The sequence below is a fragment of the Oncorhynchus mykiss genome, chromosome 6 (assembly GCF_013265735.2).
Source record: "Oncorhynchus mykiss isolate Arlee chromosome 6, USDA_OmykA_1.1, whole genome shotgun sequence".
Classification (NCBI taxonomy): Eukaryota; Metazoa; Chordata; class Actinopteri; order Salmoniformes; family Salmonidae; genus Oncorhynchus; species Oncorhynchus mykiss.
In genome coordinates this window covers 1,412,002-1,556,180 of record NC_048570.1, presented here as the reverse complement: position 1 = coordinate 1,556,180, position 144,179 = coordinate 1,412,002, and the positions used below count along the sequence as shown (strand labels likewise).

General features: G+C 44.3%; 1 protein-coding gene across 1 annotated transcript; it reads left to right on the top strand.

The window, feature by feature from the left end:
* The first annotated feature begins 58,676 nt into the window (after positions 1 to 58,676).
* On the top strand, positions 58,677 to 136,794 carry dmrt1 (doublesex and mab-3 related transcription factor 1). Its single transcript, NM_001124269.1, is given in 5 exon segments — positions 58,677 to 58,913; positions 60,892 to 61,072; positions 89,153 to 89,316; positions 91,500 to 91,755; positions 136,555 to 136,794. Coding segments are annotated over 5 exon segments (978 nt in total). The 5' UTR covers positions 58,677 to 58,697; the 3' UTR covers positions 136,716 to 136,794.
* The last annotated feature ends 7,385 nt before the right edge of the window (positions 136,795 to 144,179 follow it).

Genomic DNA, 144,179 nt, shown 5'->3' with positions numbered 1-144,179 from the left:
AGGACTCACTAAACAGAGAACATCCCTGGTCATCCCTACTGCCTCTGATCTGGTGGACTCACTAAACAGAGAACATCCCTGGTCATCCCTACTGCCTCTGATCTTGAGGATTCACTAAACAGAGGACATCACTGGTCGTTCCTACTGCCTCTGATCTGGTGGACTCACTAAACAGAGAACATCGCTGGTCATCCCTACTGTCTCTGATCTGGAGGACTCACTAAACAGAGAACATCCCTGGTCATCCATACTGCCTCTGATCTGGAGGACTCACTAAACAGAGAACATCGCTGGTCATCCCTACTGTCTCTGATCTGGAGGACTCACTAAACAGAGAACATCCCTGGTCATCCCTACTGCCTCTGATCTGGAGGACTCACTAAACAGAGAACATCGCTGATCATCCCTACTGTCTCTGATCTGGAGGACTCACTAAACAGAGAACATCCCTGGTCATCCCTACTGTCTCTGATCTGGAGGACTCACTAAACAGAGAACATCCCTGGTCATCTCTACTGCCTCTGATCAGGAGGACTCACTAAACAGAGAACATCCCTGGTCATCACTACTGCCTCTGATCTGGAGGACTCACTAAACAGAGAACATCCCTGGTCATCACTACTGCCTCTGATCTGGAGGACTCACTAAACAGAGAACATCCCTGGTCATCCCTACTGCCGCTGATCTTGAGGACTCACTAAACAGAGAACATCCCTGGTCATCCCTACTGCCTCTGATCTGGTGGACTCACTAAACAGAGAACATCACTGGTCATCCCTACTGCCTCTGATCTGGAGGACTCACTAAACAGAGAACATCCCTGGTCATCCCTACTGCCTCTGATCTGGTGGACTCACTAAACAGAGAACATCCCTGGTCATCCCTACTGCCTCTGATCTTGAGGATTCACTAAACAGAGGACATCACTGGTCGTTCCTACTGCCTCTGATCTGGAGGACTCACTAAACAGAGAACATCCCTGGTCATCCCTACTGCCTCTGATCTGGAGGACTCACTAAACAGAGAACATCCCTCGTCATCATACTGCCTCTGATCTAGAGTACTCACTAAACAGTGAACATCACTGGTAATCTGTACTGATTCTGATCTGGTGGACTCACTAAACATCCCTACTGCCTCTGATCTGGATGACTCACTAAACAGAGAACATCCTTGGTTATCCCTACTAACTCTGATCTGGAGGACTCACAAAACAGAGAACATCCCTGGTCATCCCTATTGCCTCTGATCTGGATGACTAACTAAACAGAGAACATCCCTGGTCATCACTACTGCCTCTGATCTGGAGGACTAACTAAACAGAGAACATCCCTGGTCATCCACACTGCCTCTGATCTGGAGGACTCACTAAACAGAGAACATCCCTGGTCATCCTATTGCCTCTGATCTGGAGGACTCACTAAACAGAGAACATCCCTGGTCATCCCTATTGCCTCTGATCTGGAGGACTCACAAAACAGAGAACAACTTTGGTTATCCCTACTGCCTCTGATCTGGAGGACTAACTAAACAGAGAACATCACTGGTCCTCCCTACTGCCTCTGATCTGGAGGACTCACTAAACAGAGAACATCGCTGGTCATCCCTACTGTCTCTGATCTGGAGGACTCACTAAACAGAGAACATCCCTGGTCATCCCTACTGCCTCTGATCTGGAGGACTCACTAAACAGAGAACATCGCTGATCATCCCTACTGTCTCTGATCTGGAGGACTCACTAAACAGAGAACATCCCTGGTCATCCCTACTGTCTCTGATCTGGAGGACTCACTAAACAGAGAACATCCCTGGTCATCTCTACTGCCTCTGATCAGGAGGACTCACTAAACAGAGAACATCCCTGGTCATCACTACTGCCTCTGATCTGGAGGACTCACTAAACAGAGAACATCCCTGGTCATCACTACTGCCTCTGATCTGGAGGACTCACTAAACAGAGAACATCCCTGGTCATCCCTACTGCCTCTGATCTGGTGGACTCACTAAACAGAGAACATCCCTGGTCATCACTACTGCCTCTGATCTGGAGGACTCACTAAACAGAGAACATCCCTGGTCATCACTACTGCCTCTGATCTGGAGGACTCACAAAACAGAGAACATCCCTGGTCATCCCTACTGCCGCTGATCTTGAGGACTCACTAAACAGAGAACATCCCTGGTCATCCCTACTGCCTCTGATCTGGTGGACTCACTAAACAGAGAACATCCCTGGTCATCCCTCCTGCCTCTGATCTGGAGGACTCACTAAACTGAGAACATCCCTGGTCATCCCTACTGCCTCTGATCTGGTGGACTCACTAAACAGAGAACATTCCTGGTCATCCCTACTGCCTCTGATCTGGAGGACTCACTAAACAGAGAACATCCTTGGTCATCCCTACTGCCTCTGATCTGGATGACTCACTAAACAGAGAACGTCCCTGGTCATCCCTACTGCCTCTGATCTGGAGGACTCACTAAACAGAGAACATCCCTGGTCATCCCTACTGCCTCTGATATGGAGGACTCACTAAACAGAGAACATCACTGGTCATTCCTACTGCCTCTGATCTGGATGACTCACTAAACAGAGAACATCCTTGGTTATCCCTACTAACTCTGATCTGGAGGACTCACTAAACAGAGAACATCACTGGTCATCCCTACTGCCTCTGATCTGGAGGACTCACTAAACAGAGAACATCCCTGGTCATCCCTACTGCCTCTGATCTGGTGGACTCACTAAACAGAGAACATCCCTGGTCATCCCTACTGCCTCTGATCTTGAGGATTCACTAAACAGAGGACATCACTGGTCGTTCCTACTGCCTCTGATCTGGAGGACTCACTAAACAGAGAACATCGCTGGTCATCCCTACTGTCTCTGATCTGGAGGACTCACTAAACAGAGAACATCCCTGGTCATCCATACTGCCTCTGATCTGGAGGACTCACTAAACAGAGAACATCGCTGGTCATCCCTACTGTCTCTGATCTGGAGGACTCACTAAACAGAGAACATCCCTGGTCATCCCTACTGCCTCTGATCTGGAGGACTCACTAAACAGAGAACATCGCTGATCATCCCTACTGTCTCTGATCTGGAGGACTCACTAAACAGAGAACATCCCTGGTCATCCCTACTGTCTCTGATCTGGAGGACTCACTAAACAGAGAACATCCCTGGTCATCTCTACTGCCTCTGATCAGGAGGACTCACTAAACAGAGAACATCCCTGGTCATCACTACTGCCTCTGATCTGGAGGACTCACTAAACAGAGAACATCCCTGGTCATCACTACTGCCTCTGATCTGGAGGACTCACTAAACAGAGAACATCCCTGGTCATCCCTACTGCCGCTGATCTTGAGGACTCACTAAACAGAGAACATCCCTGGTCATCCCTACTGCCTCTGATCTGGTGGACTCACTAAACAGAGAACATCACTGGTCATCCCTACTGCCTCTGATCTGGAGGACTCACTAAACAGAGAACATCCCTGGTCATCCCTACTGCCTCTGATCTGGTGGACTCACTAAACAGAGAACATCCCTGGTCATCCCTACTGCCTCTGATCTTGAGGATTCACTAAACAGAGGACATCACTGGTCGTTCCTACTGCCTCTGATCTGGAGGACTCACTAAACAGAGAACATCCCTGGTCATCCCTACTGCCTCTGATCTGGAGGACTCACTAAACAGAGAACATCCCTCGTCATCATACTGCCTCTGATCTAGAGTACTCACTAAACAGTGAACATCACTGGTAATGTGTACTGATTCTGATCTGGTGGACTCACTAAACATCCCTACTGCCTCTGATCTGGATGACTCACTAAACAGAGAACATCCTTGGTTATCCCTACTAACTCTGATCTGGAGGACTCACAAAACAGAGAACATCCCTGGTCATCCCTATTGCCTCTGATCTGGATGACTAACTAAACAGAGAACATCCCTGGTCATCACTACTGCCTCTGATCTGGAGGACTAACTAAACAGAGAACATCCCTGGTCATCCACACTGCCTCTGATCTGGAGGACTCACTAAACAGAGAACATCCCTGGTCATCCCTATTGCCTCTGATCTGGAGGACTCACTAAACAGAGAACATCCCTGGTCATCCCTATTGCCTCTGATCTGGAGGACTCACAAAACAGAGAACAACTTTGGTTATCCCTACTGCCTCTGATCTGGAGGACTAACTAAACAGAGAACATCACTGGTCCTCCCTACTGCCTCTGATCTGGAGGACTCACTAAACAGAGAACATCGCTGGTCATCCCTACTGTCTCTGATCTGGAGGACTCACTAAACAGAGAACATCCCTGGTCATCCCTACTGCCTCTGATCTGGAGGACTCACTAAACAGAGAACATCGCTGATCATCCCTACTGTCTCTGATCTGGAGGACTCACTAAACAGAGAACATCCCTGGTCATCCCTACTGTCTCTGATCTGGAGGACTCACTAAACAGAGAACATCCCTGGTCATCTCTACTGCCTCTGATCAGGAGGACTCACTAAACAGAGAACATCCCTGGTCATCACTACTGCCTCTGATCTGGAGGACTCACTAAACAGAGAACATCCCTGGTCATCACTACTGCCTCTGATCTGGAGGACTCACTAAACAGAGAACATCCCTGGTCATCCCTACTGCCGCTGATCTTGAGGACTCACTAAACAGAGAACATCCCTGGTCATCCCTACTGCCTCTGATGTGGTGGACTCACTAAACAGAGAACATCCCTGGTCATCCCTCCTGCCTCTGATCTGGAGGACTCACTAAATTGAGAACATCCCTGGTCATCCGTACTGCCTCTGATCTGGTGGACTCACTAAACAGAGAACATCCCTGGTCATCCCTACTGCCTCTGATCTGGAGGACTCACTAAACAGAGAACACCCTTGGTCATCCCTACTGCCTCTGATCTGGATGACTCACTAAACAGAGAACGTCCCTGGTCATCCCTACTGCCTCTGATCTGGAGGACTCACTAAACAGAGAACATCCCTGGTCATCCCTACTGCCTCTGATATGGAGGACTCACTAAACAGAGAACATCCTTGGTTATCCCTACTAACTCTGATCTGGAGGACTCACAAAACAGAGAACATCTTTGGTTATCCCTACTAACTCTGATCTGGAGGACTCACTAAACAGAGAACATCCCTGGTCATCCCTACTGCCTCTGATCTGGAGGACTCACTAAACAGAGAACATCCTGGTCATCACTACTGCCTGTGATCTGGAGGACTCACTAAACAGAGAACATCCCTGGTCATCCCTACTGTCGCTGATCTGGAGGACTCACTAAACAGAGAACATCCCTGGTCATCCCCACTGCCTCTGATCTGGAGGACACACTAAACAGAGAACATCCCTGGTCATCCCTACTGCCTCTGATCTGGTGGACTCACTAAACAGAGAACATCACTGGTCATTCCTACTGCCTCTGATCCGGAGGACTCACTAAACAGAGAACGTCCCTGGTCATCCCTACTGCCTCTGATCTGGAGGACTCACTAAACAGAGAACATCCTGGTCATCCCTACTGCCTCTGATATGGAGGACTCACTAAACAGAGAACATCACTGGTCGTTCCTACTGCCTCTGATCTGGAGGACTCACTAAACAGAGAACATCCCTCGTCATCATACTGCCTCTGATCTAGAGTACTCACTAAACAGTGAACATCACTGGTAATCTGTACTGATTCTGATCTGGTGGACTCACTAAACATCCCTACTGCCTCTGATCTGGATGACTCACTAAACAGAGAACATCCTTGGTTATCCCTACTAACTCTGATCTGGAGGACTCACAAAACAGAGAACATCCCTGGTCATCCCTATTGCCTCTGATCTGGATTACTAACTAAACAGAGAACATCCCTGGTCATCACTACTGCCTCTGATCTGGAGGACTAACTAAACAGAGAACATCCCTGGTCATCCACACTGCCTCTGATCTGGAGGACTCACTAAACAGAGAACATCCCTGGTCATCCCTATTGCCTCTGATCTGGAGGACTCACTAAACAGAGAACATCCCTGGTCATCCCTATTGCCTCTGATCTGGAGGACTCACAAAACAGAGAACAACTTTGGTTATCCCTACTGCCTCTGATCTGGAGGACTAACTAAACAGAGAACATCACTGGTCCTCCCTACTGCCTCTGATCTGGAGGACTCACTAAACAGAGAACATCGCTGGTCATCCCTACTGTCTCTGATCTGGAGGACTCACTAAACAGAGAACATCCCTGGTCATCACTACTGCCTCTGATCTGGAGAACTCACTAAACAGAGAACATCCCTGGTCATCACTACTGCCTCTGATCTGGAGGACTCACTAAACAGAGAACATCCCTGGTCATCCCTACTGCCTCTGATCTGGTGGACTCACTAAACAGAGAACATCCCTGGTCATCACTACTGCCTCTGATCTGGAGGACTCACTAAACAGAGAACATCCCTGGTCATCACTACTGCCTCTGATCTGGAGGACTCACAAAACAGAGAACATCCCTGGTCATCCCTACTGCCGCTGATCTTGAGGACTCACTAAACAGAGAACATCCCTGGTCATCCCTCCTGCCTCTGATCTGGAGGACTCACTAAACTGAGAACATCCCTGGTCATCCCTACTGCCTCTGATCTGGTGGACTCACTAAACAGAGAACATCCCTGGTCATCCCTACTGCCTCTGATCTGGAGGACTCACTAAACAGAGAACATCCTTGGTCATCCCTACTGCCTCTGATCTGGATGACTCACTAAACAGAGAACGTCCCTGGTCATCCCTACTGCCTCTGATCTGGAGGACTCACTAAACAGAGAACATCCCTGGTCATCCCTACTGCCTCTGATATGGAGGACTCACTAAACAGAGAACATCACTGGTCATTCCTACTGCCTCTGATCTGGATGACTCACTAAACAGAGAACATCCTTGGTTATCCCTACTAACTCTGATCTGGAGGACTCACTAAACAGAGAACATCACTGGTCATCCCTACTGCCTCTGATCTGGAGGACTCACTAAACAGAGAACATCCCTGGTCATCCCTACTGCCTCTGATCTGGTGGACTCACTAAACAGAGAACATCCCTGGTCATCCCTACTGCCTCTGATCTTGAGGATTCACTAAACAGAGGACATCACTGGTCGTTCCTACTGCCTCTGATCTGGAGGACTCACTAAACAGAGAACATCGCTGGTCATCCCTACTGTCTCTGATCTGGAGGACTCACTAAACAGAGAACATCCCTGGTCATCCATACTGCCTCTGATCTGGAGGACTCACTAAACAGAGAACATCGCTGGTCATCCCTACTGTCTCTGATCTGGAGGACTCACTAAACAGAGAACATCCCTGGTCATCCCTACTGCCTCTGATCTGGAGGACTCACTAAACAGAGAACATCGCTGATCATCCCTACTGTCTCTGATCTGGAGGACTCACTAAACAGAGAACATCCCTGGTCATCCCTACTGTCTCTGATCTGGAGGACTCACTAAACAGAGAACATCCCTGGTCATCTCTACTGCCTCTGATCAGGAGGACTCACTAAACAGAGAACATCCCTGGTCATCACTACTGCCTCTGATCTGGAGGACTCACTAAACAGAGAACATCCCTGGTCATCACTACTGCCTCTGATCTGGAGGACTCACTAAACAGAGAACATCCCTGGTCATCCCTACTGCCGCTGATCTTGAGGACTCACTAAACAGAGAACATCCCTGGTCATCCCTACTGCCTCTGATCTGGTGGACTCACTAAACAGAGAACATCACTGGTCATCCCTACTGCCTCTGATCTGGAGGACTCACTAAACAGAGAACATCCCTGGTCATCCCTACTGCCTCTGATCTGGTGGACTCACTAAACAGAGAACATCCCTGGTCATCCCTACTGCCTCTGATCTTGAGGATTCACTAAACAGAGGACATCACTGGTCGTTCCTACTGCCTCTGATCTGGAGGACTCACTAAACAGAGAACATCCCTGGTCATCCCTACTGCCTCTGATCTGGAGGACTCACTAAACAGAGAACATCCCTCGTCATCATACTGCCTCTGATCTAGAGTACTCACTAAACAGTGAACATCACTGGTAATCTGTACTGATTCTGATCTGGTGGACTCACTAAACATCCCTACTGCCTCTGATCTGGATGACTCACTAAACAGAGAACATCCTTGGTTATCCCTACTAACTCTGATCTGGAGGACTCACAAAACAGAGAACATCCCTGGTCATCCCTATTGCCTCTGATCTGGATGACTAACTAAACAGAGAACATCCCTGGTCATCACTACTGCCTCTGATCTGGAGGACTAACTAAACAGAGAACATCCCTGGTCATCCACACTGCCTCTGATCTGGAGGACTCACTAAACAGAGAACATCCCTGGTCATCCCTATTGCCTCTGATCTGGAGGACTCACTAAACAGAGAACATCCCTGGTCATCCCTATTGCCTCTGATCTGGAGGACTCACAAAACAGAGAACAACTTTGGTTATCCCTACTGCCTCTGATCTGGAGGACTAACTAAACAGAGAACGTCACTGGTCCTCCCTACTGCCTCTGATCTGGAGGACTCACTAAACAGAGAACATCGCTGGTCATCCCTACTGTCTCTGATCTGGAGGACTCACTAAACAGAGAACATCCCTGGTCATCCCTACTGCCTCTGATCTGGAGGACTCACTAAACAGAGAACATCGCTGATCATCCCTACTGTCTCTGATCTGGAGGACTCACTAAACAGAGAACATCCCTGGTCATCCCTACTGTCTCTGATCTGGAGGACTCACTAAACAGAGAACATCCCTGGTCATCTCTACTGCCTCTGATCAGGAGGACTCACTAAACAAGGAACATCCCTGGTCATCACTACTGCCTCTGATCTGGAGGACTCACTAAACAGAGAACATCCCTGGTCATCACTACTGCCTCTGATCTGGAGGACTCACTAAACAGAGAACATCCCTGGTCATCCCTACTGCCGCTGATCTTGAGGACTCACTAAACAGAGAACATCCCTGGTCATCCCTACTGCCTCTGATGTGGTGGACTCACTAAACAGAGAACATCCCTGGTCATCCCTCCTGCCTCTGATCTGGAGGACTCACTAAATTGAGAACATCCCTGGTCATCCCTACTGCCTCTGATCTGGTGGACTCACTAAACAGAGAACATCCCTGGTCATCCCTACTGCCTCTGATCTGGAGGACTCACTAAACAGAGAACACCCTTGGTCATCCCTACTGCCTCTGATCTGGATGACTCACTAAACAGAGAACGTCCCTGGTCATCCCTACTGCCTCTGATCTGGAGGACTCACTAAACAGAGAACATCCCTGGTCATCCCTACTGCCTCTGATATGGATGACTCACTAAACAGAGAACATCCTTGGTTATCCCTACTAACTCTGATCTGGAGGACTCACAAAACAGAGAACATCTTTGGTTATCCCTACTAACTCTGATCTGGAGGACTCACTAAACAGAGAACATCCCTGGTCATCCCTACTGCCTCTGATCTGGAGGACTCACTAAACAGAGAACATCCTGGTCATCACTACTGCCTGTGATCTGGAGGACTCACTAAACAGAGAACATCCCTGGTCATCCCTACTGTCGCTGATCTGGAGGACTCACTAAACAGAGAACATCCCTGGTCATCCCCACTGCCTCTGATCTGGAGGACACACTAAACAGAGAACATCCCTGGTCATCCCTACTGCCTCTGATCTGGTGGACTCACTAAACAGAGAACATCACTGGTCATTCCTACTGCCTCTGATCCGGAGGACTCACTAAACAGAGAACGTCCCTGGTCATCCCTACTGCCTCTGATCTGGAGGACTCACTAAACAGAGAACATCCTGGTCATCCCTACTGCCTCTGATATGGAGGACTCACTAAACAGAGAACATCACTGGTCGTTCCTACTGCCTCTGATCTGGAGGACTCACTAAACAGAGAACATCCCTCGTCATCATACTGCCTCTGATCTAGAGTACTCACTAAACAGTGAACATCACTGGTAATCTGTACTGATTCTGATCTGGTGGACTCACTAAACATCCCTACTGCCTCTGATCTGGATGACTCACTAAACAGAGAACATCCTTGGTTATCCCTACTAACTCTGATCTGGAGGACTCACAAAACAGAGAACATCCCTGGTCATCCCTATTGCCTCTGATCTGGATTACTAACTAAACAGAGAACATCCCTGGTCATCACTACTGCCTCTGATCTGGAGGACTAACTAAACAGAGAACATCCCTGGTCATCCACACTGCCTCTGATCTGGAGGACTCACTAAACAGAGAACATCCCTGGTCATCCCTATTGCCTCTGATCTGGAGGACTCACTAAACAGAGAACATCCCTGGTCATCCCTATTGCCTCTGATCTGGAGGACTCACAAAACAGAGAACAACTTTGGTTATCCCTACTGCCTCTGATCTGGAGGACTAACTAAACAGAGAACATCACTGGTCCTCCCTACTGCCTCTGATCTGGAGGACTCACTAAACAGAGAACATCGCTGGTCATCCCTACTGTCTCTGATCTGGAGGACTCACTAAACAGAGAACATCCCTGGTCATCCATACTGCCTCTGATCTGGAGGACTCACTAAACAGAGAACATCGCTCGTCATCCCTACTGTCTCTGATCTGGAGGACTCACTAAACAGAGAACATCGCTGGTCATCCCTACTGCCTCTGATCTGGAGGACTCACTAAACAGAGAACATCACTGGTCATCCCTACTGTCTCTGATCTGGAGGACTCACTAAACAGAGAACATCCCTGGTCATCCCTACTGCCTCTGATCTGGAGGACTCACTAAACAGAGAACATCGCTGGTCATCCCTACTGTCTCTGATCTGGAGGACTCACTAAACAGAGAACATCCCTGGTCATCCCTACTGTCTCTGATCTGGAGGACTCACTAAACAGAGAACATCCCTGGTCATCTCTACTGCCTCTGATCAGGAAGACTCACTAAACAGAGAACATCCCTGGTCATCACTACTGCCTCTGATCTGGAGGACTCACTAAACAGAGAACATCCCTGGTCATCACTACTGCCTCTGATCTGGAGGACTCACTAAACAGAGAACATCCCTGGTCATCCCTACTGCCGCTGATCTTGAGGACTCACTAAACAGAGAACATCCCTGGTCATCCCTACTGCCTCTGATCTGGTGGACTCACTAAACAGAGAACATCCCTGGTCATCCCTCCTGCCTCTGATCTGGAGGACTCACTAAACTGAGAACATCCCTGGTCATCCCTACTGCCTCTGATCTGGTGGACTCACTAAACAGAGAACATCCCTGGTCATCCCTACTGCCTCTGATCTGGAGGACTCACTAAACAGAGAACATCCTTGGTCATCCCTACTGCCTCTGATCTGGATGACTCACTAAACAGAGAACGTCCCTGGTCATCCCTACTGCCTCTGATCTGGAGGACTCACTAAACAGAGAACATCCCTGGTCATCCCTACTGCCTCTGATATGGAGGACTCACTAAACAGAGAACATCACTGGTCATTCCTACTGCCTCTGATCTGGAGGACTCACTAAACAGAGAACATCCCTCGTCATCATAATGCCTCTGATCTAGAGTACTCACTAAACAGTGAACATCACTGGTAATCTGTACTGATTCTGATCTGGTGGACTCACTAAACACCCCTACTGCCTCTGATCTGGATGACTCACTAAACAGAGAACATCCTTGGTTATCCCTACTATCTCTGATCTGGAGGACTCACAAAACAGAGAACATCCCTGGTCATCCCTATTGCCTCTGATCTGGAGGACTCACTAAACAGAGAACATCCCTGGTCATCACTACTGCCTCTGATCTGGAGGACTAACTAAACAGAGAACATCCCTGGTCATCCACACTGCCTCTTATCTGGAGGACTCACTAAACAGAGAACATCCCTGGTCATCCCTATTGCCTCTGATCTGGAGGACTCACTAAACAGAGAACATCCCTGGTCATCCCTATTGCCTCTGATCTGGAGGACTCACAAAACAGAGAACAACTTTGGTTATCACCTACTGCCTCTGATCTGGAGGACTAACTAAACAGAGAACATCACTGGTCCTCCCTACTGCCTCTGATCTGGAGGACTCACTAAACAGAGAACATTGCTGGTCATCCCTACTGTCTCTGATCTGGAGGACTCACTAAACAGAGAACATCCCTGGTCATCCATACTGCCTCTGATCTGGAGGACTCACTAAACAGAGAACATCCCTGGTCATCCCTACTGTCTCTGATCTGGAGGACTCACTAAACAGAGAACATCCCTGGTCATCTCTACTGCCTCTGATCAGGAGGACTCACTAAACAGAGAACATCCCTGGTCATCACTACTGCCTCTGATCTGGAGGACTCACTAAACAGAGAACATCCCTGGTCATCACTACTGCCTCTGATCTGGAGGACTCACTAAACACAGAACATCCCTGGTCATCCCTACTGCCTCTGATCTGGTGGACTCACTAAACAGAGAACATCCCTGGTCATCCCTCCTGCATCTCATCTGGAGGACTCACTAAACTGAGAACATCCCTGGTCATCCCTACTGCCTCTGATCTGGTGGACTCACTAAACAGAGAACATCCCTGGTCATCCCTACTGCCTCTGATCTGGAGGACTCACTAAACAGAGAACATCCTTGGTCATCCCTACTGCCTCTGATCTGGATGACTCACTAAACAGAGAACGTCCCTGGTCATCCCTACTGCCTCTGATCTGGAGGACTCACTAAACAGAGAACATCCCTGGTCATCCCTACTGCCTCTGATATGGAGGACTCACTAAACAGAGAACATCACTGGTCATTCCTACTGCCTCTGATCTGGAGGACTCACTAAACAGAGAACATCCCTCGTCATCATACTGCCTCTGATCTAGAGTACTCACTAAACAGTGAACATCACTGGTAATCTGTACTGATTCTGATCTGGTGGACTCACTAAACATCCCTACTGCCTCTGATCTGGATGACTCACTAAACAGAGAACATCCTTGGTTATCCCTACTAACTCTGATCTGGAGGACTCACAAAACAGAGAACATCTTTGGTTATCCCTACTAACTCTGATCTGGAGGACTCACTAAACAGAGAACATCCCTGGTCATCCCTACTGCCTCTGATCTGGAGGACTCACTAAACAGAGAACATCCTGGTCATCACTACTGCCTGTGATCTGGAGGACTCACTAAACAGAGAACATCCCTGGTCATCCCTACTGTCGCTGATCTGGAGGACTCACTAAACAGAGAACATCCCTGGTCATCCCCACTGCCTCTGATCTGGAGGACACACTAAACAGAGAACATCCCTGGTCATCCCTACTGCCTCTGATCTGGTGGACTCACTAAACAGAGAACATCACTGGTCATTCCTACTGCCTCTGATCCGGAGGACTCACTAAACAGAGAACGTCCCTGGTCATCCCTACTGCCTCTGATCTGGAGGACTCACTAAACAGAGAACATCCTGGTCATCCCTACTGCCTCTGATATGGAGGACTCACTAAACAGAGAACATCACTGGTCGTTCCTACTGCCTCTGATCTGGAGGACTCACTAAACAGAGAACATCCCTCGTCATCATACTGCCTCTGATCTAGAGTACTCACTAAATAGTGAACATCACTGGTAATCTGTACTGATTCTGATCTGGTGGACTCACTAAACATCCCTACTGCCTCTGATCTGGATGACTCACTAAACAGAGAACATCCTTGGTTATCCCTACTAACTCTGATCTGGAGGACTCACAAAACAGAGAACATCCCTGGTCATCCCTATTGCCTCCGATCTGGATTACTAACTAAACAGAGAACATCCCTGGTCATCACTACTGCCTCTGATCTGGAGGACTAACTAAACAGAGAACATCCCTGGTCATCCACACTGCCTCTGATCTGGAGGACTCACTAAACAGAGAACATCCCTGGTCATCCCTATTGCCTCTGATCTGGAGGACTCACAAAACAGAGAACAACTTTGGTTATCCCTACTGCCTCTGATCTGGAGGACTAACTAAACAGAGAACATCACTGGTCCTCCCTACTGCCTCTGATCTGGAGGACTCACTAAACAGAGAACATCGCTGGTCATCCCTACTGTCTCTGATCTGGAGGACTCACTAAACAGAGAACAACTTTGGTTATCACCTACTGCCTCTGATCTGGAGGACTAACTAAACAGAGAACATCACTGGTCCTCCCTACTGCCTCTGATCTGGAGGACTCACTAAACAGAGAACATTGCTGGTCATCCCTACTGTCTCTGATCTGGAGGACTCACTAAACAGAGAACATCCCTGGTCATCCATACTGCCTCTGATCTGGAGGACTCACTAAACAGAGAACATCCCTGGTCATCCCTACTGTCTCTGATCTGGAGGACTCACTAAACAGAGAACATCCCTGGTCATCTCTACTGCCTCTGATCAGGAGGACTCACTAAACAGAGAACATCCCTGGTCATCACTACTGCCTCTGATCTGGAGGACTCACTAAACAGAGAACATCCCTGGTCATCACTACTGCCTCTGATCTGGAGGACTCACTAAACACAGAACATCCCTGGTCATCCCTACTGCCTCTGATCTGGTGGACTCACTAAACAGAGAACATCCCTGGTCATCCCTCCTGCATCTCATCTGGAGGACTCACTAAACTGAGAACATCCCTGGTCATCCCTACTGCCTCTGATCTGGTGGACTCACTAAACAGAGAACATCCCTGGTCATCCCTACTGCCTCTGATCTGGAGGACTCACTAAACAGAGAACATCCTTGGTCATCCCTACTGCCTCTGATCTGGATGACTCACTAAACAGAGAACGTCCCTGGTCATCCCTACTGCCTCTGATCTGGAGGACTCACTAAACAGAGAACATCCCTGGTCATCCCTACTGCCTCTGATATGGAGGACTCACTAAACAGAGAACATCACTGGTCATTCCTACTGCCTCTGATCTGGAGGACTCACTAAACAGAGAACATCCCTCGTCATCATACTGCCTCTGATCTAGAGTACTCACTAAACAGTGAACATCACTGGTAATCTGTACTGATTCTGATCTGGTGGACTCACTAAACATCCCTACTGCCTCTGATCTGGATGACTCACTAAACAGAGAACATCCTTGGTTATCCCTACTAACTCTGATCTGGAGGACTCACAAAACAGAGAACATCTTTGGTTATCCCTACTAACTCTGATCTGGAGGACTCACTAAACAGAGAACATCCCTGGTCATCCCTACTGCCTCTGATCTGGAGGACTCACTAAACAGAGAACATCCTGGTCATCACTACTGCCTGTGATCTGGAGGACTCACTAAACAGAGAACATCCCTGGTCATCCCTACTGTCGCTGATCTGGAGGACTCACTAAACAGAGAACATCCCTGGTCATCCCCACTGCCTCTGATCTGGAGGACACACTAAACAGAGAACATCCCTGGTCATCCCTACTGCCTCTGATCTGGAGGACTCACTAAACAGAGAACATCCTGGTCATCACTACTGCCTGTGATCTGGAGGACTCACTAAACAGAGAACATCCCTGGTCATCCCTACTGTCGCTGATCTGGAGGACTCACTAAACAGAGAACATCCCTGGTCATCCCTACTGCCTCTGATCTGGAGGACTCACTAAACAGAGAACATCCTGGTCATCACTACTGCCTGTGATCTGGAGGACTCACTAAACAGAGAACATCCCTGGTCATCCCTACTGTCGCTGATCTGGAGGACTCACTAAACAGAGAACATCCCTGGTCATCCCCACTGCCTCTGATCTGGAGGACACACTAAACAGAGAACATCCCTGGTCATCCCTACTGCCTCTGATCTGGTGGACTCACTAAACAGAGAACATCACTGGTCATTCCTACTGCCTCTGATCCGGAGGACTCACTAAACAGAGAACGTCCCTGGTCATCCCTACTGCCTCTGATCTGGAGGACTCACTAAACAGAGAACATCCTGGTCATCCCTACTGCCTCTGATATGGAGGACTCACTAAACAGAGAACATCACTGGTCGTTCCTACTGCCTCTGATCTGGAGGACTCACTAAACAGAGAACATCCCTCGTCATCATACTGCCTCTGATCTAGAGTACTCACTAAACAGTGAACATCACTGGTAATCTGTACTGATTCTGATCTGGTGGACTCACTAAACATCCCTACTGCCTCTGATCTGGATGACTCACTAAACAGAGAACATCCTTGGTTATCCCTACTAACTCTGATCTGGAGGACTCACAAAACAGAGAACATCCCTGGTCATCCCTATTGCCTCCGATCTGGATTACTAACTAAACAGAGAACATCCCTCGTCATCATACTGCCTCTGATCTAGAGTACTCACTAAACAGTGAACATCACTGGTAATCTGTACTGATTCTGATCTGGTGGACTCACTAAACATTCCTACTGCCTCTGATCTGGATGACTCACTAAACAGAGAACATCCTTGGTTATCCCTACTAACTCTGATCTGGAGGACTCACAAAACAGAGAACATCTTTGGTTATCCCTACTAACTCTGATCTGGAGGACTCACTAAACAGAGAACATCCCTGGTCATCCCTACTGCCTCTGATCTGGAGGACTCACTAAACAGAGAACATCCTGGTCATCACTACTGCCTGTGATCTGGAGGACTCACTAAACAGAGAACATCCCTGGTCATCCCTACTGTCGCTGATCTGGAGGACTCACTAAACAGAGAACATCCCTGGTCATCCCCACTGCCTCTGATCTGGAGGACACACTAAACAGAGAACATCCCTGGTCATCCCTACTGCCTCTGATCTGGTGGACTCACTAAACAGAGAACATCACTGGTCATTCCTACTGCCTCTGATCCGGAGGACTCACTAAACAGAGAACGTCCCTGGTCATCCCTACTGCCTCTGATCTGGAGGACTCACTAAACAGAGAACATCCTGGTCATCCCTACTGCCTCTGATATGGAGGACTCACTAAACAGAGAACATCACTGGTCGTTCCTACTGCCTCTGATCTGGAGGACTCACTAAACAGAGAACATCCCTCGTCATCATACTGCCTCTGATCTAGAGTACTCACTAAACAGTGAACATCACTGGTAATCTGTACTGATTCTGATCTGGTGGACTCACTAAACATCCCTACTGCCTCTGATCTGGATGACTCACTAAACAGAGAACATCCTTGGTTATCCCTACTAACTCTGATCTGGAGGACTCACAAAACAGAGAACATCCCTGGTCATCCCTATTGCATCCGATCTGGATTACTAACTAAACAGAGAACATCCCTGGTCATCACTACTGCCTCTGATCTGGAGGACTAACTAAACAGAGAACATCCCTGGTCATCCACACTGCCTCTGATCTGGAGGACTCACTAAACAGAGAACATCCCTGGTCATCCCTATTGCCTCTGATCTGGAGGACTCACAAAACAGAGAACAACTTTGGTTATCCCTACTGCCTCTGATCTGGAGGACTAACTAAACAGAGAACATCACTGGTCCTCCCTACTGCCTCTGATCTGGAGGACTCACTAAACAGAGAACATCGCTGGTCATCCCTACTGTCTCTGATCTGGAGGACTCACTAAACAGAGAACATCCCTGGTCATCCATACTGTCTCTGATCTGGAGGACTCACTAAACAGAGAACATCCCTGGTCATCCATACTGCCTCTGATCTGGAGGACTCACTATACAGAGAACATCCCTGGTCATCCCTACTGTCTCTGATCTGGAGGACTCACTAAACAGAGAACATCCCTGGTCATCTCTACTGCCTCTGATCAGGAGGACTCACTAAACAGAGAACATCCCTGGTCATCACTACTGCCTCTGATCTGGAGGACTCACTAAACAGAGAACATCCCTGGTCATCACTACTGCCTCTGATCTGGAGGACTCACTAAACACAGAACATCCCTGGTCATCCCTACTGCCTCTGATCTGGTGGACTCACTAAACAGAGAACATCCCTGGTCATCCCTCCTGCATCTCATCTGGAGGACTCACTAAACTGAGAACATCCCTGGTCATCCCTACTGCCTCTGATCTGGTGGACTCACTAAACAGAGAACATCCCTGGTCATCCCTACTGCCTCTGATCTGGAGGACTCACTAAACAGAGAACATCCTTGGTCATCCCTACTGCCTCTGATCTGGATGACTCACTAAACAGAGAACGTCCCTGGTCATCCCTACTGCCTCTGATCTGGAGGACTCACTAAACAGAGAACATCCCTGGTCATCCCTACTGCCTCTGATATGGAGGACTCACTAAACAGAGAACATCACTGGTCATTCCTACTGCCTCTGATCTGGAGGACTCACTAAACAGAGAACATCCCTCGTCATCATACTGCCTCTGATCTAGAGTACTCACTAAACAGTGAACATCACTGGTAATCTGTACTGATTCTGATCTGGTGGACTCACTAAACATCCCTACTGCCTCTGATCTGGATGACTCACTAAACAGAGAACATCCTTGGTTATCCCTACTAACTCTGATCTGGAGGACTCACAAAACAGAGAACATCTTTGGTTATCCCTACTAACTCTGATCTGGAGGACTCACTAAACAGAGAACATCCCTGGTCATCCCTACTGCCTCTGATCTGGAGGACTCACTAAACAGAGAACATCCTGGTCATCACTACTGCCTGTGATCTGGAGGACTCACTAAACAGAGAACATCCCTGGTCATCCCTACTGTCGCTGATCTGGAGGACTCACTAAACAGAGAACATCCCTGGTCATCCCCACTGCCTCTGATCTGGAGGACACACTAAACAGAGAACATCCCTGGTCATCCCTACTGCCTCTGATCTGGTGGACTCACTAAACAGAGAACATCACTGGTCATTCCTACTGCCTCTGATCCGGAGGACTCACTAAACAGAGAACGTCCCTGGTCATCCCTACTGCCTCTGATCTGGAGGACTCACTAAACAGAGAACATCCTGGTCATCCCTACTGCCTCTGATATGGAGGACTCACTAAACAGAGAACATCACTGGTCGTTCCTACTGCCTCTGATCTGGAGGACTCACTAAACAGAGAACATCCCTCGTCATCATACTGCCTCTGATCTAGAGTACTCACTAAATAGTGAACATCACTGGTAATCTGTACTGATTCTGATCTGGTGGACTCACTAAACATCCCTACTGCCTCTGATCTGGATGACTCACTAAACAGAGAACATCCTTGGTTATCCCTACTAACTCTGATCTGGAGGACTCACAAAACAGAGAACATCCCTGGTCATCCCTATTGCCTCCGATCTGGATTACTAACTAAACAGAGAACATCCCTGGTCATCACTACTGCCTCTGATCTGGAGGACTAACTAAACAGAGAACATCCCTGGTCATCCACACTGCCTCTGATCTGGAGGACTCACTAAACAGAGAACATCCCTGGTCATCCCTATTGCCTCTGATCTGGAGGACTCACAAAACAGAGAACAACTTTGGTTATCCCTACTGCCTCTGATCTGGAGGACTAACTAAACAGAGAACATCACTGGTCCTCCCTACTGCCTCTGATCTGGAGGACTCACTAAACAGAGAACATCGCTGGTCATCCCTACTGTCTCTGATCTGGAGGACTCACTAAACAGAGAACAACTTTGGTTATCACCTACTGCCTCTGATCTGGAGGACTAACTAAACAGAGAACATCACTGGTCCTCCCTACTGCCTCTGATCTGGAGGACTCACTAAACAGAGAACATTGCTGGTCATCCCTACTGTCTCTGATCTGGAGGACTCACTAAACAGAGAACATCCCTGGTCATCCATACTGCCTCTGATCTGGAGGACTCACTAAACAGAGAACATCCCTGGTCATCCCTACTGTCTCTGATCTGGAGGACTCACTAAACAGAGAACATCCCTGGTCATCTCTACTGCCTCTGATCAGGAGGACTCACTAAACAGAGAACATCCCTGGTCATCACTACTGCCTCTGATCTGGAGGACTCACTAAACAGAGAACATCCCTGGTCATCACTACTGCCTCTGATCTGGAGGACTCACTAAACACAGAACATCCCTGGTCATCCCTACTGCCTCTGATCTGGTGGACTCACTAAACAGAGAACATCCCTGGTCATCCCTCCTGCATCTCATCTGGAGGACTCACTAAACTGAGAACATCCCTGGTCATCCCTACTGCCTCTGATCTGGTGGACTCACTAAACAGAGAACATCCCTGGTCATCCCTACTGCCTCTGATCTGGAGGACTCACTAAACAGAGAACATCCTTGGTCATCCCTACTGCCTCTGATCTGGATGACTCACTAAACAGAGAACGTCCCTGGTCATCCCTACTGCCTCTGATCTGGAGGACTCACTAAACAGAGAACATCCCTGGTCATCCCTACTGCCTCTGATATGGAGGACTCACTAAACAGAGAACATCACTGGTCATTCCTACTGCCTCTGATCTGGAGGACTCACTAAACAGAGAACATCCCTCGTCATCATACTGCCTCTGATCTAGAGTACTCACTAAACAGTGAACATCACTGGTAATCTGTACTGATTCTGATCTGGTGGACTCACTAAACATCCCTACTGCCTCTGATCTGGATGACTCACTAAACAGAGAACATCCTTGGTTATCCCTACTAACTCTGATCTGGAGGACTCACAAAACAGAGAACATCTTTGGTTATCCCTACTAACTCTGATCTGGAGGACTCACTAAACAGAGAACATCCCTGGTCATCCCTACTGCCTCTGATCTGGAGGACTCACTAAACAGAGAACATCCTGGTCATCACTACTGCCTGTGATCTGGAGGACTCACTAAACAGAGAACATCCCTGGTCATCCCTACTGTCGCTGATCTGGAGGACTCACTAAACAGAGAACATCCCTGGTCATCCCCACTGCCTCTGATCTGGAGGACACACTAAACAGAGAACATCCCTGGTCATCCCTACTGCCTCTGATCTGGAGGACTCACTAAACAGAGAACATCCTGGTCATCACTACTGCCTGTGATCTGGAGGACTCACTAAACAGAGAACATCCCTGGTCATCCCTACTGTCGCTGATCTGGAGGACTCACTAAACAGAGAACATCCCTGGTCATCCCTACTGCCTCTGATCTGGAGGACTCACTAAACAGAGAACATCCTGGTCATCACTACTGCCTGTGATCTGGAGGACTCACTAAACAGAGAACATCCCTGGTCATCCCTACTGTCGCTGATCTGGAGGACTCACTAAACAGAGAACATCCCTGGTCATCCCCACTGCCTCTGATCTGGAGGACACACTAAACAGAGAACATCCCTGGTCATCCCTACTGCCTCTGATCTGGTGGACTCACTAAACAGAGAACATCACTGGTCATTCCTACTGCCTCTGATCCGGAGGACTCACTAAACAGAGAACGTCCCTGGTCATCCCTACTGCCTCTGATCTGGAGGACTCACTAAACAGAGAACATCCTGGTCATCCCTACTGCCTCTGATATGGAGGACTCACTAAACAGAGAACATCACTGGTCGTTCCTACTGCCTCTGATCTGGAGGACTCACTAAACAGAGAACATCCCTCGTCATCATACTGCCTCTGATCTAGAGTACTCACTAAACAGTGAACATCACTGGTAATCTGTACTGATTCTGATCTGGTGGACTCACTAAACATCCCTACTGCCTCTGATCTGGATGACTCACTAAACAGAGAACATCCTTGGTTATCCCTACTAACTCTGATCTGGAGGACTCACAAAACAGAGAACATCCCTGGTCATCCCTATTGCCTCCGATCTGGATTACTAACTAAACAGAGAACATCCCTCGTCATCATACTGCCTCTGATCTAGAGTACTCACTAAACAGTGAACATCACTGGTAATCTGTACTGATTCTGATCTGGTGGACTCACTAAACATCCCTACTGCCTCTGATCTGGATGACTCACTAAACAGAGAACATCCTTGGTTATCCCTACTAACTCTGATCTGGAGGACTCACAAAACAGAGAACATCTTTGGTTATCCCTACTAACTCTGATCTGGAGGACTCACTAAACAGAGAACATCCCTGGTCATCCCTACTGCCTCTGATCTGGAGGACTCACTAAACAGAGAACATCCTGGTCATCACTACTGCCTGTGATCTGGAGGACTCACTAAACAGAGAACATCCCTGGTCATCCCTACTGTCGCTGATCTGGAGGACTCACTAAACAGAGAACATCCCTGGTCATCCCCACTGCCTCTGATCTGGAGGACACACTAAACAGAGAACATCCCTGGTCATCCCTACTGCCTCTGATCTGGTGGACTCACTAAACAGAGAACATCACTGGTCATTCCTACTGCCTCTGATCCGGAGGACTCACTAAACAGAGAACGTCCCTGGTCATCCCTACTGCCTCTGATCTGGAGGACTCACTAAACAGAGAACATCCTGGTCATCCCTACTGCCTCTGATATGGAGGACTCACTAAACAGAGAACATCACTGGTCGTTCCTACTGCCTCTGATCTGGAGGACTCACTAAACAGAGAACATCCCTCGTCATCATACTGCCTCTGATCTAGAGTACTCACTAAACAGTGAACATCACTGGTAATCTGTACTGATTCTGATCTGGTGGACTCACTAAACATCCCTACTGCCTCTGATCTGGATGACTCACTAAACAGAGAACATCCTTGGTTATCCCTACTAACTCTGATCTGGAGGACTCACAAAACAGAGAACATCCCTGGTCATCCCTATTGCATCCGATCTGGATTACTAACTAAACAGAGAACATCCCTGGTCATCACTACTGCCTCTGATCTGGAGGACTAACTAAACAGAGAACATCCCTGGTCATCCACACTGCCTCTGATCTGGAGGACTCACTAAACAGAGAACATCCCTGGTCATCCCTATTGCCTCTGATCTGGAGGACTCACAAAACAGAGAACAACTTTGGTTATCCCTACTGCCTCTGATCTGGAGGACTAACTAAACAGAGAACATCACTGGTCCTCCCTACTGCCTCTGATCTGGAGGACTCACTAAACAGAGAACATCGCTGGTCATCCCTACTGTCTCTGATCTGGAGGACTCACTAAACAGAGAACATCCCTGGTCATCCATACTGTCTCTGATCTGGAGGACTCACTAAACAGAGAACATCCCTGGTCATCCATACTGCCTCTGATCTGGAGGACTCACTATACAGAGAACATCCCTGGTCATCCCTACTGTCTCTGATCTGGAGGACTCACTAAACAGAGAACATCCCTGGTCATCTCTACTGCCTCTGATCAGGAGGACTCACTAAACAGAGAACATCCCTGGTCATCACTACTGCCTCTGATCTGGAGGACTCACTAAACAGAGAACATCCCTGGTCATCACTACTGCCTCTGATCTGGAGGACTCACTAAACACAGAACATCCCTGGTCATCCCTACTGCCTCTGATCTGGTGGACTCACTAAACAGAGAACATCCCTGGTCATCCCTCCTGCATCTCATCTGGAGGACTCACTAAACTGAGAACATCCCTGGTCATCCCTACTGCCTCTGATCTGGTGGACTCACTAAACAGAGAACATCCCTGGTCATCCCTACTGCCTCTGATCTGGAGGACTCACTAAACAGAGAACATCCTTGGTCATCCCTACTGCCTCTGATCTGGATGACTCACTAAACAGAGAACGTCCCTGGTCATCCCTACTGCCTCTGATCTGGAGGACTCACTAAACAGAGAACATCCCTGGTCATCCCTACTGCCTCTGATATGGAGGACTCACTAAACAGAGAACATCACTGGTCATTCCTACTGCCTCTGATCTGGAGGACTCACTAAACAGAGAACATCCCTCGTCATCATACTGCCTCTGATCTAGAGTACTCACTAAACAGTGAACATCACTGGTAATCTGTACTGATTCTGATCTGGTGGACTCACTAAACATCCCTACTGCCTCTGATCTGGATGACTCACTAAACAGAGAACATCCTTGGTTATCCCTACTAACTCTGATCTGGAGGACTCACAAAACAGAGAACATCTTTGGTTATCCCTACTAACTCTGATCTGGAGGACTCACTAAACAGAGAACATCCCTGGTCATCCCTACTGCCTCTGATCTGGAGGACTCACTAAACAGAGAACATCCTGGTCATCACTACTGCCTGTGATCTGGAGGACTCACTAAACAGAGAACATCCCTGGTCATCCCTACTGTCGCTGATCTGGAGGACTCACTAAACAGAGAACATCCCTGGTCATCCCCACTGCCTCTGATCTGGAGGACACACTAAACAGAGAACATCCCTGGTCATCCCTACTGCCTCTGATCTGGTGGACTCACTAAACAGAGAACATCACTGGTCATTCCTACTGCCTCTGATCCGGAGGACTCACTAAACAGAGAACGTCCCTGGTCATCCCTACTGCCTCTGATCTGGAGGACTCACTAAACAGAGAACATCCTGGTCATCCCTACTGCCTCTGATATGGAGGACTCACTAAACAGAGAACATCACTGGTCGTTCCTACTGCCTCTGATCTGGAGGACTCACTAAACAGAGAACATCCCTGGTCATCCACACTGCCTCTGATCTGGAGGACTCACTAAACAGAGAACATCCCTGGTCATCCCTATTGCCTCTGATCTGGAGGACTCACTAAACAGAGAACATCCCTGGTCATCCCTATTGCCTCTGATCTGGAGGACTCACAAAACAGAGAACAACTTTGGTTATCACCTACTGCCTCTGATCTGGAGGACTAACTAAACAGAGAACATCACTGGTCCTCCCTACTGCCTCTGATCTGGAGGACTCACTAAACAGAGAACATTGCTGGTCATCCCTACTGTCTCTGATCTGGAGGACTCACTAAACAGAGAACATCCCTGGTCATCCATACTGCCTCTGATCTGGAGGACTCACTAAACAGAGAACATCCCTGGTCATCCCTACTGTCTCTGATCTGGAGGACTCACTAAACAGAGAACATCCCTGGTCATCACTACTGCCTCTGATCTGGAGGACTCACTAAACAGAGAACATCCCTGGTCATCACTACTGCCTCTGATCTGGAGGACTCACTAAACACAGAACATCCCTGGTCATCCCTACTGCCTCTGATCTGGTGGACTCACTAAACAGAGAACATCCCTGGTCATCCCTCCTGCATCTCATCTGGAGGACTCACTAAACTGAGAACATCCCTGGTCATCCCTACTGCCTCTGATCTGGTGGACTCACTAAACAGAGAACATCCCTGGTCATCCCTACTGCCTCTGATCTGGAGGACTCACTAAACAGAGAACATCCTTGGTCATCCCTACTGCCTCTGATCTGGATGACTCACTAAACAGAGAACGTCCCTGGTCATCCCTACTGCCTCTGATCTGGAGGACTCACTAAACAGAGAACATCCCTGGTCATCCACACTGCCTCTGATCTGGAGGACTCACTAAACAGAGAACATCCCTGGTCATCCCTATTGCCTCTGATCTGGAGGACTCACTAAACAGAGAACATCCCTGGTCATCCCTATTGCCTCTGATCTGGAGGACTCACAAAACAGAGAACAACTTTGGTTATCACCTACTGCCTCTGATCTGGAGGACTAACTAAACAGAGAACATCACTGGTCCTCCCTACTGCCTCTGATCTGGAGGACTCACTAAACAGAGAACATTGCTGGTCATCCCTACTGTCTCTGATCTGGAGGACTCACTAAACAGAGAACATCCCTGGTCATCCATACTGCCTCTGATCTGGAGGACTCACTAAACAGAGAACATCCCTGGTCATCCCTACTGTCTCTGATCTGGAGGACTCACTAAACAGAGAACATCCCTGGTCATCTCTACTGCCTCTGATCAGGAGGACTCACTAAACAGAGAACATCCCTGGTCATCACTACTGCCTCTGATCTGGAGGACTCACTAAACAGAGAACATCCCTGGTCATCACTACTGCCTCTGATCTGGAGGACTCACTAAACACAGAACATCCCTGGTCATCCCTACTGCCTCTGATCTGGTGGACTCACTAAACAGAGAACATCCCTGGTCATCCCTCCTGCATCTCATCTGGAGGACTCACTAAACTGAGAACATCCCTGGTCATCCCTACTGCCTCTGATCTGGTGGACTCACTAAACAGAGAACATCCCTGGTCATCCCTACTGCCTCTGATCTGGAGGACTCACTAAACAGAGAACATCCTTGGTCATCCCTACTGCCTCTGATCTGGATGACTCACTAAACAGAGAACGTCCCTGGTCATCCCTACTGCCTCTGATCTGGAGGACTCACTAAACAGAGAACATCCCTGGTCATCCCTACTGCCTCTGATATGGAGGACTCACTAAACAGAGAACATCACTGGTCATTCCTACTGCCTCTGATCTGGAGGACTCACTAAACAGAGAACATCCCTCGTCATCATACTGCCTCTGATCTAGAGTACTCACTAAACAGTGAACATCACTGGTAATCTGTACTGATTCTGATCTGGTGGACTCACTAAACATCCCTACTGCCTCTGATCTGGATGACTCACTAAACAGAGAACATCCTTGGTTATCCCTACTAACTCTGATCTGGAGGACTCACAGGTTATCCCTACTAACTCTGATCTGGAGGACTCACTAAACAGAGAACATCCCTGGTCATCCCTACTGCCTCTGATCTGGAGGACTCACTAAACAGAGAACATCCTGGTCATCACTACTGCCTGTGATCTGGAGGACTCACTAAACAGAGAACATCCCTGGTCATCCCTACTGTCGCTGATCTGGAGGACTCACTAAACAGAGAACATCCCTGGTCATCCCCACTGCCTCTGATCTGGAGGACACACTAAACAGAGAACATCCCTGGTCATCCCTACTGCCTCTGATCTGGTGGACTCACTAAACAGAGAACATCACTGGTCATTCCTACTGCCTCTGATCCGGAGGACTCACTAAACAGAGAACGTCCCTGGTCATCCCTACTGCCTCTGATCTGGAGGACTCACTAAACAGAGAACATCCTGGTCATCCCTACTGCCTCTGATATGGAGGACTCACTAAACAGAGAACATCACTGGTCGTTCCTACTGCCTCTGATCTGGAGGACTCACTAAACAGAGAACATCCCTGGTCATCCACACTGCCTCTGATCTGGAGGACTCACTAAACAGAGAACATCCCTGGTCATCCCTATTGCCTCTGATCTGGAGGACTCACTAAACAGAGAACATCCCTGGTCATCCCTATTGCCTCTGATCTGGAGGACTCACAAAACAGAGAACAACTTTGGTTATCACCTACTGCCTCTGATCTGGAGGACTAACTAAACAGAGAACATCACTGGTCCTCCCTACTGCCTCTGATCTGGAGGACTCACTAAACAGAGAACATTGCTGGTCATCCCTACTGTCTCTGATCTGGAGGACTCACTAAACAGAGAACATCCCTGGTCATCCATACTGCCTCTGATCTGGAGGACTCACTAAACAGAGAACATCCCTGGTCATCCCTACTGCCTCTGATCTGGAGGACTCACTAAACAGAGAACATCCTGGTCATCACTACTGCCTGTGATCTGGAGGACTCACTAAACAGAGAACATCCCTGGTCATCCCTACTGTCGCTGATCTGGAGGACTCACTAAACAGAGAACATCCCTGGTCATCCCCACTGCCTCTGATCTGGAGGACACACTAAACAGAGAACATCCCTGGTCATCCCTACTGCCTCTGATCTGGTGGACTCACTAAACAGAGAACATCACTGGTCATTCCTACTGCCTCTGATCCGGAGGACTCACTAAACAGAGAACGTCCCTGGTCATCCCTACTGCCTCTGATCTGGAGGACTCACTAAACAGAGAACATCCTGGTCATCCCTACTGCCTCTGATATGGAGGACTCACTAAACAGAGAACATCACTGGTCGTTCCTACTGCCTCTGATCTGGAGGACTCACTAAACAGAGAACATCCCTGGTCATCCACACTGCCTCTGATCTGGAGGACTCACTAAACAGAGAACATCCCTGGTCATCCCTATTGCCTCTGATCTGGAGGACTCACTAAACAGAGAACATCCCTGGTCATCCCTATTGCCTCTGATCTGGAGGACTCACAAAACAGAGAACAACTTTGGTTATCACCTACTGCCTCTGATCTGGAGGACTAACTAAACAGAGAACATCACTGGTCCTCCCTACTGCCTCTGATCTGGAGGACTCACTAAACAGAGAACATTGCTGGTCATCCCTACTGTCTCTGATCTGGAGGACTCACTAAACAGAGAACATCCCTGGTCATCCATACTGCCTCTGATCTGGAGGACTCACTAAACAGAGAACATCCCTGGTCATCCCTACTGTCTCTGATCTGGAGGACTCACTAAACAGAGAACATCCCTGGTCATCACTACTGCCTCTGATCTGGAGGACTCACTAAACAGAGAACATCCCTGGTCATCACTACTGCCTCTGATCTGGAGGACTCACTAAACACAGAACATCCCTGGTCATCCCTACTGCCTCTGATCTGGTGGACTCACTAAACAGAGAACATCCCTGGTCATCCCTCCTGCATCTCATCTGGAGGACTCACTAAACTGAGAACATCCCTGGTCATCCCTACTGCCTCTGATCTGGTGGACTCACTAAACAGAGAACATCCCTGGTCATCCCTACTGCCTCTGATCTGGAGGACTCACTAAACAGAGAACATCCTTGGTCATCCCTACTGCCTCTGATCTGGATGACTCACTAAACAGAGAACGTCCCTGGTCATCCCTACTGCCTCTGATCTGGAGGACTCACTAAACAGAGAACATCCCTGGTCATCCACACTGCCTCTGATCTGGAGGACTCACTAAACAGAGAACATCCCTGGTCATCCCTATTGCCTCTGATCTGGAGGACTCACTAAACAGAGAACATCCCTGGTCATCCCTATTGCCTCTGATCTGGAGGACTCACAAAACAGAGAACAACTTTGGTTATCACCTACTGCCTCTGATCTGGAGGACTAACTAAACAGAGAACATCACTGGTCCTCCCTACTGCCTCTGATCTGGAGGACTCACTAAACAGAGAACATTGCTGGTCATCCCTACTGTCTCTGATCTGGAGGACTCACTAAACAGAGAACATCCCTGGTCATCCATACTGCCTCTGATCTGGAGGACTCACTAAACAGAGAACATCCCTGGTCATCCCTACTGTCTCTGATCTGGAGGACTCACTAAACAGAGAACATCCCTGGTCATCTCTACTGCCTCTGATCAGGAGGACTCACTAAACAGAGAACATCCCTGGTCATCACTACTGCCTCTGATCTGGAGGACTCACTAAACACAGAACATCCCTGGTCATCCCTACTGCCTCTGATCTGGTGGACTCACTAAACAGAGAACATCCCTGGTCATCCCTCCTGCATCTCATCTGGAGGACTCACTAAACTGAGAACATCCCTGGTCATCCCTACTGCCTCTGATCTGGTGGACTCACTAAACAGAGAACATCCCTGGTCATCCCTACTGCCTCTGATCTGGAGGACTCACTAAACAGAGAACATCCTTGGTCATCCCTACTGCCTCTGATCTGGATGACTCACTAAACAGAGAACGTCCCTGGTCATCCCTACTGCCTCTGATCTGGAGGACTCACTAAACAGAGAACATCCCTGGTCATCCCTACTGCCTCTGATATGGAGGACTCACTAAACAGAGAACATCACTGGTCATTCCTACTGCCTCTGATCTGGAGGACTCACTAAACAGAGAACATCCCTCGTCATCATACTGCCTCTGATCTAGAGTACTCACTAAACAGTGAACATCACTGGTAATCTGTACTGATTCTGATCTGGTGGACTCACTAAACATCCCTACTGCCTCTGATCTGGATGACTCACTAAACAGAGAACATCCTTGGTTATCCCTACTAACTCTGATCTGGAGGACTCACAAAACAGAGAACATCTTTGGTTATCCCTACTAACTCTGATCTGGAGGACTCACTAAACAGAGAACATCCCTGGTCATCCCTACTGCCTCTGATCTGGAGGACTCACTAAACAGAGAACATCCTGGTCATCACTACTGCCTGTGATCTGGAGGACTCACTAAACAGAGAACATCCCTGGTCATCCCTACTGTCGCTGATCTGGAGGACTCACTAAACAGAGAACATCCCTGGTCATCCCCACTGCCTCTGATCTGGAGGACACACTAAACAGAGAACATCCCTGGTCATCCCTACTGCCTCTGATCTGGTGGACTCACTAAACAGAGAACATCACTGGTCATTCCTACTGCCTCTGATCCGGAGGACTCACTAAACAGAGAACGTCCCTGGTCATCCCTACTGCATCTGATCTGGAGGACTCACTAAACAGAGAACATCCTGGTCATCCCTACTGCCTCTGATATGGAGGACTCACTAAACAGAGAACATCACTGGTCGTTCCTACTGCCTCTGATCTGGAGGACTCACTAAACAGAGAACATCCCTCGTCATCATACTGCCTCTGATCTAGAGTACTCACTAAACAGTGAACATCACTGGTAATCTGTACTGATTCTGATCTGGTGGACTCACTAAACATCCCTACTGCCTCTGATCTGGATGACTCACTAAACAGAGAACATCCTTGGTTATCCCTACTAACTCTGATCTGGAGGACTCACAAAACAGAGAACATCCCTGGTCATCCCTATTGCCTCCGATCTGGATTACTAACTAAACAGAGAACATCCCTGGTCATCACTACTGCCTCTGATCTGGAGGACTAACTAAACAGAGAACATCCCTGGTCATCCACACTGCCTCTGATCTGGAGGACTCACTAAACAGAGAACATCCCTGGTCATCCCTATTGCCTCTGATCTGGAGGACTCACAAAACAGAGAACAACTTTGGTTATCCCTACTGCCTCTGATCTGGAGGACTAACTAAACAGAGAACATCACTGGTCCTCCCTACTGCCTCTGATCTGGAGGACTCACTAAACAGAGAACATCGCTGGTCATCCCTACTGTCTCTGATCTGGAGGACTCACTAAACAGAGAACATCCCTGGTCATCCATACTGTCTCTGATCTGGAGGACTCACTAAACAGAGAACATCCCTGGTCATCCATACTGCCTCTGATCTGGAGGACTCACTATACAGAGAACATCCCTGGTCATCCCTACTGTCTCTGATCTGGAGGACTCACTAAACAGAGAACATCCCTGGTCATCTCTACTGCCTCTGATCAGGAGGACTCACTAAACAGAGAACATCCCTGGTCATCACTACTGCCTCTGATCTGGAGGACTCACTAAACAGAGAACATCCCTGGTCATCACTACTGCCTCTGATCTGGAGGACTCACTAAACAGAGAACATCCCTGGTCATCCCTACTGTCGCTGATCTGGAGGACTCACTAAACAGAGAACATCCCTGGTCATCCCCACTGCCTCTGATCTGGAGGACACACTAAACAGAGAACATCCCTGGTCATCCCTACTGCCTCTGATCTGGTGGACTCACTAAACAGAGAACATCACTGGTCATTCCTACTGCCTCTGATCCGGAGGACTCACTAAACAGAGAACGTCCCTGGTCATCCCTACTGCCTCTGATCTGGAGGACTCACTAAACAGAGAACATCCTGGTCATCCCTACTGCCTCTGATATGGAGGACTCACTAAACAGAGAACATCACTGGTCGTTCCTACTGCCTCTGATCTGGAGGACTCACTAAACAGAGAACATCCCTCGTCATCATACTGCCTCTGATCTAGAGTACTCACTAAACAGTGAACATCACTGGTAATCTGTACTGATTCTGATCTGGTGGACTCACTAAACATCCCTACTGCCTCTGATCTGGATGACTCACTAAACAGAGAACATCCTTGGTTATCCCTACTAACTCTGATCTGGAGGACTCACAAAACAGAGAACATCCCTGGTCATCCCTATTGCCTCCGATCTGGATTACTAACTAAACAGAGAACATCCCTGGTCATCACTACTGCCTCTGATCTGGAGGACTAACTAAACAGAGAACATCCCTGGTCATCCACACTGCCTCTGATCTGGAGGACTCACTAAACAGAGAACATCCCTGGTCATCCCTATTGCCTCTGATCTGGAGGACTCACAAAACAGAGAACAACTTTGGTTATCCCTACTGCCTCTGATCTGGAGGACTAACTAAACAGAGAACATCACTGGTCCTCCCTACTGCCTCTGATCTGGAGGACTCACTAAACAGAGAACATCGCTGGTCATCCCTACTGTCTCTGATCTGGAGGACTCACTAAACAGAGAACATCCCTGGTCATCCATACTGTCTCTGATCTGGAGGACTCACTAAACAGAGAACATCCCTGGTCATCCATACTGCCTCTGATCTGGAGGACTCACTATACAGAGAACATCCCTGGTCATCCCTACTGTCTCTGATCTGGAGGACTCACTAAACAGAGAACATCCCTGGTCATCTCTACTGCCTCTGATCAGGAGGACTCACTAAACAGAGAACATCCCTGGTCATCACTACTGCCTCTGATCTGGAGGACTCACTAAACAGAGAACATCCCTGGTCATCACTACTGCCTCTGATCTGGAGGACTCACTAAACACAGAACATCCCTGGTCATCCCTACTGCCTCTGATCTGGTGGACTCACTAAACAGAGAACATCCCTGGTCATCCCTCCTGCATCTCATCTGGAGGACTCACTAAACTGAGAACATCCCTGGTCATCCCTACTGCCTCTGATCTGGTGGACTCACTAAACAGAGAACATCCCTGGTCATCCCTACTGCCTCTGATCTGGAGGACTCACTAAACAGAGAACATCCTTGGTCATCCCTACTGCCTCTGATCTGGATGACTCACTAAACAGAGAACGTCCCTGGTCATCCCTACTGCCTCTGATCTGGAGGACTCACTAAACAGAGAACATCCCTGGTCATCCCTACTGCCTCTGATATGGAGGACTCACTAAACAGAGAACATCACTGGTCATTCCTACTGCCTCTGATCTGGAGGACTCACTAAACAGAGAACATCCCTCGTCATCATACTGCCTCTGATCTAGAGTACTCACTAAACAGTGAACATCACTGGTAATCTGTACTGATTCTGATCTGGTGGACTCACTAAACATCCCTACTGCCTCTGATCTGGATGACTCACTAAACAGAGAACATCCTTGGTTATCCCTACTAACTCTGATCTGGAGGACTCACAAAACAGAGAACATCTTTGGTTATCCCTACTAACTCTGATCTGGAGGACTCACTAAACAGAGAACATCCCTGGTCATCCCTACTGCCTCTGATCTGGAGGACTCACTAAACAGAGAACATCCTGGTCATCACTACTGCCTGTGATCTGGAGGACTCACTAAACAGAGAACATCCCTGGTCATCCCTACTGTCGCTGATCTGGAGGACTCACTAAACAGAGAACATCCCTGGTCATCCCCACTGCCTCTGATCTGGAGGACACACTAAACAGAGAACATCCCTGGTCATCCCTACTGCCTCTGATCTGGTGGACTCACTAAACAGAGAACATCACTGGTCATTCCTACTGCCTCTGATCCGGAGGACTCACTAAACAGAGAACGTCCCTGGTCATCCCTACTGCCTCTGATCTGGAGGACTCACTAAACAGAGAACATCCTGGTCATCCCTACTGCCTCTGATATGGAAGACTCACTAAACAGAGAACATCACTGGTCGTTCCTACTGCCTCTGATCTGGAGGACTCACTAAACAGAGAACATCCCTGGTCATCCACACTGCCTCTGATCTGGAGGACTCACTAAACAGAGAACATCCCTGGTCATCCCTATTGCCTCTGATCTGGAGGACTCACTAAACAGAGAACATCCCTGGTCATCCCTATTGCCTCTGATCTGGAGGACTCACAAAACAGAGAACAACTTTGGTTATCACCTACTGCCTCTGATCTGGAGGACTAACTAAACAGAGAACATCACTGGTCCTCCCTACTGCCTCTGATCTGGAGGACTCACTAAACAGAGAACATTGCTGGTCATCCCTACTGTCTCTGATCTGGAGGACTCACTAAACAGAGAACATCCCTGGTCATCCATACTGCCTCTGATCTGGAGGACTCACTAAACAGAGAACATCCCTGGTCATCCCTACTGTCTCTGATCTGGAGGACTCACTAAACAGAGAACATCCCTGGTCATCACTACTGCCTCTGATCTGGAGGACTCACTAAACAGAGAACATCCCTGGTCATCACTACTGCCTCTGATCTGGAGGACTCACTAAACACAGAACATCCCTGGTCATCCCTACTGCCTCTGATCTGGTGGACTCACTAAACAGAGAACATCCCTGGTCATCCCTCCTGCATCTCATCTGGAGGACTCACTAAACTGAGAACATCCCTGGTCATCCCTACTGCCTCTGATCTGGTGGACTCACTAAACAGAGAACATCCCTGGTCATCCCTACTGCCTCTGATCTGGAGGACTCACTAAACAGAGAACATCCTTGGTCATCCCTACTGCCTCTGATCTGGATGACTCACTAAACAGAGAACGTCCCTGGTCATCCCTACTGCCTCTGATCTGGAGGACTCACTAAACAGAGAACATCCCTGGTCATCCACACTGCCTCTGATCTGGAGGACTCACTAAACAGAGAACATCCCTGGTCATCCCTATTGCCTCTGATCTGGAGGACTCACTAAACAGAGAACATCCCTGGTCATCCCTATTGCCTCTGATCTGGAGGACTCACAAAACAGAGAACAACTTTGGTTATCACCTACTGCCTCTGATCTGGAGGACTAACTAAACAGAGAACATCACTGGTCCTCCCTACTGCCTCTGATCTGGAGGACTCACTAAACAGAGAACATTGCTGGTCATCCCTACTGTCTCTGATCTGGAGGACTCACTAAACAGAGAACATCCCTGGTCATCCATACTGCCTCTGATCTGGAGGACTCACTAAACAGAGAACATCCCTGGTCATCCCTACTGTCTCTGATCTGGAGGACTCACTAAACAGAGAACATCCCTGGTCATCTCTACTGCCTCTGATCAGGAGGACTCACTAAACAGAGAACATCCCTGGTCATCACTACTGCCTCTGATCTGGAGGACTCACTAAACAGAGAACATCCCTGGTCATCACTACTGCCTCTGATCTGGAGGACTCACTAAACACAGAACATCCCTGGTCATCCCTACTGCCTCTGATCTGGTGGACTCACTAAACAGAGAACATCCCTGGTCATCCCTCCTGCATCTCATCTGGAGGACTCACTAAACTGAGAACATCCCTGGTCATCCCTACTGCCTCTGATCTGGTGGACTCACTAAACAGAGAACATCCCTGGTCATCCCTACTGCCTCTGATCTGGAGGACTCACTAAACAGAGAACATCCTTGGTCATCCCTACTGCCTCTGATCTGGATGACTCACTAAACAGAGAACGTCCCTGGTCATCCCTACTGCCTCTGATCTGGAGGACTCACTAAACAGAGAACATCCCTGGTCATCCCTACTGCCTCTGATATGGAGGACTCACTAAACAGAGAACATCACTGGTCATTCCTACTGCCTCTGATCTGGAGGACTCACTAAACAGAGAACATCCCTCGTCATCATACTGCCTCTGATCTAGAGTACTCACTAAACAGTGAACATCACTGGTAATCTGTACTGATTCTGATCTGGTGGACTCACTAAACATCCCTACTGCCTCTGATCTGGATGACTCACTAAACAGAGAACATCCTTGGTTATCCCTACTAACTCTGATCTGGAGGACTCACAAAACAGAGAACATCTTTGGTTATCCCTACTAACTCTGATCTGGAGGACTCACTAAACAGAGAACATCCCTGGTCATCCCTACTGCCTCTGATCTGGAGGACTCACTAAACAGAGAACATCCTGGTCATCACTACTGCCTGTGATCTGGAGGACTCACTAAACAGAGAACATCCCTGGTCATCCCTACTGTCGCTGATCTGGAGGACTCACTAAACAGAGAACATCCCTGGTCATCCCCACTGCCTCTGATCTGGAGGACACACTAAACAGAGAACATCCCTGGTCATCCCTACTGCCTCTGATCTGGTGGACTCACTAAACAGAGAACATCACTGGTCATTCCTACTGCCTCTGATCCGGAGGACTCACTAAACAGAGAACGTCCCTGGTCATCCCTACTGCCTCTGATCTGGAGGACTCACTAAACAGAGAACATCCTGGTCATCCCTACTGCCTCTGATATGGAGGACTCACTAAACAGAGAACATCACTGGTCGTTCCTACTGCCTCTGATCTGGAGGACTCACTAAACAGAGAACATCCCTCGTCATCATACTGCCTCTGATCTAGAGTACTCACTAAACAGTGAACATCACTGGTAATCTGTACTGATTCTGATCTGGTGGACTCACTAAACATCCCTACTGCCTCTGATCTGGATGACTCACTAAACAGAGAACATCCTTGGTTATCCCTACTAACTCTGATCTGGAGGACTCACAAAACAGAGAACATCCCTGGTCATCCCTATTGCCTCTGATCTGGATTACTAACTAAACAGAGAACATCCCTGGTCATCACTACTGCCTCTGATCTGGAGGACTAACTAAACAGAGAACATCCCTGGTCATCCACACTGCCCCTGATCTGGAGGACTCACTAAACAGAGAACATCCCTGGTCATCCCTATTGCCTCTGATCTGGAGGACTCACAAAACAGAGAACAACTTTGGTTATCCTTACTGCCTCTGATCTGGAGGACTAACTAAACAGAGAACATCACTGGTCCTCCCTACTGCCTCTGATCTGGAGGACTCACTAAACAGAGAACATCGCTGGTCATCCCTACTGTCTCTGATCTGGAGGACTCACTAAACAGAGAACATCCCTGGTCATCCATACTGCCTCTGATCTGGAGGACTCACTAAACAGAGAACATCGCTGGTCATCCCTACTGCCTCTGATCTGGAGGACTCACTAAACAGAGAACATCCCTGGTCATCACTACTGCCTCTGATCTGGAGGACTCACTAAACAGAGAACATCCCTGGTCATCCCTACTGCCGCTGATCTTGAGGACCCACTAAACAGAGAACATCCCTGGTCATCCCTACTGCCTCTGATCTGGTGGACTCACTAAACAGAGAACATCCCTGGTCATCCCTCCTGCCTCTGATCTGGAGGACTCACTAAACTGAGAACATCCCTGGTCATCCCTACTGCCTCTGATCTGGTGGACTCACTAAACAGAGAACATCCCTGGTCATCCCTACTGCCTCTGATCTGGAGGACTCACTAAACAGAGAACATCCTTGGTCATCCCTACTGCCTCTGATCTGGATGACTCACTAAACAGAGAACGTCCCTGGTCATCCCTACTGCCTCTGATCTGGAGGACTCACTAAACAGAGAACATCCCTGGTCATCCCTACTGCCTCTGATATGGAGGACTCACTAAACAGAGAACATCACTGGTCATTCCTACTGCCTCTGATCTGGAGGACTCACTAAACAGAGAACATCCCTCGTCATCATACTGCCTCTGATCTAGAGTACTCACTAAACAGTGAACATCACTGGTAATCTGTACTGATTCTGATCTGGTGGACTCACTAAACATCCCTACTGCCTCTGATCTTGAGGATTCACTAAACAGAGGACATCACTGGTCGTTCCTACTGCCTCTGATCTGGAGGACTCACTAAACAGAGAACATCCCTCGTCATCATACTGCCTCTGATCTAGAGTACTCACTAAACAGTGAACATCACTGGTAATCTGTCCTGATTCTGATCTGGTGGACTCACTAAACATCCCTACTGCCTCTGATCTGGATGACTCACTAAACAGAGAACATCCTTGGTTATCCCTACTAACTCTGATCTGGAGGACTCACAAAACAGAGAACATCCCTGGTCATCCCTATTGCCTCTGATCTGGATGACTAACTAAACAGAGAACATCCCTGGTCATCACTACTGCCTCTGATCTGGAGGACTAACTAAACAGAGAACATCCCTGGTCATCCACACTGCCTCTGATCTGGAGGACTCACTAAACAGAGAACATCCCTGGTCATCCCTATTGCCTCTGATCTGGAGGACTCACTAAACAGAGAACATCGCTGGTCATCCCTATTGCCTCTGATCTGGAGGACTCACAAAACAGAGAACAACTTTGGTTATCCCTACTGCCTCTGATCTGGAGGACTAACTAAACAGAGAACATCACTGGTCCTCCCTACTGCCTCTGATCTGGAGGACTCACTAAACAGAGAACATCGCTGGTCATCCCTACTGTCTCTGATCTGGAGGACTCACTAAACAGAGAACATCCCTGGTCATCCATATTGCCTCTGATCTGGAGGACTCACTAAACAGAGAACATCCCTGGTCATCCCTACTGTCTCTGATCTGGAGGACTCACTAAACAGAGAACATCCCTGGTCATCTCTACTGCCTCTGATCAGGAGGACTCACTAAACAGAGAACATCCCTGGTCATCACTACTGCCTCTGATCTGGAGGACTCACTAAACACAGAACATCCCTGGTCATCCCTACTGCCGCTGATCTTGAGGACTCACTAAACAGAGAACATCCCTGGTCATCCCTACTGCCTCTGATCTGGTGGACTCACTAAACAGAGAACATCCCTGGTCATCCCTCCTGCCTCTGATCTGGAGGATTCACTAAACTGAGAACATCCCTGGTCATCCCTACTGCCTCTGATCTGGTGGACTCACTAAACAGAGAACATCCCTGGTCATCCCTACTGCCTCTGATCTGGAGGACTCACTAAACAGAGAACATCACTGGTCATTCCTACTGCCTCTGATCTGGAGGACTCACTAAACAGAGAACATCCCTCGTCATCATACTGCCTCTGATCTAGAGTACTCACTAAACAGTGAACATCACTGGTAATCTGTACTGATTCTGATCTGGTGGACTCACTAAACATCCCTACTGCCTCTGATCTGGATGACTCACTAAACAGAGAACATCCTTGGTTATCCCTACTAACTCTGATCTGGAGGACTCACAAAACAGAGAACATCTTTGGTTATCCCTACTAACTCTGACCTGGAGGACTCACTAATCAGAGAACATCACTGGTCCTCCCTACTGCCTCTGATCTGGAGGACTCACTAAACAGAGAACATCTCTGGTCATCCCTACTGCATCTGATCTGGAGGACTCACTAAACAGAGAACATCCCTGGTCATCCCTACTGCCTCTGATCTGGAGGACTCACAAAACAGAGAACATATTTGGTTATCCCTACTGCCTCTGATCTGGAGGACTCACTAAACAGAGAACATCACTGGTCCTCACTACTGCCTCTGATCTGGAGGACTCACTAAACAGAGAACATCGCTGGTCATCCCTACTGCCTCTGATCTGGAGGACTCACTAAACATCCCTACTGCCTCTGATCTGGATTACTCACTAAACAGAGAACATCCCTGGTCATCCCTACTGCCTCTGATCTGGAGGACTCACTAAACAGAGAACATCCCTGGTCATCCCTACTGCCTCTGATCTGGAGGACTCACTAAACAGAGAACATCTCTGGTCATCCCTACTGCATCTGATCTGGAGGACTCACTAAACAGAGAACATCCCTGGTCATCCCTACTGCCTCTGATCTGGAGGACTCACAAAACAGAGAACATATTTGGTTATCCCTACTGCCTCTGATCTGGAGGACTCACTAAACAGAGAACATCACTGGTCCTCACTACTGCCTCTGATCTGGAGGACTCACTAAACAGAGAACATCGCTGGTCATCCCTACTGCCTCTGATCTGGAGGACTCACTAAACATCCCTACTGCCTCTGATCTGGATTACTCACTAAACAGAGAACATCCCTGGTCATCCCTACTGCCTCTGATCTGGAGGACTCACTAAACAGAGAACATCCCTGGTCATCCCTACTGCCTCTGATCTGGAGGACTCACAAAACAGAGAACATATTTGGTTATCCCTACTGCCTCTGATCTGGAGGACTCACTAAACAGAGAACATCACTGGTCCTCACTACTGCCTCTGATCTGGAGGACTCACTAAACAGAGAACATCCCTGGTCATCCCTACTGCCTCTGATCTGGAGGACTCACTAAACATCCCTACTGCCTCTGATCTGGATTACTCACTAAACAGAGAACATCCCTGGTCATCCCTACTGCCTCTGACCTGGAGGACTCACTTATCAGAGAACATTCCTGGTCATCACTACTGCCTGTGATCTGGAGGACTCACTAAACAGAGAACATCCCTGGTCATCCCTACTGTCGCTGATCTGGAGGACTCACTAAACAGAGAACATCCCTGGTCATCCCTACTGCCTCTGATATGGAGGACTCACTAAACAGAGAACATCACTGGTCATCCCTACTGCCTCTGATCTGGAGGACTCACTAAACAGAGAACATCCCTGGTCATCCCTACTGCCTCTGATCTGGTGGACTCACTAAACAGAGAACATCCCTGGTCATCCCTACTGCCTCTGATCTTGAGGATTCACTAAACAGAGGACATCACTGGTCGTTCCTACTGCCTCTGATCTGGAGGACTCACTAAACAGAGAACATCCCTGGTCATCCCTACTGCCTCTGATCTGGAGGACTCACTAAACAGAGAACATCCCTCGTCATCATACTGCCTCTGATCTAGAGTACTCACTAAACAGTGAACATCACTGGTAATCTGTACTGATTCTGATCTGGTGGACTCACTAAACATCCCTACTGCCTCTGATCTGGATGACTCACTAAACAGAGAACATCCTTGGTTATCCCTACTAACTCTGATCTGGAGGACTCACAAAACAGAGAACATCCCTGGTCATCCCTATTGCCTCTGATCTGGATGACTAACTAAACAGAGAACATCCCTGGTCATCACTACTGCCTCTGATCTGGAGGACTAACTAAACAGAGAACATCCCTGGTCATCCACACTGCCTCTGATCTGGAGGACTCACTAAACAGAGAACTTCCCTGGTCATCCCTATTGCCTCTGATCTGGAGGACTCACAAAACAGAGAACAACTTTGGTTATCCCTACTGCCTCTGATCTGGAGGACTAACTAAACAGAGAACATCACTGGTCCTCCCTACTGCCTCTGATCTGGAGGACTCACTAAACAGAGAACATCGCTGGTCATCCCTACTGTCTCTGATCTGGAGGACTCACTAAACAGAGAACATCCCTGGTCATCCATACTGCCTCTCATCTGGAGGACTCACTAAACAGAGAACATCGCTGGTCATCCCTACTGTCTCTGATCTGGAGGACTCACTAAACAAAGAACATCCCTGGTCATCCCTACTGCCTCTGATCTGGAGGACTCACTAAACAGAGAACATCGCTGGTCATCCCTACTGTCTCTGATCTGGAGGACTCACTAAACAGAGAACATCCCTGGTCATCCCTACTGTCTCTGATCTGGAGGACTCACTAAACAGAGAACATCCCTGGTCATCTCTACTGCCTCTGATCAGGAGGAATCACTAAACAGAGAACATCCCTGGTCATCACTACTGCCTCTGATCTGGAGGACTCACTAAACAGAGAACATCCCTGGTCATCACTACTGCCTCTGATCTGGAGGACTCACTAAACAGAGAACATCCCTGGTCATCCCTACTGCCGCTGATCTTGAGGACTCACTAAACAGAGAACATCCCTGGTCATCCCTACTGCCTCTGATCTGGTGGACTCACTAAACAGAGAACATCCCTGGTCATCCCTCCTGCCTCTGATCTGGTGGACTCACTAAACAGAGAACATCCCTGGTCATCCCTACTGCCTCTGATCTGGAGGACTCACTAAACAGAGAACATCCTTGGTCATCCCTACTGCCTCTGATCTGGATGACTCACTAAACAGAGAACGTCCCTGGTCATCCCTACTGCCTCTGATCTGGAGGACTCACTAAACAGAGAACATCCCTGGTCATCCCTACTGCCTCTGATATGGAGGACTCACTAAACAGAGAACATCACTGGTCATTCCTACTGCCTCTGATCTGGAGGACTCACTAAACAGAGAACATCGCTGGTCATCCCTACTGTCTCTGATCTGGAGGACTCACTAAACAGAGAACATCCCTGGTCATCCATACTGCCTCTCATCTGGAGGACTCACTAAACAGAGAACATCACTGGTCATCCCTACTGTCTCTGATCTGGAGGACTCACTAAACAAAGAACATCCCTGGTCATCCCTACTGCCTCTGATCTGGAGGACTCACTAAACAGAGAACATCGCTGGTCATCCCTACTGTCTCTGATCTGGAGGACTCACTAAACAGAGAACATCCCTGGTCATCCCTACTGTCTCTGATCTGGAGGACTCACTAAACAGAGAACATCCCTGGTCATCTCTACTGCCTCTGATCAGGAGGAATCACTAAACAGAGAACATCCCTGGTCATCACTACTGCCTCTGATCTGGAGGACTCACTAAACAGAGAACATCCCTGGTCATCACTACTGCCTCTGATCTGGAGGACTCACTAAACAGAGAACATCCCTGGTCATCCCTACTGCCGCTGATCTTGAGGACTCACTAAACAGAGAACATCCCTGGTCATCCCTACTGCCTCTGATCTGGTGGACTCACTAAACAGAGAACATCCCTGGTCATCCCTCCTGCATCTGATCTGGTGGACTCACTAAACAGAGAACATCCCTGGTCATCCCTACTGCCTCTGATCTGGAGGACTCACTAAACAGAGAACATCCTTGGTCATCCCTACTGCCTCTGATCTGGATGACTCACTAAACAGAGAACGTCCCTGGTCATCCCTACTGCCTCTGATCTGGAGGACTCACTAAACAGAGAACATCCCTGGTCATCCCTACTGCCTCTGATATGGAGGACTCACTAAACAGAGAACATCACTGGTCATTCCTACTGCCTCTGATCTGGAGGACTCACTAAACAGAGAACATCACTGGTAATCTGTACTGATTCTGATCTGGTGGACTCACTAAACATCCCTACTGCCTCTGATCTGGATGACTCACTAAACAGAGAACATCCTTGGTTATCCCTACTAACTCTGATCTGGAGGACTCACAAAACAGAGAACATCTTTGGTTATCCCTACTAACTCTGATCTGGAGGACTCACTAAACAGAGAACATCCCTGGTCATCCCTACTGCCTCTGATCTGGAGGACTCACTAAACAGAGAACATCTCTGGTCATCCCTACTGCCTCTAATCTGGAGGACTCACTAAACAGAGAACATCCCTCGTCATCCCTACTGCCTCTGATCTGGAGGACTCACAAAACAGAGAACATATTTGGTTATCCCTACTGCCTCTGATCTGGAGGACTCACTAAACAGAGAACATCACTGGTCCTCACTACTGCCTCTGATCTGGAGGACTCACTAAACAGAGAACATCCCTGGTCATCCCTACTGTCTCTGATCTGGAGGACTCACTAAACAGAGAACATCCCTGGTCATCCCTACTGCCTCTGATCTGGAGGACTCACTAAACATCCCTACTGCCTCTGATCTGGATTACTCACTAAACAGAGAACATCCCTGGTCATCCCTACTGCCTCTGATCTGGAGGACTCACTAAACAGAGAACATCCCTGGTCATCACTACTGCCTCTGACCTGGAGGACTCACTTATCAGAGAACATCCCTGGTCATCACTACTGCCTGTGATCTGGAGGACTCACTAAACAGAGAACATCCCTGGTCATCCCTATTGTCGCTGATCTGGAGGACTCACTAAACAGAGAACATCCCTGGTCATTCCCACTGCCTCTGATCTGGAGGACACACTAAACAGAGAACATCCCTGGTCATCCCTACTGCCTCTGATATGGAGGACTCACTAAACAGAGAACATCACTGGTCATTCCTACTTCCTCTGATCCGGAGGACTCACTAAACAGAGAACATCCCTCGTCATCATACTGCCTCTGATCTAGAGGACTCACTAAACAGTGAACATCCCTGGTAATCTCTACTGATTCTGATCTGGTGGACTCACTAAACATCCCTACTGCCTCTGATCTGGATGACTCACTAAACAGAGAACATCCTTGGTCATCCCTACTGCCTCTGATCTGGAGGACTCACTAAACAGAGAACATCCCTGGTCATCCCTACTGTCGCTGATCTGGAGGACTCACTAAACAGAGAACATCCCTGGTCATCCCTACTGCCTCTGATCTGGAGGACTCACTAAACAGAGAACATCCCTGGTCATCCCTACTGCCTCTGATATTGAGGACTAACTAAACAGAGAACATCACTGGTCATTCCTACTGCCTCTGATCCAGAGGACTCACTAAACAGAGAATATCCCTGGTCATCCCTACTGCCTCTGATCTGGAGGACTCACTAAACAGAGGACATCCCTGGTCATCCCTACTGCCTCTGATCTGGAGGACTCACTAAACAGAGAACATCCCTGGTCATCTCTACTGCCTCTGATATGGCGGACTCACTAAACAGAGAACATCCCTGGTCATCCCTACTGCCTCTGATCTGGAGGACTCACTAAACAGAGAACATCCCTGGTCATCCCTACTGCCTCTGATCTGGAGGACTCACTAAACAGAGAACATCCCTGGTCATCCCTACTGCCTCTGATCTGGTGGACTCACTAAACAGAGAACATCCCTGGTCATCCCTACTGCCTCTGATCTTGAGGATTCACTAAACAGAGAACATCCCTCATCATCATACTGCCTCTGATCTAGAGGACTCACTAAACACAAATGCTTAGTTTGTAAATTATGTTGGAGCAAGCCCCTGGCTATCTGTTCTTTAAAAAAACACTGGTGATGTCTGGTTTGCTTAGTGGTCTGGGGCCACTGGTGGTCCAAGAGGGTACTGCAGGTCATCTGCAAATTCCTTTAAAATAAATTACAATGATGTAATGAGGGAAAATGTTCTCTTCCCCTCCAGTTCCTGGTCCTGGAGGGGAATTCATAGGAGGTGGCCATCTTGGTTTTTCTTGGTCTCTGGTCTGGGTGTTGTGGCTTGGTCTGGGTGGTGAGGCTTGGTCTGGGTGGTAATGCTTGGTCTGGGTGGTGAGGCTTGGTCTGGGTGGTGAGGCTTGGTCTGGGTGGCAATGCTTGGTCTGGGTGGTGAGGCTAGTTCTGGGTGGTGAGGCAAGGTCTGGGTGGTGAGGCAAGGTCTGGGTGGTGAGGCCAGGCCTGGGTGGTGAGGCATTGGTCTGGGTTGTGAGGCTTGGTCTGGGTGGTGAGGCATTGGTCTGGGTGGTGAGGCTTGGTCTGGGTGGTGAGGCTAGTTCTGGGTGGTAGGGCTAGTTCTGGGTGGTAATACTTGGTCTGGGGTGGTGAGGTTTGGCCTGGGTGTTAATGCTTGAGTGTGTGTCTTTGGTCTTCAGTCTAGTGGTTGATGGTCTTCAAATCAAATTAAATACAATTGTACTTGTCACATGCCCCGAAAACAACAACCTTACAGTGAAATGCTGACTTACAAGCCCTTAACCAACAGCTGTAGACCTTACAGTGAAATGCTGACTTACAAGCCCTTAACCAACAATGCTTTAAGAAGTTAAGAACAAAGTGTTAAGTAAAAAATAGATAAGTAAAAAAAATATATATATATAGAAACTCAGCAAAAATAAACGTCCCTTTTTCAGGACCGTGTCTTTCAAAGATAATTCGTAAAAATCATCATTGTAAAGGGTTTAAACACTGTTTCCCATGCTTGTTCAATGAACCATAAACAATTAATGAACATGCACCTGTGGAACGGTCGTTAAGACACTAACAGCTTACAGATGGTAGGCATCCTCGCAGTGGCAGACCACGTGTAACAACACCTGCACAGGATCGGTACATCCGAACATCACACCTGCGGGACAGGTACAGGATGGCAACAACAACTGCCCGAGTTACACCAGGAAAGCACAATCCCTCCATCAGTGCTCAGTCTGTCTGCAATAGGCTGAGAGAGACTGAGGGCTTGTAGGCCTGTTGTAAGACAGGTCCTCACCAGACATCACCGGCAACAATGCCACCTATGGGCACAAACCCACTGTTGCTGGACCAGAAAGGACTGGCAAAAAGTGCTCTTCACTGACAAGTCGCGGTTTTGTCTCACCAGGGGTGATGGTCAGATTCACGTTTATCGTCGAAGGAATAAGCGTTACACCGAGGTCTGTACTCTGGAGCGGGATTGATTTGGAGGTGGAGAGTGCAACATGGTCTAGGGCGGTGTGTCACAGCATCATCGGACTGAGCTTGATGTCATTGCAGGCAATCTCAACGCTGTGCGTTACAGGAAGGACATCCTCCTCCCTCATGTGGTACACTTCCTGCAGGCTCATCCTGACATGACCCTGTCGCCAGCCATACTGACAATGCCACCAGCCATACTGCTCGTTCTGTGTGTGATTTCCTGCAAGACAGGAATGTCAGTGTTCTGCCATGGCCAACGAAGAGCCCAACAATCCCATTGAGCACGTCTGGGACCTGTTGGATCGGAGGGTGAGGGCTAGGGCCATTCCCCCCAGAAATGTCCAGGAACTTGCAGGTGTCTTGGTGGAGGAGTGGGGGTAACATCTCACAGCAAGAACTGGCAGATCTGGTGCAGTCCATGAGGAGGAGATGCACTGCAGTACTTAATGCAGCTGGTGGCCACACCAGATACTGACTGTTACTTTTGATTTTGAGCCCCCCTTTGTTTAGGGACACATTATTCAATTTCTGTTAGTCATATGTCTGTGGAACTTGTTCAGTTTATGTGTCAGTTGTTGAATCTTGTTATGTTCATACAAATATTTCCACATGTTAAGTTTGCTGAAAATAAACGCAGTTGACAGTGAGAGGATATTTATTTTTTTGCTGAGTTTATATACAGTGGGGTAAAAAAGTATTCAGTCCGCAACCAATTGTGCAAGTTCTCCCACTTAAAAAGACGAGAGAGGCCTGTAATTTTCATCATAGGTACACTTCAAATATGACAGACAAAATGAGGAAAACAAATCCAGAAAATCACATTGTAGGATTGTTAATGAATTTATTTGCAAATTATGGTGGAAAATAAGTATTTGGTCACCTACAAACAACGAAGATTTCTGGCTCTCACAGACCTGTAACTTCTTCTTTAAGAGGCTCCTCTGTCCTGCACTCGTTACCTGTATTAATAGCACCTGTTTGAACTTGTTATCAGTATAAAAGACACCTGTCCACAACCTCAAACAGTCACAGTCCAAACTCCACTATGGCCAAGACCAAAGAGCTGTCAAAGGACACCAGAAACAAAATTGTAGACCTGCACCAGGCTGGGAAGACTGAATCTGCAATATGTAAGCAGCTTGGTTTGAAGAAATCAACTGTGGGAGCAATTATTAGGAAATGGAAGATATACAAGACCACTGATAATCTCCCTCGATCTGGGGCTCCACGCAAGATCTCACCCGTGGGGTCAAAATGATCACAAGAACGGTGAGCAAAAATCCCAGAACCACACGGGGGGACCTAGTGAATGACCTGCAGAGAGCTGGGACCAAAGTAACAAAGCCTACCATCAGCAAGGGCATTGAAGATGAAACGTGGCTGGGTCTTTCAGCATCACAATGATCCCAAACACACCGCCCGGGCAATGAAGGAGTGGCTTCGTAAGAAACATTTCAAGGTCCTGGAGTGGCCTAGCAAGTCTCCAGATCTCAACCCCATAGAAAATCTTTGGAGGGAGTTGAATGTCCGTGTTGCCCAGCAATAGCCCCAAAACATCAAAACAAACAACGTCCTGGATGGCAGGAAGCTTGGCCCCAGTGATGTACTGAGCCTTACGCACTACCCTCTGTAGTGCTTGCGGTCGGAGGCCGAACAGTTGCCAGACAGTGGTGCAACCAGTAAGGATGCTCAGATGGTGCAGCTGTCGAAACTTTTGAGGATCTGAGGACCCATGCCAAATCTTTTTAGTCTCCGACTGCATTAGCATGCTTGGACCATGTTAGTTTGTTGGTGATGTGGACACCAAAGACCTTGAAGCTCTTAATCTGCTCCACTACAGCCCGTCGATGAGAATGGGGGCGTGCTCGGTTCTCCTTTTCCTGTAGTCCACAACCATCTCCTTTGCCTTTATCACATTGACGGAGAGGTTGTTGTCCTGGCACCACACAGCAAGGTCTCTGATCTCCTCCCTATAGGCTGTCTTGTTGTTGTCGGTGATCAGGCCTACCGCTGTTGTGTCAAGGCAAACTTAATGATGGTGTTGGAGTCGTGCTTGGCCCTGCAGTCATGAGTGAGCAGGGAGGGGACTAAGCATGCAACCTGTGTTGAGGAACAGCGTGGCAGATGTGTTGTTACCTAACTTCACCACCTGGGGGCGGCCCGTCAGGAAATCCAGGATCCAGTTGCAGAGGAAGGTGTTTAGTACCAGGGTCCTTAGCTTATTGATGAGCTTGAGGGCACTATGGTGTTGAACGCTGAGCTGTAGTCAATGAATAGCATTCTTTTTATTTTTTTTATTTTTTATTCTACCCCTTTTTCTCCCCAAATTTTGTGGTATCCAATTGTTTTAGTAGCTACTATCTTGTCTTATCGCTACAACTCCCGTACGGGTTCGGGAGAGACGAAGGTTGAAAAGCATGCGTCCTCCGATACACAACCCAACCAAGCCGCACTGCTTCTTAACACAGCGCGCATCCAACCCGGAAGCCAGCCGCACCAATGTGTCGGAGGAAACACTGTGCACCTGGCAACCTTGGTTAGCGCGCACTGCGCCCGGCCCGCCACAGGAGTCGCTGGAGCGCGATGAGACAAGGATATCCCTACCGGCCAAGCCCTCCCTAACCTGGACGACGCTAGGCCAATTGTGCGGACTTCCCGTGGGGCGAGACCCTGGGCGCGAACCCAGATTCTCTGGTGGCACAGCTGGCCACCCGGGAGGTCCCTGAATAGCCTGGGTAGGAAAGGGAAGTGTAGGGAAGTGTGGAGTGTAATAGAGATTGCATCATCTGTGGATCTGTTTGTGCGGTATGCAAATTGGAGTGGGTCTAAGGTTTCTGGGATTATGGTGTTTATGTGAGCCATGACCAGCCTTTCAAAGCGCTTCATGGCTACAGATGTGAGTGCTACAAGTCGGTAGTCATTTAGGCAGGTTACCTTAGTGTTCTTGGGCACAGGGACTATGGTGGTCTGCTTAAAACATGTTGGTATTACAGACTTGGACATGGAGAGGTTGAAAATGTCAGTGAAGACACTTGCCAGTTGGTCAGCGCATGCTCGCAGTACACGTCCTGGTAATCGGTCTGGCACTGCGGCCTTGTGAATGTTGACCTGTTTAAAGGTCTTACTCATATTGGCTGCAGAGAGAGTGATCACTACACGGCAGGACCTGGTCAATGACCTGAAGAGAGCTGGAACCAGTCTCAAAGAAAACCATTAGTAACACACTACGCCGTCATGGATTAAAATCCTGCAGCGCAGGCAAGGTCCCCCTTGACAAGCCAGCGCATGTCAAGGCCCATCTGTAGTTTGCCAATGACCATCTGGATGATCCAGAGGAGGAATGGGAGAAGGTAATGTGGTCTGATGAGACAAAAATATAGCTTTTTGGTCTAAACTCCACTCGCCGTGTTTGGAGGAAGAAGAAGGATGAGTACAACCCCAAGAACACCATCCCAACCGTGAAGCATGGAGGTGGAAACGTCATTCTTTGGGGATGCTTTTCTGCAAAGGGGACAGGATGACTGCACCGTATTGAGGGGAGGATGGATGGGGCCATGTATCGGGAGATCTTGGCCAACAACCTCCTTCTCTCAGTAAGAGCATTGAAGATGGGTCGTGGCTGGGTCTTCCAAACGACCCGAAACACACAGCCAGGGCAACTAAGAAGTGGCTCCGTAAGAAGCATCCAGTCTCCAGACCTGAACCCAATAGAACATCTTTGGAGGGAGCTGAATGTCCGTATTGCCCAGCCACAGCCCCGAAACCTGAAGGATCTGGAGAAGGTCTGTATGGAGGAGTGGGCCAAAATCCCTGCTGCAGTGTGTGCAAACCTGGTCAAGAACTACAGGAAACTTATGATCTCTGTAATTGCAAACAAAGGTTTCTGTAAAAAATATTAAGGTCTGCTTTTCTGATGTATCAAATACTTATGTCATGCAATAAAATGTAAATTAATTACTTAAAAATCATACAATGTGATTTTCTGCATTTTTGTTTTAGATTCCGTCTCTCACAGTTGAAGTGTACCTATGATAAAAATTACAGACCTCTACATGCTTTGTAAGTAGGAAATCCTGCAAAATCGGCAGTGTATCAAATACTTGTTCTCCCCACTGTATATGCATAGTCTGTCACCCTTTGTCTTACTAGACGCCACTGTTCTATCCTGCCGGTACAGCGTATAACCAGCCAGTTTTATTGTCCCGTTGGTAGTTTAATCTTCCTCGTAGGTCGTCGTTTTTATTTTGCAATGATTGCACGTTAGCTAGAAGAACGGAAGGCAGGAGGGGTTTATTCAATCACCTATCAATTCTCAGAAGGCTCTTCACCCAAATAACCGGGATTTGGGCCTGTTCCCGGAAAAGCAGTATGACGGAGCAACTCACTGCCTTCCTGAAGACAAACAATGTATACGACATGCTTCAGTCTGGTTTTAGACACCATCATAGCACTGAGACTGCACTTGTGAAGGTGGGAAATTACCTTTTAATGGCATCAGACCAAGGCTCTGCATCTGTCCTCGTGCTCCTAGACCTTAGTGCTGCTTTTGATACCATCGATCACCACATTCCTTTGGAGAGATTGGAAACCCAAATTGGTCTACACGGACAAGTTCTGGCCTGGTTTAGATCTTATCTGTTGGAAAGATATCAGTTTGTCTCTGTGAATGGTTTGTCCTCTGACAAATCAACTGTACATTTCTGTGTTCCTCAAGGTTCCGTTTTAGGACCACTATTGTTTTTACTATATTTTTTACCTCTTGGGGATGTCATTCGAAAACATAATGCTAACTTTCACTGCTATGTGGATGACACACAGCTGTACATTTCAATGAAACACGGTGAAGCCCCAAAATTGCCCTCGCTAGAAGCCTGTGTTTCAGACATTAGGAAGTGGATGGCTGCAAACTTTCTACTTTTAAACTCGGACAAAACAGAGATGCTTGTTCTAGATCCCAAGAAACAAAGAGATCTTCTGTTGAATCTGACGGTTGCACAGTTGTCTCAAATAAAACTGTGAAGGACCTCGGCGTTAGTCTGAACCCTGATCTCTCTTTTGATGAACACATCAAGACCATTTCAAGGACAGCTTTTGTTCCATCTACGTAACATTGCAAAAATCAGAAACTTTCTGTCCAAAAATAATGCAGAAAAATTTATCCATCCAGTCACTTCTAGATTAGACTACTGCAATGCTCTACTTTCCGGCTACCCTAATAAAGCACTAAATAAACTTCAGTTAGTGCTAAATACGGCTGCTAGAATCCTGACTAGAACCAAAAAAATATATAATATTACTCCAGTGCTAGCCTCCCTACACTGCCTTCCTGTTAAGGCAAGGGCTGATTTCAAGGTTTTACTGCTAACCTACAAAGCATTACATGAGCTTTCCCCTACCTATCTTTCTGATTTGGTCCTGCCGTACATACCTACACGTACGCTATGGTCACAAGACGCAGGCCTCCTAACTGTCCCTAGAATTTCTATGCAAACAGCTGGAGGCAGGGCTTTCACCTATAGAGCTCCATTTTTATGGAATGGTCTGCCTACCCATGTGAGAGACGCAGACTCGGTCTCAACCTTTACGTCTTTACTGAAGACTCATCTCTTCAGTGCGTCATATGATTGAGTGTAGTCTGGCCCAGGAGTGTGAAGGTGAAGGAAAGGCTCTGGAGCAACGAACCGCCCTTGCTGTCTCTACCTGGCCGGTTACCCTCTCTCCACTGGGATTCTCTGCCTCTAACCCTATTACAGGGGCTGAGTCACTGGCTTACTGGTGCTCTTTAATGCTGTCCCTAGGAGGGGTGCGTCACTTGAGTGGGTTGAGTCACTGATGTGATCTTCCTGTCTGGGTTGGCGCCCCTCCTTGGGTTGTGCCGTGGTGGAGATCTTTGTGGGCTATACTCTGCCTTGTCTCAGGATGGTAAGTTGGTGGTTGAAGATATCCCTCTAGTGGTGTGGGGGCTGTGCTTTGGCAAAGTGGGTGGGGTTATCCCCTGTCCGGGGGTATCATCGGATTGGGCCACAGTGTCTCCTGACCCCTCCTGTCTCAGCCTCCAGTATTTATGCTGCAGTAGTTTATGTGTCGGGGGGCTAGGGTCAGTTTGTTATATCTGGAGTACTTCTCCTGTCTTACCCGGTGTCCTGTGTGAATTTAAGTATGCTCTCTCTAATTCTCTCTTTCTCTCGGAGGAACTGAGCCCTAGGACCATGCCTCATGACTACCTGGCATGATGACTCCTTGCTGTCCCCAGTCCACCTGGCCGTGCTGCTGCTCCAGTTTCAACTATTCTTTCTTGCGGCTATGGAATCCTGACCTGTTCACCGGACCTGCTGTTTTCAACTCTCTAGAGACAGCAGGAGTGGTAGAGATACTCTTAATTATCGGCTATGAAAAGCCAACTGACATTTACTCCTGAGGTGCTGACTTGCTGCACCCTCGACAACTACTGTGATTATTATTATTTGACCATGCTAGTCATTTATGAACATTTGAACATCTTGGCCATGTTCTGTTATAATCTCCACCCGGCACAGCCAGAAGAGGACTGGCCACCCCTCATAGCCTGGTTCTTCTCTATGTTTCTTCCTAGGTTCCTGCCTTTCTAGGGAGTTTTTCCTAGCCACCGTGCTTCTACACCTGCATTGCTTGCTGTTTGGGGTTTTAGGCTGGGTTTCTGTACAGCACTTTGAGATATCAGCTGATGTACGAAGGGCTATATAAATACATTTGATTTGATTTGATTTGACGGGCTCGTCGGACTCGTTAAAGGAAAAAAAGGCTTCTGACAGTTTGCCCTTGAGATAGAAGCTGTTTTTCAGAATCTCAGTCCCAGCTTTGATGCACCTGTACTGACCTCGCCTTCTGGATGATAGCGTGGTGAACAGGCAGTGGCTCGGGTGGTTGTTGTCCTTGATGATCTTTTTGGCCTTCTTATGACATCCGGTGCTGTAGGTGTCCTGGAGGGCAGGTAGTTTGCCCCTGGTGATGCATTGTACAGACCACACCACCCTCTGGAGAGCCTAGAGGTTGAGGGCAGTACAGTTGCCTTACCATGTGGATGGGGGGGGGGGGGGGGGGGGGGGGGGTGCGCCCTCTGCTGTTTCCTAAAGTCCACGATCATCTCCTTTGTTTTGTTGACTTTGATTAGAACAGTAAAAAAAAAAATTGGGGTCAAACCTGTGGTATATGGTCTGATATACCACAGCTTTCAGCCAATCTGCATTCATGGATCAAACCAGGTTTATAATTGTAAATAAATCCCCTTTACGCATGTGCATAACTATAGATAAATCCGACAGAAGAGTTTGTTGAGTTTGTTGCTCATAGATCTCGGAATCTCTGAGCAAGAAACACTTGGATGAACATGAAAAAACAAATGTTGAGCTATTTTCTGGCTCCCGAGTGGCACAGCGGTCTACGGCACTGTATCTCAGTGCTTGAGGCGTCACTACAGATCCTGGTTCAATTCCAGGCTGTATCACAACCCGGCCGTGATTGGGAGTCCCATAGGGCAGCGCACAATTGGCCCAGCATCGTCCGGGTTAGGGTTTGGCCGGGGTAGGCCAGAATTGTAAATAAGAATGTGTTCTTAACTGACTTGCCTAGTTAAATAAAGGGTAAATGAAAATAATCTGGCAATTATGCTGTTATTCTGTGCCAGATATTAAGACTATAAACTGTTATAAATGGCCCATTTGTGGGATTGACTTGTCAATCTAATGCGTTCTAACACATGATTGGCAATTGCGATAGAGCTTTGATACCTTCCAATTTAATGAACTTAACATGTCCATAATAACACAAGGCTACGGCAACAATACACTGAAGTTATAGGCTATTTATTAAATTGGTTTGACAACTCCAGGAACGCTACACAAGTGGCACAAATTGATTTGCAATGACTCCCGTGATATTGTCATTTCAACATATTTATTGTATCAAATGGAAGCCGAAAATGGCATACAAATGAATAGGCTACTTGATGGTCAATAGATGCAAATGTATCATTCTCCACATCCACAAAAAATCTGAGGGAATGGATAACAAATCTGAGGGAATGAATAAATAATCTGAGGGAATGGATAAATAATCTGAGGGAATGGATAACAAATCTGAGGGAATGGGTAAATAATCTGAGGGAATGGATAAATAATCTGAGGGAATGGATAACACATCTGAGGTAATGGATAAATAATCTGAGGGAATGGATAACAAATCTGAGGGAATGAATAACAAATCTGAGGGAATTAATAAATAATCTGAGGGAATGGATAAATAATCTGAGGGAATGGATAAATAATCTGAGGGAATGGATAAATAATCTGAGGGAATGGATAACAAATCTGAGGGAATGGATAAATAATCTGAAGGAATAGATAAATAATCTGAGGTAATGGATAAATAATCTGAGGGAATAGATAAATAATCTGAGGGAATGGATAAATAATCTGAGGGAATGGATAAATAATCTGAGGGAATGGATAACCAATCTGAGGGAATGGATAAAACATCTGAGAGAATGGATAAATAATCTGAGGGAATGGATAAAACATCTGAGAGAATGGATAAAAAACAGGGATTGGCTGATTTTTTCTCTCCACCATGACACTTAGGGGGCGCTGTGGGCTACAGATTCCAATCCCAGTTTTAGCTGGAACTTCTTCTTCTCTGGTATAATGGCCTTTGCAACAGTTGGATGTGAATTCCGCCACCTACTGCACGGCTGGATAATAAGGATGCGGGGTAAAAATCATACAAACTAACAAAAAATAAACTTTCTCTAAACAAAATAAACCTGCTTTAATATTCAATTCTCAAATTCTAAATCGGGACATTTTCTGGCATCAGTAGTCCTTGCAGTGCTTCTGCCGTGAAGGTTTGGAGGCCCAAAAACTTTTTGGCTACAGATATAATAATGTCCACTTTCTTGGACTTCTTAAACCCTTGTGCTGTACAATTATATAAATGGCTAATGGCTATAAATGGCTAAAAACATTCACCTTCTTCACAATGAGTGCATCCAGATCACTCGATGGATTTAAAACATTTACAACTGGTTGAGGTACATCCACCTTCATATCTTCTTCAGCACTGTGGCCTCTTACCCCTTTGACTCTCCTCACCGCCTCCACATAGGAGATCTGCCGTGCAGCCAAATCAAATCAAATCAAATGTATTTATATAGCCCTTCGTACATCAGCTGATATCTCAAAGTGCTGTACAGAAACCCAGCCTAAAACCCCAAACAGCAAGCAATGCAGGTGTAGAAGCACGGTGGCTAGGAAAAACTCCCTAGAAAGGCCAAAACCTAGGAAGAAACCTAGAGAGAGGAACCAGGCTATGTGGGGTGGCCAGTCCTCTTCTGGCTGTGCCAGGTGGAGATCATAACAGAACATGGCCAAGATGTTCAAATGTTCCTAAATGACCAGCATGGTCCAATAAAAATAAGGCAGAACAGTTGAAACTGGAGCAGCAGCATGGCCAGGTGGACTGGGGACAGCAAGGAGTCATCATGTCAGGTATTCCTGGGGCATGGTCCTAGGGCTCAGGTCCTCAGAGAGAGAGAAAGAAAGAGAGAAAGAGCGAATTAGAGGGTGATCTCTTTCACCCTAACAGGGCACATGTCCATATCTTTTACAATTCCCAAAATGTAGTGGTTTAGACACAAATGCTCTCACCGCATACCTTACATATCAAAGCCTCAAATGTTGGGGCAACAGGTAGCGTTGGGCCAGTAACCGAAAGGTTGCTGGATCGAATCCCTGACCTGACAAGGTAAAAATATGTTGTTCTGCCCCTGAACAAGGCAGTTAACCTACTGTTCCCCGATAGGCCGTCATTGTAAATAAGAATTTGTTCTTAAATCACTTTCCTGGTTAATTAAAGGTTAAATATTTATTTTAAAAAATCAGGTAAAGTCTCCTCAAACAACAATAATATCAACAGGCTTTTCTCCTTCCTTCCATTTACCATACGGGTCAGGTGACGTGCACTGACCACTCCTGGGATTTTCTGACTGAGGGACTCGTCATCTGTATCCAAGGAAACTCCAGCTGTAACTCCTTTGGCAGGCACCATGCTCCAAGATCAATACAGGTTACTTCTGACGTGGACGAATTTAGCCAGATCAATACAGGTTACTTCTGACGTGGACGAATTTAGCCAGATCAATACAGGTTACTTCTGATGTGGACGAATTCAGCCAGATCAATACAGGTTACTTCTGGTGTGGACAAATTCAGCCAGATCAATACGGGTTACTTCTGATGTGGACGAATTCAGCCAGATCAATACAGGTTACTTCTGACGTGGACGAATTTAGCCAGATCAATACAGGTTACTTCTGACGTGAATGAATTTAGCCAGATCAATACATGTAACTTCTGACGTGGACGAATTTAGCCAGATCAATAATTGTAACTTCTGATGTGAACGGATTTGGCCAGATCAATACATGTTACTTCTGACGTGAATGAATTTAGCCAGATCAATACGGGTTACTTCTGATGTGAATGAATTTAGCCAGATCAATACGGGTTATTTCTGACGTGAATGAATTTAGCCAGATCAATACGGGTTATTTCTGACGTGAATGAATTTACCCAGATCAATACGGGTTACTTCTGATGTGAGTGAATTTAGCCAGATCAATACATGTTACTTCTGACGTGAATGAATTTAGCCAGATCAATACAGGTTACTTCTGATGTGAATGAATTTAGCCAGATCAATACGGGTTATTTCTGATGTGAATGAATTTAGCCAGATCAATACGGGTTACTTCTGATGTGAGTGAATTTAGCCAGATCAATACATGTTACTTCTGACGTGAACAAATTCAGCCAGATCAATACAGGTTACTTCTGATGTGGACGAATTTAGCCAGATCAATAATTGTAACTTCTGATGTGAATGAATTTAGCCAGATCAATACAGGTTACTTCTGATGTGAACGGATTTAGCCAGATCAATAATTGTAACTTCTGATGTAAACGGATTTAGCCAGATCAATACGGGTTACTTCTGATGTGAATGAATTTAGCCAGATCAATACAGGTTACTTCTGATGTGGACGAATTTAGCCAGATCAATAATTGTAACTTCTGATGTGAATGAATTTAGCCAGATCAATACAGGTTATTTCTGATGTGAATGAATTTAGCCAGATCAATACGGGTTACTTCTGATGTGAATGAATTTAGCCAGATCAATATGGGTTATTTCTGATGTGGACGAATTTAGCCAGATCAATACAGGTTACTTCTGACGTTAATTAATTTAGCCAGATCCAGTGCAGCATCTTTTGTTCTTCATCGACACAATTAACCAAAAAAGGCCGCTTCTAGATTTAATTCACTGTTCTCTTCACAGTCATTGATAGTACAAATGGATCTCCCAAATGAACTTTGTCCAAAAAATGCAGTCCAACAAGAAATGCATTAGTCCACAGTCTCAAATGGAATATGCCCGAGCCCAGTGTGATGACTGGGTACAATATGCCACCAGACCCTAACCTGCTTTGGTGCGCTCTGCCAACTGTTTGTTTACCAAATGCGTTAAACTGAATCCCCCTGCTGAAAAATAACATTACTCCAATTGGAATAGCGTATTATATGCAATGTGTGCATGGCCCACAAACACTATGCACATGTTTATATACTGTAAATTGGTGTCTATTAATTGAGTAGCATTTAGATAACTTATATAATCAGATTTCAACCAAAACCCAGATATTAATCAAAATAAGACGCCAAAAAGACATCATGAAAAATATGTCTTAATCTAGTTGTGATCTGGTTAGATGTCCCGATCACATTTCAACCAGAAAAATACGTCTTGATCACTGTCGTATGCCCACTGGGTGGCGTTCAGAGGGCTTTGCAAGGCCAAGTTTGATAGACCTGGCCCTGGTGCCTACGTTAACTCTGAGGGAAAGCATTATGTTTTAACAACTTCCTGCGAGATAGATCTTCGTTATACAGTGCCAGGGTTCATCTGGTCAGCGAGTGGGTAGAGGAGAGGAGTGCCCGCCAGGACTGGGCTGGGTCGGGCATGCCATCACCCCCCTACGGCCTGGAATGCTGAGTTTGGGCCAAACTGTCCACGGTGACGTTGGAGGGTGAGAGTACACGTGGGACAGTAACCTTGTAGGTTCTCAATATTGCATCAACTTCTCGCGACATTAAACACTTCAATAAGATAAACTCACCGTACTAGTTGTCACTTGTGTCGCGAGAGAAGAGCCGTTGGTCGCCGAGCATCCGTTTTTTTTTTTGCTGAAGATTTTCCTGCAACCGGTCAGAAGCCACGGTCACCATCACCACTAGCTACCACTTACCACCCCGACAATGAGCGACGACGAGCAGACCAAGCTGCTGGAGTGTGCCGGTCCCCCGTCCGCGTCTCCCGGGAAGAAACCCCCGCGGATGCCCAAGTGCTCCCGGTGCAGGAACCACGGCTACGTGTCGCCGCTGAAGGGACACAAGCGCTTCTGCAACTGGAGAGACTGCCAGTGCCAGAAATGCAAACTGATCGCGGAGCGGCAGAGAGTTATGGCGGCCCAGGTAGGGAACTACTGTAGTTTGCAATAGTGCATTGTATTAGGATCTTTCGATTAAGCTATGCATTGGTTTTTTTCCACAGTAAATGTAAATAATGCTGTTTTGCAATTATATGCATACGTGGATTGTGCATTGTGCTGTGTGGAACTAGCTAACTTTAGCTAGTTAACGTTAGCAATAATTTATTAGCTACAGTTTTGCTGCTGTGGTTTTCAAATAGTCTGTCAGATTTATTTTATTTTCATCCTACAGTTATTTGTTTATGTTCCGTATTTACACAGTTGATCACAACAAAGGCATTTGTTTAGAGACATGGATACATTGAATAGCTTGGTGGCTACAATCTGCTACAATGTGAATACACCATCATGCTGGAGTTTCCCTCAGACAGACAGCTAAATGTGAAGACCAATACATAACCTGAAGCATGGATGGAATCCAGGTTATTGAAATACGATGTTAGAATAGTGCCAAAATGTACACTATCAATTTTGCTTTAAATATATGCTTCAGTGTAATTTGTAAACTATAATTTTATAACAAGGCACTTTGGGCTTGCAGCTTACTAAAACGGAGTCCAAAGTGAAGGAAGTTTATGACGAACTCTGATGATCAGAGAGACTGGTGGCTTTGTGGAATTTGTCTAATTCACTCAAGGTCAATACTTTAGTCAGATAGGCTACATGTAGCGTAACCTAATCTACTACTAGTGGAAGAAGCTGAAGTCACTCCCTGTCTGTCAGTAAGCCTTCTTCAGGATATATGATTGTGAGACAATACATTTTTTATAAAGTTTGTAATGTCCAATTGTTTCCAAGTTCACTGACATGCAGGAATTCCTATATTTTCATGTGTAGGTAGATTTGGTGGACAAAGATAACAGCTAATATGAATTAAAAACAGGCTGTGGTCAAAGTAAACCCAAAGATATTCTCCACATGCATTTTACATCAGGTCCAGGAGCAGGCTGGGTGTGGGAACTGGCCAATGAGGTCCAGGAGCAGGCTGGGTGTGGGAACTGGCCAATGAGGTCCAGGAGCAGGCTGGGTGTGGGAACTGGCCAATGAGGTCCAGGAGCAGGCTGGATGTGGGAACTGGCCAATGAGGTCCAGGAGCAGGCTGGGTGTGGGAACTGGCCAATGAGGTCCAGGAGCAGGCTTAATCTGGGTGTGGGAACTGGCCAATGAGGTCCAGGAGCAGGCTTAATCTGGGTGTGGGAACTGGCCAATGAGGTCCAGGAGCAGGCTGGGTGTGGGAACTGGCAAATGAGGTCCAGGAGCAGGCTGGGTGTGGGAACTGGCCAATGAGGTCCAGGAGCAGGCTGGGTGTGGGAACTGGCCAATGAGGTCCAGGAGCAGGCTTAATCTGGGTGTGGAAACTGGCCAATGAGGTCCAGGAGCAGGCTTAATCTGGGTGTGGGAACTGGCCAATGAGGTCCAGGAGCAGGCTTAATCTGGGTGTGGAAACTGGCCATTGAGGTCCAGGAGCAGGCTTAATCTGGGTGTGGAAACTGGCCAATGAGGTCCAGGAGCAGGCTTAATCTGGGTGTGGAAACTGACCAATGAGGTCCAGGAGCAGGCTTAATCTGGGTGTGGAAACTGGCCAATGAGGTCCAGGAGCAGGCTTAATCTGGGTGTGGGAACTGGCCAATGAGGTCCACGAGTATGCGAAATCTGTGTGTGGGAACTCTGTCTGTCTGTCTGTCTGTCTGTCTGTCTGTCTGTCTGTCTGTCTGTCTGTCTGTCTGTCTGTCTGTCTGTCTGTCTGTGTCTACCTTCCTGCTTGTACGTCTGTCATGTCTCTATCCTTCCTCAATACAGTAACTAACTGTGTCTGTGTGTGGGTGTGCATGTATGTGTCTTTCTCTGTGTGTGTGTGTGCCTCTTTCTCTCTCTGTGTGTGTGCCTCTTTCTCTCTGTGTGTGTGTGCCTCTTTCTCTCTGTGTGTGTGTGTGTGTGCCTCTTTCTCTCTGTGTGTGCAGGTGGCTCTGCGACGGCAGCAGGCTCAAGAGGAGGAGATGGGGCTCTGTAGCCCAGCCACGCTGTCCAGTCAGGAGGTTGTTGTGAAGAATGAGCCCACTGGAGACTGTCTGTCCTCGGTGTCTGGAGGACGATCACCTACCTGTGGAAACACCTCAGCTGGTACCTCACCTTCTAATGCAGGTATATATATGACACACATTCAATCCATGTGCATCCACCCACGTCCAAACATATTAGTGTTACTGATGTAAATCTGGTCCCTATGTTTATAACACAGTATAATGTCAGGACTACCACAACTAATATAATCTGGTGCCTATGTTTATAACACAGTGACTACCACAACTAATATAATCTGGTACCTATGGTTATAACACAGTGACTACCACAACTAATATAATCTAGTACCTATGTTTATAACACAGTGACTACCACAACTAATATAATCTGGTACCTATGTTTATAACACAGTGACTACCACAACTAATAGAATCTGGTACCTATGTTTATAACACAGTGACTACCACAACTAATATAATCTAGTACCTATGTTTATAACACAGTGACTACCACAACTAATATAATCTAGTACCTATGTTTATAACACAGTGACTACCACAACAAATATAATCTAGTACCTATGTTTATAACACAGTGACTACCACAACTAATATAATCTGGTGCCTATGTTTATAACACAGTATAATTCCATGACTACCACAACTAATATAATCTAGTACCTATGTTTATAACACAGTGACTACCACAACAAATATAATCTAGTACCTATGTTTATAACACAGTGACTACCACAACAAATATAATCTAGTACCTATGTTTATAACACAGTGACTACCACAACTAATATAATCTGGTACCTATGTTTATAACACAGTGACTACCACAACTAATATAATCTGGTGCCTATGTTTATAACACAGTGACTACCACAACTAATATAATCTGGTACCTATGTTTATAACACAGTGACTACCACAACTAATATAATCTAGTACCTATGTTTATAACACAGTGACTACCACAACTAATATAATCTAGTACCTATGTTTATAACACAGTGACTACCACAACTAATATAATCTGGTACCTATGTTTATAAGACAGTGACTACCACAACAAATATAATCTAGTACCTATGTTTATAACACAGTGACTACCACAACTAATATAATCTAGTACCTATGTTTATAACACAGTGACTACCACAACTAATATAATCTGGTGCCTATGTTTATAACAAAGTGACTACCACAACTAATATAATCTGGTACCTATGTTTATAACACAGTGACTACCACAACTAATATAATCTAGTACCTATGTTTATAACACAGTGACTACCACAACTAATATAATCTAGTGCCTATGTATATAGTATAATGCCATGACTACCACAACTAATATAATCTAGTACCTACATTTATAACACAGTGACTACCACAACTAATATAATCTGGTGCCTATGTTTATAACACAGTGACTACCACAACAAATATAATCTAGTACCTATGTTTATAACACAGTGACTACCACAACTAATATAATCTATTACCTATGTTTATAACACCGTGACTACCACAACTAATATAATCTAGTACCTATGTTTATAACACCGTGACTACCACAACTAATATAATCTAGTACCTATGTTTATAACACAGTGACTACCACAACTAATATAATCTGGTGCCTATGTATATAGTATAATGCCATGACTACCACAACTAATATAATCTAGTACCTATGTTTATAACACAGTGACTACCACAACTAATATAATCTAGTACCTAAATTTATAACACAGTGACTACCACAACTAATATAATCTAGTACCTAAATTTATAACACAGTGACTACCACAACTAATATAATCTAGTACCTATGGTTATAACACAGTGACTACCACAACTAATATAATCTAGTACTTATGTTTATAACACAGTGACTACCACAACTAATATAATCTAGTACCTATGTTTATAACACAGTGACTACCACAACAAATATAATCTAGTACCTATGTTTATAACACAGTGACTACCACAACTAATATAATCTGGTGCCTATGTTTATAACACTGTATAATGCCATGACTACCACAACTAATATAATCTAGTACCTATGTTTATAACACAGTGACTACCACAACTAATATAATCTGGTACCTATGTTTATAACACAGTGACTACCACAACAAATATAATCTAGTACCTATGTTTATAACACAGTGACTACCACAACTAATATAATCTAGTACCTATGTTTATAACACAGTGACTACCACAACTAATATAATCTGGTACCTATGTTTATAACACAGTGACTACCACAACTAATATAATCTGGTACCTATGTTTATAACACAGTGACTACCACAACTAATATAATCTAGTACCTATGTTTATAACACAGTGACTACCACAACTAATATAATCTGGTACCTATGTTTATAACACAGTGACTACCACAACTAATATAATCTGGTGCCTATGTTTATAACACAGTATAATTCCATGACTACCACAACTAATATAATCTAGTACCTATGTTTATAACACAGTGACTACCACAACAAATATAATCTAGTACCTATGTTTATAACACAGTGACTACCACAACTAATATAATCTGGTGCCTATGTTTATAACACTGTATAATGCCATGACTACCACAACTAATATAATCTGGTGCCTATGTTTATAACACAGTGACTACCACAACTAATATAATCTGGTACCTATGTTTATAACACAGTGACTACCACAACAAATATAATCTAGTACCTATGTTTATAACACAGTGACTACCACAACTAATATAATCTAGTACCTATGTTTATAACACAGTGACTACCACAACTAATATAATCTGGTGCCTATGTTTATAACACAGTGACTACCACAACTAATATAATCTGGTACCTATGTTTATAACACAGTGACTACCACAACTAATATAATCTAGTACCTATGTTTATAACACAGTGACTACCACAACTAATATAATCTAGTGCCTATGTATATAGTATAATGCCATGACTACCACAACTAATATAATCTAGTACCTACATTTATAACACAGTGACTACCACAACTAATATAATCTGGTGCCTATTTTTATAACACAGTGACTACCACAACTAATATAATCTAGTACCTATGTTTATAACACAGTGACTACCACAACTAATATAATCTAGTACCTATGTTTATAACACAGTGACTACCACAACTAATATAATCTGGTGCCTATGTATATAGTATAATGCCATGACTACCACAACTAATATAATCTAGTACCTATGTTTATAACACAGTGACTACCACAACTAATATAATCTAGTACCTAAATTTATAACACAGTGACTACCACAACTAATATAATCTAGTACCTAAATTTATAACACAGTGACTACCACAACTAATATAATCTAGTAACTAAATTTATAACACAGTGACTACCACAACTAATATAATCTAGTACCTATGGTTATAACACAGTGACTACCACAACTAATATAATCTAGTACTTATGTTTATAACACAGTGACTACCACAACTAATATAATCTAGTACCTATGTTTATAACACAGTGACTACCACAGCTAACATAATCTAGTACCTATGTTTATAACACAGTGACTACCACAACTAATATAATCTAGTACCTATGTTTATAACACAGTGACTACCACAACTAATATAATCTAGTACCTATGTTTATAACACAGTGACTACCACAACTAATATAATCTAGCACCTATGTTTATAACACAGTGACTACCACAACTAATATAATCTGGTGCCTATGTTTATAACACAGTATAATGCCATGACTACCACAACTAATATAATCTGGTACCTATGTTTATAACACAGTGACTACCACAACTAATATAATCTGGTACCTATGTTTATAACACAGTGACTACCACAATTAATATAATCTAGTACCTATGTTTATAACACAGTGACTACCACAACTAATATAATCTAGTACCTATGTTTATAACACAGTGACTACCACAACTAATATAATCTAGCACCTATGTTTATAACACAGTGACTACCACAACTAATATAATCTGGTGCCTATGTTTATAACACAGTATAATGCCATGACTACCACAACTAATATAATCTAGTACCTATGTTTATAACACAGTGACTACCACAACTAATATAATCTGGTGCCCATGTTTATAACACAGTGACTACCACAACTAATATAATCTAGTACCTATGTTTATAACACAGTGACTACCACAACTAATATAATCTAGTACCTATGTTTATAACACAGTGACTACCACAACTAATATAATCTGGTGCCTATGTATATAGTATAATGCCATGACTACCACAACTAATATAATCTAGTACCTATGTTTATAACACAGTGACTACCACAACTAATATAATCTGGTGCCCATGTTTATAACACAGTGACTACCACAACTAATATAATCTAGTACCTATGTTTATAACACAGTGACTACCACAACTAATATAATCTAGTACCTATGGTTATAACACAGTGACTACCACAACTAATATAATCTAGTACTTATGTTTATAACACAGTGACTACCACAACTAATATAATCTAGTACCTATGTTTATAACACAGTGACTACCACAGCTAACATAATCTAGTACCTATGTTTATAACACAGTGACTACCACAACTAATATAATCTAGTACCTATGTTTATAACACAGTGACTACCACAACTAATATAATCTAGTACCTATGTTTATAACACAGTGACTACCACAACTAATATAATCTAGCACCTATGTTTATAACACAGTGACTACCACAACTAATATAATCTGGTGCCTATGTTTATAACACAGTATAATGCCATGACTACCACAACTAATATAATCTGGTACCTATGTTTATAACACAGTGACTACCACAACTAATATAATCTGGTACCTATGTTTATAACACAGTGACTACCACAATTAATATAATCTAGTACCTATGTTTATAACACAGTGACTACCACAACTAATATAATCTAGTACCTATGTTTATAACACAGTGACTACCACAACAAATATAATCTAGTACCTATGTTTATAACACAGTGACTACCACAACTAATATAATCTAGTACCTATGTTTATAACACAGTGACTACCACAACTAATATAATCTAGCACCTATGTTTATAACACAGTGACTACCACAGCTAACATAATCTAGTACCTATGTTTATAACACAGTGACTACCACAACTAATATAATCTAGTACCTATGTTTATAACACAGTGACTACCACAACTAATATAATCTAGTACCTATGTTTATAACACAGTGACTACCACAACTAATATAATCTAGCACCTATGTTTATAACACAGTGACTACCACAACTAATATAATCTGGTGCCTATGTTTATAACACAGTATAATGCCATGACTACCACAACTAATATAATCTAGTACCTATGTTTATAACACAGTGACTACCACAACAAATATAATCTAGTACCTATGTTTATAACACAGTGACTACCACAACTAATATAATCTAGTACCTATGTTTATAACACAGTGACTACCACAACTAATATAATCTAGCACCTATGTTTATAACACAGTGACTACCACAACTAATATAATCTGGTGCCTATGTTTATAACACAGTATAATGCCATGACTACCACAACTAATATAATCTAGTACCTATGTTTATAACACAGTGACTACCACAACTAATATAATCTGGTGCCCATGTTTATAACACAGTGACTACCACAACAAATATAATATAGTACCTATGTTTATAACACAGTGACTACCACATCTAATATAATCTAGTACCTATGTTTATAACACAGTGACTACCACAACTAATATAATCTAGTTCCTATGTTTATAACACAGTGACTACCACAACTAATATAATCTAGTACCTATGTTTATAACACAGTGACTACCACAACTAATATAATCTAGTACCTATGTTTATAACACAGTGACTACCACAACTAATATAATCTAGCACCTATGTTTATAACACAGTGACTACCACAACTAATATAATCTGGTGCCTATGTTTATAACACAGTATAATGCCATGACTACCACAACTAATATAATCTAGTACCTATGTTTATAACACAGTGACTACCACAACTAATATAATCTGGTGCCCATGTTTATAACACAGTGACTACCACAACTAATATAATCTAGTACCTATGTTTATAACACAGTGACTACCACAACTAATATAATCTAGTACCTATGTTTATAACACAGTGACTACCACAACTAATATAATCTGGTGCCTATGTATATAGTATAATGCCATGACTACCACAACTAATATAATCTAGTACCTATGTTTATAACACAGTGACTACCACAACTAATATAATCTGGTGCCCATGTTTATAACACAGTGACTACCACAACTAATATAATCTAGTACCTATGTTTATAACACAGTGACTACCACAACTAATATAATCTAGTACCTATGGTTATAACACAGTGACTACCACAACTAATATAATCTAGTACTTATGTTTATAACACAGTGACTACCACAACTAATATAATCTAGTACCTATGTTTATAACACAGTGACTACCACAGCTAACATAATCTAGTACCTATGTTTATAACACAGTGACTACCACAACTAATATAATCTAGTACCTATGTTTATAACACAGTGACTACCACAACTAATATAATCTAGTACCTATGTTTATAACACAGTGACTACCACAACTAATATAATCTAGCACCTATGTTTATAACACAGTGACTACCACAACTAATATAATCTGGTGCCTATGTTTATAACACAGTATAATGCCATGACTACCACAACTAATATAATCTGGTACCTATGTTTATAACACAGTGACTACCACAACTAATATAATCTGGTACCTATGTTTATAACACAGTGACTACCACAATTAATATAATCTAGTACCTATGTTTATAACACAGTGACTACCACAACTAATATAATCTAGTACCTATGTTTATAACACAGTGACTACCACAACAAATATAATCTAGTACCTATGTTTATAACACAGTGACTACCACAACTAATATAATCTAGTACCTATGTTTATAACACAGTGACTACCACAACTAATATAATCTAGCACCTATGTTTATAACACAGTGACTACCACAGCTAACATAATCTAGTACCTATGTTTATAACACAGTGACTACCACAACTAATATAATCTAGTACCTATGTTTATAACACAGTGACTACCACAACTAATATAATCTAGTACCTATGTTTATAACACAGTGACTACCACAACTAATATAATCTAGCACCTATGTTTATAACACAGTGACTACCACAACTAATATAATCTGGTGCCTATGTTTATAACACAGTATAATGCCATGACTACCACAACTAATATAATCTGGTACCTATGTTTATAACACAGTGACTACCACAACTAATATAATCTGGTACCTATGTTTATAACACAGTGACTACCACAATTAATATAATCTAGTACCTATGTTTATAACACAGTGACTACCACAACTAATATAATCTAGTACCTATGTTTATAACACAGTGACTACCACAACAAATATAATCTAGTACCTATGTTTATAACACAGTGACTACCACAACTAATATAATCTAGTACCTATGTTTATAACACAGTGACTACCACAACTAATATAATCTAGCACCTATGTTTATAACACAGTGACTACCACAACTAATATAATCTGGTGCCTATGTTTATAACACAGTATAATGCCATGACTACCACAACTAATATAATCTAGTACCTATGTTTATAACACAGTGACTACCACAACTAATATAATCTGGTGCCCATGTTTATAACACAGTGACTACCACAACAAATATAATATAGTACCTATGTTTATAACACAGTGACTACCACATCTAATATAATCTAGTACCTATGTTTATAACACAGTGACTACCACAACTAATATAATCTAGTTCCTATGTTTATAACACAGTGACTACCACAACTAATATAATCTAGTACCTATGTTTATAACACAGTGACTACCACAACAAATATAATCTAGTACCTATGTTTATAACACAGTGACTACCACAACTAATATAATCTAGTACCTATGTTTATAACACAGTGACTACCACAACTAATATAATCTAGTACCTATGTTTATAACACAGTGACTACCACAACTAATATAATCTAGTACCTATGTTTATAACACAGTGACTACCACAACTAATATAATGTGGTACCTATGTTTATAACACAGTGACTACCACAACTAATATAATCTAGTACCTATGTTTATAACACAGTGACTACCACAACTAATATAATCTAGTACCTATGGTTATAACACAGTGACTACCACAACTAATATAATCTAGCACCTATGTTTATAACACAGTGACTACCACAACAAATATAATCTAGTACCTATGTTTATAACACAGTGACTACCACAACTAATATAGTCTGGTGCCTATGTTTATAACACAGTGACTACCACAACTAATATAATCTGGTACTTATGTTTATAACACAGTGACTACCACAACTAATATAGTCTGGTACCTATGTTTATAACACAGTGACTACCACAACTAATATAATCTGGTACCTATGTTTATAAGACAGTGACTACCACAACTAATATAATCTGGTACCTATGTTTATAACACAGTGACTACCACAACTAATATAATCTATTACCTATGTTTATAACACAGTATAATGCCATGACTACCACAACTAATATAATCTGGTACCTATGTTTATAACACAGTGACTACCACAACTAATATAATCTGGTACCTATGTTTATAACACAGTGACTACCACAACTAATATAATCTAGTACCTATGTTTATAACACAGTGACTACCACAACTAATATAATCTGGTACCTATGTTTATAAGACAGTGACTACCACAACTAATATAATCTGGTGCCTATGTTTATAACACAGTGACTACCACAACTAATATAATCTGGTACCTATGTTTATAACACAGTGACTACCACAACTAATATAATCTAGTACCTATGGTTATAACACAGTGACTACCACAACTAATATAATCTGGTACCTATGTTTATAACACAGTGACTACCACAACTAATATAATCTGGTACCTATGTTTATAACACAGTGACTACCACAACTAATATAATCTGGTACCTATGTTTATAACACAGTGACTACCACAACTAATATAATCTAGTACCTATGTTTATAAGACAGTGACTACCACAACAAATATAATCTAGTACCTATGTTTATAACACAGTATAATGCCATGACTACCACAACTAATATAATCTGGTACCTATGTTTATAACACAGTGACTACCACAACTAATATAATCTGGTACCTATGTTTATAACACAGTGACTACCACAACTAATATAATCTAGTACCTATGTTTATAAGACAGTGACTACCACAACTAATATAATCTGGTACCTATGTTTATAACACAGTATAATTCCATGACTACCACAACTAATATAATATTGTCCCTATGTTTATAACACAGTATAATGCCATGACTACCACAACTAATATAATCTGGTACCTATGTTTATAACACAGTGACTACCACAACTAATATAATCTAGTACCTATGTTTATAACACAGTATAATGCCATGACTACCACAACTAATATAATCTGGTACCTATGTTTATAACACAGTGACTACCACAACTAATATAATCTAGTACCTATGTTTATAACACAGTGACTACCACAACTAATATAATCTAGTACCTATGTTTATAACACAGTGACTACCACAACTAATATAATCTGGTACCTATGTTTATAAGACAGTGACTACCACAACAAATATAATCTAGTACCTATGTTTATAACACAGTGACTACCACAACTAATATAATCTAGTACCTATGTTTATAACACAGTGACTACCACAACTAATATAATCTGGTGCCTATGTTTATAACAAAGTGACTACCACAACTAATATAATCTGGTACCTATGTTTATAACACAGTGACTACCACAACTAATATAATCTAGTACCTATGTTTATAACACAGTGACTACCACAACTAATATAATCTAGTGCCTATGTATATAGTATAATGCCATGACTACCACAACTAATATAATCTAGTACCTACATTTATAACACAGTGACTACCACAACTAATATAATCTGGTGCCTATGTTTATAACACAGTGACTACCACAACAAATATAATCTAGTACCTATGTTTATAACACAGTGACTACCACAACTAATATAATCTATTACCTATGTTTATAACACCGTGACTACCACAACTAATATAATCTAGTACCTATGTTTATAACACCGTGACTACCACAACTAATATAATCTAGTACCTATGTTTATAACACAGTGACTACCACAACTAATATAATCTGGTGCCTATGTATATAGTATAATGCCATGACTACCACAACTAATATAATCTAGTACCTATGTTTATAACACAGTGACTACCACAACTAATATAATCTAGTACCTAAATTTATAACACAGTGACTACCACAACTAATATAATCTAGTACCTAAATTTATAACACAGTGACTACCACAACTAATATAATCTAGTACCTATGGTTATAACACAGTGACTACCACAACTAATATAATCTAGTACTTATGTTTATAACACAGTGACTACCACAACTAATATAATCTAGTACCTATGTTTATAACACAGTGACTACCACAACAAATATAATCTAGTACCTATGTTTATAACACAGTGACTACCACAACTAATATAATCTGGTGCCTATGTTTATAACACTGTATAATGCCATGACTACCACAACTAATATAATCTAGTACCTATGTTTATAACACAGTGACTACCACAACTAATATAATCTGGTACCTATGTTTATAACACAGTGACTACCACAACAAATATAATCTAGTACCTATGTTTATAACACAGTGACTACCACAACTAATATAATCTAGTACCTATGTTTATAACACAGTGACTACCACAACTAATATAATCTGGTACCTATGTTTATAACACAGTGACTACCACAACTAATATAATCTGGTACCTATGTTTATAACACAGTGACTACCACAACTAATATAATCTGGTGCCTATGTTTATAACACAGTATAATGCCATGACTACCACAACTAATATAATCTGGTACCTATGTTTATAACACAGTGACTACCACAACTAATATAATCTGGTACCTATGTTTATAACACAGTGACTACCACAATTAATATAATCTAGTACCTATGTTTATAACACAGTGACTACCACAACTAATATAATCTAGTACCTATGTTTATAACACAGTGACTACCACAACAAATATAATCTAGTACCTATGTTTATAACACAGTGACTACCACAACTAATATAATCTAGTACCTATGTTTATAACACAGTGACTACCACAACTAATATAATCTAGCACCTATGTTTATAACACAGTGACTACCACAACTAATATAATCTGGTGCCTATGTTTATAACACAGTATAATGCCATGACTACCACAACTAATATAATCTAGTACCTATGTTTATAACACAGTGACTACCACAACTAATATAATCTGGTGCCCATGTTTATAACACAGTGACTACCACAACAAATATAATATAGTACCTATGTTTATAACACAGTGACTACCACATCTAATATAATCTAGTACCTATGTTTATAACACAGTGACTACCACAACTAATATAATCTAGTTCCTATGTTTATAACACAGTGACTACCACAACTAATATAATCTAGTACCTATGTTTATAACACAGTGACTACCACAACAAATATAATCTAGTACCTATGTTTATAACACAGTGACTACCACAACTAATATAATCTAGTACCTATGTTTATAACACAGTGACTACCACAACTAATATAATCTAGTACCTATGTTTATAACACAGTGACTACCACAACTAATATAATCTAGTACCTATGTTTATAACACAGTGACTACCACAACTAATATAATGTGGTACCTATGTTTATAACACAGTGACTACCACAACTAATATAATCTAGTACCTATGTTTATAACACAGTGACTACCACAACTAATATAATCTAGTACCTATGGTTATAACACAGTGACTACCACAACTAATATAATCTAGCACCTATGTTTATAACACAGTGACTACCACAACAAATATAATCTAGTACCTATGTTTATAACACAGTGACTACCACAACTAATATAGTCTGGTGCCTATGTTTATAACACAGTGACTACCACAACTAATATAATCTGGTACTTATGTTTATAACACAGTGACTACCACAACTAATATAGTCTGGTACCTATGTTTATAACACAGTGACTACCACAACTAATATAATCTGGTACCTATGTTTATAAGACAGTGACTACCACAACTAATATAATCTGGTACCTATGTTTATAACACAGTGACTACCACAACTAATATAATCTATTACCTATGTTTATAACACAGTATAATGCCATGACTACCACAACTAATATAATCTGGTACCTATGTTTATAACACAGTGACTACCACAACTAATATAATCTGGTACCTATGTTTATAACACAGTGACTACCACAACTAATATAATCTAGTACCTATGTTTATAACACAGTGACTACCACAACTAATATAATCTGGTACCTATGTTTATAAGACAGTGACTACCACAACTAATATAATCTGGTGCCTATGTTTATAACACAGTGACTACCACAACTAATATAATCTGGTACCTATGTTTATAACACAGTGACTACCACAACTAATATAATCTAGTACCTATGGTTATAACACAGTGACTACCACAACTAATATAATCTGGTACCTATGTTTATAACACAGTGACTACCACAACTAATATAATCTGGTACCTATGTTTATAACACAGTGACTACCACAACTAATATAATCTGGTACCTATGTTTATAACACAGTGACTACCACAACTAATATAATCTAGTACCTATGTTTATAAGACAGTGACTACCACAACAAATATAATCTAGTACCTATGTTTATAACACAGTATAATGCCATGACTACCACAACTAATATAATCTGGTACCTATGTTTATAACACAGTGACTACCACAACTAATATAATCTGGTACCTATGTTTATAACACAGTGACTACCACAACTAATATAATCTAGTACCTATGTTTATAAGACAGTGACTACCACAACTAATATAATCTGGTACCTATGTTTATAACACAGTATAATTCCATGACTACCACAACTAATATAATATTGTCCCTATGTTTATAACACAGTATAATGCCATGACTACCACAACTAATATAATCTGGTACCTATGTTTATAACACAGTGACTACCACAACTAATATAATCTAGTACCTATGTTTATAACACAGTATAATGCCATGACTACCACAACTAATATAATCTGGTACCTATGTTTATAACACAGTGACTACCACAACTAATATAATCTAGTACCTATGTTTATAACACAGTGACTACCACAACTAATATAATCTAGTACCTATGTTTATAACACAGTGACTACCACAACTAATATAATCTGGTACCTATGTTTATAAGACAGTGACTACCACAACAAATATAATCTAGTACCTATGTTTATAACACAGTGACTACCACAACTAATATAATCTAGTACCTATGTTTATAACACAGTGACTACCACAACTAATATAATCTGGTGCCTATGTTTATAACAAAGTGACTACCACAACTAATATAATCTGGTACCTATGTTTATAACACAGTGACTACCACAACTAATATAATCTAGTACCTATGTTTATAACACAGTGACTACCACAACTAATATAATCTAGTGCCTATGTATATAGTATAATGCCATGACTACCACAACTAATATAATCTAGTACCTACATTTATAACACAGTGACTACCACAACTAATATAATCTGGTGCCTATGTTTATAACACAGTGACTACCACAACAAATATAATCTAGTACCTATGTTTATAACACAGTGACTACCACAACTAATATAATCTATTACCTATGTTTATAACACCGTGACTACCACAACTAATATAATCTAGTACCTATGTTTATAACACCGTGACTACCACAACTAATATAATCTAGTACCTATGTTTATAACACAGTGACTACCACAACTAATATAATCTGGTGCCTATGTATATAGTATAATGCCATGACTACCACAACTAATATAATCTAGTACCTATGTTTATAACACAGTGACTACCACAACTAATATAATCTAGTACCTAAATTTATAACACAGTGACTACCACAACTAATATAATCTAGTACCTAAATTTATAACACAGTGACTACCACAACTAATATAATCTAGTACCTATGGTTATAACACAGTGACTACCACAACTAATATAATCTAGTACTTATGTTTATAACACAGTGACTACCACAACTAATATAATCTAGTACCTATGTTTATAACACAGTGACTACCACAACAAATATAATCTAGTACCTATGTTTATAACACAGTGACTACCACAACTAATATAATCTGGTGCCTATGTTTATAACACTGTATAATGCCATGACTACCACAACTAATATAATCTAGTACCTATGTTTATAACACAGTGACTACCACAACTAATATAATCTGGTACCTATGTTTATAACACAGTGACTACCACAACAAATATAATCTAGTACCTATGTTTATAACACAGTGACTACCACAACTAATATAATCTAGTACCTATGTTTATAACACAGTGACTACCACAACTAATATAATCTGGTACCTATGTTTATAACACAGTGACTACCACAACTAATATAATCTGGTACCTATGTTTATAACACAGTGACTACCACAACTAATATAATCTAGTACCTATGTTTATAACACAGTGACTACCACAACTAATATAATCTAGTGCCTATGTATATAGTATAATGCCATGACTACCACAACTAATATAATCTAGTACCTACATTTATAACACAGTGACTACCACAACTAATATAATCTGGTGCCTATTTTTATAACACAGTGACTACCACAACTAATATAATCTAGTACCTATGTTTATAACACAGTGACTACCACAACTAATATAATCTAGTACCTATGTTTATAACACAGTGACTACCACAACTAATATAATCTGGTGCCTATGTATATAGTATAATGCCATGACTACCACAACTAATATAATCTAGTACCTATGTTTATAACACAGTGACTACCACAACTAATATAATCTAGTACCTAAATTTATAACACAGTGACTACCACAACTAATATAATCTAGTACCTAAATTTATAACACAGTGACTACCACAACTAATATAATCTAGTACCTATGGTTATAACACAGTGACTACCACAACTAATATAATCTAGTACTTATGTTTATAACACAGTGACTACCACAACTAATATAATCTAGTACCTATGTTTATAACACAGTGACTACCACAGCTAACATAATCTAGTACCTATGTTTATAACACAGTGACTACCACAACTAATATAATCTAGTACCTATGTTTATAACACAGTGACTACCACAACTAATATAATCTAGTACCTATGTTTATAACACAGTGACTACCACAACTAATATAATCTAGCACCTATGTTTATAACACAGTGACTACCACAACTAATATAATCTGGTGCCTATGTTTATAACACAGTATAATGCCATGACTACCACAACTAATATAATCTGGTACCTATGTTTATAACACAGTGACTACCACAACTAATATAATCTGGTACCTATGTTTATAACACAGTGACTACCACAATTAATATAATCTAGTACCTATGTTTATAACACAGTGACTACCACAACTAATATAATCTAGTACCTATGTTTATAACACAGTGACTACCACAACTAATATAATCTAGCACCTATGTTTATAACACAGTGACTACCACAACTAATATAATCTGGTGCCTATGTTTATAACACAGTATAATGCCATGACTACCACAACTAATATAATCTAGTACCTATGTTTATAACACAGTGACTACCACAACTAATATAATCTGGTGCCCATGTTTATAACACAGTGACTACCACAACTAATATAATCTAGTACCTATGTTTATAACACAGTGACTACCACAACTAATATAATCTAGTACCTATGTTTATAACACAGTGACTACCACAACTAATATAATCTGGTGCCTATGTATATAGTATAATGCCATGACTACCACAACTAATATAATCTAGTACCTATGTTTATAACACAGTGACTACCACAACTAATATAATCTGGTGCCCATGTTTATAACACAGTGACTACCACAACTAATATAATCTATTACCTATGTTTATAACACAGTGACTACCACAACTAATATAATCTAGTACCTATGTTTATAACACCGTGACTACCACAACTAATATAATCTAGTACCTATGTTTATAACACAGTGACTACCACAACTAATATAATCTGGTGCCTATGTATATAGTATAATGCCATGACTACCACAACTAATATAATCTAGTACCTATGTTTATAACACAGTGACTACCACAACTAATATAATCTGGTGCCTATGTTTATAACACAGTGACTACCACAACAAATATAATCTAGTACCTATGTTTATAACACAGTGACTACCACAACTAATATAATCTATTACCTATGTTTATAACACCGTGACTACCACAACTAATATAATCTAGTACCTATGTTTATAACACCGTGACTACCACAACTAATATAATCTAGTACCTATGTTTATAACACAGTGACTACCACAACTAATATAATCTGGTGCCTATGTATATAGTATAATGCCATGACTACCACAACTAATATAATCTAGTACCTATGTTTATAACACAGTGACTACCACAACTAATATAATCTAGTACCTAAATTTATAACACAGTGACTACCACAACTAATATAATCTAGTACCTAAATTTATAACACAGTGACTACCACAACTAATATAATCTAGTACCTATGGTTATAACACAGTGACTACCACAACTAATATAATCTAGTACTTATGTTTATAACACAGTGACTACCACAACTAATATAATCTAGTACCTATGTTTATAACACAGTGACTACCACAACAAATATAATCTAGTACCTATGTTTATAACACAGTGACTACCACAACTAATATAATCTGGTGCCTATGTTTATAACACTGTATAATGCCATGACTACCACAACTAATATAATCTAGTACCTATGTTTATAACACAGTGACTACCACAACTAATATAATCTGGTACCTATGTTTATAACACAGTGACTACCACAACAAATATAATCTAGTACCTATGTTTATAACACAGTGACTACCACAACTAATATAATCTAGTACCTATGTTTATAACACAGTGACTACCACAACTAATATAATCTGGTACCTATGTTTATAACACAGTGACTACCACAACTAATATAATCTGGTACCTATGTTTATAACACAGTGACTACCACAACTAATATAATCTAGTACCTATGTTTATAACACAGTGACTACCACAACTAATATAATCTGGTACCTATGTTTATAACACAGTGACTACCACAACTAATATAATCTGGTGCCTATGTTTATAACACAGTATAATTCCATGACTACCACAACTAATATAATCTAGTACCTATGTTTATAACACAGTGACTACCACAACAAATATAATCTAGTACCTATGTTTATAACACAGTGACTACCACAACTAATATAATCTGGTGCCTATGTTTATAACACTGTATAATGCCATGACTACCACAACTAATATAATCTGGTGCCTATGTTTATAACACAGTGACTACCACAACTAATATAATCTGGTACCTATGTTTATAACACAGTGACTACCACAACAAATATAATCTAGTACCTATGTTTATAACACAGTGACTACCACAACTAATATAATCTAGTACCTATGTTTATAACACAGTGACTACCACAACTAATATAATCTGGTGCCTATGTTTATAACACAGTGACTACCACAACTAATATAATCTGGTACCTATGTTTATAACACAGTGACTACCACAACTAATATAATCTAGTACCTATGTTTATAACACAGTGACTACCACAACTAATATAATCTAGTGCCTATGTATATAGTATAATGCCATGACTACCACAACTAATATAATCTAGTACCTACATTTATAACACAGTGACTACCACAACTAATATAATCTGGTGCCTATTTTTATAACACAGTGACTACCACAACTAATATAATCTAGTACCTATGTTTATAACACAGTGACTACCACAACTAATATAATCTAGTACCTATGTTTATAACACAGTGACTACCACAACTAATATAATCTGGTGCCTATGTATATAGTATAATGCCATGACTACCACAACTAATATAATCTAGTACCTATGTTTATAACACAGTGACTACCACAACTAATATAATCTAGTACCTAAATTTATAACACAGTGACTACCACAACTAATATAATCTAGTACCTAAATTTATAACACAGTGACTACCACAACTAATATAATCTAGTACCTATGGTTATAACACAGTGACTACCACAACTAATATAATCTAGTACTTATGTTTATAACACAGTGACTACCACAACTAATATAATCTAGTACCTATGTTTATAACACAGTGACTACCACAGCTAACATAATCTAGTACCTATGTTTATAACACAGTGACTACCACAACTAATATAATCTAGTACCTATGTTTATAACACAGTGACTACCACAACTAATATAATCTAGTACCTATGTTTATAACACAGTGACTACCACAACTAATATAATCTAGCACCTATGTTTATAACACAGTGACTACCACAACTAATATAATCTGGTGCCTATGTTTATAACACAGTATAATGCCATGACTACCACAACTAATATAATCTGGTACCTATGTTTATAACACAGTGACTACCACAACTAATATAATCTGGTACCTATGTTTATAACACAGTGACTACCACAATTAATATAATCTAGTACCTATGTTTATAACACAGTGACTACCACAACTAATATAATCTAGTACCTATGTTTATAACACAGTGACTACCACAACTAATATAATCTAGCACCTATGTTTATAACACAGTGACTACCACAACTAATATAATCTGGTGCCTATGTTTATAACACAGTATAATGCCATGACTACCACAACTAATATAATCTAGTACCTATGTTTATAACACAGTGACTACCACAACTAATATAATCTGGTGCCCATGTTTATAACACAGTGACTACCACAACTAATATAATCTAGTACCTATGTTTATAACACAGTGACTACCACAACTAATATAATCTAGTACCTATGTTTATAACACAGTGACTACCACAACTAATATAATCTGGTGCCTATGTATATAGTATAATGCCATGACTACCACAACTAATATAATCTAGTACCTATGTTTATAACACAGTGACTACCACAACTAATATAATCTGGTGCCCATGTTTATAACACAGTGACTACCACAACTAATATAATCTAGTACCTATGTTTATAACACAGTGACTACCACAACTAATATAATCTAGTACCTATGGTTATAACACAGTGACTACCACAACTAATATAATCTAGTACTTATGTTTATAACACAGTGACTACCACAACTAATATAATCTAGTACCTATGTTTATAACACAGTGACTACCACAGCTAACATAATCTAGTACCTATGTTTATAACACAGTGACTACCACAACTAATATAATCTAGTACCTATGTTTATAACACAGTGACTACCACAACTAATATAATCTAGTACCTATGTTTATAACACAGTGACTACCACAACTAATATAATCTAGCACCTATGTTTATAACACAGTGACTACCACAACTAATATAATCTGGTGCCTATGTTTATAACACAGTATAATGCCATGACTACCACAACTAATATAATCTGGTACCTATGTTTATAACACAGTGACTACCACAACTAATATAATCTGGTACCTATGTTTATAACACAGTGACTACCACAATTAATATAATCTAGTACCTATGTTTATAACACAGTGACTACCACAACTAATATAATCTAGTACCTATGTTTATAACACAGTGACTACCACAACAAATATAATCTAGTACCTATGTTTATAACACAGTGACTACCACAACTAATATAATCTAGTACCTATGTTTATAACACAGTGACTACCACAACTAATATAATCTAGCACCTATGTTTATAACACAGTGACTACCACAACTAATATAATCTGGTGCCTATGTTTATAACACAGTATAATGCCATGACTACCACAACTAATATAATCTAGTACCTATGTTTATAACACAGTGACTACCACAACTAATATAATCTGGTGCCCATGTTTATAACACAGTGACTACCACAACAAATATAATATAGTACCTATGTTTATAACACAGTGACTACCACATCTAATATAATCTAGTACCTATGTTTATAACACAGTGACTACCACAACTAATATAATATAGTTCCTATGTTTATAACACAGTGACTACCACAACTAATATAATCTAGTACCTATGTTTATAACACAGTGACTACCACAACAAATATAATCTAGTACCTATGTTTATAACACAGTGACTACCACAACTAATATAATCTAGTACCTATGTTTATAACACAGTGACTACCACAACTAATATAATCTAGTACCTATGTTTATAACACAGTGACTACCACAACTAATATAATCTAGTACCTATGTTTATAACACAGTGACTACCACAACTAATATAATGTGGTACCTATGTTTATAACACAGTGACTACCACAACTAATATAATCTAGTACCTATGTTTATAACACAGTGACTACCACAACTAATATAATCTAGTACCTATGGTTATAACACAGTGACTACCACAACTAATATAATCTAGCACCTATGTTTATAACACAGTGACTACCACAACAAATATAATCTAGTACCTATGTTTATAACACAGTGACTACCACAACTAATATAGTCTGGTGCCTATGTTTATAACACAGTGACTACCACAACTAATATAATCTGGTACTTATGTTTATAACACAGTGACTACCACAACTAATATAGTCTGGTACCTATGTTTATAACACAGTGACTACCACAACTAATATAATCTGGTACCTATGTTTATAAGACAGTGACTACCACAACTAATATAATCTGGTACCTATGTTTATAACACAGTGACTACCACAACTAATATAATCTATTACCTATGTTTATAACACAGTATAATGCCATGACTACCACAACTAATATAATCTGGTACCTATGTTTATAACACAGTGACTACCACAACTAATATAATCTGGTACCTATGTTTATAACACAGTGACTACCACAACTAATATAATCTAGTACCTATGTTTATAACACAGTGACTACCACAACTAATATAATCTGGTACCTATGTTTATAAGACAGTGACTACCACAACTAATATAATCTGGTGCCTATGTTTATAACACAGTGACTACCACAACTAATATAATCTGGTACCTATGTTTATAACACAGTGACTACCACAACTAATATAATCTAGTACCTATGGTTATAACACAGTGACTACCACAACTAATATAATCTAGTACCTATGGTTATAACACAGTGACTACCACAACTAATATAATCTGGTACCTATGTTTATAAGACAGTGACTACCACAACTAATATAATCTGGTGCCTATGTTTATAACACAGTGACTACCACAACTAATATAATCTGGTACCTATGTTTATAACACAGTGACTACCACAACTAATATAATATTGTCCCTATGTTTATAACACAGTATAATGCCATGACTACCACAACTAATATAATCTGGTACCTATGTTTATAACACAGTGACTACCACAACTAATATAATCTAGTACCTATGTTTATAAGACAGTGACTACCACAACTAATATAATCTGGTACCTATGTTTATAAGACAGTGACTACCACAACTAATATAATCTGGTACCTATGTTTATAACACAGTGACTACCACAACTAATATAATCTGGTACCTATGTTTATAACACAGTGACTACCACAACTAATATAATCTAGTACCTATGTTTATAACACAGTATAATGCCATGACTACCACAACTAATATAATCTGGTACCTATGTTTATAACACAGTGACTACCACAACTAATATAATCTGGTACCTATGTTTATAACACAGTGACTACCACAACTAATATAATCTGGTACCTATGTTTATAACACAGTGACTACCACAACTAATATAATCTGGTACCTATGTTTATAACACAGTGACTACCACAACTAATATAATCTGGTACCTATGTTTATAACACAGTGACTACCACAACTAATATAATCTGGTACCTATGTTTATAACACAGTGACTACCACAACTAATATAATCTGGTACCTATGTTTATAACACAGTGACTACCACAACTAATATAATCTGGTACCTATGTTTATAACACAGTGACTACCACAACTAATATAATCTGGTACCTATGTTTATAACACAGTGACTACCACAACTAATATAATCTGGTACCTATGTTTATAACTATTGGGTTTAGATCAGTTGAACATATTAAAATCAAACACAGGTCTTGACATGAACTTTTTTGCCACTAGTCCTTTTGAACATGTAGGACTGATTAGCTTCCTGAAAGCTCAAGTCACTTCTAATGGTCTGTAACACCAGGGGCCAAAATGGTGACATCAAATTCTGTTGAATGATGCAAGGAACCACTTTACACAATACAATTATTGTTATCATTATGATTATTATCATTATTATTATTATTATTAGCATTATTATTATCAGATTTAAATGCAGGCTCCCCTCTGCCTATTGGCTTCTTTGCAGAGTCAAGCTTGTCTCAAAATAGAACACTTTCCCTTTAAGGTTCGCCTGGAGGATGGTTGGCCTAAGAAATATTACAACATTCCAATTACAACCAAATATTATTATGTCTTTATAAAATACTTTCCTACTTTAATGAATCTGGGATCAAATGGCTAAGGTTGGCTACCTCAAAGCAAGGTAACTAACTAACTTGTTTATCTGCCTGGTAAGGCAGGTTTCACTGGAGATCTATTTCCAGCATTGGTAGTTATTTGTGGTTTAGGCTATTCTAAGAATATTTGAATGTTGTCAGAATGACTTGGCCAATGTTGAATATCGGGGAATAACAGCTTTCCAACTGTGTCAGAATTATTTTGCAGCTATTTTCATTGCTTTAGAGGTGTTTTCCAACAGGTGTGTTTTGCCCTGGTTTACTAACACAACCATTCATTTGTGGTTATTCACAATATTTATTTTAGGACATCAGACATGACAATGACATTAATAGATCCTATTAGCTAATTAGTTAACTAGCGAGATAGTTAGCCAGGCTACATGTTATGTTTTGAATTGGCTATCTAGTTAGTCTGTTGTCTATCATTATTTTATAGGCCAGGGATGGGCAATTTTGATAGGGGTGGGGGCCACAAAGAATCTGAACACATTATGAGGGGCAGCAGTGGCTGGCGGGTACCCACACACGCAGTCAGTCCCGGCCCTAGCCTTTTGGGGACCCCCACCGACGGCCTTTTGGGGACCCCCCCCGACGGCCTTTTGGGGAACCCCCCGACGGCCTTTTGGGGACCCCCCCCGACGGCCTTTTGGGGACCCCCCCCCCCCGACGGCTGACAGAAATTTTGTGGACAGTGGACACAACTGGCTCTGCAGACATCGGGAGGACAGTGGACACAACTGGCTCTGCAGACATTGGGAGGCCAGTGGACACAACTGGCTCTGCAGACATCGGGAGGACAGTGGACACAACTGGCTCTGCAGACATTGGGAGGCCAGTGGACACAACTGGCTCTGCAGACATCGGGAGCTCAGTGGACAGCATCTCATGTGGAGGACTTTCTGTGTAGTCCTAGTCCTGATGTCCTGGTACTATCAGTATAGTTCTGATGTCCTGGTACTATCAGTATAGTTCTGATGTCCTGGTACTATCAGTATAGTCCTGATGTCCTGGTACTATCAGTATAGTCCTGACGTCCTGGTACTATCAGTATAGTCCTGATGTCCTGGTACTATCAGTATAGTTCTGATGTCCTGGTACTATCAGTATAGTTCTGATGTCCTGGTACTATAGTATAGTCCTGGTACTATCAGTATAGTCCTGATGTCCTGGTACTATCAGTGTAGTCCTGATGTCCTGGTACTATCAGTATAGTTCTGATGTCCTGGTACTATCAGTGTAGTCCTGATGTCCTGGTACTATCAGTGTAGTCCTGATGTCCTGGTACTATCAGTATAGTCCTGATGTCCTGGTACTATCAGTATAGTCCTGATGTCCTGGTACTATAGTATAGTCCTGGTACTATCAGTATAGTCCTGATGTCCTGGTACTGTAGTCCTAGTCCTAGTCCTGATGTCCTGGTATTATAGTGTAGTCCTAGTCCTGCTGTCCTGGTACTATCAGTATAGTCCTGATGTACTGGTACTATAGTATAGTCCTGGTACAATCAGTATAGTCCTGATGTCCTGGTACTATCAGATAGTACAGTCCTGGTACTATCAGTATAGTTCTGATGTCCTGGTACTATAGTGTAGTCCTAGTCCTGCTGTCCTGGTACTATCAGTATAGTCCTGATGTCCTGGTACTATAGTGTAGTCCTGATGTCCTGGTACTATCAGTATAGTCCTGATGTACTGGTACTATAGTGTCCTGGTACTATCAGTATAGTCCTGATGTCCTGGTACTATAGTGTAGTCCTGATGTCCTGGTACTATAGTACAGTCCTGGTGCCAGCCTCAAGTCCATCTTTTGATCACTCTGTGGTAGAGGAAGTAAGGAGGCAGAAACAGCTTGTTCCTTCAAGCCTGATATCAGCTCTGGACTGGAATACCAACCCGGTCAAGGCTGCTGCCACTGTGTGTGTTTGTGGCCCCTGGACCGGTGACAGAGAGGAGAGGAGTTGAGCACTCAGTGATTCAGCCATGAGGACAACGGTCAGACCTGGGACACACACAACACTTCTGTCTCCTAATCTACTGATAGTGAGATATACCACAGAGCTGAATCTGGCAGAAGCTTGAGACAAATGTGTCTTTGTTGACTCCAGATATCCCAACACATGATGAGGACTGTTGTTGATATGGTAAATATGCCTTAATTCTGCTCCTTGAGGTAGGTTAGTTGTTGTATCATGTATCATTTATTGTTTTCTTGAGTAAGACAGCTCCAAAATGCAGGTGTTTCAGCCCAGCTCAGTGCTTTCTGTGGTGGGGCAGCCAGCAGAAAATACAGTGTTGAGCCTGATTGGCTCAGTTTTCTGTCACTCATGGGACAGCACGTCATCCCCAATTCTAAGGTTAGAGCTCGAATATTTTAACCCTTGGGTTCTGCCATAGAGTTATATTAGAAATGCCCATCCAAGAAGGCTCAAGGTCATTGGCCACAGATAATGATTGGAGTGATCATGTCAACATCATACTTTCAAAATCTTAGCTAGCAAGCTAGCAGTCGTCGCCATGAATCAAGTCGACAATCAAATCCTTTTCAACATTACACAACAAGTTGTGGTTTGGGAAGGAATCAGTGGCTAACTGTGAGTTCAAGACAACTCGGGAAAACGAGCTACGACTGGGAAAATACGTTTGAACGGTCGTTCAAATCTTTCTCTTTGATGACAACATTTCCTCAGGATGGACCGCTGCGCCACTTTCCTGTTCAAGCACATTACAACATGAGTCTAAAAAATGCTGCTGTATAAATGATGTAATATGCCAGGGAGATATGTAGACTGTAGCTGAGAAAGTAATACTAAGTGTATGTTGTGTCGTAAGCTGTTAGTAGCCCATGTTCCTCGCCCTAATAATTTGGTCTGTTTTCACCGTTTGTGGCCGTTGTCTGCAACTTTTTTTGTACAACTTTGACAGTGCTACTGATAGTAGTGGTGGCGCTTGGCTTGCACGTGCAAATTCAGCACACACAACATTCTATAAAATAATTGTGTTATTTGACGTATCAAATTAAAAGCTTATTTAATGTGTCAAATAATGTTATGACATGTATCTTGTTTGACACGCAAAGACCCAAACGGCGTTCAATGTTCAGAGAAATGTAATCATCGAATATTGTAAGAGCTTTCATTGTCTGCTTATATGCCCTCTTTATTTATCCTACGGTTCTGACTTGGTGTACAGGGAGAACACTGTAAGTAAGAACGGCCCATGTTCTGAATTCTGTCGCTGTACATTTCAAAAGTGCCGAAGAAATAGTTATATTGACTATCCTCGTCGTCTCTCTCTTAATGTCTTAATCGAAATTACGGATGGCCTCTTATCCACTTGTTGTCCCCCTATGTCATAGTTTGTACATCTCAATTGTCAGCAGGAACCACATTTGTTTAAAAAGCAAGTCAGCCATTTCAGCTATGTCTTTTAGAAAGGCAGTAAATGATGCTGAGTTAACTGTAGCAGTGGTAAGGTGTTGGGACAACTTTATGTTGGCCCTCACAGTTTGTGGGCACAGTTTGTCACCGTTATAGTGCAACTCATGTATTGTTTAGTGTAGTGTTGTTGCTTTGCTGGCATGCCACATTTGTTTGTATGTATGGTTTTACCAATGAAGAGAAGGATGGAGATTGACAGGAAGAATCAGTTCAGGACAGCCACCAGCAGATGGTGCTATTGTGTGAGACTGAAAACTAAAAATGTCTTGACTGAAAACAGAAAGACATCGTTTATTTTTGTTAAATTTAACCTTTATTTAACCAGGTGGCTAGTTGAACACCTTTATTTAACCTGGTAGGCTAGTTGAGAACACCTTTATTTAACCAGGTGGCCAGTTGAGAACACCTTTATTTAACCAGGTAGGCTAGTTGAGAACACCTTTATTTAACCAGGTAGGCCAGTTGAGAACACCTTTATTTAACCAGGTGGCTAGTTGAACACCTTTATTTAACCAGGTAGGCCAGTTGAGAACACCTTTATTTAACCAGGTAGACCAGTTGAGAACATGTCCTCATTTACAACTGCGACCTGGCCAATATAAAGCAAAGCAGTTTGACAAAAACAACAACACAGAGTTACACGTGGAATAAACAAACATATAGTTAATAATACAGTATAAACAAGTCTATATACAGTGTGTGCAAATGGAGTGAGGAGGTAAGGCAATAAATAGGCCATAGTAGCGAAGTAATTACAATTTAGCAATTAACACTGAGTGATTGATGTGCGGATGAGGATGTACAAGTAGAAATACTGGTGTGCAAAATAACAGAAAAACAAAAAACAAAAATGGGGATGAGGTAGGTAGTTGGTTGGATGGGCTATTTACAGATGGGCTATGTACAGCTGCACCGACCGGTAAGCTGCTCTGACAGCTGATGCTTAAAGTTAGTGAGGGAGATATAAGTCTCCAACTTCAGTGATTTTTGCATATTAGTTTCCAACCTTGTGAACTCTCTTGGAACTGGCAGAGTTGGTATCAGTGTACTAGGGGTGGCAGTACACTGGCTGGAGGATTTTTAAGTCCATAATTTCAGCATGTGTACAGATGGAAAGCAGAGTGAATGTCTTTTAATCTCTCTCCTGTCTGTCCCTGCAGGGAGTCGGTCTGGTCTGAGGGACAGTATACCTGGCCCTGCCTGACCTCTAACCCTAACCCTGTTCCTCTGTCCCTGCAGGGAGTCGGTCTGGTCTGAGGGACAGTATACCTGGCCCTGCCTGACCTCTAACCCTAACCCTGTTCCTCTGTCCCTGCATGGAGTCGGTCTGGTCTGAGGGACAGTATACCTGGCCCTGTCTGACCTCTAACCCTAATCCTGTTCCTCTGTCCCTGCAGGGAGTCGGTCTGGTCTGAGGGACAGATACCTGGCCCTGTCTGACCTCTAACCCTAACCCTGTTCCTCTGTCCCTGCAGGGAGTCGGTCTGGTCTGAGGGACAGTATACCTGGCCCTGCCTGACCTCTAACCCTAACCCTGTTCCTCTGTCCCTGCAGGGAGTCGGTCTGGTCTGAGGGACAGTATACCTGGCCCTGCCTGACCTCTAACCCTAACCCTGTTCCTCTGTCCCTGCAGGGAGTTGGTCTGGTCTGAGGGACAGTATACCTGGCCCTGCCTGACCTCTAACCCTGTCCTCAATCCCTTGTAGGTAGTCGTTCTGGCCTGGCGTCCAGCCCCACAGCGTTCAGTAGGGGGCAGTCTACTGACGGAACAGCTGACCTCCTGGTGGACACCTCCTACTACAACTTCTACCAGCCGTCACGCTACCCTACAGCCTACTACAGTAACCTGTACAACTACCAACAATACCAGGTAGGCCTCTCTGTAACCCTACCCTACAGCCTACTACAGTAACCTGTACAACTACCAACAATACCAGGTAGGCCTCTCTGTAACCCTACCCTACAGCCTACTACAGTAACCTGTACAACTACCAACAATACCAGGTAGGCCTCTCTGTAACCCTACCCTACAGCCTACTACAGTAACCTGTACAACTACCAACAATACCAGGTAGGCCTCTCTGTAACCCTACCCTACAGCCTACTACAGTAACCTGTACAACTACCAACAATACCAGGTAGGCCTCTCTGTAACCCTACCCTACAGCCTACTACAGTAACCTGTACAACTACCAACAATACCAGGTAGGCCTCTCTGTAACCCTACCCTACAGCCTACTACAGTAACCTATACAACTACCAACAATACCAGGTAGGCCTCTCTGTAACCCTACCCTACAGCCTACTACAGTAACTTGTACAACTACCAACAATACCAGGTAGGCCTCTCTGTAACCCTACCCTACAGCCTACTACAGTAACCTGTACAACTACCAACAATACCAGGTAGGCCTCTCTGTAACCCTACCCTACAGCCTACTACAGTAACCTGTACAACTACCAACAATACCAGGTAGGCCTCTCTGTAACCCTACCCTACAGCCTACTACAGCAACTTGTACAACTACCAGCAATACTGGGAGCAACCAACGAAGGAGCCACCAATGGGGAGAATAGTGAGACGCTGGACAGAGGGAGAGAGCCACCAACGGGGAGAATAGTGAGACACTGGACAGAGGGAGGGAGCCACCAACGGGGAGAATAGTGAGACGCTGGACAGAGGGAGAGAGCCACCAACGGGGAGAATAGTGAGACGCTGGACAGAGGGAGGGAGCCACCAACGGGGAGAATAGTGAGACGCTGGACAGAGGGAGAGAGCCACCAACGGGGAGAATAGTGAGACACTGGACAGAGGGAGAGAGCCACCAACGGGGAGAATAGTGAGACACTGGACAGAGGGAGAGAGCCACCAACGGGGAGAATAGTGAGACGCTGGACAGAGGGAGAGAGCCACCAACGGGGAGAATAGTGAGACACTGGACAGAGGGAGAGAGCCACCAACGGGGAGAATAGTGAGACACTGGACAGAGGGAGAGAGCCACCAACGGGGAGAATAGTGAGATGCTGGACAGAGGGAGAGAGCCACCAACGGGGAGAATAGTGAGACACTGGACAGAGGGAGAGAGCCACCAACGGGGAGAATAGTGAGACGCTGGACAGAGGGAGAGAGCCACCAACGGGGAGAATAGTGAGACGCTGGACAGAGGGAGGGAGCCACCAACGGGGAGAATAGTGAGACGCTGGACAGAGGGAGAGAGCCACCAACGGGGAGAATAGTGAGACACTGGACAGAGGGAGGGAGCCACCAACGGGGAGAATAGTGAGACGCTGGACAGAGGGAGGGAGCCACCAACGGGGAGAATAGTGAGACGCTGGACAGAGGGAGAGAGCCACCAACAGGGAGAATAGTGAGACGCTGGACAGAGGGAGAGAGCCACCAACGGGGAGAATAGTGAGACACTGGACAGAGGGAGCAGACTCAGTGTTCCAGGACGATTTGGAGAATACTGATTGGAATATATATAGGACTCATCTAACCACGATTAACCACGATTCATTCTCTAACGTTGAGGAATACACATCATCAATCACAAGATTCATCAAAAAATCCGGACATTCCCCAACCAAAAACCCTGGACTAACGGAGAAATCTGTACCATGCTGAGAGCCCCGTACTGCAGCATTCAACGTCAGCAAAGTGAATGTGTAAAACACCTTCATGATTCCTATATTGTCTCTGATAACAGAGTTTAAAACACCTTCAAGGACAGTAACACCAGGCAAGTCAGTTAAGAACAAATTCTTATTTTTGACAACGGCCTAGGAACAGTGGGTTAACTGCCTTGTTCAGGCTTTGTCAGCTCTGGGATTCGATCTTGCAATCTTTTGGCTACTAGTCTAAACACTCTAACCACTAGGCTACCTGCCACCCCGTAAACATGCATGATGCATTGTTTAACCTTTAACTTCCTTTAAGCTGAGGGAGGACGTGAGCTCTGTTTAAAGCTCTGTTTAAATATAATTTTGAAATTGAGAAAGACAATCATTTTCTCCCCACCTGTCTGTGTGTGTGTGTGTTATCGTCTGAAACAGATGCCGAACGGCGAGAGTCGTCTATCCAGCCACAACGTGTCTCCTCAGTACCGGATGCATTCCTACTATTCCTCTGCCTCCTACCTCAGCCAGGGGCTAGGCCAGGGGTTGGGCCAGGGTCTGGGCCAGGTGCTGGGCCAGGGGTTGGGCCAGGGTCTGGGCCATGGATTGGGTCAGGGGCTGGGGACCACGGCAGCCTGTGTTCCCCCCATCTTCTCTCTGGAGGACAACACCTGCCATGACACCAAGCAGACCTGTGAGTAATACACACAGAGATACGTACGCACACATATGCACGCGCACGCACACACGCACACACACACACACACACACACGACACACACACACACGACACACACACACACACACACACAGATACATAGAGATACACACGCACACACACATACACACACACACACATACTATACACACACAGATACATACACACACTTACATTTCCACTGAATCCAGAGAGGGGCTGGGTTCATCCGGGGAGGTCCACACTGCACGACAAAGACTCTGCAAAACGTATAAAAATAACGTCAAAAGTCCAGGTTTTATTATGGCCATTTGTACTGTTAGTCCTACTCGTCATCCTACAGTTGTTTACAATCACTTTGGCACTAATTTCAGAACCTTGTGGTCATTATTCAAAACTCTAGACACAAAACTCAAAACGGTCATCACTTTTAACACAGGCTGTCCAATGTTCAAAACATTGCATTGTGCATTCATATCTTTAAAGAAACCTTGCACTTGCAAAATCATCGGTTCAAATAACTCATTTATCATGAAATACCATAGGAACATTCATTTAGATCACCCACACACAAGATACCGATAGTTTCACTGTGTAGTTGTTCATACAATCATTAAATATTGTAGTACAAAATGTGATACATGTTTCATTATGCTACTACACATAAATACATCACTGTAAAAGGACTAGTAGAGAGAATACTACAGACACAGTGGAATCATTGAACAAAATATGACATTTATTGATGAAATACAATAAAATCACAACATAGGTTTCTTTGAATCAAATCAAAAATAATTAGCTACAAAAAAGAAAAAAATTACAATAAAACGTCAACTGCAGTGTGCCTCACCTGGCTTACTGTAAAACGTCAACTGCAGTGTGCCTCACCTGGCTTACTGTAAAACGTCAACTGCAGTGTGCCTCACCTGGCTTACTGTAAAACATCACTGCAGTGTGCCTCACCTGGCTTACTGTAAAACGTCAACTGCAGTGTGCCTCACCTGGCTTACTGTAAAACATCACTGCAGTGTGCCTCACCTGGCTTACTGTAAAACATCACTGCAGTGTGCCTCACCTGGCTTACTGTAAAACATCACTGCAGTGTGCCTCACCTGGCTTACTGTAAAACATCAACCGCAGTGTTCCTCACCTGGCTTACTGTAAAACATCACTGTAGTGTGCCTCACCTGGCTTACTGTAAAACGTCAACCGCAGTGTTCCTCACCTGGCTTACTGTAAAACATCACTGCAGTGTGCCTCACCTGGCTTACTGTAAAAAGCAAAACAAAGGATTGAAAACTGTACTTTTATATTTCCATCAACTGTGTCTTGTGGAGTTGGCCACAGGTTCTCATCCACATCACAATGGATGTTTTCATTGGCCAAACATCTTGGGAAGAATATTCGGGTGAATCCAGGCCTGACACTGGTCTGCCGTGATGTCATTGCATGGTGAATCCAGGCCTGACACTGGTCTGCCGTGATGTCATTGCATGGTGAATCCAGGCCTGACATTGGTCTGCTGTGATGTCATTGTATGCGTCATCCATGGCCTGGAGAAGGGTGGCTTGTTTGTGAGGGCGCCTATCATATACCTTCCACCTCCATTTGGAGAAAAATTCCTAAATTGGGTTAAGGAACGGAGAGTATGGGGGTAAGTACATGGTGGTAGTGGTAGTGGTGGTAGTGGTAATGCAGATATAGTAATGCAGATATAGTAATGTAGATATAGTAATGCAGATATTGCTAGGTTAATCCGATTTAGCCCTCCAGATATAGCCAGATATTGTAATGCAGATATTGCTAGGTTAGTCCGATTTAGCCCTCCAGATATAGTAATGTAGATATAGTAATGCAGATATTGTAATGTAGATATTGCTAGGTTAGTCAGATTTAGCCCTCCAGATATAGTGATGCAGATATAGTAATGTAGATATTGCTAGGTTAGTCCGATTTAGCCCTCCAGATATAGTAATGCAGATATTGTAATGCAGATATTGCTAGGTTAGTCCGATTTAGCCCTCCAGATATAGTAATGTAGATATAGTAATGCAGATATTGCTAGGTTAGTCCGATTTAGCCCTCCAGATATAGTAATGTAGATATTGCTAGGTTAGTCAGATTTAGCCCTCCAGATATAGCCAGATATTGTAATGCAGATATTGTAATGTAGATATTGTAATGTAGATATAGTAATGTAGATATTGTAATGCAGATATTGCTAGGTCAGTCAGATTTAGCCCTCCAGATATAGTAATGTAGATATTGTAATGTAGATATTGCTAGGTTAGTCAGATTTAGCCCTCCAGATATAGTAATGCAGATATTGTAATGTAGATATTGTAATGTAGATATTGTAATGTAGATATTGTAATGTAGATATTGCTAGGTTAGTCAGATTTAGCCCTCCAGATATAGTAATGTAGATATTGTAATGTAGATATTGTAATGTAGATATTGTAATGTAGATATAGTAATGTAGATATTGTAATGCAGATATTGTAATGCAGATATTGTAATGTAGATATTGTAATGTAGATATTGTAATGTAGATATTGTAATGTAGATATTGTAATGTAGATATAGTAATGTAGATATTGCTAGGTTAGTCAGATTTAGCCCTCCAGATATAGTAATGTAGATATTGCTAGGTTAATCCGATTTAGCCCTCCAGATATAGCCAGATATTGTAATGCAGATATTGCTAGGTTAGTCCGATTTAGCCCTCCAGATATAGTAATGTAGATATAGTAATGCAGATATTGCTAGGTTAGTCCGATTTAGCCCTCCAGATATAGTAATGTAGATATAGTAATGCAGATATTGCTAGGTTAGTCCGATTTAGCCCTCCAGATATTGTAATGTAGATATTGCTAGGTTAGTCAGATTTAGCCCTCCAGATATAGTAATGCAGATATTGTAATGCAGATATTGTAATGCAGATATTGTAATGCAGATATAGTAATGTAGATATTGTAATGTAGATATTGTAATGTAGATATTGTAATGTAGATATTGTAATGCAGATATTGTAATGCAGATATTGTAATGTAGATATTGTAATGTAGATATTGTAATGCAGATATTGTAATGCAGATATAGTAATGTAGATATAGTAATGCAGATATTGTAATGTAGATATTGTAATGTAGATATTGTAATGTAGATATTGTAATGCAGATATTGTAATGCAGATATAGTAATGTAGATATAGTAATGCAGATATTGCTAGGTTAGTCAGATTTAGCCCTCCAGATATAGTAATGCAGATATTGTAATGTAGATATTGTAATGTAGATATTGTAATGTAGATATTGTAATGCAGATATTGTAATGCAGATATAGTAATGTAGATATAGTAATGCAGATATTGCTAGGTTAGTCAGATTTAGCCCTCCAGATATAGTAATGTAGATATAGTAATGCAGATATTGCTAGGTTAGTCCGATTTAGCCCTCCAGATATTGTAATGTAGATATTGCTAGGTTAGTCAGATTTAGCCCTCCAGATATAGTAATGCAGATATTGCTAGGTTAGTCCGATTTAGCCCTCCAGATATAGTAATGTAGATATTGTAATGCAGATATAGTAATGTAGATATTGTAATGTAGATATTGTAATGTAGATATTGTAATGTAGATATTGTAATGTAGATATTGTAATGTAGATATTGCTAGGTTAGTCCGATTTAGCCCTCCAGATATAGTAATGTAGATATTGCTAGGTTAGTCCGATTTAGCCCTCCAGATATTGTAATGTAGATATTGTAATGTAGATATTGTAATGCAGATATTGTAATGCAGATATTGTAATGCAGATATTGTAATGCAGATATTGTAATGTAGATATTGTAATGCAGATATTGTAATGTAGATATTGTAATGCAGATATTGTAATGCAGATATTGTAATGCAGATATTGTAATGCAGATATTGTAATGCAGATATTGTAATGCAGATATTGTAATGCAGATATAGTAATGTAGATATAGTAATGCAGATATAGTAATGTAGATATAGTAATGCAGATATTGTAATGTAGATATAGTAATGTAGATATTGTAATGCAGATATAGTAATGTAGATATTGCTAGGTTAGTCAGATTTAGCCCTCCAGATATAGTAATGTAGATATAGTAATGTAGATATTGTAATGCAGATATAGTAATGTAGATATTGTAATGCAGATATAGTAATGTAGATATTGCTAGGTTAGTCAGATTTAGCCCTCCAGATATAGTAATGTAGATATTGTAATGTAGATATTGTAATGCAGATATTGTAATGTAGATATTGTAATGTAGATATTGCTAGGTTAGTCAGATTTAGCCCTCCAGATATAGTAATGTAGATATTGTAATGCAGATATAGTAATGTAGATATAGTAATGTAGATATTGTAATGCAGATATAGTAATGTAGATATTGTAATGCAGATATTGTAATGTAGATATTGTAATGTAGATATTGTAATGTAGATATTGTAATGTAGATATTGTAATGCAGATATTGTAATGTAGATATTGTAATGTAGATATAGTAATGTAGATATTGTAATGTAGATATTGTAATGTAGATATTGTAATGCAGATATTGCTAGCTTAGTCAGATTTAGCCCTCCAGATATAGCCAGATACTGTCATGCCGATATATTCACGCAGATATTTCTAGGTTATTCAGATTTAGCCAAATATGGGTGGTCCACAGTTTGTTTTTGTATTGTCTTCTACAGTGGGCTTCTAGGTTCTTGTTTATACCTCTGTTAGAGATCATATTATTTGTTGACAAATTTTTACCTGACAGGTAGTAAGTAACATGGCAATAGTTAGCCAGTCAGTCAGACAGCCAGACAGTCAGTAAGTCAGTCGGACAGCTAGCCAGTCAGTCAGACAGCCAGAGAACCAGCCAGTCAATCAGACAGCCAGTCAATCAGACAGCCAGTTAGACAGCCAGTCAGACAGCCAGCAGGTCAGCCAGTCAGTCAGCCAGCCGGTCAGCCAGTCAGAAGAGGACAGGAGCTGGACAGGTAGGAGAGGAGATGGACAGGTAGGAGAGGAGATGGCCAGGTAGGAGAGGAGATGGACAGGTAGAAGAGGAGATGGGACAGGTGAGAGTAGATGGACAGGTGAGAGGAGATGGACAGGTAAGAGAGGAGATGGACAGGTAGAAGAGGAGATGGACAGGTCGAAGAGGAGATGGACTGGTAGAATAGGAGATGGACAGGTTGAAGAGGAAATGGACAGGTAGAAGAGGAGCTGGACAGGTAGAAGAGGAGATGGACAGGTAGAAGAGGAGATGGACTGGTAGAATAGGAGATGGACTGGTAGAATAGGAGCTGGACAGGTAGAAGAGGAGATGGACAGGTAGAAGAAGAGATGGACAGGTTGAAGAGGAAATGGACAGGTAGAAGAGGAGCTGGACAGGTAGAAGAGGAGATGGACAGGTAGAATAGGAGATGGACAGGTTGAAGAGGAAATGGACAGGTAGAAGAGGAGCTGGACAGGTAGAAGAGGAGATGGACAGGTAGAAGAGGAGATGGACAGGTAGAAGAGGAGATGGACAGGTGAGAGGAGATGGACAGGTAGAAGAGGAGATGGACAGGTAGAAGAGGAGATGGACAGGTAGAAGAGGAGATGGACAGGTGAGAGGAGATGGACAGGTAGAAGAGGAGATGGACAGGTAGAAGAGGAGATGGACAGGTAGAAGAGGAGATGGACAGGTAGAAGAGGAGATGGACAGGTAGAAGAGGAGATGGACAGGTAGAAGAGGAGATGGACAGGTGAGAGGAGATGGACAGGTAGAAGAGGAGATGGACAGGTAGAAGAGGAGATGGACAGGTAGAAGAGGAGATGGACAGGTAGAAGAGGAGATGGACAGGTAGAAGAGGAGATGGACAGGTAGAAGAGAAGATGGACAGGTGAGAGGAGATGGACAGGTAGAAGAGGAGATGGACAGGTAGAAGAGGAGATGGACAGGTAGAAGAGGAGATGGACAGGTAGAAGAGGAGATGGACAGGTAGAGGAGATGGACAGGTAGAAGAGGAGATGGACAGGTAGAAGAGGAGATGGACAGGTAGAAGAGGAGATGGACAGGTAGAAGAAGAGATGGACAGGTAGAAGAGGAGATGGACAGGTAGAAGAGGAGATGGACAGGTAGAAGAAGAGATGGACAGGTAGAAGAGGAGCTGGACAGGTAGAAGAGGAGATGGACAGGTAGAAGAAGAGATGGACAGGTAGAAGAGGAGATGGACAGGTTGAAGAGGAGATGGACAGGTGAGAGGAGATGGACAGGTGAGAGGAGATGGACAGGTAGAAGAGGAGATGGACAGGTAGAAGAGGAGATGGACAGGTAGAAGAGGAGATGGACAGGTAGAAGAGGAGATGGACAGGTAGAAGAAGAGATGGACAGGTAGAAGAGGAGCTGGACAGGTAGAAGAGGAGATGGACAGGTAGAAGAAGAGATGGACAGGTGAGAGGAGATGGACAGGTAGAAGAGGAGATGGACAGGTAGAAGAAGAGATGGACAGGTAGAAGAGGAGATGGACAGGTAGAAGAGGAGATGGACAGGTGAGAGGAGATGGACAGGTAGAAGAGGAGATGGACATGGTTGAAGAGGAGATGGACAGGTGAGAGGAGATGGACAGGTTGAAGAGGAGATGGACAGGTGAGAGGAGATGGACAGGTAGAAGAGGAGATGGACAGGTAGAAGAGGAGATGGACAGGTAGAAGAGGAGATGGACAGGTAGAAGAAGAGATGGACAGGTAGAAGAGGAGCTGGACAGGTAGAAGAGGAGATGGACAGGTAGAAGAAGAGATGGACAGGTGAGAGGAGATGGACAGGTAGAAGAGGAGATGGACAGGTAGAAGAAGAGATGGACAGGTAGAAGAGGAGATGGACAGGTTGAAGAGGAGATGGACAGGTGAGAGGAGATGGACAGGTGAGAGAGGAGATGGACAGGTGAGAGGAGATGGACAGTTGAGGGAGGAGATGGACAGGTAGAAGGGGAGATGGACAGGTAGAAGAGGAGCTGGACAGGTGAGAGGAGATGGACAGGTGAGAGGAGATGGACAGGTGAGAGAGGAGATGGACAGGTACAAGAGGAGATGGACAGGTGAGAGGAGATGGACAGTTGAGGGAGGAGATGGACAGGTAGAAGGGGAGATGGACAGGTAGAAGAGGAAATAGACAGGTAGAAGAAGAGATGGATATGGTGGTTCTTAGTTGTGTTGTATTTCTAGTATAATAATCACAAGACCTTCCAGTTGTTTTGGAGCTTGTCTGTTTGCAGTAAGGAGGTACAGTTTGGCACATTGACCTTGTACAGTCCTGCACAGTCAGTCGGCCTGGTTATCTAAACAGGGTTAGAAAACTGGTTATCAGAGTAGTGTTCCCCTCCTCTCCTCTCGCCTCCCTATCCTCCTCCTCCTCTTCCTCCCTCCTCCTTTCTCCTGCTCCTCCCCTCACCCTCCTCATTCATCTCTTCCTCTCTCCTCTTCCTCTCCTCTACATCCTCCTCATCCTTCTCTCTCCTCTTTCTCCTACTCTCTCCTTTTCCTCTCTCCTCTTCCTCTCTTCTCCTACTCTCTCATCTTCCTTCTCTTTCTCTTCCTGTCTCCTCTTTCTCTCTTCTCCTGTCTCTCATCTTCCTCCTCCTCTCTCCTCTTCCTTTCTTTCTCTCTTCTCTTTCACCTCCTCTCCTTTTTCCTCTCTCCTCTTCATCTCTCCTCTTCCTCCTCATCTCTCCTCTTCCTCCTCCTTCTCCTCCTTCTCTTCCATTCTCCTCTTCATCCTTCTCTTCCTCTCTCCTCTTCCTCCTCTCTCCTCATTCTCCTCCTCTCTCCTCTTCCTCCTCCTCTCTCCTCTTCCTCCTCCTTCTCTTCCTTTCTCCTCTTCATCCTTCTCTTCCTCTCTCCTCTTCCTCCTCCTCTCTCCTCTTCCACCTCCTTCTCCTCTCTCCTCTTCCTCCTTCTCTCTCCTTCTCTCTCTTCTTCCTCTCTCCTCCTCCTTCTCTGCCTCTTCCTCTCTCTTCCTCTCTCCTTCTCTTCCTCTCCTCTTCCTCACTCCTCCTCCTCCTCTTCATCTCTCTTCTTCTCTTCCTCTCTCCTCCTCCTCCCTCCTCTTCCTCCTCCTTCTCTTCCTTTCTCCTCTTCATCCTTCTCTTCCTCTCCTCTCTCCTCTTCCTCCTCGTCCTCTTTCTCTTCCTTTCTCCTCTTCATCCTTCTCTTCCTCTTCCTCCTCCTCTTCCTCCTCCTCTCTCCTCTTTCTCCTTCTCTGCCTCTCCTCCTCTTCTCTCCACTTCCTTCTCTCTCCTCTTCCTCTCTCCTCCTTCTCCTCTTCCTCCTTCTCTTCCTCTTCCTCTTCTTTTCCTCTCCTCTTCCTCTAACCTCCTCCTTCTCCTCCTCTTCCTCTCTCCTCCTCCTCCTTCTCTTCCTCTCTCCTCCTCCTCTCTCTATCTCCTCCTTCTCTTCCTCTCTCCTCCTCTTCCTCACTTCCTCTCTCCTCCTCCTCCTCCTCCTCTCTGCTCTTCCACTCTCCTCTTCCTCCCTTCTCCTCCTTCTCTTCCTCTCTCCTCCTCTTCCTCTCTCCTCTTCCTTCTCCTCTCCTCCTTCTCCTACTTCTTCTCTCCTCCTCCTCGTCTCCTCCTCCTCCTCTCTCCCCTGTGGCACCACACCAACAGGCCACTATGTCTGTCACTACCAGATACTGGCAGCACGGCTAGTGCCAGATCCTTGCCTCCCCTCTGCCGGTTCCCAGGCGGGCACTGTGCCGTTGACGTTGTTCTGTGCTGTACCTAACCCCCAGAACACAATGCCTCCACCGGACCGGCACTCCTCGGACCCTGTCCTTGACATTCCACCTAGCTGGCCAAGGGACTCACTGGGAGGGAAAGACTGGGTCGATATTAGAATGAAGATGCTAGTCTTGTTGACTGAGAATAATGTGGTCATTATGTTCAGTTGAAGAAAGACACGTCAGTGTTCTAGAAACAGAAGAAGAGTCTTTCTTTTTATAATGTCATGTTATAATTTGATATCAAAATATCCACTATATATAAAAAAGAATGTAGACACCCCTTCAAATTAGTGGATTTGGCTAATTCAACCACACCCGTTGCTGACAGATGTATAAAATGGAGCACACCGCCATGCAATCTCCATTGACAAACATTTGCAGTAGAATGGCCTTACTGAAGAGCTCAGTGACTTTCAACGTGGCACCGTCATAGGATTCCACTTTTCCAACAAGTCAGTTCATCAAATGTCTACCCTGCTAGAGCTGCCCCGGTCAACTGTAAGTGCTGTTATGGTGGAAACGTCTCAGCCCCAAAGTGGTAGGCCACGCAAGCTCACAGAACGGGACCGCCGAGTGCTGAAGCGCAAAGCGCAAAAACATTGTCTGTCCTGGTTGCAACACTCACTACTGAGTTCCAAACTGCCTCTGGAAGCAACGTCAGCACAAAAACTGTTCATCGGGAGCTTCATGAAATGGGTTTCCATGGCCGAGCAGCCGCACACAAGCCTAACATCACCATGTTCAATGCCAAGCGTCGGCTGGAGTGATGTAAACCATTTGAGTCTGGAGCAGTGGAAAGTGTTGAATCACGCTTCACCATCTGGCAGTCCGATGTACGAAACTGTGTTTAGTGGATGCCAGGGAAACACTACCAGCCCAAAAGCATATAGTGCCAACTGTAAAGTTTGGTGGTGGAGGAATACGGGTCTGGGGCTGTGTTTTCGTGGTTCGGGCCCCTTAGTTCCAGTAAAGGAAAATCTTAATGCTACAGAATACAATGACGATTCTGTGCTTCCAACTTTGTGGAAAACAGTTTGGGGAAGGCCCTTTCCTGTTTCAGCCTGACAATGCCCCCGTGCACAATGCTAGGTCCATACAGAATTGGTTGGTCGAAATCGGTGTGAGAGCCCTGACCTCAACCTCACCGAATACCTTTGGGATGAATTGGAATTCCGACTGCGAGTCGGGCCTAATCGCCCAACATCAGTGATGCTGTTGTGACTGAATGGACGCAAGGGGCGGACCAACTCTATATTAATGCCCAAGACTTTGGAATGAGATGTTGGACGAGCAGGTGTCCACATACTTTTGGTCATGTTTTGTAAATAACTTTGGCTTCTTTCCTTGTGTATTGAGACACGAGGACATTAAGAGGAACACCGTGTGACAGCTCTCTCCCAGCCCTGACGGCAGCACTGCACTCCCCAGCAGAAAGCAGGTCATTAGTTGGCCAAACACACACACACACACACACACACACACACACCAAGCAGCCAAATAACCTTCAGGATGCCACGCTGTCCTTCCCCCCCCCCCCCCTCAGAGATGAAACTTGTCATGTGTCTTTCTCCATCCGTCACGCGGGGCCGCGGCGGGCCGCCCCAGTGTTCTTCATAAAACCCAGCCACCCTGCGCCGTAAATACACTGGACTGGAAAAGAGGTGATGCTGCAGTCAAACCCAACTTAACCCCTCACCTCACCCAGCCCAGCCTCACCGCACCCAGCCCAGCCTCACCTCACCTCACCCCCCAGCCCAGCCTCACCTCACCCAGCCCAGCCTCACCTCACCCAGCCCAGCCTCACCTCACCTCACCCCCCAGCCCAGCCTCACCTCACCCAGCCCAGCCTCACCCAGCCCAGTCTCACCTCACCCCCCAGCCCAGCCTCACCTCACCCCCCCAGCCCAGCCTCACCCAGCCCAGCCTCACCTCACCCAGCCCAGCCTCACCTCACCCCCCAGCCCAGCCTCACCTCACCCAGCCTCACCTCACCTCACCCCCCAGCCCAGCCTCACCTCACCCCCAAGCCCAGCCTCACCTCACCCCCCAGCCCAGCCTCACCTCACCCAGCCCAGCCTCACCCAGCCCAGGCTCACCTCACCCAGCCCAGCCTCACCCAGCCCAGCCTCACCTCACCCAGCCCAGCCTCACCCCCCAGCCCAGCCTCACCCAGCCTCACCTCACCTCACCCCCAGCCCAGCCTCACCCAGGCCAGCCTCACCTCACCCATCCCAGCCTCACCCCCCAGCCCAGCCTCACCTCACCCCCCAGCCCAGCCTCACCTCACCCAGCCCAGCCTCTCACCCCCCAGCCCAGTCTCACCCCACCCAGCCCAGCCTCTCACCCCCCAGCCTCACCTCACCCAGACTCACCTCACCCAGCCTCACCTCACCTCACCCAGCCTCAACTCACCTCACCCCCTCAGCCCAGTCTCACCTCACCCTACCCAGCCTCACCTCACCCTACCCAGCCTCACCTCACCCAGCCCAGCCTCACCTCACCCTACCCAGCCTCACCTCACCCAGCCCAGCCTCACCTCACCTCACCCAGCCTCACCTCACCCCCCCAGCCCAGCCTCACCTCACCTCCCCCCCAGCCCAGCCTTCCTTCACCTTACCCCCCCAGCCCAGCCTTCCTTCACCTTACCCCCCCAGCCCATCCTCACCCCACCCCCCCAGCCCATCCTCACCCCACCCCCCCAGCCCATCCTCACCCCACCACCCAGCCCAGCCTCACCTCACCCTACCCCCTCAGCCCAGCCTCACCCCACACCCCCAGCCCAGCCACAGTGGTAGTAATAGTAGTGGTAGTAATAGTGGTGGTGGTAGTGGTGATAGTAATCGTGGTGGTAGTGGTGATAGTGGTAGTAATAGTGGTGGTAGTGGTGATAGTGGTAGTAATAGTGGTGGTAGTGGTAGTAATAGTGGTGGTAGTAGTGGTAGTAGTGGTAGTAATAGTGGTGGTAGTAGTGGTAGTAATAGTGGTGGTGGTAGTAGTGGTAGTAATAGTGGTGGTAGTGGTAGTAGTGGTAGTAATAGTGATGGTGGTAGTAGTGGTAGTAATAGTGGTGGTAGTGGTAGTAATAGTGATGGTGGTAGTAGTGGTAGTAATAGTGGTGGTAGTGGTAGTAGTGGTAGTAATAGTAGTGGTAGTGGTAGTAGTGGTGGTAGTGGTAGTAATAGTGGTGGTAGTAGTAGTGATGGTAGTGGTAGTAGAGATGAAACTTGTCATGTGTCTTTCTCCATCCGTCACGCGGGGCCGCGGCGGGCCGCCCCAGTGTTCTTCATAAAACCCAGCCACCCTGCGCCGTAAATACACTGGACTGGAAAAGAGGTGATGCTGCAGTCAAACCCAACTTAACCCCTCACCTCACCCAGCCCAGCCTCACCGCACCCAGCCCAGCCTCACCTCACCTCACCCCCCAGCCCAGCCTCACCTCACCCAGCCCAGCCTCACCTCACCCAGCCCAGCCTCACCTCACCTCACCCCCCAGCCCAGCCTCACCTCACCCAGCCCAGCCTCACCCAGCCCAGTCTCACCTCACCCCCCAGCCCAGCCTCACCTCACCCCCCCAGCCCAGCCTCACCCAGCCCAGCCTCACCTCACCCAGCCCAGCCTCACCTCACCCCCCAGCCCAGCCTCACCTCACCCAGCCTCACCTCACCTCACCCCCCAGCCCAGCCTCACCTCACCCCCAAGCCCAGCCTCACCTCACCCCCCAGCCCAGCCTCACCTCACCCAGCCCAGCCTCACCCAGCCCAGGCTCACCTCACCCAGCCCAGCCTCACCCAGCCCAGCCTCACCTCACCCAGCCCAGCCTCACCCCCCAGCCCAGCCTCACCCAGCCTCACCTCACCTCACCCCCAGCCCAGCCTCACCCAGGCCAGCCTCACCTCACCCATCCCAGCCTCACCCCCCAGCCCAGCCTCACCTCACCCCCCAGCCCAGCCTCACCTCACCCAGCCCAGCCTCTCACCCCCCAGCCCAGTCTCACCCCACCCAGCCCAGCCTCTCACCCCCCAGCCTCACCTCACCCAGACTCACCTCACCCAGCCTCACCTCACCTCACCCAGCCTCAACTCACCTCACCCCCTCAGCCCAGTCTCACCTCACCCTACCCAGCCTCACCTCACCCTACCCAGCCTCACCTCACCCAGCCCAGCCTCACCTCACCCTACCCAGCCTCACCTCACCCAGCCCAGCCTCACCTCACCTCACCCAGCCTCACCTCACCCCCCCAGCCCAGCCTCACCTCACCTCCCCCCCAGCCCAGCCTTCCTTCACCTTACCCCCCCAGCCCAGCCTTCCTTCACCTTACCCCCCCAGCCCATCCTCACCCCACCCCCCCAGCCCATCCTCACCCCACCCCCCCAGCCCATCCTCACCCCACCACCCAGCCCAGCCTCACCTCACCCTACCCCCTCAGCCCAGCCTCACCCCACACCCCCAGCCCAGCCACAGTGGTAGTAATAGTAGTGGTAGTAATAGTGGTGGTGGTAGTGGTGATAGTAATCGTGGTGGTAGTGGTGATAGTGGTAGTAATAGTGGTGGTAGTGGTGATAGTGGTAGTAATAGTGGTGGTAGTGGTAGTAATAGTGGTGGTAGTAGTGGTAGTAGTGGTAGTAATAGTGGTGGTAGTAGTGGTAGTAATAGTGGTGGTGGTAGTAGTGGTAGTAATAGTGGTGGTAGTGGTAGTAGTGGTAGTAATAGTGATGGTGGTAGTAGTGGTAGTAATAGTGGTGGTAGTGGTAGTAATAGTGATGGTGGTAGTAGTGGTAGTAATAGTGGTGGTAGTGGTAGTAGTGGTAGTAATAGTAGTGGTAGTGGTAGTAGTGGTGGTAGTGGTAGTAATAGTGGTGGTAGTAGTAGTGATGGTAGTGGTAGTAGTGGTAGTAATAGTAGTGGTAGTAATAGTGGTGGTGGTAGTGGTGGTGGTAGTAGTGGTAGTAATAGTAGTGGTGGTGGTAGTAGTGGTAGTAATAGTAGTGGTGGTGGTAGTAGTGGTAGTAATAGTAGTGGTGGTGGTAGTAGTGGGAGTAATAGTAGTGGTAGTAATTGTGGTGGTGGTAGTAGTGGTAGTAATAGTGGTGGTAGTAGTGGTAGTAATTGTGGTGGTAGTGGTAATAGTGGTGGTAGTGGTAGTAATAGTGGTAGTAGTAGTGGTAGTAATAGTAGTGGTAGTAGTGGTAGTAATAGTGGTGGTAGTAGTGGTAGTAATAGTAGTGGTAGTAATAGTGGTGGTGGTAGTGGTAGTAGTGGTAGTAATAGTGGTAGTGATAGCAATGGTAGTAATAGGGGTGGTAGGGGTGGTATTGGTAGTAATAGTGGTGGTGGTAGTGGTAGTAGTGGTAGTAATAGTGGTGGTAGTGATAGCAATGGTAGTAATAGTGGTGGTAGTGGTAGGGGTGGTATTGGTAGTAGTAATGGTGGTGGTAGTGGTAGTGGTGGTTGTAGTCGTGGTAGTAATAGTTGTAGTAGTGGTAGTACTATTAGTGGTGGTGGTAGTAGTGGTGGTGGTGGTAGTAGTGGTAGCGGTGATGGTAGTGGTGGGAGTAGTAGTGGTGGTAGTAATTGTGGTAGTAATAGTGGTGGTAGTGGTAGTAGTAGTGGTAGTGGTGGTAGTAATAGTGGTGGTAGTAGTAGTGGTAGTAGTAGTGCTGGTAGTAGTAGTGCTGGTAGTGGTGGTAGTAATAGTGGTGGTGGTGGTAGTAGTAATAGTGGTGGTAGTGGTGTGGTGGTGGTGGTGGTGGTAGTAATAGTGGTGGTAGTAGTGGGGGTGGTAGTAGTAGTGCTGGTGGTAGTAGTGGTGCTGGTTGTAGTGGGGGTGGTAGTAGTAGTGGTGGTGGTAGTAGTGGTAGTAATAGTGGTGGTGGAAGTGGTGGTAGTGGTAGTTGTTGTGGTAGTAATAGTGGTGGTGGTGGTGGTAGTAATAGTGGTGATAGTGGTAGTAATAGTGGTGGTAGTGGTAGTAATAGTGGTGGTAGTGGTGGTAGTAGTGGTAGTGGTAGTAGTGGTTGTAATAGTGGTGTTAGTGGTAGTAGTGGTTGTAATAGTGGTGTTAGTGGTAGCAGTTGTAGTAATAGTGGTGGTAGTGGTGGTGGTATTTGTAGTAGTAGTAGTGCTGGTAGTAGTAGTGGTGGTGGTAGTAGTGGTGGTGGTAGTAGTGGGGGTGGTAGTAGTAGTGGTGGTGGTAGTAGTGGTGGTAGTGGTAGTGGTAGTAATTGTGGTGGTGGTAGTGGTGGTGGTAGTAGTGGTAGTAATAGTGGTGGTAGTAGTGGTAGTAGTGGTAGTAATAGTGGTGGTAGTGATAGCAATGGTAGTAATAGTGGTGGTAGTGGTAGGGGTGGTATTGGTAGTAGTAATGGTGGCGGTAGTGGTAGTGGTGGTTGTAGTCGTGGTAGTAATAGTTGTAGTAGTGGTAGTACTATTAGTGGTGGTGGTAGTAGTGGTGGTGGTGGTAGTAGTGGTAGCGGTGATGGTAGTGGTGGGAGTAGTAGTGGTGGTAGTAATTGTGGTAGTAATAGTGGTAGTGGTAGTGGTAGTAGTAGTGGTAGTGGTGGTAGTAATAGTGGTGGTAGTAGTAGTGGTAGTAGTAGTGCTGGTAGTAGTAGTGCTGGTAGTGGTGGTAGCAATAGTGGTGGTGGTGGTGGTGGTAGTAGTAATAGTGGTGGTAGTGGTGTGGTGGTGGTGGTGGTGGTAGTAATAGTGGTGGTAGTAGTGGGGGTGGTAGTAGTAGTGCTGGTGGTAGTAGTGGTGCTGGTTGTAGTGGGGGTGGTAGTAGTAGTGGTGGTGGTAGTAGTGGTAGTAATAGTGGTGGTGGAAGTGGTGGTAGTGGTAGTTGTTGTGGTAGTAATAGTGGTGGTGGTGGTGGTAGTAATAGTGGTGATAGTGGTAGTAATAGTGGTGGTAGTGGTAGTAGTGGTAGTAATAGTGGTGGTAGTGGTGGTGGTAGTGGTAGTAGTGGTTGTAATAGTGGTGTTAGTGGTAGTAGTGGTTGTAATAGTGGTGTTAGTGGTAGCAGTTGTAGTAATAGTGGTGGTAGTGGTGGTGGTAGTTGTAGTAGTAGTAGTGCTGGTAGTAGTAGTGGTGGTGGTAGTAGTGGTAGTGGTAGTAATAGTGGTGGTAGTGATAGCAATGGTAGTAATAGTATTGGTAGTAGTAATGGTGGTGGTAGTGGTAGTGGTGGTTGTAGTCGTGGTAGTAATAGTAGTAGTGGTAGTACTATTAGTGGTGGTGGTAGTAGTGGTGGTGGTGGTAGTAGTGGTAGCGGTGATGGTAGTGGTGGTAGTAATTGTGGTAGTAATAGTGGTGGTAGTGGTAGTAGTAGTGGTAGTGGTGGTAGTAATAGTGGTGGTAGTAGTAGTGGTAGTAGTAGTGGTGGTAGTGGTGGTAGTAATAGTGGTGGTGGTGGTGGTGGTAGTAGTAATAGTGGTGGTAGTGGTGTGGTGGTGGTGGTGGTGGTAGTAATAGTGGTGGTAGTAGTGGGGGTGGTAGTAGTAGCGCTGGTTGTAGTAGTGGTGCTGGTTGTAGTGGGGGTGGTAGTAGTAGTGGTGGTGGTAGTAGTGGTAGTAATAGTGGTGGTGGAAGTGGTGGTAGTGGTAGTTGTTGTGGTAGTAATAGTGGTGGTGGTGGTGGTAGTAATAGTGGTGATAGTGGTAGTAATAGTGGTGGTAGTGGTAGTAGTGGTAGTAATAGTGGTGGTAGTGGTGGTAGTAGTGGTAGTGGTAGTAGTGGTTGTAATAGTGGTGTTAGTGGTAGTAGTGGTTGTAATAGTGGTGTTAGTGGTAGCAGTTGTAGTAATAGTGGTGGTAGTGGTGGTGGTAGTTGTAGTAGTAGTAGTGCTGGTAGTAGTAGTGGTGGTGGTAGTAGTGGGGGTGGTAGTAGTAGTGGTGGTGGTGGTAGTGGTGGTAGTGGTAGTAGTAGTGGTGGTAGTTATGGTGGTAGTGGTAGTAATAGTAGTGGTAGTAGTGGTTGTTATAGTGGTAGTAGTGGTAGTAATAGTGGTAGTAGTGGTGGTGGTAGTAGTAGTGGTAGTAGTTGTAGTAGCTGTAGTAATAGTGGTGGTAGTGGTAGTAATAGTGGTGGTAGTAGTAATAGTGGTGGTAGTGGTAGTATTAGTGGCGGTAGTGGTAGTGGTAGTAGTAGTTGTGGTAGTGGTGGTAGTTGTGGTAGTTGTAGTGGTAGTAATAGTGGTGGTAGTTGTAGTTGTGGTAGTTGTAGTAGTGGTGGTAGTAATATTGGTAGTAGTGGTAGTAGTTGTGGTGTTAGTGGTAGTAATAGTGGTGGTGGTTGTAGTAGTGGTAGTGGTAGAAGCAGTTGTAGTAGTGGTGGTAGTGGTAGTAATAGTGGTGGTGGTGGTAGTAGTAGTAGTAGTATTAGTTGTAGTGGTAGTAGTAGTAGTAGTTGTTGTTAGTATGGGTTCTCTCAGTGTTATGGAGGTTGTAGTAGTGGTGGTAGTAGTAGTTGTTGTTAGTATGGGTTCTCTCAGTGTTATGGAGGTTGTAGTAGTGGTAGTAGTAGTAGTAGTTGTTGTTAGTATGGGTTCTCTCAGTGTTATGGAGGTTGTAGTAGTGGTGGTAGTAGTAGTTGTTGTTATGGGTTCTCTCAGTGTTATGGAGGTTGTAGTAGTGGTGGTAGTAGTAGTTGTTGTTAGTATGGGTTCTCTCAGTGTTATGGAGGTTGTAGTAGTGGTGGTAGTAGTAGTTGTTGTTAGTATGGGTTCTCTCAGTGTTATGGAGGTTGTAGTAGTGGTGGTAGTAGTAGTTGTTGTTAGTATGGGTTCTCTCAGTGTTATGGAGGTTGTAGTAGTGGTGGTAGTAGTAGTTGTTGTTAGTATGGGATCTCTCAGTGTTATGGAGGTTGTAGTGGTAGTAGTAGTAGTAGTTGTTGTTAGTATGGGATCTCTCAGTGTTATGGAGGTTGTAGTAGTGGTGGTAGTAGTAGTTGTTGTTAGTATGGGTTCTCTCAGTGTTATGGAGGTTGTAGTAGTGGTGGTAGTAGTAGTTGTTGTTAGTATGGGTTCTCTCAGTGTTATGGAGGTTGTAGTAGTGGTGGTAGTAGTGGTGGTAGTAATAGTTGTTGTTAGTATGGGTTCTCTCAGTGTTATGGAGGTTGTAGTAGTGGTGGTAGTAGTAGTTGTTGTTAGTATGGGTTCTCTCAGTGTTATGGAGGTTGTAGTAGTGGTGGTAGTAGTAGTTGTTGTTAGTATGGGTTCTCTCAGTGTTATGGAGGTTGTAGTAGTGGTGGTAGTAGTAGTTGTTGTTGGTATGTGTTCTCTCAGTGTTATGGAGGTTGTAGTAGTGGTGGTAGTAGTAGTTGTTGTTAGTATGGGTTCTCTCAGTGTTATGGAGGTTGTAGTAGTGGTGGTAGTAGTAGTTGTTGTTAGTATGGGTTCTCTCAGTGTTATGGAGGTTGTAGTAGTGGTGGTAGTAGTTGTTGTTAGTATGGGTTCTCTCAGTGTTATGGAGGTTGTAGTAGTGGTGGTAGTAGTAGTTGTTGTTGTTAGTATGGGTTCTCTCAGTGTTATGGAGGTTGTAGTAGTGGTAGTAGTAGTAGTAGTTGTTGTTAGTATGGGTTCTCTCAGTGTTATGGAGGTTGTGGTAGTAGTAGTAGTAGTTGTTGTTAGTATGGGTTCTCTCAGTGTTATGGAGGTTGTAGTAGTGGTGGTAGTAGTAGTTGTTGTTAGTATGGGTTCTCTCAGTGTTATGGAGGACCAAATCTGCCATAATTAGAAATTAAACGATGCAAGCAAACATATGCGGTAGGTATCTAACACACCATTGGTTGATCAATGCCAAGGCGCGTTGCTGATTGCATTTTCCTGGGGAGTCAGTATAACGGATTAGCACCCACCAAACAATAATGTGTATAACCTAACTATGTATCAGTATGATTTTTCACCTTTTTGCGGGTGGAATTTTGAGATAAAATTGATTATATGCTGCTGTGGCTAATGCACACCATAAACACAAAAGAACATTGTCCTTGCTTGTCCTAGAAACAGGCGGCTGTGTTATGAGTGGGTTGCTCTGGACGTTTCAGCACTGGACTACAGCCATATAGATGTGAACCTAGAAGAGGGGCTTTAGACCGGAATAGGGAAGAAGCAGTTGACCAGGATTGCCCAGAAAATCAAGGTAAGCTAACGTTACTGAGTGAGTGTCAAGCTAGATAGCTAAGGAACTAAAAACTGCAATTATCATAAACCATTATTATCTAGCTAGCTTCGGTAGTTAAACATCTGTCAGATGTAAAGCAAGCAGGACCGTGGCATGTCAGAAGCTATGCATGTTGGCTAGTTTATGGTAGATCACTCGTCAGTGGAATGGATAAGTCATTAGTTGTGTTGTCATTTAGCTAACCAGCTAGCTACCTAGGCTAATTCTCCACATCATCCATTGTTTAAGCAGTTTGGATGCTAAATTAGGTCTCAACAATCACTAAACTAGCGGTTGGCTCCAGATGAGGAGCATGATGGAATGAGTCAACTATGTGACGCGAGCCACAATACGGAGTAGAATTTGCTTTTCGCTTTAGCAATTGTTGGTGAGATGAAAGGTGGTGCCATAGTATAGATAATAGTTTAGCTACAGAGCCTTCAGAAAGTATTCATTCCCATGATTTATTCCAGCCTGAATTCAAAAAGGAATGAAATAGATTTTATTTTCTCACCCATCTACACACAATACCCATTTAATGACAAAGTGAAAACATGTTTCAGATTTTTTTCTTCTCAAATGTATTGTTTAACTCATTTATTTTATTTAACTCTTTTAGTCACCATTGGCCTTAAGGGGAAATGTGTGATTTCCTTCCTCTCTGGCAACTGAGTTAGGAAAGACATTTTGTATTTTTGTCGTGACTGGGTGTTTTGATACACCATCCAAAGTGTAATTAATAACTTACTTCACCATGCTCAAAGGGATATTGAGCTTTTTTATTTTTTACCCATCTACCAATAGGTGCTCTTCTTTGCGAGGCATTGGAAAACCTCCCTAGCCTTTAGTTGAAATTCACTGCTTGACTGAGCGACCTTACAGATAATTTTGTGGGTTACAGAGATGAGGTAGTCATTCAAAAATCATGTTAAACACTATTATTGCACACAGAGTGAGTCCATGCAACTTATTATGTGACTCGTTAAGCACATTTTTACTCCTGAACTTATTTAGGCTTACCATAACAAAGGGGTTGAATACTTATTGACTCAAGACATTTCAGCTTTTCATTTAATAAATAATTAAAAACATCTAAAACCATAATTCCACTTTGAGGTTATGGGGTGTTGTGTGTAGGCCAGTGACACAACATCTCAATTTAATCCATTTTAAACTCACACTGTAACACAACAAAATGTGGAAAAAGTCAGGGGGTGTGAATACTTTGAAGGCTCTGAAGCTATAAATTCACGTCATAGCCATTATCACAAAATGGCACGCATTCTTTAATCAGATCTATTGTTGTTATTTACAGACATGAATGTGAAGTACGCAAACTGATACATGAAGTCAGAGGTGAGGGATACTAGGCAGGAGGCCCTGGGCCAGTGGGAGGTCAGGGGAGAGGGATACTAGGCAGGAGGCCCTGGGCCAGAGGGAGGTCAGGGGAGAGGGATACTAGGCAGGAGGCCCTGGGCCAGTGGGAGGTCAGTGGAGAGGGATACTAGGCAGGAGGCCCTGGGCCAGTGGGAGGTCAGGGCTCTCTCTCTCTTTCTAGCATACGTACTACCTCCATGTCTCTCCAGGTGCTACAGAGACATAATAATGCTCCCAAACTTTCTGACAAACTACCTGCAATCTCTCCAGAGAAGTAAATTACACATAATAGCATACTATGTAAACCTCCTTCACTGTGGCAGTCTGCCTGTGTGATCACAGTATATTATCCAGGGCCACTGGTTGGGTTGGATTTACAGTACTCACTCCAACCCGTGCTCTCTCCTCCCTGTAAAAGTCTCCCAGACTTTTATGAAACTAACATGTGTCCATCCCTCTGTCCCAGGTGAGTCTGCTGGGCTATAAAACTCTATAGGACAACACATCAACAGAACTGCCACCCTGTTGTCAGCTATCTGCAGACAGTTCCCTGAGGAAGGATGTAACGATCAAGACTGTCAAAGGCCACGTTTTGGGGATGACCAAATGCAATAAAGTTTCGTATAAAACAACTCATTTTCATTTTTGTATCGTTAAATGACAAAACAATAACTTTTTCATGTCACGTTGGTCTTCACACTAACTTCTGTGGTAACTTAAAGATAACAGGTAGTGCTTATGATTCAAAAGGTTTAAAATGCAAGTCACATGGCAGAATACAATTTTATTCATGTATATCAGACCTCACACAGGTGTGTCAACTAAAATATATATCCCAGACAAGCGATTTGAAGTCAGTAAGTCGGTGACTGCACCCATAGCAGTTTGTATGAATTTGAGTGGTTACATACATACTATGTATGTTGACAGAATGGCTGAGAGAGAGACTGTTGCTGTACTCTCAGGTAAGACCCCTCAGGTAAGACCTCTCAGGTAAGACCTCTCAGGTAAGACCCCTCAGGTAAGACCCCTCAGGTAAGACCCCTGTTCCTGGCCTGTCAGCAATGCCACTGAAATGCAACAACAACATGAATAATAATTATCTTAGTAACTTAGCTAACTAGCTAATGAAAGACGAATGTAAATGTGCACAAGCCTAATCAGTCAAATTATATGGAAATAGCCTGTCTGCAGTGAAATGAGGAGGGGCATTTTACTAACAAACTATTAGTCACCAATACATCAATAAACAGGTTGAATAGTCAGTAACTAGCTAGTCTCTAACAGAAACGGTTGAATAGTCAGTAACTAGCTAGTCTCTAACAGAAACGGTTGAATAGTCAGTAACTAGCTAGTCTCTAACAGAAACGGTTGAATAGTCAGTAACTAGCTAGTCTCTAACAGAAACGGTTGAATAGTCAGTAACTAGCTAGTCTCTAACAGAAACGGTTGAATAATCAGTAACTAGCTAGTCTTTAACAGAAACGGTTGAATAGTCAGCAACTAGCTAGTCTTTAACAGAAACGGTTGAATAGTCAGTAACTAGCTAGTCTTTAACAGAAACGGTTGAATAGGGTTAACCCTAACCCTATTTTGGCGGTAAGCAAATTGGAGTGGGTCTAGGGTGTCAGGTAGGGTGGAGGTGATATGATCCTTGACTAGTCTCTCAAAGCACTTCATGATGACGGAAGTGAGTGCTACGGGGCGGTAGTCGTTTAGCTCAGTTACCTTAGCTTTCTTGGGAACAGGAACAATGGTGGCCCTCTTGAAGCATGTGGGAACAACAGACTGGGATAGGGATTGATTGAATATGTCCGTAAACACACCAGCCAGCTGGTCTGCACATGCTCTGAGGGCGCGGCTGGGGATGCCGTCTGGGCCTGCAGCCTTGCGAGGGTTAACACGTTTAAATGTTTTCCTCACGTCGGCTACAGTGAAGGAGAGTCCGCATGTTTTAGTTGCGGGCCGTGTCAGTGGCACTGTATTGTCCTCAAAGCGAGCAAAAAAGTTATTTAGTCTGCCTGGGAGCTAACAAAAAACCTACACAGACTGAGTTCACCTTGTTTCATTTAATTTTACTTAACTAGACAAGTCAGTTAAGAAAAAAATCTTATTTACAATGACGGCCTCCTGCACAACATGGTAGCAACACAACATAACAACAACATGGTAGCAACACAACATGACAACAACATGGTAGCAGCACAACATGGTAGCAGAACAACATGACGACAACATGGTAGCAACACAACATGGTAGCAACACAACATAACAACAACATGGTAGCAACATAACAACAACATGGTAGCAACACAACATGGTAGCAACACAACATAACAACATCATGGTCTCGTCCCCACCTGCTGCATGGTCTCGGCCCCACCTGCTGCATGGTCTCGTCCCCACCTGCTGCTACATGGTTTCGGTCTCGGCCCCACCTGCTGCATGGTCTCGTCCCCACCTGCTACATGGTCTCGTCCCCACCTGCTACATGGTCTCGGCCCCACCTGCTGCATGGTCTCGTCCCCACCTGCTGCTACATGGTTTCGGTCTCGGCCCCACCTGCTGCATGGTCTCGTCCCCACCTGCTGCATGGTCTCGTCCCCACCTGCTGCATGGTCTCGTCCCCACCTGCTGCATGGTCTCGGCCCCACCTGCTGCATGGTCTCGTCCCCACCTGCTGCATGGTCTCGACCCCACCTGCTGCATGGTCTCGGCCCCACCTGCTGCATGGTCTCGCCCCCACCTGCTGCATGGTCTCGCCCCCACCTGCTGCATGGTCTCGTCCCCACCTGCTGCTACATGGTTTCGGTCTCGGCCCCACCTGCTCATGGTCTCGGCCCCACCTGCTACATGGTCTCGTCCCCACCTGCTACATGGTCTCGGCCCCACCTGCTGCATGGTCTCGGCCCCACCTGCTACATGGTCTCGGCCCCACCTGCTACATGGTCTCGTCCCCACCTGCTGCATGGTCTCGTCCCCACCTGCTGCATGGTCTCGTCCCCACCTGCTGCATGGTCTCGGCCCCACCTGCTGCATGGTCTCGTCCCCACCTGCTGCATGGTCTCGTCCCCACCTGCTGCATGGTCTCGACCCCACCTGCTGCATGGTCTCGGCCCCACCTGCTGCATGGTCTCGCCCCCACCTGCTGCATGGTCTCGCCCCCACCTGCTGCATGGTCTCGTCCCCACCTGCTGCTACATGGTTTCGGTCTCGGCCCCACCTGCTCATGGTCTCGGCCCCACCTGCTACATGGTCTCGTCCCCACCTGCTACATGGTCTCGGCCCCACCTGCTGCATGGTCTCGGCCCCACCTGCTACATGGTCTCGGCCCCACCTGCTACATGGTCTCGGCCCCACCTGCTGCATGGTCTCGTCCCCACCTGCTGCATGGTCTCGGCCCCACCTGCTGCATGGTCTCGGCCCCACCTGCTGCATGGTCTCGTCCCCACCTGCTGCATGGTCTCGTCCCCACCTGCTGCATGGTCTCGTCCCCACCTGCTGCATGGTCTCGTCCCCACCTGCTGCATGGTCTCGGCCCCACCTGCTGCATGGTCTCGTCCCCACCTGCTGCATGGTCTCGGCCCCACCTGCTGCATGGTCTCGGCCCCACCTGCTGCATGGTCTCGGCCCCACCTGCTGCATGGTCTCGTACCCATCTGCTGCATGGTCTCGTCCCCACCTGCTGCATGGTCTCGGCCCCACCTGCTGCATGGTCTCGTCCCCACCTGCTGCATGGTCTCGTCCCCACCTGCTGCATGGTCTCGGCCCCACCTGCTGCATGGTCTCGGCCCCACCTGCTGCTACATGGTTTCGGTCGGCCCCACCTGCTACATGGTCTCGTCCCTACCTGCTACATGGTCTCGGCCCCACCTGCTGCATTGTCTCGTCCCCACCTGCTGCATGGTCTCGTCCCCACCTGCTGCATGGTCTCGTCCCCACCTGCTGCATGGTCTCGGCCCCACCTGCTGCATGGTCTCGTCCCCACCTGCTGCTATATGGTCTCGGTCTCGACCCCACCTGCTGCATGGTCTCGTCCCCACCTGCTGCATGGTCTCGCCCCCACCTGCTGCATGGTCTCGCCCCCACCTGCTGCATGGTCTCGTCCCCACCTGCTGCTACATGGTTTCGGTCTCGGCCCCACCTGCTGCATGGTCTCGTCCCCACCTGCTGCATGGTCTCGGCCCCACCTGCTGCATGGTCTCGTCCCCACCTGCTGCATGGTCTCGGCCCCACCTGCTGCATGGTCTCGGCCCCACCTGCTGCATGGTCTCGGCCCCACCTGCTGCATGGTCTCGTCCCCATCTGCTGCATGGTCTCGTCCCCACCTGCTGCATGGTCTCGGCCCCACCTGCTGCATGGTCTCGTCCCCACCTGCTGCATGGTCTCGTCCCCACCTGCTGCATGGTCTCGTCCCCACCTGCTGCATGGTCTCGTCCCCACCTGCTGCATGGTCTCGTCCCCACCTGCTGCATGGTCTCGTCCCCACCTGCTGCATGGTCTCGGCCCCACCTGCTGCATGGTCTCGGCCCCACCTGCTGCATGGTCTCGTCCCCACCTGCTGCATGGTCTCGTCCCCACCTGCTGCATGGTCTCGTCCCCACCTGCTGCATGGTCTCGTCCCCACCTGCTGCATGGTCTCGTCCCCACCTGCTGCATGGTCTCGTCCCCACCTGCTGCATGGTCTCGTCCCCACCTGCTGCATGGTCTCGTCCCCACCTGCTGCATGGTCTCGGCCCCACCTGCTGCATGGTCTCGGCCCCACCTGCTGCATGGTCTCGTCCCCACCTGCTGCTATATGGTCTCGGTCTCGACCCCACCTGCTGCATGGTCTCGTCCCCACCTGCTGCATGGTCTCGTTCCCACCTGCTGCATGGTCTCGTTCCCACCTGCTGCATGGTCTCGGCCCCACCTGCTGCATGGTCTCGGCCCCACCTGCTGCATGGTCTCGTCCCCACCTGCTGCATGGTCTCGGCCCCACCTGCTGCATGGTCTCGTCCCCACCTGCTGCATGGTCTCGGCCCCACCTGCTGCATGGTCTCGGCCCCACCTGCTGCATGGTCTCGTCCCCACCTGCTGCTATATGGTTTCGGTCTCAGCCCCACCTGCTGCATGGTCTCGGCCCCACCTGCTGCATGGTCTCGGCCCCACCTGCTGCTACATGGTTTCGGTCGGCCCCACCTGCTACATGGTCTCGTCCCTACCTGCTACATGGTCTCGGCCCCACCTGCTGCATTGTCTCGTCCCCACCTGCTGCATGGTCTCGTCCCCACCTGCTGCATAGTCTCGTCCCCACCTGCTGCATGGTCTCGGCCCCACCTGCTGCATGGTCTCGTCCCCACCTGCTGCTATATGGTCTCGGTCTCGACCCCACCTGCTGCATGGTCTCGTCCCCACCTGCTGCATGGTCTCGTCCCCACCTGCTGCATGGTCTCGTCCCGACCTGCTGCATGGTCTCGGCCCCACCTGCTGCATGGTCTCGTCCCAACCTGCTGCATGGTCTCGTCCCCACCTGCTGCATGGTCTCGCCCCCACCTGCTGCATGGTCTCGCCCCCACCTGCTGCATGGTCTCGTCCCCACCTGCTGCTACATGGTTTCGGTCTCGGCCCCACCTGCTGCATGGTCTCGTCCCCACCTGCTGCATGGTCTCGGCCCCACCTGCTGCATGGTCTCGTCCCCACCTGCTGCATGGTCTCGGCCCCACCTGCTGCATGGTCTCGGCCCCACCTGCTGCATGGTCTCGGCCCCACCTGCTGCATGGTCTCGTCCCCATCTGCTGCATGGTCTCGTCCCCACCTGCTGCATGGTCTCGGCCCCACCTGCTGCATGGTCTCGGCCCCACCTGCTACATGGTCTCGTCCCTACCTGCTACATGGTCTCGGCCCCACCTGCTACATGGTCTCGTCCCTACCTGCTACATGGTCTCGGCCCCACCTGCTGCATGGTCTCGTCCCCACCTGCTGCATGGTCTCGGCCCCACCTGCTGCATGGTCTCGGCCCCACCTGCTGCATGGTCTCGTCCCCACCTGCTGCATGGTCTCGTCCCCACCTGCTGCATGGTCTCGGCCCCACCTGCTGCATGGTCTCGGCCCCACCTGCTGCATGGTCTCGTCCCCACCTGCTGCATGGTCTCGTCCCCACCTGCTGCATGGTCTCGTCCCCACCTGCTGCATGGTCTCGGCCCCACCTGCTGCTACATGGTCTCGGTCTCGACCCCACCTGCTGCATGGTCTCGTCCCCACCTGCTGCATGGTCTCGGCCCCACCTGCTGCATGGTCTCGGCCCCACCTGCTGCATGGTCTCGGCCCCACCTGCTGCATGGTCTCGGCCCCACCTGCTGCTATATGGTCTCGGTCTCGACCCCACCTGCTGCATGGTCTCGGCCCCACCTGCTGCATGGTCTCCTCCCCACCTGCTGCATGGTCTCGTCCCCACCTGCTGCATGGTCTCGTCCCCACCTGCTGCATGGTCTCGGCCCCACCTGCTGCATGGTCTCGGCCCCACCTGCTGCATGGTCTCGGCCCTACCTGCTGCATGGTCTCGTCCCCACCTGCTGCATGGTCTCGGCCCCACCTGCTGCATGGTCTCGGCCCTACCTGCTGCATGGTCTCGTCCCCACCTGCTGCATGGTCTCGGCCCCACCTGCTGCATGGTCTCGGCCCCACCTGCTGCATGGTCTCGTCCCCACCTGCTGCATGGTCTCGGCCCCACCTGCTGCATGGTCTCGTCCCCACCTGCTGCATGGTCTCGGCCCCACCTGCTGCATGGTCTCGGCCCCACCTGCTGCATGGTCTCGTCCCCACCTGCTGCATGGTCTCGTCCCCACCTGCTGCATGGTCTCGGCCCCACCTGCTGCATGGTCTCGGCCCCACCTGCTGCATGGTCTCGTCCCCACCTGCTGCATGGTCTCGTCCCCACCTGCTGCATGGTCTCGTCCCCACCTGCTGCATGGTCTCGGCCCCACCTGCTGCATGGTCTCGGCCCCACCTGCTGCTACATGGTCTCGGTCTCGACCCCACCTGCTGCATGGTCTCGTCCCCACCTGCTGCATGGTCTCGGCCCCACCTGCTGCATGGTCTCGGCCCCACCTGCTGCATGGTCTCGGCCCCACCTGCTGCATGGTCTCGGCCCCACCTGCTGCATGGTCTCGGCCCCACCTGCTGCTATATGGTCTCGGTCTCGACCCCACCTGCTGCATGGTCTCGGCCCCACCTGCTGCATGGTCTCCTCCCCACCTGCTGCATGGTCTCGTCCCCACCTGCTGCATGGTCTCGTCCCCACCTGCTGCATGGTCTCGGCCCCACCTGCTGCATGGTCTCGGCCCCACCTGCTGCATGGTCTCGGCCCTACCTGCTGCATGGTCTCGTCCCCACCTGCTGCATGGTCTCGTCCCCACCTGCTGCATGGTCTCGGCCCTACCTGCTGCATGGTCTCGTCCCCACCTGCTGCATGGTCTCGGCCCCACCTGCTGCATGGTCTCGGCCCCACCTGCTGCATGGTCTCCTCCCCACCTGCTGCATGGTCTCCTCCCCACCTGCTGCATGGTCTCGTCCCCACCTGCTGCATGGTCTCGTCCCCACCTGCTGCATGGTCTCGGCCCCACCTGCTGCATGGTCTCGGCCCCACCTGCTGCATGGTCTCGGCCCTACCTGCTGCATGGTCTCGTCCCCACCTGCTGCATGGTCTCGGCCCCACCTGCTGCATGGTCTCGGCCCCACCTGCTGCATGGTCTCGGCCCTACCTGCTGCATGGTCTCGTCCCCACCTGCTGCATGGTCTCGGCCCCACCTGCTGCATGGTCTCGGCCCCACCTGCTGCATGGTCTCGGCCCTACCTGCTGCATGGTCTCGTCCCCACCTGCTGCATGGTCTCGACCCCACCTGCTGCATGGTCTCGGCCCCACCTGCTGCATGGTCTCGGCCCCACCTGCTGCATGGTCTCGTCCCCACCTGCTGCATGGTCTCGACCCCACCTGCTGCATGGTCTCGGCCCCACCTGCTGCATGGTCTCGGCCCCACCTGCTGCATGGTCTCGGCCCCACCTGCTGCATGGCCAGCTAGGGATAGTCAAATCTTCATTTTGGGTCTCAGAGTTTAGAGTGTTCATTCATTCATAAAATGGTCTCGGCCCTACCTGCTGCATGGTCTCGTCCCCACCTGCTGCATGGTCTCGACCCCACCTGCTGCATGGTCTCGGCCCCACCTGCTGCATGGTCTCGGCCCCACCTGCTGCATGGTCTCGTCCCCACCTGCTGCATGGTCTCGACCCCACCTGCTGCATGGTCTCGGCCCCACCTGCTGCATGGTCTCGGCCCCACCTGCTGCATGGTCTCGGCCCCACCTGCTGCATGGCCAGCTAGGGATAGTCAAATCTTCATTTTGGGTCTCAGAGTTTAGAGTGTTCATTCATAAAATGGTGAATTCATTCCCCCCACCACATTGCAAGCAAAACATTTGAACAGCCGCCCTCTTGCCTCTTGACAGCAGAGAGAACATATTTTGTGAAATACTACAGATTTTGCCATGGGATGGAGAGAAATGTTTTCCGTTTTTACTATGATATTTGAGTGAGACTGACAAACCAATGGGGGTCCCCATGCCGTAATTAGACAATGATAAGTAAGTTTAGATAGCTGGCAGCTAGACTAACTTATCAATCTAAAACATTTTGGCTGACATGGCTAATTGAGTGGCTGACATAACAAGATAAACTGCTGATGCACAATCAATCAAATGTATTTATAAAGCCCTTTTTACATCAGCCGATGTCACAAAGTGCTGTACAGAAACCCAGCCTAAAACCACAAACAGCAAGCAATGCAAGTGTAGAAGCAACACCTTGTGTAGTTTACTATTTACAAGTCTTCAACAGTAAGTTGAGACCTGACTGACTTCTTAAAGAATAGACAGAAGGAAAGAGCCATTCACCAGGATCAGATCTGAATGAGTTCCTCTCTCCTCCTCTCCTCTTTTCCTCTCCTCTATCATCCTCTCCCTCTCTATCATACTCTCCTCCTCTCCTTTCTTCCTCTCCTCTATCCTCTCTTCCTCTCCTCTATTCTCTCTTCCTCTCCTCTATCCTCTCTTCCTCTCCTCTATCCTCTCCCTCTCTATCATACTCTCTCCTCCTCTCCTTTCTTCCTCTCCTCTATCCTCTCTTCCTCTCCTCTATCCTCTCCTCTCTATCATCTCATCTCTTCCTCTCCTCTATCCTCTCTCCCTCTCCTCTATCCTCTCTTCCTCTCCTCTATCCTCTCTTCCTTTCCTCTATCATTCTCTCCTCTCTTCCTATTCTCTCCTCTATCCTCTCTTCCTCTCCTCTATCATTCTCTCCTCTCTTCCTTTTCTCTGCTCTATCCTTTCTTCCTCTCCTCTATCCTCTCTTCCTCTCCTCTTCCTTTCCTCTATCATTCTCTCGTCTCTTCCTCTTCTCTCATCTCTCCTTTTTTCCTCTCCTCTATCCTCTCTTCCTCTCTATCATTCTCTCATCTCTTCCTCTTCTCTCCTCTCTCCTTTCTTCCTCTCCTCTATCCTCTCTCCCTCTCCTCTTCCTTTCCTCTATCATTCGCTCATCTCTTCCTCTTCTATCCTCTCTTCCTCTCCTCTATCCTCTCTTCCTCTCCTCTTCCTTTCCTCTATCATTCTCTCATCTCTTCCTCTTCTCTCCTCTCTCCTTTCTTCCTCTCCTCTATCATTCTCTCCCCTCCTGTCACATCTGGGCTTTTGTTCCTCTCTTCTCTCACTTGCAGGAATGATTGAGTCTTGTTCACTCCCTCTTTCACTCACTCCCTCCCTCTTTCACGGGGCAGGAGAAAAAGCTTCCTTTTGTTAAAGCAACACAAAGACTGTTTAATAGCCGTGGATTCAAAAATATTCTGTAGAGAAGGGGAAAGGAGTGGGAGGAGAGGGAGTGTGAGGAAAGAGAGTGTGAGAAGGGCAAAAGTTCATGGGGAGAATAATCTTTGTGTGAATGATGTAAGGTAGAGCCTCTCGTGTTTCAGAGCAGTTTAAACTTGACGGACGTATGTGGTTCAGTAAAGTGGGGTTATTGTTCATTCTCTGTCAGGAGAAAAGTCTTAGATTGTGTCCCAAATGGCACCCTTTTCCCTATATAGTGGTACTACTATAGACCAGAGCCCTATTCCCTATATAGTGGTACTACTATAGACCAGATCCCTATTCCCTATATAGTGGTACTACTATAGACCAGAGCCCTATTCCCTATATAGTGCACTACTATAGACCAGAGCCCTATTCCCTATATAGTGCAGTACTATAGACCAGAGCCCTATTCCCTATATAGTACACTACTATAGACCAGAGCCCTATTCCCTATATAGTGCACTACTATAGAACAGAGCCCTATTCCCTATATAGTACACTACTATAGACCAGAGCCCTATTCCCTACATAGTGCACTTCTATAGACCAGAGCCCTATTCCCTATATAGTGCATTACTATAGACCAGAGCCCTACTCCCTATATAGTCCACTACTATAGACCAGAGCCCTATTCCCTATATAGTGCACTACTTTAGACCAGAGCCCTATTCCCTATATAGTCCACTACTTTAGACCAGAGCCCTATTCCTTATATAGTCCACTACTATAGACCAGAGCCCTATTCCCTATATAGTGGTACTACTATAGACCAGAGCCCTATTCCCTATATAGTGCACTACTATAGAACAGAGCCCTATTCCCTATATAGTACACTACTATAGACCAGAGCCCTATTCCCTACATAGTGCACTTCTATAGACCAGAGCCCTATTCCCTATATAGTGCATTACTATAGACCAGAGCCCTACTCCTTATATAGTCCACTACTATAGACCAGAGCCCTATTCCCTATATAGTGCACTACTTTAGACCAGAGCCCTATTCCCTATATAGTCCACTACTTTAGACCAGAGCCCTATTCCCTATATAGTCCACTACTATAGACCAGAGCCCTATTCCCTATATAGTGGTACTACTATAGACCAGAGCCCTATTCCCTATATAGTGCACTACTATAGACCAGAGCCCTATTCCCTATATAGTGGTACTACTATAGACTAGAGCCCTATTCCCTATATAGTGCACTACTATAGACCAGAGCCCTATTCCCTATATAGTGCACTACTATAGACCAAAGCCCTATTCCCTATATAGTACACTACTATAGACCAGAGCCCTATTCCCTACATAGTGCACTTCTATAGACCAGAGCCCTATTCCCTATATAGTGCATTACTATAGACCAGAGCCCTACTCCCTATATAGTCCACTACTATAGACCAGAGCCCTATTCCCTATATAGTGCACTACTTTAGACCAGAGCCCTATTCCCTATATAGTCCACTACTTTAGACCAGAGCCCTATTCCCTATATAGTCCACTACTTTAGACCAGAGCCCTATTCCCTATATAGTCCACTACTATAGACCAGAGCCCTAATCCCTATATAGTGCACTACTATAGACCAGAGCCCTAATCCCTATATAGTGCACTACTATAGACCAGGGCCCTATTCCCTATATAGTGCACTACTATAGACCAGGGCCCTATTCCCTATATAGTGCACTACTATAGACCAGAGCCCTGTTCCCTATATAGTGCACTACTATAGACCAGGGCCCTATTCCCTATATAGTGCACTACTATAGACCAGAGCCCTGTTCCCTATATAGTGCACTACTATAGACCAGGGCCCTATTCCCTATATAGTGGTACTACTATAGACCAGAGCCCTGTTCCCTATATAGTGGACTAATATAGACCAGGGCCCTATTCCATATATAGTGCACTACTATAGACCAGAGCCCTGTTCCCTATATAGTGCACTACTATAGACCAGGGCCCTATTCCCTATATAGTGCACTACTATAGACCAGAGCCCTGTTCCCTATATAGTCCACTACTTTAGACCAGAGCCCTATTCCCTATATAGTGCACTACTATAGACCAGGGCCCTATTCCTGACCTAGTGAGATATACATGGAGGTTTAATATACTGACCTAGTGAGATATACATGGAGGTTTAATATCCTGACCTAGTGAGATATACATGGAGGAGGTTTAATATCCTGACCTAGTGAGATATACATGCAGGAGGATTTAATATCCTGACCTAGTGAGATATACATGGAGGTTTAATACCCTGACCTAGTGAGATCTACATGGAGGTTTAATATCCTGACCTAGTGAGATATACATGCAGGAGGATTTAATATCCTGACCTAGTGAGATATACATGGAGGTTTAATACCCTGACCTAGTGAGATATACATGGAGGAGGTTTAATACCCTGACCTAATGAGATATACATGGAGGAGGTTTAATATCCTGACCTAGTGAGATATACATGGAGGAGGTTTAATATCCTGACCTAGTGAGATATACACGGAGGAGGTTTAATATCCTGACCTAGTGAGATGTACATGGAGGTTTAATATCCTGACCTAGTGAGATATACATGGAGGAGGTTTAATATCCTGACCTAGTGAGATATACGTGGAGGAGGTTTAATACCCCCTGACCTAGTGAGATATCCATGGAGGAGGTTTAATATCCTGACCTAGTGAGATATACATGGAGGAGGTTTAATATCCTGACCTAGTGAGATATACATGGAGGTTTAATATACTGACCTAGTGAGATATACATGGAGGTTTAATATCCTGACCTAGTGAGATATACATGGAGGAGGTTTAATATCCTGACCTAGTGAGATATACATGGAGGAGGTTTAATATCCTGACCTAGTGAGATATACATGGAGGTTTAATATCCTGACCTAGTGAGATATACATGGAGGAGGTTTAATATCCTGACCTAGTGAGATATACATGGAGGTTTAATATCCTGACCTAGTGAGATATACATGGAGGAGGTTTAATATCCTGACCTAGTGAGATATACATGGAGGAGGTTTAATATCCTGACCTAGTGAGATATACATGGAGGAGGTTTAATATCCTGACCTAGTGAGATATACATGGAGGAGGTTTAATATCCTGACCTAGTGAGATATACCTGTACATGTAGGAGGTTTAATATCCTGACCTAGTGAGATATACATGGAGGAGGTTTAATATCCTGACCTAGTGAGATATACATGGAGGAGGTTTAATATCCTGACCTAGTGAGATATACATGGAGGAGGTTTAATATCCTGACCTAGTGAGATATACATGGAGGAGGTTTAATATCCTGACCTAGTGAGATATACATGGAGGAGGTTTAATATCCTGACCTAGTGAGATATACATGGAGGTTTAATATCCTGACCTAGTGAGATATACATGGAGGAGGTTTAATATCCTGACCTAGTGAGATATACCTGTACATGTAGGAGGTTTAATATCCTGACCTAGTGAGATATACATGGAGGAGGTTTAATATCCTGACCTAGTGAGATATACATGGAGGAGGTTTAATATCCTGACCTAGTGAGATATACATGGAGGAGGTTTAATATCCTGACCTAGTGAGATATACATGGAGGAGGTTTAATATCCTGACCTAGTGAGATATACATGGAGGAGGTTTAATATCCTGACCTAGTGAGATATACATGGAGGAGGTTTAATATCCTGACCTAGTGAGATATACATGGAGGTTTAATACCCTGACCTAGTGAGATATACATGGAGGTTTAATATCCTGACCTAGGGAGATATACATGGAGGAGGTTTAATATCCTGACCTAGTGAGATATACATGGAGGTTTAATATCCTTACCTAGTGAGATATACATGGAGGTTTAATATCCTTACCTAGTGAGATATACATGGAGGAGGTTTAATATCCTGACCTAGTGAGATATACATGGAGGAGGTTTAATATCCTGACCTAGTGAGATATACCTGTACATGTAGGAGGTTTAATATCCTGACCTAGTGAGATATACATGGAGGAGGTTTAATATCCTGACCTAGTGAGATATACATGGAGGAGGTTTAATATCCTGACCTAGTGAGATATACACGGAGGAGGTTTAATATCCTGACCTAGTGAGATGTACATGGAGGTTTAATATCCTGACCTAGTGAGATATACATGGAGGAGGTTTAATATCCTGACCTAGTGAGATATACGTGGAGGAGGTTTAATACCCCCTGACCTAGTGAGATATCCATGGAGGAGGTTTAATATCCTGACCTAGTGAGATATACATGGAGGAGGTTTAATATCCTGACCTAGTGAGATATACATGGAGGAGGTTTAATATCCTGACCTAGTGAGATATACACGGAGGAGGTTTAATATCCTGACCTAGTGAGATATACATGGAGGTTTAATATCCTGACCTAGTGAGATATACATGTAGGAGGTTTAATATCCTGACCTAGTGAGATATACATGGAGGAGGTTTAATATCCTGACCTAGTGAGATATACATGGAGGAGGTTTAATATCCTGACCTAGTGAGATATACACGGAGGAGGTTTAATATCCTGACCTAGTGAGATATACATGGAGGTTTAATATCCTGACCTAGTGAGATATACATGGAGGAGGTTTAATATCCTGACCTAGTGAGATATACATGGAGGAGGTTTAATATCCTGACCTAGTGAGATATACATGGAGGAGGTTTAATATCCTGACCTAGTGAGATATACATGGAGGAGGTTTAATATCCTGACCTAGTGAGATATACATGGAGGAGGTTTAATATCCTGACCTAGTGAGATATACATGGAGGTTTAATACCCTGACCTAGTGAGATCTACATGGAGGTTTAATATCCTGACCTAGGGAGATATACATGGAGGAGGTTTAATATCCTGACCTAGTGAGATATACATGGAGGTTTAATATCCTTACCTAGTGAGATATACATGGAGGTTTAATATCCTTACCTAGTGAGATATACATGGAGGAGGTTTAATATCCTGACCTAGTGAGATATACATGGAGGAGGTTTAATATCCTGACCTAGTGAGATATACATGGAGGAGGTTTAATATCCTGACCTAGTGAGATATACATGGAGGAGGTTTAATATCCTGACCTAGTGAGATATACATGGAGGAGGTTTAATATCCTTACCTAGTGAGATATACATGGAGGAGGTTTAATATCCTGACCTAGTGAGATATACCTGTACATGTAGGAGGTTTAATATCCTGACCTAGTGAGATATACATGGAGGAGGTTTAATATCCTGACCTAGTGAGATATACATGGAGGAGGTTTAATATCCTGACCTAGTGAGATATACACGGAGGAGGTTTAATATCCTGACCTAGTGAGATGTACATGGAGGTTTAATATCCTGACCTAGTGAGATATACATGGAGGAGGTTTAATATCCTGACCTAGTGAGATATACGTGGAGGAGGTTTAATACCCCCTGACCTAGTGAGATATCCATGGAGGAGGTTTAATATCCTGACCTAGTGAGATATACATGGAGGAGGTTTAATATCCTGACCTAGTGAGATATACATGGAGGTTTAATATACTGACCTAGTGAGATATACATGGAGGTTTAATATCCTGACCTAGTGAGATATACATGGAGGAGGTTTAATATCCTGACCTAGTGAGATATACATGGAGGAGGTTTAATATCCTGACCTAGTGAGATATACATGGAGGAGGTTTAATACCCCCTGACCTAGTGAGATATACATAGAGGTTTAATATCCTGACCTAGTGAGATATACATGTAGGAGGTTTAATATCCTTACCTAGTGAGATATACATGGAGGAGGTTTAATACCCCCTGACCTAGTGAGATATACATAGAGGTTTAATATCCTGACCTAGTGAGATATACATGGAGGAGGTTTAATATCCTTACCTAGTGAGATATACATGGAGGAGGTTTAATATCCTGACCTAGTGAGATATACATGGAGGAGGTTTAATATCCTGACCTAGTGAGATATACATAGAGGTTTAATATCCTGACCTAGTGAGATATACATGTAGGAGGTTTAATATCCTGACCTAGTGAGATATACATGGAGGAGGTTTAATATCCTGACCTAGTGAGATATACATGGAGGAGGTTTAATATCCTGACCTAGTGAGATATACATGGAGGAGGTTTAATATCCTGACCTAGTGAGATATACATGGAGGAGGTTTAATATCCTGACCTAGTGAGATATACATGGAGGTTTAATATCCTTACCTAGTGAGATATACATGGAGGAGGTTTAATATCCTGACCTAGTGAGATATACATGGAGGAGGTTTAATATCCTGACCTAGTGAGATATACATGGAGGAGGTTTAATATCCTGACCTAGTGAGATATACATGGAGGAGGTTTAATATCCTGACCTAGTGAGATATACATGGAGGAGGTTTAATATCCTGACCTAGTGAGATATACATGGAGGAGGTTTAATATCCTGACCTAGTGAGATATACACGGAGGAGGTTTAATATCCTGACCTAGTGAGATATACCTGTACATGTAGGAGGTTTAATATCCTGACCTAGTGAGATATACATGGAGGAGGTTTAATATCCTGACCTAGTGAGATATACATGGAGGAGGTTTAATATCCTGACCTAGTGAGATATACATGGAGGTTTAATATCCTGACCTAGTGAGATATACATGGAGGAGGTTTACTATCCTGACCTAGTGAGATATACATGGAGGTTTAATACCCTGACCTAGTGAGATCTACATGGAGGTTTAATATCCTGACCTAGGGAGATATACATGGAGGAGGTTTAATATCCTGACCTAGTGAGATATACATGGAGGTTTAATATCCTTACCTAGTGAGATATACATGGAGGTTTAATATCCTTACCTAGTGAGATATACATGGAGGAGGTTTAATATCCTGACCTAGTGAGATATACATGGAGGTTTAATATCCTGACCTAGTGAGATATACATGGAGGAGGTTTAATATCCTGACCTAGTGAGATATACATGGAGGAGGTTTAATATCCTGACCTAGTGAGATATACATGGAGGAGGTTTAATATCCTGACCTAGTGAGATATACATGGAGGAGGTTTAATATCCTGACCTAGTGAGATATACATGGAGGAGGTTTACTATCCTGACCTAGTGAGATATACATGGAGGTTTAATACCCTGACCTAGTGAGATCTACATGGAGGTTTAATATCCTGACCTAGGGAGATATACATGGAGGAGGTTTAATATCCTGACCTAGTGAGATATACATGGAGGTTTAATATCCTTACCTAGTGAGATATACATGGAGGTTTAATATCCTTACCTAGTGAGATATACATGGAGGAGGTTTAATATCCTGACCTAGTGAGATATACATGGAGGTTTAATATCCTTACCTAGTGAGATATACATGGAGGAGGTTTAATATCCTTACCTAGTGAGATATACATGGAGGTTTAATATCCTTACCTAGTGAGATATACATGGAGGTTTAATATCCTTACCTAGTGAGATATACATGGAGGTTTAATATCCTGACCTAGTGAGATATACATGGAGGAGGTTTAATATCCTGACCTAGTGAGATATACATGGAGGAGGTTTAATATCCTGACCTAGTGAGATATACATGGAGGAGGTTTAATATCCTGACCTAGTGAGATATACATGGAGGTTTAATATCCTGACCTAGTGAGATATACATGGAGGAGGTTTAATATCCTGACCTAGTGAGATATACATGGAGGTTTAATACCCTGACCTAGTGAGATCTACATGGAGGTTTAATATCCTGAACTAGGGAGATATACATGGAGGAGGTTTAATATCCTGACCTAGTGAGATATACATGGAGGTTTAATACCCTGACCTAGTGAGATATACATGGAGGTTTAATATCCTTACCTAGTGAGATATACATGGAGGTTTAATATCCTTACCTAGTGAGATATACATGGAGGAGGTTTAATATCCTGACCTAGTGAGATATACATGGAGGTTTAATATCCTTACCTAGTGAGATATACATGGAGGAGGTTTAATATCCTTACCTAGTGAGATATACATGGAGGTTTAATACCCTGACCTAGTGAGATGTACATGGAGGTTTAATACCCTGACCTAATGAGATATACATGGAGGAGGTTTAATATCCTGACCTAGTGAGATATACATGGAGGAGGTTTAATATCCTGACCTAGTGAGATATACACGGAGGAGGTTTAATATCCTGACCTAGTGAGATGTACATGGAGGTTTAATATCCTGACCTAGTGAGATATACATGGAGGAGGTTTAATATCCTGACCTAGTGAGATATACATGGAGGAGGTTTAATATCCTGACCTAGTGAGATATACATGGAGGAGGTTTAATATCCTGACCTAGTGAGATATACATGGAGGAGGTTTAATATCCTGACCTAGTGAGATATACATGGAGGTTTAATATCCTGACCTAGTGAGATATACATGGAGGAGGTTTAATATCCTGACCTAGTGAGATATACATGGAGGTTTAATACCCTGACCTAGTGAGATCTACATGGAGGTTTAATATCCTGACCTAGGGAGATATACATGGAGGAGGTTTAATATCCTGACCTAGTGAGATATACATGGAGGTTTAATATCCTTACCTAGTGAGATATACATGGAGGTTTAATATCCTTACCTAGTGAGATATACATGGAGGAGGTTTAATATCCTGACCTAGTGAGATATACATGGAGGTTTAATATCCTTACCTAGTGAGATATACATGGAGGAGGTTTAATATCCTTACCTAGTGAGATATACATGGAGGTTTAATACCCTGACCTAGTGAGATGTACATGGAGGTTTAATACCCTGACCTAATGAGATATACATGGAGGAGGTTTAATATCCTGACCTAGTGAGATATACATGGAGGAGGTTTAATATCCTGACCTAGTGAGATATACACGGAGAAGGTTTAATATCCTGACCTAGTGAGATGTACATGGAGGTTTAATATCCTGACCTAGTGAGATATACATGGAGGAGGTTTAATATCCTGACCTAGTGAGATATACGTGGAGGAGGTTTAATACCCCCTGACCTAGTGAGATATCCATGGAGGAGGTTTAATATCCTGACCTAGTGAGATATACATGGAGGAGGTTTAATATCCTGACCTAGTGAGATATACATGGAGGTTTAATATACTGACCTAGTGAGATATACATGGAGGTTTAATATCCTGACCTAGTGAGATATACATGGAGGAGGTTTAATATCCTGACCTAGTGAGATATACATGGAGGAGGTTTAATATCCTGACCTAGTGAGATATACATGGAGGTTTAATATCCTGACCTAGTGAGATATACATGGAGGAGGTTTAATATCCTGACCTAGTGAGATATACATGGAGGAGGTTTAATATCCTGACCTAGTGAGATATACATAGAGGTTTAATATCCTGACCTAGTGAGATATACATGTAGGAGGTTTAATATCCTGACCTAGTGAGATATACATGGAGGAGGTTTAATATCCTGACCTAGTGAGATATACATGGAGGAGGTTTAATATCCTGACCTAGTGAGATATACATGGAGGAGGTTTAATATCCTGACCTAGTGAGATATACATGGAGGAGGTTTAATATCCTGACCTAGTGAGATATACCTGTACATGTAGGAGGTTTAATATCCTGACCTAGTGAGATATACATGGAGGAGGTTTAATATCCTGACCTAGTGAGATATACATGGAGGAGGTTTAATATCCTGACCTAGGGAGATATACATGGAGGAGGTTTAATATCCTGACCTAGTGAGATATACATGGAGGAGGTTTAATATCCTGACCTAGTGAGATATACATGGAGGAGGTTTAATATCCTGACCTAGTGAGATATACATGGAGGAGGTTTAATATCCTGACCTAGTGAGATATACATGGAGGAGGTTTAATATCCTGACCTAGTGAGATATACACGGAGGAGGTTTAATATCCTGACCTAGTGAGATATACATGGAGGTTTAATATCCTGACCTAGTGAGATATACATGGAGGAGGTTTAATATCCTGACCTAGTGAGATATACCTGTACATGTAGGAGGTTTAATATCCTGACCTAGTGAGATATACATGGAGGAGGTTTAATATCCTGACCTAGTGAGATATACATGGAGGAGGTTTAATATCCTGACCTAGTGAGATATACATGGAGGAGGTTTAATATCCTGACCTAGTGAGATATACATGGAGGAGGTTTAATATCCTGACCTAGTGAGATATACACGGAGGAGGTTTAATATCCTGACCTAGTGAGATATACATGGAGGTTTAATATCCTGACCTAGTGAGATATACATGGAGGAGGTTTAATATCCTGACCTAGTGAGATATACATGGAGGAGGTTTAATATCCTGACCTAGTGAGATATACATGGAGGAGGTTTAATATCCTGACCTAGTGAGATATACATGGAGGAGGTTTAATATCCTGACCTAGTGAGATATACATGGAGGAGGTTTAATATCCTGACCTAGTGAGATATACCTGTACATGTAGGAGGTTTAATATCCTGACCTAGTGAGATATACATGGAGGAGGTTTAATATCCTGACCTAGTGAGATATACATGGAGGAGGTTTAATATCCTGACCTAGTGAGATATACATGGAGGAGGTTTAATATCCTGACCTAGTGAGATATACATGGAGGAGGTTTAATATCCTGACCTAGTGAGATATACATGGAGGAGGTTTAATATCCTGACCTAGTGAGATATACATGGAGGTTTAATACCCTGACCTAGTGAGATCTACATGTAGGTTTAATATCCTGACCTAGGGAGATATACATGGAGGAGGTTTAATATCCTGACCTAGTGAGATATACATGGAGGTTTAATATCCTTACCTAGTGAGATATACATGGAGGTTTAATATCCTTACCTAGTGAGATATACATGGAGGAGGTTTAATATCCTGACCTAGTGAGATATACATGGAGGTTTAATATCCTTACCTAGTGAGATATACATGGAGGAGGTTTAATATCCTTACCTAGTGAGATATACATGGAGGTTTAATATCCTTACCTAGTGAGATATACATGGAGGTTTAATATCCTTACCTAGTGAGATATACATGGAGGTTTAATATCCTGACCTAGTGAGATATACATGGAGGAGGTTTAATATCCTGACCTAGTGAGATATACATGGAGGAGGTTTAATATCCTGACCTAGTGAGATATACATGGAGGAGGTTTAATATCCTGACCTAGTGAGATATACATGGAGGTTTAATATCCTGACCTAGTGAGATATACATGGAGGAGGTTTAATATCCTGACCTAGTGAGATATACATGGAGGTTTAATACCCTGACCTAGTGAGATCTACATGGAGGTTTAATATCCTGACCTAGGGAGATATACATGGAGGAGGTTTAATATCCTGACCTAGTGAGATATACATGGAGGTTTAATATCCTTACCTAGTGAGATATACATGGAGGTTTAATATCCTTACCTAGTGAGATATACATGGAGGAGGTTTAATATCCTGACCTAGTGAGATATACATGGAGGTTTAATATCCTTACCTAGTGAGATATACATGGAGGAGGTTTAATATCCTTACCTAGTGAGATATACATGGAGGTTTAATATCCTTACCTAGTGAGATATACATGGAGGAGGTTTAATATCCTTACCTAGTGAGATATACATGGAGGAGGTTTAATATCCTTACCTAGTGAGATATACATGGAGGAGGTTTAATATCCTGACCTAGTGAGATATACATGGAGGAGGTTAAATATCCTGACCTAGTTCTTTAATCATATTCAAGTGTACCTATTTATTTATGACCCTGCCTACACCAAAAGTATCTTTCTTTTAAATGATTTGAGCAAAAAATATTTCACTTTATTTGGAAGAGCAAGCCTGACAAATAAAATGTGCTTATTTATATCGGGATGATTTGTTCAGGGGGCTAAAATGATTAAATATTAAAGCATTAAACCTCGAAACGCATCAGTCATACAAAGGTTATACTTAACCCCAAACTGGTTTTCCAGTAGATTAGTAAGAATGGCTCCGCCTATATCCCCTTATCCAGATTACAACCTCTCAGTTTCAGTTGTGTACAGTGTAAAACATTCAGAGCCCTCCACTTCTTCCACAATGTGTCACTTAACAGCCTTATTCTAAAATGGATCAAATACTTTTTTCCCCTTATCAATCTACATACAAAACCCCATAATGACAACGCAAAAACACATTTTTACATTTTTACACAAAAAAAAACGAATATCATATTCACATAAGTATTTAGACCCTTTACTTAGTACTTTGTTGAAACACTTTTGGCAGCGATTACAGCCTCGAGTCTTCTTGGGTATGACGCTACAAGCTTGGCATACCTGTATTTGGGGAGTTTCTCCCATTCTTCTCTGCAGATCCTCTCAAGCTCTGTCAGGTTGGATGGGGAGCATCGCTGCACAGCTATTTTCAGGTCTCTCCAGAGATGTTTGATCGGGTTCAAGTGCGAGCTCTGGCTGGGCCACTCAAGGATATCCCCAAGCCACTCCTTCTTTGTCTTGGCTGTGTGCTTAGGGTCATTGTTGTGTTGGAAGGTGAACCTTTGCCCCAATCTGAGGTCCTGAGTGCTTTGGAGCAGGTTTTCATCAAGGATCTCTGTACTTTGCTCCGTTCATCTTTACCTCAATCCTGACTAGTCTTCATGTCCCTGCCGCTGAAAAACATCCCCACAGCATGATGTTGCCACCACTATGCTTCACCGTAGGGATGGTGTCAGGTTTCCTTCAGATGTGACACCGGGCATTCAGGCCAAAGAGTTCAATCTTAGTTTCATCAGACCAGAGAATATTGTTTCTCATGGTCTGAGAGTCCTTTAGGTGCCTTTTGGCAAACTCCAAGTGGGCTGTCATGTGCCTTGTTACTGAGGAGTGGCTACTGTCTGGCCACTCTACCATAAAGGCCTGATTGGTGGAGTGCTGCAGAGATTATTGTCCTTCAGGAAGGTTCTCTCATCTCCACAGAGGAACTCTGAAGGTCTTTCAGAGTGACCATCGAGTTCTTTGTCACCTCCCTGACCAAGGCCCTTCTCCCCGATTGCTCAGTTTGGCCGGGCGGCCAGCTCTAGGAAGAGTCTTGGTATTGCCATACTTCTTCCATTTAAGAATGATGGAGGCCACTGTGTTCTTGGGGACCTTCAATGCTGCAGATTTTTTTTGGTACCCTTCCCCAGATCTGTGCGTCCACACAATCCTGTCTCGGGAGCTCTACGGACAATTCCTTCGACCTCATGGCTTGGTTTTTGCTCTGACACGCACTGTCAACTGTGGGACCTTATATAGACAGGTGTGTGCTTTTCCAAATCATGTTCAATCAATTTAATTTACCACAGGTGGTCTCCAAGTTGTAGAAACATCTCAAGGAGGGTCAAATGAAACAGGATACACCTGGGCTCAATTTCGAATCTCTTACTTATGTAAATAAGATATTTCTGTTTTTAATTTTTTGTAAATATGCCGGGTGGAGATTATAAGAGTACATCATGGCCATTAAGGCCAGATTGTTCCCCCGAGATGTTCAAACCTTCATAGAAGACCAGCAGGGTCAAATAATAATCACAGTGGGTGTAGAGGGTGCAACAGGTCAGCACCTCAGGAGTAAATGTCAGCTGGCTTTTCATAATCGATCATTCAGAGGTTGAGACAGCAGGTGTGGTAGAGAGAGAGTCATCCAGAGGTTGAGACAGCAGGTGTGGTAGAGAGAGAGAGGGAGAGAGTCATTCAGAGGCCGAGACAGCAGGTGAGGTAGAGAGAGAGAGAGTCATTCAGAGGACTAGACAGCAGGTGAGGTAGAGAGAGAGAGTCATTCAGAGGACTAGACAGCAGGTGATGTAGAGAGAGAGAGAGAGAGAGAGTCATTCAGAGGTCGAGACAGCAGGTGATGTAGAGAGAGAGAGAGAGAGTCATTCAGAGGTCGAGACAGCAGGTGATGTAGAGAGAGAGAGTCATTCAGAGGTTGAGACAGCAGGTGATGTAGAGAGAGAGAGAGAGTCATTCAGAGGTCGAGACAGCAGGTGATGTAGAGAGAGAGAGAGAGAGAGTCATTCAGAGGTCGAGACAGCAGGTGATGTAGAGAGAGAGAGAGAGAGAGAGAGAGAGAGTCATTCAGAGGTCGAGACATTGCCGTCAATAAAATGCAATAGTACTTGTTGTCCGTAGCTTAGGCCTACCCATACCATAACCCCACCGCCACCATGTTCACCACTCGCCCACACCACGCCATACACGTGGTCTGCGGTTGTGAGGCCGGATGGAGGTACTCTCTAAAACGACGTTGGATGCAGCTTATGGTACAAAAATGAACATTCAATTCTCTGGCAACAGCTCTGGTGGACATTCCTGGAGTCAGCATTCCAATATCACGCTCCCTCAAAAATACAGACATCTGTGGCATTGTGTTGTGACAAAACTGCACATTGCCTTTTATTGTCCCCAGCACAAGGTGCACCTGTGTAATGATCATGCTGTTTCTAACCCACCTGTCTGTGTCTCCCTGCAGCCTTCTCCCCAGTCAGTGGAGGCGCTAACGGCCATGACGGTCTATCCTGTCTGTCCATCAGCTCCCTGGTCAACAGCTCTGAGGGGAAGACTGAGTGTGACGGACAAGACCAGGGACAGGGCTTTACTGTCGACTCCATCATAGAGGGAAACCACAAGTAACCAGAGAGAGGAAGAGAAAAAACATCTAAAATCACACTCTTTTTGAAATCTATTTGTTGAAATAAAGGTTTTGTTTCTGTAAACTTTCTTCCAATGTTGTCATTCTGAAGATATTCAAAGTGGTTATTTTTTCCTGTCTGAGCTCTATATAAATGGTTCTAGTGAGTGTGGTCTGTTAGCCAGGGGGAAGGTGAACATACAGGGGAGTTATGAATCATGTTGCCTCCCTAGATCTATGCTAGTCTATACCAGTCTATCCTACTCTATACCAGTTTATATTAGTCTATATATGGAATATACTAGTCTATCAGTCTACTTCAGGCAATATTAGGCTATACCAGTCAGTCAGTACCAGTGTATATCGGTATATACCAACCTATACCCGTCTATATTTGTATATACCAATCAGTCTATAGCAGTCTGTCCAGAACAGACTATGGGAGGCGCAAGGTACTACATAGTATGGAGCGCCGTTTGGGTCTGCGTGTCGAAAACGATACACTTTAAAAAACAGTTATTTTTATAGAATTATGTTGTGTGCTGAATTTGCACTTAACAAGCCAAGCACCACCACTGCGATCAATAGCACTTTCAAAGCTGTACAAAAAAATAAGTCTGCAAACACCCGGCCACGATGTGTTTACAATACCGCGTTGGTAATATGGCTGTATTTGTTCTACCGAATGGGAAAACGTCTGTGTGAGCATTTAAAATAAGATCAGGATCAAACAAGCAAGATCAAAAATTTGTGCAAATATCTTTGATACATGTTATTTGCAACTTCTGCAGTAGCACCCTATCTTTAGCTTGGCACCTAGCTAGCGCCAATGCAACCAGCCTGAAAACAATGCAGTCATTTTCATTATTCTTAACATTGATTTAGGATTCCATGTAAGAATTAGTTCGGGAGACACTTTCAGTTCATGAAAATAACGAGCCAGCTAGCTACTTAACCATGTTGCCCAAAGCTAACGTTATAAGCAGCCAGATAACTTCCTCTGGCACGTGAGGCTTTACCGGACCGGTTACGTGTTGTGAAGATAGACACAATAATGACCTTTGCGGTTGGCCTTCAAAATAAAAGTCTCTATGAAAATTACGCAGAACATTACAATTGGTGGAATCATGACATATTTAGACTAGATAATGTTAAACAAGGTTGGAATGGGGTATATGTCTACTCGGTGACACCCACAGAACACAAATGTGAAGAGTTTAAGCAAATAGCTCTTATCAGGGACGTTGACAGGGAAATCACCTGCCCAGTCAGCCTATTGTGTGTACTGACAATCATTTTGCACTGTACAGCCTTATCTAAGGATTGGGGATCAATGAAATGGGGTATCAGTCTACTCAGTACCTAAGTGCTTTTTTCCCAACGTCCTCCTCAGTGTTATCAGACTCCTAAACATCCACGTTGTTTCCCCTTTGGATTAGTGTTCAATACACATAGTAGGTTGACTGGTACAGTAAATGTGGCTCGATTCACAGTTGTTTCTGAGTCCTGCAATAAGAGCTAAGATGTTAATGTTCTCTGGGTGTCACTGAGTCGACTGATACCCCATGTCATTGATCCACAACCCATAGGTAAGGCTGTGCAGTGAAACAAGGATGCCCCCAATGCAATTCTAAAGTCTAATACACCCAGTGGGATTTCAACAGATTTTTGTCAAATTAACAAATTATTGTATTTTGAATTTATATAACAACATTCCAAATTCGTTTTGCAAGATCTATTAAATTATGACATAATTCCACTATTTGTATTAATTTGCTTCGCTGTCAATGACAGACTGTCTTATACATTTGGGGTATTTGTAACGATCGTCTTCGGTGGAAGGAGAGGAGGACCAAAGCGCAGCGTGGTAAGTGTTCATATTCATATTTATTTAAACTCAGAACACTAAACAAAATAACAAAGAGAAAGAAACGAAACAGTTCTGTAAGGTGACGAGAAACACTAAACAGAAAATAATCACCCACAAAACACCGATGGGAACAGGCTACCTAAGTATGGTTCTCAATCAGAGACTACGATAGACAGCTGCCTCTGATTGGGAACCATACCAGGCCAAACACATAGAAATACAACACATAGAAGAAAAACTAGAATGCCCACCCCAACTCATACCCTGACCAAACATGACAGTATTTCAGATGACACCTATCTAGATAGTTAGCTAGCTAACTATAGCTACTGAGAAAATATGATGTTGTTTTGCTATGTTTTTGGGAAAGAACACCAGTCGCGTCCATCAGCTAGCTAGCTTTCTTTATGACCAGCACTGTTCCAGAGCCTGGGGAAGTGTGGGCCCGTGCAGCTGCGGTAGCTGCGTGAGACAAAACTTTACCAGCTTCATAGCAGACGTATCGGTCAATCGCTGTGACATTTCAAATACGAGTGATATTGTAATCAATGTGTAATAACTACGTGTCACTTATTGTGACATGCAGTCCTATTCAGGTCCTGGTTGGTCAACAAGCTTATTTGATGAGTCAAATTGTGTTATGCGTGTATCTTTTTTGACATACAAAGACCCAAATGGCCATAACATAGAGCCATGACTACATGGAACTCAATTCCACATCAGGTAACTGATGCAAACAGTGGAATCAGATTTTAAAACCAGATAAAATTACACCATATGGAACAGCGGGGACTGTGAAGAGACACACATATAGGCACAGACACAAGCAAGATCGAATCCCTGAGCTGACAAGGTAAAAATCTGCCATTCTGCCCCTGAACAGGCAGTTAACCCACTGTTCCTAGGCCGTCATTGAAAATAAGAATTTGTTCTTAATTAACTGACTTGCCGAGTTAAATAAAGGTAAAATAAAAATCAGTCTATATCTTTCTTTACCAGTCTATACCAGTCTATATCAGTCTTTACCAGTCTATATCAGCCTTTACCAGTCTATATCTGTCTTTACCAGTCTATATCTGTCTTTACCAGTCTATATCAGTCTTTACCAGTCTAGATCAGTCTTTACCAGTCTATATCTGTCTTTACCAGTCTATATCTGTCTTTACCAGTCTATATCAGTCTTTACCAGTCTATATCTTTCTTTACCAGTCTATATCTATCTTTACCAGTCTATATCTGTCTTTACCAGTCTATATCTGTCTTTATCAGTCTATATCAGTCTATATCAGTCTTTACCAGTCTATATCAGTCTATATCAGTCTTTACCTGTCTATATCTGTCTTTACCAGTCTATATCTGTCTTTATCTGTCTTTACCAGTCTATATCAGTCTTTACCAGTCTATATCAGTCTATATCTGTCTTTACCAGTCTATATCAGTCTTTACCAGTCTATATCAGTCTTTACCAGTCTATATCAGTCTATATCTGTCTTTACCAGTCTATATATTTCTTTACCAGTCTATATCAGTCTTTGCCGGTCTATATCAGTCTATATCTGTCTTTACCAGTCTATATCTTTCTTTACCAGTCTATACCAGTCTATATCAGTCTTTACAAGTCTATATCTATCTTTACCAGTCTATATCTGTCTTTACCAGTCTATATCTGTCTTTACCAGTCTATATCTGTCTTTATCAGTCTATATCAGTCTATATCAGTCTTTACCAGTCGATATCAGTCTATATCAGTCTTTACCTGTCTATATCTGTCTTTACCAGTCTATATCTGTCTTTATCTGTCTTTACCAGTCTATATCAGTCTTTACCAGTCTATATCAGTCTATATCTGTCTTTACCAGTCTATATCAGTCTTTACCAGTCTATATCAGTCTTTACCAGTCTATATCAGTCTATATCTGTCTTTACCAGTCTATATATTTCTTTACCAGTCTATATCAGTCTTTACAGTCTATATCAGTCTATATCTGTCTTTACCAGTCTATATCTTTCTTTACCAGTCTATATCAGTCTTTACCAGTCTATCAGTCTATGTCTGTCTTTACCAGTCTATATCAGTCTTTATCAGTCTATAAAAGTCTTTACCAGTCGATATCAGTCTATATCTGTCTTTACCAGTCTATATCAGTCTTTACCAGTCTATACCAGTCTTTACCAGTCTACACCAGTCTATATCAGTCTATGTCTGTCTATACCAGTCTATATCAGTCTATATCAGTCCTTACCAGTCTATATCAGTCTATATCAGTCGATACCAGTCTATATCAGTCTATACCAGTCTATATCAGTCTATATCAGTCTATATCAGCCTATACCAGTTTATATCAGTCTATACCAGTCTGTAACAGTCTTTATCAGTCTATATCAGTCTATACCAGTCTATACCAGTCTATATCAGTCTATACCAGTCTATATCAGTCTATATCAGTCTATACCAGTCGATATCAGTCTATACCAGTCGATATCAGTCCTTACCAGTCAATATCAGTCTTTACTAGTCAATATCAGTCTATATCAGTCTATATCAGTCTTTACCAGTCTATATCAGTCTATATCAGTCTTTACCAGTCTATACCAGTCGATATCAGTCTATATCTGTCCTTACCAGTCTATATCAGTCTATACCAGTCTATATCAGTCTATATTCAGTCTATACCAGTCGATATCAGTCTATATCTGTCTATATCAGTCTTTACCAGTCTATACCAGTCTATACCAGTCTATATCAGTATTTGCCAGTCTATATCAGTCTATACCAGTCTATATCAGTCTATACCAGTCAATATCAGTCTATATTTGTCTTTACCAGTCTCTATCAGTCTATACCAGTCTATATCAGTCTATACCAATCTATATCAGTCTATACCAGTCTATATCAGTCTATACCAGTCGATATCAGTCTATATCAGTCTATACCAGTCTATATCAGTCTATACCAGTCTATATCAGTCTATACCAGTCGATATCAGTCTATATCAGTCTATACCAGTCTATATCAGTCTATACCATTCTATATCAGTCTATATCTGTCTTTATTTGTCTTGTATTGGTACTGTGAGTTCTATCTCAGCTCTATGAAGTCTCCTCCATGTTTCTATCCCTCATCCAACCACATAATTTAACCTGCTGGTTGGTATACACATTTGATTTTCAAATTATATTTAATAAACTGTATATCAGAATATTAATTCCCAGAACAGCAAGACCTTTTAACAGAATATGAACCTTTGTTTAATTTTGCTTTAAAAATAGCGTATAAGCTTCCATACATGACTTGTTTTGTTTGTTCGTAGTGCACAGCAGCTTGCTGGTTGTATTCATTTAGATAGATTGTGTTGTTTAAAATCTCTGTTGAAAATAAATGAGCAATAAGCCTAAGATTGTTGAGTGTAATACTACTGCACTGTGTTTCTGTGAGTGTGTTTTATAGCCATTCATTTTAAATGACACATTACAAAACTGTTTATTCCTAGTTATGTTTGAATAAAACAGCGACACATGTCATTTGGAATCTTGGATGTAGTTACAAGTTCTACAGAAATAAACCACTTATTGGTGAGTTGAAATGTAAAATGTGATTGTGTGTAGGGGAGAAAGGTATAAAGCAGAACAATTCAGAGACTTGTATTTTGTTTCGCCGGGCGCTATGAAAACGTTCATTTGATTCTGGCCCCGTCTGTCGTTATCAATAACAACACCATCTTGTGATTCTGGCCCCGTCTGTCGTTATCAATAACAACACCATCTTGTGATTCTGGCCCCGTCTGTCGTTATCAATAACAACACCATCTTGTGATTCTGGCCCCGTCTGTCGTTATCAATAACAACACCATCTTGTGATTCTGGCCCCGTCTGTCGTTATCAATAACAACACCATCTTGTGATTCTGGCCCCGTCTGTCGTTATCAATAACAACACCATCTTGTGATTCTGGCCCCGTCTGTCGTTATCAATAACAACACCATCTTGTGATTCTGGCCCCGTCTGTCGTTATCAATAACAACACCATCTTGTGATTCTGGCCCCGTCTGTCGTTATCAATAACAACACCATCTTGTGATTCTGGCCCCGTCTGTCGTTATCAATAACAACACCATCTTGTGATTCTGGCCCCGTCTGTCGTTATCAATAACAACACCATCTTGTGATTCTGGCCCCGTCTGTCGTTATCAATAACAACACCATCTTGTGATTCTGGCCCCGTCTGTCGTTATCAATAACAACACCATCTTGTGATTCTGGCCCCGTCTGTCGTTATCAATAACAACACCATCTTGTGATTCTGGCCCCGTCTGTCGTTATCAATAACAACACCATCTTGTGATTCTGGCCCCGTCTGTCGTTATCAATAACAACACCATCTTGTGATTCTGGCCCCGTCTGTCGTTATCAATAACAACACCATCTTGTGATTCTGGCCCCGTCTGTCGTTATCAATAACAACACCATCTTGTGATTCTGGCCCCGTCTGTCGTTATCAATAACAACACCATCTTGTGATTCTGGCCCCGTCTGTCGTTATCAATAACAACACCATCTTGTGATTCTGGCCCCGTCTGTCGTTATCAATAACAACACCATCTTGTGATTCTGGCCCCGTCTGTCGTTATCAATAACAACACCATCTTGTCTTTTATTAAATGCACTTCCTCTTCATTTCATCCACCAGTGGTTTTACAGAGAATAATGTGGAGTTACTTATATGGCTGTGACATTATAAATCACCTCTCCCGATCATATGGCGAATCGATTGATCCTTCCTGATATATCAGTGAAATTTACTCTCTTTAATCTCTGTTTTAATCTCTTTATCTCTGTTTTAATCTCTTTAATCTCTGTTTTGATCTCTTTAATCTCTGTTTTAATCTCTTTAATCTCTGTTTTAATCTCTTTAATCTCTGTTTTAATATCTTTAATCTCTGTTTTGATCTCTTTAATCTCTGTTTTAATCTCTCATGTCTGTTTTAATCTCTTTAATCTGTTTTAATCTCTTTAATCTCTGTTTTGATCTCTTTAATCTCTGTTTTAATCTCTTTCATCTCTGTTTTAATCTCTCATGTCTTCTTTAATCTCTTTCATCTCTGTTTTGATCCTGTTGTTGATGTTTACTAAGTCAATTCTGATGTTGGCATTTTGCAGACATTACAAATAGTCTATAATATTAAAGTATGTTAGTAGTGCTCTCACTTTCTCCCTCACTCAGTAATAATCAGGCAGATTTGGGAACACATGAGATACAGCAGAGAAGAAGAGGCGAAGCGAGAGGGTTTACTCCGCCCCAAATCTGTCCACGTCAAGCAGATCATTAATTATTAAGCAAGTGAGGATTTTTTGTATGAGTGCGATGAGAGAGTGTTGAATTTCATCAAGATATACATTAATTGCTATTTTGATATGTGAGGCTTTTTTTCATCTAATAGATGTTCCGTAGTGGTGAGGTTGTTATGGTTGTACTGATATAAGTGTAATGCACGTGACACGTGTAATGCACCCTGCAACGTTTAGAAAAAACACTTTATCAGAGTTGGCCCTGTTGCAGATCCAGACGGTATATAAATATTCATGAGGCTAGCGTAGC